Genomic DNA, 141,743 nt, shown 5'->3' with positions numbered 1-141,743 from the left:
TTCCCAGGTCCACAGATGACCCGTAACGGAGCACACGATGGGCAGGGATGGTGTGGCGTTCTGCTCAGACTGTCGGGAATCCCCCAGGATTAAAACAGACCCCGAAACAAGGGGCATGCGTTGCTCCCTCTCCGCGGGCCTGCGGGCCATACGCTGGGAGCTGGGCAAGGCCTGAGCATCCGAGGGCCACTCAGTGGGGGGTTGCTGTTCGTCACAGCTCCAGAGGTCCATCGCCCGCCCCGTGTGTGCTCCGGGCAAAGGGAATGTGATGGGGCTGAGAGTCCACTGCCAACATCGGGGCCTGCCCCGCAGACGGAGGCCCTGCCTCGGCACCAAGCCATCCTGTCCTGCCGTCGTCCTGTCCTTAGAGCCAGCCCAGTTCCACTGGAGACTCCCAGTGGAGACCCGGGTCCCGCCAGGGGCTTCTTACTACGTAGGGATGTCTCACCCGGATAAGAATGTATTTTTGAGGACGAGGACACAAGACGAGGTTCGGAAAATGAAACTGGCGCCTGTCTGGTTTTTATCACTCTGGATTTAAGGGAAAGAATGTGCTAAGCAGGGGACAGGGTCTTGTGGACCGGGGCGGGCTGGCGGGAGGACGGCCTTCGTGTTCTTGCTTTTGTTTTCAACCAGGGCCGGGCCCGGCGTGGCCCCTGGCCTGCACTGGGGCCTTGCCGTGCCCCGCCTCTGGCCACTTGAGGCCCCCGATTCTGGCCTGGGCGTCTCCAGGGTGTGGGTGAAGCTGGCTGCCCAGGTCTCACACGCCGCCTGAACAGGTGCAGACAACATCTTGCTTGGCTCCACGGAAACAGCAGGGAGCTTTGCGGCGGGGCTGCTTTCGGGTCCCTGTGGCCACCGTGGATGACGCCATGCACGGGTCTCACTTGCTCCCATTCTCACCCCGGCGTGGACGAGGCCTGACCGGAAGGCAGAAGGTGGGGCCCAGGGAGGGGCCAGAGGGCTTTGCCCACCCTGACGGTCACCCTGCCTGGGTGGGTGCTCCTTGGTGTCCGGGGAAACCGACATGTGCCTCAAGCGAGGGATGGTGCTCGGGAAGGGAAGGAGGCCCCAGAAGCCGGGCAGGAAAACATCTTAAAAGCATCACACCTGGCTGTTGTCGGGCTGGGAGGGTGTATCTGCATGTCTGGGGAGAACAGAGAATGCCCTTGCGGAAATCCCGTGAAGGGGGGGCTGTCCTAGCTCACGTCCAGGCAGCTCCCATCCGGCCCCCACCCCAGGCTCACCATGAGACCCTGGACAAGTGGCATCACCTCCCGGGACTGCACCCCAAGCTCTAGAGCAAAAATAAGAATCCCAACCTCAGAGGGTGATTCGGAAGGTTCAGACAACATTATTTCCACAGACCACGGTTCCTGGCACGCGGCAGGGACGCCGTAAATGGCTGTTGTAATTGTTTTCATTGTAAATAGTGATCGCCACTTTTATTGCTGGTTATTATTATATTTTTGAGTTTCTAAGAAGCAGGGAACCTAGTTTTGGTTTCATTAGAAAGGACACCTGAGGGTTTACCATCCCCACCCCCCCCCACCCCCCAGGTGGTAGCGAAAGTGAACCTTGATCTTTTCAACATAGAGTGTCAGGAACTTGCAAAGCCAGGGCTTCCCTTACCCCAGGGACTTGGCTTAGGGACGTGCTTACGGAGGAGGTGCCCCTTCCTCGGCACCTAGGAAGTCGAGACCTCCCCAGTGATGGCACCTGAGGAGCCCACCTGGGCGCTGGCCCCAGGGGGCCGACCAGGGCGAGACAAGGGCAAGACACCGTGACTCAGGGGTCCAGAGTGGCCCACCCCAGCCGCCAGCCTCCTTGCGGGCAATGCAGGTAGCAGTTGGATGGGAGGGTTTCACCACTCTGACGAGCTAATTGTTCTTTGGCCCCATACAAGCGAACGTTTACCAAAACGCTTGCTTTGGGAGAATTTTCTCTCTCAGCTGATCATCCAGGAAGACCCAGCAAGATTGCCCTTTCTCAAAACATCTTGTTGGAACAAGAAAGAACCCCAGATGGTACCAGCCATGCTTTCTGATGTTACGGAGCCGAGGAGGGAGAAAAAGCAACAATTGTCTCTGGGCAAAGACAATGGACCTTTTATATGAAATATTTATTTTCAGGGCTGACCAGTGTCCCGTTGGCTGGGCCAGTGGAGCGCCAGTGTCTGAGCATCACAGGTCCTGAGAACTGAGTCAGGGATGAGATTTACAGAAAAGGAAAAAAAGAAAGTCCCCTGACCTGTGGTTCTTGGGAAATTTCAGTGGGAATGTCTGGCTTTTTTTTTTTTTTTTTTAATCGAGTGGAGTTTAAACTTTCACAAGTTTATTTTTTCTTCCTCTGTGATTTCTTCTGCAAGGCCACAGGGGCATGTTGGCAAGCATTGGAAAGGTAGCCAGGTCGGCCTTTGTCTGCTGGGAGATGGCAGAATGGAAGTGAGACAAACTCACTTTGTCGGAGTTTAAGAAGAGGAAGGGTCTGTCCCCAGGGGGTGGGGGGAAGCCACCAAGAGCAATTGGGGACAATATTTGTGATTCTCTGGTGTCCTTCACTCCTCCCCTAATCCTGTTCTCCGATGAACTTGGGATCTGGCCTGACTTGGCGAAGCCACACATGGTCTCTCGAACACCCTTCCAGCTGGACAAGCCTGGCGGCCCAGAGTTGAGCCGGATGGACATTTTCTGAAGAAACAGAAGGAACGGGATTTTACTCTGAGGCCCTCTTAGGAGCCACCTCCATCTTCCCCGCTGTGTGGCTGCCGGTGGCGCTAGAGCTGCCGACCCTGGCTTCTGCCGACCCAAGGTCCAGCTTCAGTGCAGCCAGGAAGGCGCCCTGGGAAGCAAGGCCTGGATCCCAGGCTCACGTTAGGGACTCCGGGAGGAACTGATCAGGCTGGGGCTCGTGATGGAAACATCGGAGAATCAGTCTTCCTGGCGTTGGGAAGGCCGTGGCGGACAATCGGCCGAGACCCCCCCCAGCAGCTTAGGGGGTCCTCAGACTGGTAGGCGGAGGACAGAAGAGGGAGTGGCCCCGATCAGGGTGGACGAAGACGGGCCCCTCCCTGTCAGGCTTCCCCTTTACCCCAAAGACTTGGTTGGCAAATTATAATATCTGGCTTCAAAAATGAGGTTTTGTTTTTTAAATCGCTGTCGCATCTTTAAAAAAACAAAAATCCTGGAACCTCTTAGCTGTGGTCTGTTTCACCTTCTGCATTAACCTCCCCCCCAAAAAATGCTATGAAGAGAGTTCTCTTTGGGGGGTAACCGTAACAGTCTCTGAGGCCACGAGTAGAGTTGGTAAGATTGAAATGGAAAAGACTGAAATCTCCTGACATGAGGCAGAACAACCGTAAAACACAAGCTTTTATTTACTGGGTTTTTTTGTTTGTTTGTTTGTTTTAACGGAGAGGGGTTTGAAAGTAAAATGCTGCAAAGTCTCACTGTGAAATTTTGGACGGGAAACTTGTTTCGGTCCGTATGCAGGAGTCTTGCCTTTAGGGATGGCTCAGAATCCCTGTGGATGGATAAATCGGGCACCTCTGCAAACGGCCGGCCAGGCCCACTGTTGAATCAGCGGCTAAGAGGTTTTCTGAGTAGATATATGACCCCAGAGGTGATGGTTATTACTGCTGAATGAGCCTGGTAGTTGTGGTGAGAAAATGTGGGCATGGGACGTACAAAGTAAAGGCCAAATTTTCTTTTTCTGTTTTTGGAGTAATAGAATTTCCCCTTAAGATGGAAAACAAGAATGTTGTCCCTGTTGCCCCGGTTTCTAAAGGCAGGGCTGGGTTTTTCTGCGAATCGCCCTTCCTTTAATTCTAGGATGTCAGATGGTTAGGAAGAGCATTTAGCTGAAATATTTACCTGCTGATTTGGGGCTCTTAAATCTAGATTCGTCTTTCATGTGTTTAAGAGCGATATTTACATTCAAATCAGCCTTTTATAATTACATTTTAAATTATAATGAAATGATGGAGCCGGGGCTTCAGTCTTCCATATGTTTTGACAGTAAGAGACGCACTGGTGGGTTGCATATCACATCACCAGCCCTGGGCTCCGAGCAGGCGTGAACAGGCACCAGACACGCAGGTGCCGGCCTGCAGGGCCACATGTGTGTCCTGAGGATGTCAGGGTCCATGCGTGTCACCTGTGGAGCCCTCCCCGCCCTGCCAGGAGGAGAAGGACTTGTGGATGGGGATTCTGGCCCCGGCACTGTGGCTTGGCTGCCAAACCTCACAGCATGCAGTGCATCCGAGAAGGGCCTGGTCTGGGCCTGGCTGCCCCTCCGCCCTGGCTGATGTCTTGTGTCCCGGACCCCACGCTGGCCCGCAGGCCTTGGGGCGGAGGCCTTTATCTCCTGGGCAGCCAGCTGGGCACAGCAGCGGCCACTTCTGGTCGTGGTGATAGTGTGTGTGGTGTGTGAGAGTGTGTGTGTGTGTGTGTGTGTGTGTGTGTGTGTGTGTGTGTGTCGGGGAGGCCGGGTGAGGGAGGGTGCCCACCTCCTCCTTTCAGGGCGGCCCCCAAACGGCCCCGCAGTTTTCAGTGGCTTTCCCCATGGATCATGGGGGACGCTCTCCTCCCGGGGCCAGGCTGTTGGCAGCCGTGCCAAGCCGTTCCTGGAATGGAATTCCCAGCGTTCCTGGTCGGGCGCGTGGCATCGGAATCCTACCTGCTTTGTCTCTGGCATCAGCTGGTGAGCTAGTCACGTGGCCGCGTGCGTGAGACCAGAGCCCGAAGATCAGAGGGCGCCTCCTGGCCTCTTCCTTCTCGCTCCCCCCCCCACCCCCCGGCCTTGTGCTTCGGGCATGGCCATCTCTGCACAGGCATAAAGCAGTATTAAAATAAAACGTCCTCCAGGCAGCCGGGGCGCGGGGGGAGCTCCCAGCCACAGAAAGGCCCGTAAGCCGGGGAGCAACCCAGGGCCCACGAGCGAACTCTGGCCTCGGCGGCCCAGCCTCGGTCACTCCACGCGGTCCCTTCCACCCCCAGAGCTGGCCCTGCCTGCCCGGGGACCCTGCCCACACTGTCAGCCTTGTGGCTCACCCTGCACAGGGACAGCCAGGCGGTCATCGCCTCAGCTCCTGTCCACAGAAAGGGCCGATGGAGAGACCTGGGCAGGCTGGCCAAGCGGCCACGGCCCGTGCCTGCAGGAGAGGGCCGCCGGGTCCGGTAAATCTCCAAGTGAGAGTGCCTGGGTTAGAACCTCAAGCCCAGTGACCCAGGCCAGGCACGGGTCACCTTTCCTCGCTGTGGTGGAAGATTTGCCTCGGTGAAACTGGTGGATTTGTGACGGTCTGAATGGGGTGTGGTGATGGGCCTGGAGCCCGACCCTGGGCCCCTCGCCGCGGCCTGGCTGTGTGCATTTTTCATTGTGTCGTCACAGCAGCCCTGAGTGGCTGGAGCTGGGACCCCCGTCCCGTGTACTCATGGGGAAACTGAGGCCGGGAGAGGTGGCGTGGCTTGCCCGGGGTTAGGTGGCCACTTGGACCCAAGGCTGGGTTCAAGCCAGTGGTCCGGCTCTCGAGCCTGACGGCATAACCTCCCAGGGCATCGGCTAGAGTGGGCTCGCTCCAGGGGATCCCGGGGAGCACAGCCGGGGTGCTGGCTGCCGCCTGCCCCTCGGCCGGGCCCAGCGTGGGAACAATGTGGCCTCTATCCCCGGAGCAGCCCAGCCAGGCAGGCGGCTCGCAACATGGCGCCCAGGGCCGCGCCGCCTGTCCACGGGGAGGGCTGGCGCCCGGGCACGGCCCGGCTCCCGGCGTCCTCCTCAGGCCGGCCGCTGAGTGGCCAGACGCTCCTGCTGCCCCCTCCTTCTCCCGCTTGGCCAGCCGCCCCCCCCCCCCCGGTGGTGGGTTTCGGGGTCCGGCCCACCCGCCTCTGCCACGTCTGCCATCCTCCCGGCACCCATGAGCATCTTTCAAAAATTCCCGGTGGGCGGGGCTGAGCCGTAGCGGCCGCCTCTGGCCCCCCCTCCCCGGGCAGCCAGTGCCAGATGAGAGCAGGAGACAAAAGTAGCATTTTCCTCGTCCTCCTGGGCTGGCAGCGGGGCCTCCCCAGCACCACTTGGCTCGGGCAGCCCTGCCTCTGGGTGCCGGGGTGGCCGAGGCCCAGGCCGCGCCGGCCAGGACCGAGGAACCGATGGACGATGGTGGCCAGAGACCAGGCGCCTGAGGGCCTGTTGGACGGGGGCTGGCACCTGGGCACGGCCTGCTGGCCAGCGGCCCCTGCCCTCCTCTGCTTGCCACGGTGACCAGCCGGCCGGGTGAGGGACACCGTTTTCACTTCCCTGCTTTTGAGAACCTCCTCATCCTGCACCTCGGGTAAGTCTCCTTCTTCCCTTCTCTCGCGCTGGAGATAAGCCGAGGGCTCTGCCATCTTGTGCTCGGTGCCTGTTACGTTTCCTTCCCTCTAATTGGTTATCCGAAATTCAAAATTCTATTTCAGACCGCCCCCAGCCCCCCACATCTTCAGTGAAGTGAGCCCTTCCAAAAACTGCAGGGAAGATGCAGCAGCCGGACCCATTTATTTTTAAGACCCAAAGCTGTAGGCTTCAGAAATCACAATAAAAATGAATGTTTGTTATTTCACAGTAGCTGCATGTTCAATTACAATTTGAACAAATGTTTCAGGAGGCATTAACGGGCACGGTCTACTCTCTCGTGCTCAGTTATGTCGGTTTTTTGGGGGGAGGTCTTATCATCGTCCTCATTATTATGATTTTAATTTTTGGCGACGCCAGGAGTGGCAGAGGGAAAAACACCAGAAACATCCATGCTCCTCCCAGCAAACTCCTCGGCAGGCAGGGCCAGGCTGGCACACGGGAGGGTGGATTCTGCTTTGAGAAACAGAGGCCCTTTCATTTTGTCCGGCATCTTTAATGCTGCCATGTCCACAGTTGAGCGATCCAGTTTCTTTCTCCCTTTTATTTTATTTTATTTTTTGGGAGGGAGGGGGGATAAAAGGAAGCTCTTTTCGGCGCTCAGCTTAGTGTGGGGAAAATCTTTTAGGTTGTTTTGGGCTTTGTATTTTAAGCACTTATTTAAGCCCGGGGGTTCCAGCTAACATTGCTGTGACGGTTCCTAACCACCCTGCCCACAGACGGCTTCTGGGGTGCATGTGGGCACGTCCACCAGACCAACCCTTGGGGGCCCTGAGTGGTCCCAGGGCCTGCCTGTGCCCTGATCTCATCCTGGTTTCGCATTTGCAGAGCTGTGGCCCAAGGCATCCTGACCATCCAGGGCCTGAACCGTGGCCAGCGGGGCAGGGAGTAGAGTCCCTTGAAGACCTTTGGGTCCCTGGGCCACGCCACCACTGCCGTCTGGGAGCTGGGTTCCGTGACTGCCTGAGTTTCTCTGTTGGTCCCAGAACCTTTGCATTTAAAAGGTGGGCTTTGCAGGGTTCGGCTCGAGTTCACCTCCACCCTCTGGCAGGCTGACAAAAGCACCGCAGACACGGCCCGGTTTCCCCACGTTTGAGGGTAGCAGCCAGGGTCTTGATTTATGGAAAATGGAAAATCAGGCCCCGAAAGTTCTGAATTGCAACGAAGAGGAAAATTCCCGCGTGAATACGTTTTTGTTTTCCTGATTCGGAGGCATTGGGGTCCTGTTTGTGCAGGCCTGAGCAGCTGGCTGGAGCAGACACCACCAAATATTGAGACTGAGCTCGGCGCGCACGAGGAATATCTGCGCCTGCTTTTGTTCTTAGATTCGACAGCAGTCGATCCTGGAGGATTTGGGGCTGCAGATACAGGCGTATAGAGCAGAGATAATTAAAACATTTTCATGATTATGACAGCCACATTCTGCTGCTGCGAGCTGGAAGATCACTCCACCCAGATATTTAGCAAGCACCAAATAAAACACTGGTGACAAAATAAAAGTAATAGAAAAAAAACCTGTGATAAATTCTAAAGGCAAAAGAGGCAACGGGATAGAGAGAGGTTGGTGGGGGGGGGGAGGGAAGGTTCATCATTTTTAAAGAATTTATACTTTTAATAGCTGCCCACTCCTCGTTTTTAAAATTTGTATTATAATAAAATTATAGTTTTATTATAATGAATGTAGGTGAATAGGCCTTTAATCCTAAATCCTGAAATGACAGGCAGATTTCCTGAGCATTAACTCGTCTTATTTTTGGACAAGGTAGAGGCAAGCGGCGTAAAGTCAATTAATTTCCATAAATGAGCATTTTCATCCTAAATCAGTATTTCCCACCGAGATTATGTTCAATCTAATGGTTTTAATATATATGGATAACGCATTCTCCAGCATACACCTTATATAGTTGAGATAGTTACATGGGATCGATTATCACCTTCGTTTTTTAACTCTGGTAATAATACTTTACCTCCCCCAAATCAGTAAAATTCCACAGAATCTTTTTTTTTTTTTTTTTAAATCAGGCAAAAGTATCAGCATTCTCCATGGCACCCAGTACTTCTCAGCAGTATTTTTTTTTTTTTTTAAGAAAGTACCACACATAGCAGTTTTCACATCATCGCTTCTATATAAATTCCACTATAGACTGAAATTATACATTCTCACAGCACAGATGGGCTGGTCTGTCATTATGACTGCCGGGTCCTTGTTGGAACACACAGCATATTTCAATTGTGGAGTCGACAATTTCGAAGAACTGAGGTCAAAATAAACAAGTTGCATTTGTGTTTAAAAGCAGTCTTATTAAATGATCTTCTGATCCCCTGAAAAATTTGGTAGCAGAACCACCATCACCTTTATTAAAGTTTAATTGAAAATTTGGTCTTCATCTGCATCTTTTTAAGACTCCAAATGCCCTATGGCAAAGGACCTTAAATGTTCAAATTAATTACCAATTTTTATCTTTTTTTGCATCCTGAACAGCCTAACACTAGATTTATATTAAAAATTACGGGGTTTGGGACTTCTGATTTTAATATCTTCATAATCTCTGTAGGAAAGACATTAAACCTTTTGTTGTTCTATGTACTTTCCTGCAATTATTTTGAGAAGCTTCTGAAAAATCAGATGATAAGTATCTTGCATGGTCTCAAGGTCCATTTAAGTCCAAACTGAAAAAAAAAATTCAACAGGTAAACTACAAACACTAGCTATAAACTTAAAAAAATTATCTCGCAAGATAACAATGCAGAATTTATTGGTCCATATCAACACACGTGAGGGCAGAGCAGTTTTACAGCCACTATAATTTGCAAATGATGATAACTTTATTTTGTGAATTTGCTCACGTTGGGAGGTAATCGGTTCTGAGGGTTCTTTTTCTGCCCCCGCCCTGTCTTGAAATGGTCACTTCTGCGTGTCTTAATTCTGGATTCAGGCTCCGCAGCTCTCAGCCTCCGAGGCCCTTCCTGGCCAGGAGCAGCTTCCCCAAGTGTCTGCCGTGCTGAATGAGAGAAGGGTGCTTCCCTCTGCCGTGTCCTGAATGCGCCCAACACCCTTCCAGTTGTGGAACTTCCAAAGTAGAAGTGCTTTGTTGCGGCTTGTTTATTTTAAGGAATGTACCTGTTGGCGGAGATGTTGGGGAGTAATAGGAAAAGTGAAATGTTGATGAAATTTGCCAGAGCCGTTTGGGAGCTGCTCTCTGTAGCGGCTGTGCTCTCGGATTTTTTTAACCACTTCATCCTTTCTGATGTTGGTCTTTGACTCTTGTCTCTGCATCAGAAATGTGTTCATTATCAGCCCCGTGAATGTGGCACTGGTCTGGGGCTCTCAGAGACGAGGCACAGGGAAGCATCCCAGCCTTCCCGGGTCAGAGCTTCAGAGCGATGGCGTCATAGTAACGACAGTGGCGGTGGCAGTGGTAGTCATGACAATACTCTACCGTGTGCTGCGCACCATGCCAGGCTTCTTCGTGTTTGGAAAAGAAGGGTGGGTGGAGGAGAGCATGAGCTCCAGAACTCATGGCTGGGGTTCAAGCTGAGTCATTTTTAGCTGCTGGCTGTGCTGATCAAGGGTGAGCCATTTCACCCCTCTGTGCCTCAGTTTCCTCACCTGTAAAACGGGGACAGCAGGTGCCCCCACCTCACAGTAACACACATAAAGCGCTGGACGCGACACTTAGTTCATAGCAGCCCATGAATCCTGTTCATCCTCGATTTATTTCTGAGTTTCAGAAATGCCCGCAAGGTGGGGGTCGTCATCGTCATCGCCGTTCCTCCAGGGGAGGCCCTGAGCCTTAGAGGGTCAACCGTCTCATGACGGTTGGGATGGATTCGAGCCCGGGCCTGCCGCCCTCCAAAGCCTGTGTGCCTTGTGCATTAAGTGATAGTGTGGACACGCGTGTCTACGCAGCAGCCCGATGTGGATGGCGTGCCTTTGCCAGTGTGTGTGCACACTGACGGTACTGTAACACGTGTGCTACGCACGGCTGTCCTGCGCTCCCTGGTCCCTGGGCCACCCCGAAGATGCCTGGCCGGGCGTTCCACTGCCCACTGGATGGGCGGGTCTCCCAGCGCTGGGTGGAAAGGCACCCAGGTGCGTGAAGCTGGGCCGGCTGCACTCTGGGCCTCGGCCAGTCACCCTCGTTCTCCTCAGAGAGGCAGGCCATTCCGGACGCCGGCCATTTGCAGACCCGGAGGACTGGCATCGGGCCTCCAGCCCAGGAGAGGAAATGGCGGCGGGGCAGGCCCAGGACGGGATCGGGGAAGGCGGCCGAGGGCGGGAGCGGCCGGAAGGCCTGGGGTGGGCGCGTCATCATGCCGGCACCCTCCTCCGGCGGCAGAGCCAGCCTTCCGTGCAGGTCTGCACGTGTGTGCACACGTGTGTGCGTGCGCCTGCGTGCCAGGCTCGGGCCCCTGAGCTGCACACCCAGGAGCCTGAGCAGGCCGTTCCCCCCACCCCAGGAACACGGCGGGGGCTGGGCGGGGGGTTTGATGAGACGGCGTGAACCCCCAGCCCACCTTTGGGCAAACAAGGCCTCGATAAGGATGGTTCTTACTGCCAGGCCTTGATGTCATCTTTCAAGTGGGGCGACAGCGTCGGCCTCAGGGCGCGGTCAGACGCGGCAAGTGGGAGCCTGTCTGGAGGCCGGGCGGCTGGCCTGTTTCGTCCTTCGCTGTGGCCTCGAGGGAAGAGCCCGGAGGCCTGGGCGCCCAGGTGAGCTGCCTGCCCCTCTCGGCCTCGGTTTCCCCGCCCGTGAGGCAGAGGGTAAGTCCTACCCACAGGTTTCTCATGGAGGAAAACGACGTCACCTGCCATTGACGGGAGCAGGTTTGGGGGGCCCGCAAAGAGGGTCCTGCCTTGGGTCCCTGTGACTCTCAGGGGACTCGGGACGCAGGAGCCGGGGGTGGCTCCGGGGGTCCTGGCCGCTGCAGCGTGTGCGCCAGAACCTCTGGCCCAGTTTCCTGGGCGCCGGCCCCGCCCCGGGATTCCTGCGGTGGGTGTGCCCGCGCTTCCGGCCGCCGTGGGCGGAGGGATCCTGGGGGCAGGCGGCCAGTTCCCGCCGTCCCGCCCGCCAGAGCCTCCCTGTTGTGCTGCTTCCTTCAACTCGATGGGACGAGGGGTCCCACCTGAGCCCGCCGCGCCGGGTGCAGGCCAGTGGCCCCCCACCGTGGCGGCCGAGGCCTCCAGCGGCTGCGTGGGGGGCTTGGGGTGTGGAGAGGGTGTCCTGCGGCCGGCGCCTTTGTCACTGCGAACGCGCAGTAGTAAGTCGCCAGCACTTCCGAGGCTCTCGGCTCCGGGTGGGTGGGTGGGTGTGCCTCGAGGGTCTCAGCTTCGGGCCGGGTGCCCCTGCCCGGCCCGTGATCAATGCCAGCGGCCCGTGACCAATGCCAGCGGGAGGCCCAGGGAAACAACTTCCAGGTGGTGACTCCTGGGCCCGGCAGCGTGGCCGGCCACCACGGCCCCCAGCCTCGGCGGTGCCACGAGGGACAGGCGTGTCCTGCAGTCAGTGTCCAGTTGCCAGGGGAGGGGTGAGAGAGACCGGCTGGGGCAGGACCAGCGGGGGGACCCGAGTGGCAGAAATCCCCTGCCTTGGCCCGCTGGAGAGAGGCGGGGGCCGCACTCGTCTCCCCCATGGGAAGCCAGCCGATGTCCGATATTGCAAACAGAACTCGGCTCCCTGGGGTTGGGGGGAGCTGACCTTCCTTGACCTACTAAGTGCTAGGCCCAGGGCTGAGTACTTCTTTTTGTTTTAATTTTTTCTTTAGTTTTTGGCCACACCACGTGGCATGCAGTATCTTAGTTCCCCGACCAGGGATCGAATCTGCGCCCCCTGCAGTGGAAGCGCGGAGTCCCAACCACTGGACCGCCAGGGAAGTCCTCAGGGCCGAGTACTGTAATCACCTCTTTTTAAACATACATTTTTAAATTTAATCTGCCCAATTCCGTTTTGTTTCAACATCCAATCAGAGCCAGCACGTGCCAGCGCTGTTCTGGTGGCGGAATAGGGCACAGACAAGGCATCCGTGTGGAAGGCGGGTGTGAACGGTTCTCTCTCTGAGAAAACCAAGGCTCAGAGAGGCCAAGGAATGTCGCCAGAGTCACACAGCTAGCAGGCGACAGAGCCTGCACCCAAACCCGGGTCCGTGACTGCAAGACCCACACTCTCCCCCCCCCCCACCCTCGGCCGGGGAGCAGCGCGCACGGGATCCCGCTCGCAAATGCTGACCTCGGCGCGTTCTCCCCACAAAGCCGTCGCCAGGCGGACCTGCCCTTCGGCGTGGAGTTCTGCCCCAAGGGAGAGCCAGGATTTGCCTCCGCCCCTCCCCTCCTGAGGAGCCATAGACTGTGGTGGTTCTGGGGGCCCCCGGGACCCGTCTCTGCCTGGGTTGCTGTTTCTCTAGGATCTCGGGCCTGCCGGTTGGGCTGACGAAGCCCCTGGCGCCCTCCAGGCCTCTGTGCTCAGAGTGCTGGCCGGGCGTGGACAGCACGCAGCGTGGCAGCAGGCGATGGGAAGGAGGGAGCCGCGGGTCGTCCTTCCTCCCAGTGTTCCTGCGGCCCAGGGTGGGGAAGCGTACGAGGTTGTAGGCCCAGGTGACGTCGGAAGCTCTGCAGAGGGTTTAACACTCAGACACCAGGAGTCAAACCTTCGGGAGATGCTGTAGAAACCCGAAACAGGCAAGACCGTTTTGCAGGCTTGAGCGTTCTCAAAACGGTCCTTTCTGCTCTGTGCCAGACCCTTCCGTTGTACGGGGAGCCTGCTGTGTAGACCAGGAGCCCAGGGGTTTTCTCAGGTTTTTCTCCTGGGGCCTTGTTGCAGGCACGATTCAGCGTCTGAAGGACCCTGACCTCTCTTCCGTGGAGACGCACTCAACTTATCTTGGGGTCCATGGACTGGCCGGGAGTTGGGTGTCATCGGCACCTGCTGAGGTCTGCTCCATGGCCACGTCCCAGGGTGAGGGGGCTCCCACAGGTAAGGGCAGAACAGGGGTGTCGGGGTGCCGTGTGCAGGGCAGGTTAAGCTCTTGCGAAAGCAGCTCTCTGCCGGCGAACAGGTGCCCCATCATGTGTTAGAGACCCCGCCGTCGGTCCCCGTCTGCCCGGCCCCCTGTGTGGTACTCTGTCCCTGATCCTGTAGCTTCCTTGCATCACCGGGTGGGTGGCCCAGCGCCCACGTGATTCTCCAGGGCACCTCTCAGAGAGGTTAGGGAGCCAGCTCTGGGCGGCCCCGGCTTGGGGTGCAGGAGAGGACTGGCGGCACTGTCCAGGGACCAGAGGGGGCAGACGTCGTGGGGCGCCGGGTCCCCAGCTGGAGGGCTAGAGCCGTGAGGGCTAGAGTCTGTCCCCAGCTCCCAGGCAGGGAGGCCGTCACTCAGCAAACATGGGCGCCCTCCAGGAGGCCCGGGCCCAGGCTGAGATGGTGCGGGTGGGGAACAGAAAGCTAGTCTGGAGCAGCCAGTGCGAGTGCCCGAGGAATCCGGGAGGCCCCCTGGAGGTGGCAGACCTACGGCCCCAGGCTTGTTAGCGAATCCAGCCGCGGGCCTGCCACGTCCCAGGGCCGTGCTGCCAGGCGCCGCCCCTCCCACCGCCCCACGCCAGCCCTGCACAGGCCACATCTGCTGCCGCAGCCCTGCCAGGGCTCCGCCTCCATCCCCATGGAAACCACGGGGACTGGGGGTCCTGCTGCATTTGGCCCGCTGACTGGTTTCCATTAGAGGCAGCCTGCTTTCCTTGAGACTTGCCCCTGAAGTTCAGGGCTCCTCCCAGGGGTTTCTTCCTGTGTTCACTGAGCGCCGGCCTCTCCTGTGCCAGGGCACCCAGTGGTCTAGGCCTGCCCGTCCTGGTTGGCATCCCTCCGTGGGGTGAGTGCCCAGAGTCCCACCCAGGGCCGAGGCTGCGCTTCATCTTAACGGGCTGCAGGCTCAGACCTCATCTCTTCTCACCCGGGACCACCAGCTGCTGAGGCGCGGACGCTGGACCTGAGTCAGGGGCCCCGGGCTCCCGTCCCAGCTGTGCCATAGAGTCACTAGGGGACCTTGAATGGCCCCTCCCCCTCTCCAGGCCTCAGTTTACCCCTCTGTAAAATGAGAGGGTTGAAGTGTTTCTCCAGTTCCTTGCAACGCCACAAAAGGAGAAAGAAAGTGAAGCTGCAGCAACGCCAGCTCTCCTAGAGTCTCAGTTCTGGGATTTTTGTTTTCAAAGAGGGATTTTTTTTTTTTTTCTTAAAGGAAGGAGCCATGGAATTTGACCGGAGATCAAATTTGAGAGGCCGACAGCCAGCCAGATCCCGCGGACCCACGGTGGGGAAGGCCGGGCTCGGCTGTGGGCAGCCGTGCCCGCCAGGCTCCGCTTGACGTGTCGGGTGCCCAGTGACCTGGCTGTGAACGCAGTGAGCAGAGGCATGCGCCGTGCCCCCGACGGAATCCAGAGGGCTCTGGAAAACTACCCGAGAGGTTTCCGGAGGTCAGAAATGTGGGCAGAAAATGAGATCCAGCTTTAAAAAAAAAAAAAAAAACCCAGCTGGCTCATCCTCCAGGGAGATCGGGGGCCTGTGAGAGACCTGGGGGAGCGCCGATGCTCGGTTATCTTTGAAGAGCTCGCCCAGGGCTGATCCGTGGCAGCTGCTGCAGACCCAGCCTGACGGGCGCCCTGGTGGAGGTGCCGTCTTCCCGCACTCCTCCTCTCACGGGAGATGCCGGGTGACGCTAGGGGACATTTTTGCCCAACCTGCCCAGTGGGTGCTTCGGCTCCTCCCATGAGAACCCTCAGCTCCCACTTACTTATCGTGAAATGTCACAGATATCGTGGGGGCTGGCTTCTGCTCGGTCCCTGCAACTGCTGTACTGGGGACACTTTGCAGCTTATGACAAGGAGCAGAAGCTCAGGGGCGACAGGCCTTCATAGGAGCAGGGAGTGGTTTGCTGGGTGGTTTGGGCAGATTGCTTTCCTCCCTGGGCCTCCGTTTCCTCAGCTGTAAAACGGGGGTCGTGACACTGACCTGCCGGGTTAGTGTGGAAATTAGGTGAGCCTTGGGGTCGAGGCTGGAGACGTGGTAGGTGATGGCGTCAGACTGCGCCCACCCCACATCCCCATCGTGAGTGAAGCAGGCAGCGCGTCCCAGGGTGCCGCAGACCCACGGCGGGGCTGACCCTCACCCGGCCCGTCTCCAGGGAAGTTGGGGACAGACTGCATTTCTCAAGGTCACCTGGAACCCACTGCTGGAAGGCCCTGGGTAGCCAGCACGATGGATGGTGCTTCCTCTTCCTCACCTGAGCCCAGGGAGCACAAACCTCCCTGCCGGAGGCCGCCTGGGTTTGCTGACAGGTTGTGGTGGCAGGAGAAGCGGCCGACGGGCCCTGGGGACATCGTCATTGCAGCTCAAAGGGTAGGCTGGTAGCATCTTCCGTTTTCTGTCCTGGGCAGGAGTGGAACTTCGGTCTGAATGACGGCGCCCCTGGAGCCACTGCCTCTGTGCACCCCAGCCCGGCCTCCCCAGTGAAGTAGACCGAGGGTGTGAGCTCAGAGCAGCGGCCTGCTGCGCTGGCTGACGTTGATTTAGACACGGGGAGACTGGGATAATGTAGGAAATGATGGAAATTTCCCCAGGGAAAGAAGGAAGAGGAGCTTAAGTGCCCAGATAATCATACAGCCTGGCGTGGTGATTTATGGCGGGCAGGGGGGCTCCCCTGGCCGGCAGCACTGCCCCCTCCCGTCTCAGCCCCTTGTGCCCGGAGACCGGCGGGCGCCGCCCAGCACCCAAGTTAGGCCGTGTGTCACAGGGATGGAGCCCCTCGGTGTGCTGGGCCCCGACGTCGGTTATCGGGGCGACGTCGTGGAACTCTGACGTGCCCCCCGCCTGGAAAGCTGAGGTCTGGGAGGCTGAGCCCCTCGCGCAGCTCTAAATGGTGGCGCCCAAGCCAGGCTAGCCAGTGTCCTAAAGCCCAGAACCGTCCCTTTGCCCACAGCTGCATTTGGGGCCTCGGGCGGGCAGGGCCTGGGAGGCGGCCCATGAGCAAGGTGACAGGTCAAAGCAGGTGGCAGCTATCACTGCTGGAGTGTCCCCCAGCAGTGAGTGGCCCCACAGGAGGGGGCAGCCAAGACCGCAGAGCTGGGCAGAAGTAAGAAGGTGCGTTTTCTGCCTTGGATCTGGGGCTGCCCTGTAACTAGACGAGAGACTCCAGGCAGGCTGCCTGGACAGTGCGCCATTTGGGGCCTGACCTCGGGTGGCTTCCGCTGGGGACTTTCCTCTGCTGTGACCACACCCATCCCCCCTCCCTCCTAAAATTCCCGGGGGATGTCCCCAACAGCTTCTCACCTGCCCAGTCATCCTCGACTCCCCTCCCTGCCACACCCAGACCATCCCGAGTCCTTCCAATTCTGCTGTCTTTCAGCATCTCGCCGACGCCCTCCTCCACCCGCCGGACGGTGCCCATTGTCTTGCCCACCCAGGAATGTGCCCCGTCTCCCATCCTGCAGGCTCCCCTCCAGCTCCTGGCTGCAGTCCAGCCTCCCCTTCATGGGACTCGAGAGGCCCCCAGCAACCTGCCCTCCCCCTTCCACGGCACCATCCCCCACCTCTCCAGACTGTGACGCAGCATCACCTCCTCCTGGAAGCCCTCCCTGCTCTCCACATGCCCACTGCCCTACAGACCCGTTGCCCTGGGAGACTGGGCGCCTTGAGAAGGACAGGCCAAAAGCACCAGCCCGGCACAGGGCAGGCTCTTGGGGAACATTTCATGAATGAACAAAACAGAATCCAGAGATTGAAACAGAAGAAGAGAAGGCTGTGCACCAACTCCCTGAGTTCCGGGCCGCACGTAAGCCATCAAGTGCGCCACTGCGGCCAGGGGGTCAAGGCGCTTGGAGAAACAAGCAGACAGAGTTTACTTTTCCGCCTTCACCAGATACATTCCCTTTCAGGTCAAGTCCGGGGCTTGTGAAACCTTGTCACAAATGGGTGTGATGGCGCCGGACGGGCAGGCCCAAGCTCTGCACCCTTGTGGCCGGGAGGGTGGACTGCGGGGATAACGCGGGGCCAAGGGGACCCACGCTTCTTCCTGGGGGTTCCAGCTGGGAAGACCAGCTGGTAGCGGTGCCCATGGGGCTCGTGGGCCTCTTCCCCGAAGATCACTGGGTGTGAAAGGCAGGGGTCCGTCGGCCCATCAGATGTCATCGGTGCGTCTCGGCGCATTCTGTTCAGTTAGAGTAGATATTTCCAACTCACAGATATCCTGCCTGGTCCTGCCCCTACGTTGTCACAGCTCACAGGGGTCCCCTTCCTCCAGGGGGTGATGACACTCTCACCTCCCCGCCCCCGGCAGTGGCCGGTTTCTTCCAGGTCAGCCCTGGGCCTGCAGCCCCTGGGTGGGACCCGCCGCAGCCCTCGTCTTCCCGTCGGTCACCTCCACGGGTTGGTGGTAAACAAGCGTGTTGGTGCCCAGCACCCTCCCAAGGGCCTGGCACCTTTGTCCCGCTATGGAGGGTAGGGAGCAACTTCCAGTCAGCCCTTTTAAAAGTGTACTTGGGGAGATCACTGCTGACCAGCGTGCAGGGCCATCGGTAGCACCCGCAGCTCTGTCGTCGGCCTGCTGCAAGATCTTGGGCCAGTCTCTCCCCCGCTGTGAGCCGGTTTCCCCACCTGCCGCACCATCTCTTTGACCTCCACCTGTAACGTCGGGTGGGTCTCCGGTGGGTCTCTGGAAGGTTCGGAGGGGCCAGGTATGGGGTAGCTGCTTTGGGCGTGTGAGAGTGTTCCTGGGCTTTGAGCTGGGATCCTCTGCCTTGTGAGGAGGTCACACGGTGGCAGGTTCTGTGGCCGTTCGGGACACCCCAGGGTGGAAGTGCTTCCAGAAGGGCAGAGGCCCCTCCTGGAGGGAGCTTTACTCTGTGTTGGGTTCCCAGAGAATGCAAACAAAGGTTTGCTGCCTCTTTCTCCTTTTTTCAGTCTTCCAGAATCATGTTAATGAGCGTCTATTTCTTTTGCAACAGAAAAACAAAATTTAAATTACAAAACTAGCCACCTGGCCAGAGTGAAACTGACCCGCCCAGATTCTCACGGCATGTTTTCCCCAAAGGAGAGATGTCAACATGAGGCACAGGCGGTCACAGTGAGGGCAGCACCGTCGTCCTGGTGCATTTTGGCCATTTAAAAGGAGTAGAGGCCACTTAGGGGGAGGTGGTGCTCTGATGCGGGGTGCCCCCCCCCCACCACCAAGAGGCGGGAGGCAGAGCCTGTCCTTACGTCTGGACATACGTTAGGGATGTTCCGAGTCTGATGCCTGGAAATGAATCTGTAGGGAAAGCGGGCCTCTGTTTTGTCGTCACGCTAGAGCCAGGCCGTTATTTCGCCGTTCCAGACACCGCCCTCGTCCATGACAGACCCCATGTAGTGGATATGCGTCTGGCAATGGCTGGCTTTTCCGGAACCGACTTGGCGATCACCCCGGTGGTGACGGTTGCCTTTTGTGAGGACCTACTGTGTGTGCCGGCCAAGCTCTTGGGAATTCCGTGTTCGTTCATTTGCTCTGATGTCAGCTTCAGGCGGTAGGTGTAAACGGCCCCTTTTTAAGATACAAAACTGAGGCTCAGAGAGGCCAGTTTCCTGAAGACCACACAGCCCGGAAGGTTCTCTGTGGCCTGTTCGTGGGCTCCTCCCCAGGGCTAGCAGGTCTGCCACTAGAGGCTGTGTCGACTTGAGCTCACCTGCACCCTGGCCGCACTGCCTGCCCTGGTAGCCGTCGGCTCCCCAAGTCCCTGCTGGAGCTATTGTGGCCCAAGTGAAGTGGCAGAGCTGGGGACCTACCCCTGGTGTGTGCGTCTGGCAACTCAGGGAGGCTGGAGGACGTGGACCGGAGGCTCGCTGGCCGACCTCTGGCTCCTCCTGACCCATCTCGGGCCCCTCCGAGGGCTTGGGGGCCCGGCACAGCATCGCCCAGGGCCAGGTCCCAGCGCTTCCCACGGCATCTCTGCGCGTATGTTGAGGGGTGGTTTCTGCACAATTCGTTAGCAGCTGGCGTTTGCAGGGAGGGTGTTTCTCCTACGTGTGACCTCTGAGAGAGGCCAAGTTGAATGCTGAAGACCAGTGTTGACAAGGCAGGGCTGAGCCCTCTGGGGGTGCGGCTGGGCCGTGGGCCTGGGCCCTGAAGCTCGGCTGATATCAGAGTTCCTGCTGGCGGCTCAGAGCCTCCTGCCCGAGGCCCGCGCTCAGCTGTGTCCACGCAGGCCCCAGCCCTGGCAAGTTGGCCAGCTGTCAGACGAGGCTGGGAGAAATGTCTCCAGGCGCCAGAGTGCAATGACTTGTCTTACGTCCTGGAAGTGCCCTGGGGGTGGTCGGCAGTGGATGCGACCATCTGCTGAGCCCCACTGCGCGTGGGCACAGCACGTGCGTTGTCTAATCACGCGTGTGAATCTGAGGAGGTGGCATCACTGTTCCTTTATTACAGATGAGGAGACTGAGGCTCAGAGACGTGAAGGGGCTTGTCCAAGGTCACAGGACAGAGCTGAGATGGGAACCCAGCGGCCTCCAGCCACGCTGTAGATGGACGCAGGAATGTTCCGCAGGGCAGGGGCGAGGAGGGGCCGGGGTGAGGTGGGGGTCAGCCTCCGGGGCATCCTGCTGGGCCTGGTGCCGGTGCCAGCAGACTCTGCCAGCCTCCCTGGGCCAGAAGCTTCCAGAGGACAGAACCGCCTCTGGTCAAAGAGCCGCCAGATGGCCTGGGCCAGCGCTGCCATCCAGGTGGCCACGTCGTGGGGCACGGGCTGCGAGCAGTGCCGGCGCCCGGGTGGTTCTGGGGCAGGGAGGAGGGAGCATTGTTACGAGCCAGCCTTGGGTTTGGGACTTGTACTCTTGTCACCTGTAATGTCACAGCCCTACGAGGTGGACAGGCTGTCCCACATCACAGGGTAGGAAACTGGACCAGAGAGGGCAGTCTTGTGCCTGGAGCCACACAGCAAACAGGGGCAGCAGGTGTGGCTGACTCCCCCTCACTCCCACTCCCCCACAACCTGCCTCATAGATCCTGGAATATGGGGGGCTGCCGTTCGGGGTTCACTAGTGACCCCGAGACAGGCTGAGGCCCCTGGCCACCCTTCCAGCACACGATGTGGGCCGGCCCATCGAGAGAGGGCAGGCGTGGAGGCTCAACCCGCCCCTCGGGGGCGCGATGCACTCCCAGGAGAGCTTCAGAGGCTCCGAGGGCAGGGGACGCGCCGTGTCCGACCGGAGCACGCAGGCATGGGGAGCAGGCCGAGGGCGCTGGTGTTGCCAGGCGCCTCTTTGTGCCAGGTGCCGGACCAGGGAGCCCAGAGGCCGCTCAGCCTGGTGGTTCCGTGGTTGCTGTTGGGCACGTGGGTGAAAGGATCCGGGGGCACTGAGTGTCCCGGAGAGAGGGCATCCTGTAAACGCTGCCGTGGGGTCAGACGTGGGGGCTGCTCCCTGGCCCCAGCACGGTCCCGTGGCCGGCTGTCCCAGTGAGTTTTCTAGCCATGGCCACGTGTGGCTCCTGTGACTTTCAGGTATCCAGCCAGGGCCCCAGAGCCGCCCCTGCCCCTGCAGCCGGAGCTCCACTCACCCGTCAGGACAGAAACCCTGTCCCTGCCGGGTGCGCGCAGCGGGCGTGGGGTAGCCTGCGGAGCGGCCGGCATCCACCTCCCCTTGCTCTCCTCTGCTGAGCGTGGCCTTCTGCTGTTTCCCCTCCCGCAGCTCCTGTGCCCTGGAAGCCTGATTTCTGACGCCAGCGTCAGCTAGGGGAATATCGACCTAGGCTATCTGCAAAAGGGGGGCCTCAGCGGCTGGGCCTGTGGGGTTCAGCGTGCCGCCCACGGTAGTGCCCCTCTTGAGCGCCAGCCGGGCTGTGCTCGCCGTCCAGAGGGAAGAGAGTGGGTGGGAGTGCCGTCGGCTCCCCCGTGCTGTTGGAGGGTCCCTGGTCTGTGGTCTCTCCTGGGTGGGCCCCAGAGCTGTTGCCCCATCGCCCAGGTGAGGTCACTGGAGCTACCCCAGCCCAGGTGCCGCCCGGGAGGGGCCGTCAGAGGGATCCTCACCGGGCAGTGGGGATTTGTTCAGCCCATCGCACTGTCAGGAGAGACAGGGAGGGAGTCCAGCCGTCCAGGCAGGGCTGTGCGGCCTCAAGGCCATCCTTTCTTAATGGGGTGGCGGTGGGGGGGGGGTAGGTGCTCCGCCTGACATAACAGGATGGTGACGTGCTCACCAGAAGCCCGTGCAGGCTCCGTGCGGTGGTGGCAGCCAGGCCTGGGCTGACCTCCTGGCCCCCAGCTTCTCTCGGAATCTGCACAACGCTCTGGGCCGCAGACCTGGTGGTCCCCGTACTACAGTCGGGGAACCTGAGGCCGCGAGAGGCGCTGGGCAGCGTGTGTGGGGGGAGGCACCCAGAGCTGCGTGACGCGGGGTCCTGAGGCCACGCCGCGTGTAGACAGGGTGCAGAGGGTTTCCAGGTTCCCGTCTCCGTTTCCAGAAGGTGGGGTCTTGCTGCAAGCTCGACCCAGCGTCCGGGGCGGGGGGCTTGAGCACATCCTTGGGAAGCCGCCAGCAGGTCCCCTCTAGCCTCTGAGCACCTTACGAGTCCCACGCGTGTCCCAGAGGCCCTGCTGCCGAGGAGGGCGCTGAGCTGCCTGGCGGTACCTGGAGAGACTCAGCCCGACGGCTCCCTGCCCGGCGCCCGCACAGCTCTCACCCGTCCGCAGGGAGCTCGGCCCTGGTCCGCCGGTGGCAGGGACGCGCTCCTGAGAGGACCGGCGTCTGTGGGAGGCACACACCTGCGCCTGGGCGCAGGCAGGAGAGCGTGGGGTCACCAGCACGCTCCCGGGGCCTTGGCGCCCGGACCCACCTTCTTCCCGGCCACCCCGTCACACGGGGCCTGGGGCAGAGGCCAGAGAAAGGAGCGGGGCCTGGGGCAGAGGCCAGAGAAAGGAGCGGGGCCTGGGTAGCTGCCCCGACCTGTGAGTCCAGCCGAGGCCCAGCAGAATTCCCAGTCATGGAGGCTCAGACCTCCGTCTGGATTTGCTGTTTTGTTGTCACCGAGGACGAGCCATCCCTGCTTTGGGACTATACGCCTTCGGCAGCCGGAGCCCGGGGCAGGGCCTCTGGGCCTGTGCTTAGCCTTCGGGGCCTTGGTGTGCACGGTTGCTCGGTCCTAGGGTATGCCCTCACTGGCTCATGCGGGAAAGACCCAGAGTCACGTCTGCACTTTCTGTTCCTAGGTATTGGGCATCATTCGACGAGCGAATGGGGACGTTTCCATGCCTCCTGGGTGCCGGGCACCGTGCTAGCCCTGAGGGTCACACCGCTGCCTAAGAGGTGGTCCCTGCCGCAGAGCTACCTGCCTGTGGGGAGACAGGGAGTGCGAGCGTCCGTGAGCTGATTTCAAGGGACCCCCAGCCTACCGCTAGAGCTGACCTATGGCTCCCAGTCCAGGAGGCCCCCCTGGGGGAGGTGACCTAAAGGATGGGTAGGAATTAGGCCTTTGATGGCAGGCCAACATTCTGGCCCCAGGGAACGGTGGGTGCCAAGGCAGGGCCGGAGTGAAGGGGGCAGGGGTGCCATGAAGAGGCGACCTCGCTCTGCCAGGAGCAGGCGCCTCGAGTCTCGCCAGCCCCCTTCCTCTGCAGACGCTGGAGGATGTGCGTGGCTGGGCTGCAGGGGAGCCAGCGGTCGGGGTTTGAGTGTAAGTCCAGCACCAGGGGTGGCAGTGGGGCAGCCAGACGGTCAGACGAGGTTTTCTTTGCGGTCCTTCGCCTCTAAGGCCCTTAACCTCTGGGCGCCGAGGCAGCTTGTCGGCAGCACACAGCAGGCTAGGCCCATCTGCAGGTGCGGCATGAGGGGGTGAATGAGCGGTGTGGGGAGAGGCCGCACTGAGCCCCCGCTCGTGCTCGGGCCGTGAGCCGCCAGACCTGCGGAGCTGACTCCTCGGCCACTTCATTTCTTGCAGAACATGGCTGGTCCCAGAGCACCCCCGAGAAAGTGCACACCTGTCGTGGCCTTCAAAAGACGCTCCAGGACCACACGGCCAGGTGGACGGTGTTTGCCCTGCGTCTGGGTGGTGAGGCAGCCCAGGAGGTGAGCAGCCTGGCTGGGAGGGGAACATGGACCCGGTCTTGGGAGACCCCAGCACCAGCCCCTTCCTCGCAGGCCCCGACCTGCAGCCAGCCGGGCCCACCCTGCCCAGAGTTCCCGAGGGCCGGGCTCGGCCTGGCCCCCGGCAGGTGGAAGAGATCCCGCTCCGCCACCAGGAGCGAGGGAGTGGAGCAAAGGATCCCCTGTGCACTCTGGTCCCGCCAAGCCCCGCACCTGCCCTGTGGCCCGATCACGGCGCTGGCCGGCTGGCCTCCTGGAAGCAGATGGAAGCAGGGGGGCCCCACCCAGTTCGTTGGCACAGAGACTCCCCTGAACCAGCTCTGTGCTGTCAGCGCCCACGGCCCCCAGCCCACCTCTGATGAGCTGTCCAGCTGGGTGGGCTTCTTTGGTGCCCTGAGCTTCGGTTTACCCGTCTGTAAGACTTAGGCAGGAATACCTCCTAGCAGAGTTTGGGGTGCACAGCCTAGAACACCCGTGGCTTTGGTGAGGGCCTGGGGGTGGGACACAGCCTTTGCCCCCGAGAAGCAGCAGGGGTTTTTAACCCACCGAAAGACAAAAAACTCCCCAACGTGGCGCTCTCCTGGCCTCCTCTCCCTTCGCCGGAGCTCAGCAGCGCCCGGCCTCATCTATTCGTTACTTTGGGTTTATCGTGCTGGGGGCTGGGTGAGAGGAAGGGGTGGGTCGAGGCGAAGCCAGCTCCTGCCCCGTGCAGCGTGGGGACTTGTGGCAGCCTCTGCTCCAAGTGGCCAGGGGACTTTGTTAGCAGCATCTCTGAGGCAGCCAGGAGGGTTTCAGTGGCCCAGGAACCCAGGCCTGCTGTGGCCACGTGGCTTCGGGTCAATTTCACAGGCTTGGGGAGGGCATGGAGGTGGCCCTGTTAGCAAGGACGCTGCCAGAGGTGGCTGAGTAGGGAGAGGCGACCGCTCTGGGGCCTCAGGATCTTAGCAGCTCTACGGGTGGTCGTGGGTCTGTTTGCCCATCACCGGGACAGGGTGCCCACCTGCCGGGCGGTATTCCAGACCCCCGAGGTTCTCTGTCAGTGTTACAAAGCGTCTCCTGGGACAGCATCTGAGGGCTCATGGGAATGACCACACTGTAGCAGAAGACTGAGCCACAGCCTAGGGTCAGACTGCCGGGCCCCAGCCTCACCCCACCTTCCCTGCCGTGTGATCATAGGGAAGCCATGGCCCCTGCCTGGGGTTCTGTTTTCTCATTTGCAAAAAGGGCGTCCCTACTTCTCCCTGCCTCCTTACCAGACACCAAAGAGCAGAAGGGGATGCCAAACCTGGCTGAGAAGCGGGGGTCTGGCTCAGGACCAATCACAGCCCACCACTTGCAGAGATGAAGCCTGCTACGCACACGGCCCTCACCAGTCGTATAGGCAGGAAGGGAACTAAGGTGTTATTTGTTTTCTTTTTTGTTTATGTCGTGCCACATTAGAAATATATGTGTGAAGCGGCTTAGAGCAATATTGACAATGCAGAAGAGTAAAAATAAACAGCTGAGGAAATTGGGGCAAAGGGAAAATCGCAGGTAGGCCTAGAGAGTCCATGTCATGTAGGCATTTCCCAGTTCTGTCAGTTCAGCTCTGAGCTTCCTAGCAGCCAAAGCAAAGAGGGAAAGGCTATCCCTTGCAGGAAGTGCTGTTTAGGGAGTCCTGTCTCAGCACAGTGATGCTGAGAGAGAGCTGCCTGGTGCAAACACTCAGGGTTACCCCAGAGGCCCCAGTGAGGCCGGGCAGAAAGAGAGGGAGGGAACTCCCTCATGCTCAGCACAGCTGCACCCCTCCATCATCCTGAGCATCTCACACCTTGTTTCATTTAGTTCTCCCAAACCCTAGAAACCTAGGTTGAGAGAGCGGCAGTGAGGACCCCCAGCCCTCTCTGAGCCTGACTTTGACCTTGTGTCTCTCCGTCCCCCAGATCTACATTCTTGCAGCCACACCTGCTGCCCCTTGGAGAAGGTGACCCCAGAAAACCAGGGTGTTTCAGCCCCAGTGTTTTGGGCACAAAGTCACATTGATGCAATGGTCTCCTGGCCGGTAACGTCCCCCTGCGAGGCTCTGAGTGACCCCTGAGCTGTGCTGGGCCTCGCAGAGTCTTAGGGCAGGGTGGGCCAGAGCCAGCAGGGTACAGATGCAGGGCGTGCACCCCGCACACACCCGGGGCTCCTTCCCAAGACTTACCCAGCACCTCTCTCTGCTCCCAGGTCTCGCCCCTTCTTCCCGGCACCCTGGTCCCTGGCTGACGCCTGGAGCTTGGACGACCGTGCCACCCTCAGGTCAGCGCAGCGTTTCGAGCTCCCCACCCCCTCCCTCCAGACGCCGCCCTGGGCTGGGCATGCCTGAAAGGACACGCGCACATGTGTTGCACACGCATGTGCACACGCCCACACGGCCTCTGGAGGATCGCTGGGCGGGTACTTCTCGCACATTTGCTCGGGCTCAGCTGCGGGCGCTCCCCCCGCGGCTCTGCCCTCCCACCAGCCTCTTTCTGCGGCCGAGGGACCAGGGTCAGTAAGGAGTCGGGCTCGCCCAGGTCTCACCCCAGGAAGCTGGACCCGTGACGTCTTCCCGGCCCCCCCTGCACATAAGCTGAATGAGCCCCCTTTGCAAGGCGGCAGCCACGGCAGGGCTCCGGGGTGGGGGGGCTGGGGCCAAGCGCTGGGGACCAGTGACCGCCGGGCAGAGCTCAGGGGCTCGGCAGGTGGGGAGGTCCCAGCCTGCCCCTCCGCCTCGTGTCCTGATGGGGCTGCGGTGCTCAGAGTCTACTGGGCCCCCCGCCCCGCCCCGCCCCGCCCCCAAGCGCCAGCCCGCCGTGCAGACTGTCAGGCCCACTTGGCTGCTTGCAGCCTCCTGGGGAGCCTGTGGGGCCGTGAGGGTCGGGGCCAGACTGGCGGCGTCTCCCTCCCCTCTGTTGCCATGGCCAGGGGCAGGCCTGCCTCCCAGGCCTGTGTGGAGAGGACCCGGGACCCCTCTGCCATCTGGGTCTCATGTGTTTACAGGTCCAGCTTGCCCGCCAGACTCCGCAGACACCGCCCCGGGGCTTTTGTGTCTGCACGCAGGGCATGCGCCAGCCGGTGCCCGAGGGTGGGGTGGGACGCGGGTAGGGAGGGGGGAGGTCCCCCCTGGGGACATCAGGGACAGAGGGGAAAGGGGGACATGAGGGGGTATAGCATGGGAAAGGAAGAACAGAGCAGAGGCAGAGAGCAGGGCTGGGCACAGGGAGAAAGGAGACCCAGCAGAGACTGACCGCGCGGCTGTGTCTGGGAAGACGGTGCCTTCCGGGCTTTGCTCAAGGCCGTCTAGCGCAGGTGCTTTTCTCGGCGCCCGCCGGGAGATCCCCTCAACGTCCCACGGGCAGCAGTGGCAGCCTCTTGGGTCCAGATGAAACGTAGGCACTGAGAGGTGCATCCCTCACACAGGCTCGGGCACCCGAGTGTGAACCGGGGACTGAGCCCCAGGCCCTGACGGACACTCGCAGGAGGCCACGAGGGCACGTGCCCAGGAGTGGGGAGGGGCTCCCGGGCCAGGGCGCTGGTGGCTGTGTGAAGCGGCCGAGGTCCAGGACATACTGTGCGACGGATGGGAGATGGGGCCAGTGCGCACAGTTGGGGCTCACTCAGTGCTCGTCCAGCACCTGAGGAACCACCAGGACGACCACACAGCCCGGTCACCGCGAGGACGAGCGCGTGCCCGGGACTGGCGGGGAGGGCCGCCCCCTCCGTGTGTGCACACCCTCCTCGTTCCGCCCGGGACCATCCTGTGCACCCAGAAATGGGAGCTTGGGGGCTGGGAGCAGCCCAGCTCCGGCCTCGTCTGGGGTTCTGGAGGTTCTTTGGGGGCCAGGCGAGCCCTTTGGGCTGCTGGCTTGGGCTGGGAGAGCAGTGAAGGGTTAGGGGGACAGTGACTCACTTGGTGGGGTTTGTTTTTGCACCGACTCGTAATTGTTCTCCTGTGAGTCTGCCCAGACTCGGCCCAGGACGGGAGAGGTCTGGGCCTGGGCGGCGCCCCGGCCTCTTTCCCTGCCCCCGTGCCCTGGTGCCTCACCCACGTTGGGCAGCAGACAGGAGCCACGTGGGCCCAGGCAGCACCCCGTGCTGGCCAGTTTTCTGAAGGGAATTGTCCCTGTCCTCCCTGGCACCCTGGGTTCCTGGGATAGAGGCTACCCCGTTCGTTCTTCAGGAGTTGGCGTGCATGTGTGTTCACGGGAAATCAAGGCCTGGGCGGCGGGCCCCCATCGCCCCATGGCAGAGCCTGGAGAAGGGGCCCCACGGCGATGCCAAGACGTGACCCCCATCTGCTCTGCAGATGCACATGTGATACCTAATCTTTTCACCCGTGGACAAAGGGGGCCTCCAAGCCTAAGGGGCAGGAGTTTGTTCTAACATCAAACATCCAAGTGTCCTTTATTTAACCAGACAGAAAAATTAAGGCCCTAAATACCTGGCATTTTGTCTTTTTTGGTCCCAGTGAAGACACAGACAAAACGCAAAAGGCCGGCTTCCGCTCAGGGCTTAGCTGTTGGCGCTGAGCAGTGCTCTCTGGCTGGGTGCAGTGGACCCCGGACGGGAGGAGGACGGGGGCAGGGATGCCCACCCTGCAAGCCACGCCTGGACCAGGTGACTTGGATTGGTTGGCTCTCGCGAAGCACTTTCTGTCCTGTGGGCCGGGCCCCGAGCCCACGCTCTTCCCACGCGGGTCAGTCTTCACGGCAGCCCTGCCAACGGGCATCTTTCGGTGCCACTTTCCTATGGGGGCCGAGGCTCAGGGAGGTCAAGGGCCAGCCCCGGGCCACTGAGCCAGGAGCGAGCCGCCCAGCAGGGGAGGTGGAAACACCTCTGGGCTCTGGGAATGCGTCGGGGCGGGGGCTGGGGGAGGGCTGGGCTGGCCCCCGGCGTGGACTAGAGGGTTTATAAGGGGTCCCCCTGCTGGAGTGAAGCCAAGAGGCCCTCAGACCCAGTGACGCCGGGGCTGCTGCCCGTGCAGCCCGGGTTTCCTGCCCCGGCCTGAGCTCAGCTGGGTACTTGCCTTCAGACGTTTCCCTGGTCGGAGGCCTTGTTCCCCAGAAGCTCAGCTGTGTCCAGCCCTGACTGGGGAAAGAGCAGGCTCCCGCTCTGTCCCCCGGGCCCGGCTCTGAGCTGCCCTTCTCCAAGAACACGGTGCCCGCTCAGCCTGGCTGGCCTGGGAGAACTGGGGAGCCAGAAGGCCCGTGGCCGCTCACCCTGAGGAAGGGAAACTGAGTGTCTCAGGTGGGGGCTCCCTGGGGTTACCCAGGACAGGGGGCTCTGCTCTCTCCTAGTAGCCGCGAGACCTCAGGCAGGTAGGTGGAGACGTCTCTGGGTCTTCGTTCCCTCATTCCTGTAACGCCAGGGAGGCCGATGACGCCTGTGCTGGCGGTGTGACTGTGGGGAAATAACTTAGCCTCTCTGTGTTCATTCCCTCACCCCCAGATCGGGTTGTGATGAGGACTGACGGAGCTCCCCAGTGCGATGGGCTTGGGTCAGCGCGTGGAGCGTTCCAGGGGACAGGGTGTTTGCCCTTCCCCAGTTTCCGACGGGGAGTGCGTGCCCCAGGAAGTGCTACTACGTGTATTTGCAGCAATATCGGGCCAACAGGGATTCGAACCCCGAGCCCTGTGGCCGGGATGCTCGCTCTTCCCCACTGAGCTCCCCACCCCCGTGGGGCAGCCCGCAAGGAGCAGCCACTCCTGGGAGAGGCCTTCGGGGAGGACGGTTGTTTGGTTCGTGCCTGGGGAGTTGTCAGTACAGCTGTGGTCACACAAGCGAGGGGGACAGTGGCTCCAGCGCTCCGTGCCATGCTGAGTCACCCTTTAGAAAAGGCACTGGCTCCCCCTAATTCCACTGTCTTGTTCCTTGACCCAGGCCCCTCACCGGCTCCTGACCTGCCCGTCTCCGTCAGAGCGCAAGGCCAGCCGTGCCCCCCGGTGCGTGAGTAGCACCTCCGCTGACGGTTGCTTTTCGAGGGCCCCACTGCTGCCCGCGGCCTGGGTCAGTGCACGGCGACCCCCTGGGCCTGTCTACCCGTCTTTCAAGTGGGATTGGTCTCGATCCTGGGTTTTCGCCCTGCACAGGCTGGGAGGGATGGCCGTGGCTGGACCCAGAGCGTTGCCTCTGGTCTCCGCCTTACATCTGGGGTTCTGAGTGAGATGCTGTCTGCTGGGGCCGTGCGGAGGGGGCTCCCCAGAGGGGGTGTGAGGCGTGCAAGCAGGACAGGAGTCTTGAGGCTTGGGAAGTGGCCGGTGCTGCAGGGGGTCGGGAGGGCCCTGGCCCTGCATCCCTGGGGTGGGTCTTCCCCATGTCCCTCGGCAGCCACCCCTGTGCCCCCTGCACTGGACAGGAAGGAGGTGCCAGCCTGGACCATGGGGTGGGCTGTGCTGGGACGGCCCCAGAACACAGGACGGCGCCTTGGGCCACCTGGTCGAGGCTGCCCCGCCCTCAGGCCAGTGAGGACACATACCCCGTCAGTCAGGAGGGCATCAGGGCCGGTGTCTCGGACATAAGCCTTCCCAGGGACCGCCCGGAGCCCCCCGAAGGGCTGACAGGGCTTCTGGCAGCGGGGTGATTGGCAGCTCAGGCACGAGGACGGTTCCGAAGAGGGTGCTGCCCGCGCCTCTCCCTGGCCCGGCCCTCCAGGCGGGACTGCTTCCCAGGTGGACTTCCTCATCCTGCCAGGCCGCCCTGCCCGCCTCGCCGCCTTTGTCTTCCCGGCGCCGTCCGCCCTCTTGTGTGCGAGGCTGAGGCCCGGCGCAGGGAGGGGACCGCTGCCCTCTGGCCCCGCGCGGCCTTGGCCGTGGCCACCCCGGGCTTGGCACCCGCCGACGTCTCGGTGAGGCGTCTGGGAGCCCCGACCCTGCCGCCCCAGCCCTCCCCGCTGCAGACCACCCCCAGGAGAGCCGTTGTGAAGGCCGCACCCCCGGAGGGAGTCCCTGGCGGCCGGTGTGGACAGTTCTAGAAATGACGGGGTGGGGGGAGTGGACCCCCGGACACGCCGCGCACGGAGGCAGCCCCGGGCCTCTGCCGGCCTTCTCACCCCCTTTCCTGCCTGAGGGCTCCGGGGCTCCCGGTGTTCAGTCGGGCTTCCAGTGCCCCCTGTCTTTAGGAAGCAGGGGCGGGGGCTTCCTGGGGGAGGCGAGCTCCCTGCGGAGCGAGGTGAGGCAGTGGCGCTCTGCAGCTGCGCTTCCCCTGGGGCCTGGGCTGCAGAGCGGGGTGAGCCTCAACGCCCCCGCAGACCAGACCCTGCGACCTCAGGCCCCCAGAGCGCTGGCCAGGCCGGGAGCAGCGGCGCCTCCGTCAGCGCGGAGCTCTCTGCCTCCTGCCGTGCCCGCTGCTCTCGAGCACCCGGCGATCGCAGGGGAAGCGGCCGCGGAGCAGCCCTGGGCGTCCAAGGAGTCCTGGCTGCAGGGCCTGGAGGGCGGTCGAGAGGAGACGCCACTGACCCAGGAGCCAGCCCAGGGCAGGGCCCCGGCGGCCATGGCAGGTGGACGGGGAGCCGCCGGCGCCAGCGCTCGCCGGCAGGGCCCCGCGACGAGGTCCTCCGAGGGCCGCCCGCGTGCTCTTTGGAGGAGGTTCACGGAAACGTCCGCGTAGAGAAGCAGGGGTTTGGAGGAAAGTGCGTGGTTTCACAGGGACTGTGCCGGTTTCTCTGGCAGCATGGGGCTTGCCAGGTGGACTGAGGGCAAGTTCTGCCCTGTGTTCTCTGAGTGACCAAGGTCAGGTCCTCGCTGGACAGCACACGTGTAGAAGAGCGCACAGTAGGGCCTCAGGAGCGGCGGGGCAGCTTCCCCAGACACCTATGGCCCAGCCAAGCCTTCCAGGCTGGGACAGTCACGGGACGAGGCCCAGGTTTTTCCCGGACAGCCTCGCCTCTCGCAGTTCCCGGAGAGAACATTCCGTCACCACGAAGTGGGGTTTGCTCAGCTCCCCCGGCCCGGCCCGGCCCGGGGAAACCCAGCCAAGGACGGGATGGTGTAATGCCCAGACCGGAGCCACGGGTCCACATGCCAGGCCAGGCCCAGAGCCCCCCGGGGGGCCCGGGAGCCCCGCAGCAGAAGGGCCCTCCTGAGGGGCTGCTGCCAGGTGGGGCTGCCCCAGAACACGGTTTCACACTGGGCGTTTTTAATGACGTGGTTGCATTTGGTTCCCCCTCTCTCCCTCCCTCTCCTCACCTTGTGACCCAGAATGCGGCTTGAGCTGAGAGTATTTTCAGATAAATACACACCTTTGAGGTTAAAACTGTTGCCTAATGGTTAGGCACCAGATGGAGACGCCCACAGGCTCAGAAAGGGCTCTGCCTGCCGGCTCTTCCCTCTGGACTCTGAGCAAACCCTGCCGCGGTGAAGAGCAGCTTCCCCTGGTGATCCCCCCTCCCCCAACTGGCGCAGAGGCACCTGGACCTTCCTCCCGACAGAGGAAACGGCGGAGGCCAGAGGTGCCGATTAACTTTGCCCGAGGCCCATCGCTGGCTGGGGCCAAAGCAGGGGTCAGAACTATGGCCTGGCAGCCCCAGAACCACCTATCCCCACCCCCACCCCATGCCCATGGCCCCCATGGGTGCAGGTATGTCTGTAGAGCAGGGCTGGATCCCGTTGCCTGGGCCATCCGGGCCTCCCCGGCCAGCATCAGGCCCCCAGCTTCCTGGATGCTAGGACTTTTGTGGGCTTTCAGACTCGCACATCTGTGGGCAGTGACACTCGGCCCCCGGTACGTGTCTGGCCCCTTCCCTGGGGAGTGGACATTTCCCATGCCTGGCCACCTTCCACCTATGAGCTTGGAGCTCTCTGGGGACAGGAGAGCAGGGAGCCAGGGGCGGGGCACAGACTCCCGGGATGGGAGACCCCGACCCAGAGCACACGGGCGTCTGTCTCAGGGAGGCTGGGCAGGAAGGGAACCAACAAGAGAGCACCTTGGGCTCCTGGGAAGGAAGGCAGGCCTGGGGTGGACCCCAGGGGGCTGGCGCAGGGGCTCCTGTCTGGAGGAACCACTTCCCCACCTGCGTGGCCTGCGCCGCCTAGAGGTGTGCAGGGCCGTGGGAAGAGCCTGGGGTCAGAAATCCGGCTTCCAGTTCTAGTTTTGCTCCTCTGTCCCTGAGGGGCACTCTTGGGGGCAATGAAGCCACTGGGCCCCGTGCTCAGCTGAGCTGTTGGAGCCTGAGGCAGAAGGAGGAGTTGGTAACCATCCGTTGAGCCCTTATTTAAGTTTGATATCCTTATATCATGGGCCTCTTTGCATTTTTAAAAAATTTTGTATTGAAACATTTGTCTTGATTCCTGAGTTTTGGTGCCCCATTCGGTGTGTGCCCGGCCCTGCCCGGCGCATGACGGGCGCACAGCCCCTGCCCGGCCCGAGCTGGCCTCTGCCCGGTGCGCACGTCTCGCTAACTTTATGGGCCGTGTTCGCACGCAGACCCGGCCCCCAGACGCCACCCCCGCGCCTTTTTCCCAGACTCCATTGTTGGCATGGCTTGCCGAGCAGACACACTGGCCGCTTTATGGGGAGAAACCTAATCGGGGCAGCAGTGGGGGGGCGGCCATGGGGGGGTCCCGGCTCCCGGTGGCCCCAAGCCAAGGCCGAGGTGACTGCAGGGTGACACCGTCTGTCTGCCTCGCTCGCTCCAGACATCCGCCTGGCCCTGAAAAGGCCACCTGCCCACTGAGGCCTCCCACACACCTGTCCCCGGCTGGCCTGGCTCCTCCCAGCCCGGGCCTGCCCGGCGCCCTGCCCACAGGCAGACACTGGGGACTGGGGCTGAGCCGGCGGTGGCAGATGGCAGGGCGGCTGCCGACTGCCCGCTCCCCGCAGCCCTGCTCAGGGAGCCTCTTCACGCCGCGTTGCCTGCTCCTGCCACCGCCCCGTCCAGGCTGACTGGGAAGGGTCCCTTTGGAGCTCTCAGACCCCTGCCATTCCGCCGGAAGAAGGGAGGTGTCTGCCGTCCCTCCCTGGGCCAAGACCCGTGGTCGCTTCTAGGACTGTGGGGCAGGAGGGCCAGCAAATCACGTCCCCTGGCACGTGGGATTGGGGCCACTTCCCAGCTCAGAAATGTCTCCACGATCAGGTCACAGACCCAGAAATGTCAGGGCTCCTTCGTCCCCCCAAACCTGGGTTGCTGGCTAAAGGAAGAGCCAGCTTGTGTGGGAGCTGTGCCTTGGTGGATAAAGCCAGGGTTCAGGGGACCCTGCCGGGGGTACGGCATCTGCCGCCTGGTCACCTGGATAGGCTGTGAGTGTGTAGGGGCCCGCCTGGCCCTCATGGAGGGAGAAAGTCCCCACTGTCCGTGGGCACCTTCACGGGCACCGCTCACGTCAGCTACATGGCTGCCGTGGGTCTGGGTGTCCAGGCGTGAGGCCTGGAGCCTAGGAGCGCAAGGCCCAGTCCCAGAACCAGGGCAGAGCTAGGATTCGTCTGGGCACCACTGCCCTCCCGATGGGCAGTAAGAGACGGGCACGTGTGTGGGGAGCACAGGGTCTTCATGGCAAGGAGAGGAACAATGGGACGGTCCCTCCTGGCACAGGACAGGCCAGGGCAAGGGCCGAGAGGTGCGGGGAGCGGGGGGCTGGCAGACGGGTGGGGAGGGTTGGGGAGGGCTGCCCAGGGCATTTTCCTGCTCTGGGAGGCTGGAGGGGGACGTGAGGGGGGCCAGGCTGGGCGGGGCGCAGAGGCGCGGCAGCACAGAGACGTGAGCCCTGGTGATGGACAGTCTGGCCTCTGGAGCGCTGAGGGAGAGGGGCCAGGACAGGACCACCGCAGCCAGATGGGCTAATCTTCCCATCCCTGTTAGTGGCCGGGAACACTGAGGCTCAGTGGTTGGCCCGTGGCGGGGATGGACAGACCCAAGTAGGTCTGGCTCCAAGTCCAGCGTCTCGGGCTCAGCCTCAGAGGCTCTGCAGCTGGCCAGCAGGCCGGCTGTGTGCTCGTGTTACACCTGTGTCCCTTCCCTTGTGCTGGTCCCGGGAGGGCACCTGGCCGGAATGGGCCGGAGCCAGGTGGGGTTGCAATTCACTGAGTGAGCCCTGGCTGAGGCCTCAGAGCCTGGGTCCTGGGCGCCCCTTCCCCGGGGCTTCTGCTCTTGGGACGATCCCAGGCCTCGCCTGCCCCGGGGCAGGAGCGTCAGCCTGTCGGGAGCCTCCGCTGTGAAGTGGGGGGTCTGGCTCCTCCTCCCGGGTCCTACTAAGTGCCAGGCGCACAGGAGGTGGGCACACGTCCCTTCTCCCCTGGGCACCCCACCCTCCAGGCCCCAGAGCGTCGGTGTGAGCCTGCTGGGGCGCTGGCCACCCAGCACGGGAACGCCGGCGGCCCTGGCCATTCAAGGACGAGGCCTGGGTCTTGTTCACCTCTGACCCAGCATCGTCCAGCACAGGCAGCCACAGAGGCCATTCTCTCCGGGCCTCTGCACAGGGCGTGTCCCCAGGCCAGAGGCCGTGGTGAGACGGGCTGGGCTGAAATGCGGGACCTGGAGCAGGCGGCCGGGCGAGTCCAGGAAGGAGGCACGGAGCGGCCGCTGGAGGGGCATAGCTGCGGCTCTTCCAAACCTGACGCCTGTGACTTTCTTCTAAACCCCAAACAGGTCAAGAAGTGGCACTGAGATGGGAGCGTCTATTCGAGGCCAGCCTTACTCAACGGGTGAGCCGAGCGTTAGGGCGGGGCCGTCCCCGCCCGCGGGGACACCTCACGGCTGTCCCACTCTTCCCAGCCCAGCCAGAGCCCACAGGAGGCCTCGCCCTGGGCCCTCGTGCAGGAGACAGGCCCACCCCTGGCCTCGGTGTGGGTGCACGGCCACTCCTGCTGAATGCCCAGAGGACTGTCACAGGACACAGGACAGCACAGGTGACATCTGCACTGCACGCCCTTCCCACCATCCTTTCTCTGGGAAGCACGGGGGAGTTTGTAGTGGGGAGGGATGTGGTCAGAGCTGTGTCCCACGATGCACTTGTGACCTCAGGCTGGACGTGGCCTGACGGAGCCGTGGTCTGCCGCAGGGTGTCTGCATGGAAGAGGAACGCAGGCCCCGCCTCCCTGTGCACCGCGAGGGCCCGTCGCCCCCTTTTCTCCAGCCGTCCGCTGCGATCCTAATACACAGGCCGCTGATGTCGACCTGAGACGCACACGGGTGAGTCTGGCCTGGAACAGAAAGGCTGAATGAGGGGAACCAGTCACATCTGCTTCTCCCAGCTGGGCTGGGGGTCGGGGTGCTTGTGGTGACAGCCAGGGAGGACCGGGTGTGTGTGTGTGTGTGTGTCAGTCTCCCCGCTCTCTTTCCCTGCCTCTCCCTACCCCGTGGAGCCCAGCCCGGGGCTGGGCTGGGGCTCTCATGGGGTCAGCACTGCAGGCTCTGGAGCTGAAGCCCCGGCCCAGGGGAGGGCAGGCGGGTCTGAGTAGTGGCACACGCGTGGGTTCCAGCCCAGTGTTAACTACGGGCGGCCTGGCAGCCACTCGGACCCCCTGGGAGCAGCTGCTGCAGGGACCCCGCCTCTCAGTGAGGAGGTCCAGGCCCACGAGGGCAGAAGAGGCGTCGGAGAAGCACGGCGGGGAGGCCGGCCCGGCTTCGCAGCCAGCTCCACTTGCTGGGCTGTCCTGCCCCGTGCCGCCCTCAGCCTGCTAGGGCCGGCGGTCGGAGCCAGGGGGGCCCTGCAGCCTGAGGCCGTTGGAGGTCTCCGGGGCTAGGTTGGGAGCCAGAGCCCGCGCTCAGGGGCCTCCTCAGGGTCACTCCGAGACATTCGGCAGCACCCTGGGCTGGGCGCCGTGTCCTCGGCCTCCCCAGTGATGAGGCTCACGGCAGCCACTCACCCCACGGGGCGGCTGCACCAGGCTGCCCGTCCACAAACACAGCCAGAAGCTGTTGCCAGGATGGGGGTGCGTCGAAGGAAGGCCCTTGGTCACCCTCTCCTCGCCCCCCGTCCTAGAGGCTTTATGGCTCTGCCTGGAGAGTCCTTAGGGACACCTGTCCAGTGGGTGGAGGTGTGTCCTGGGGCAGCAGGGAGCCAGGGGTGGGCGGTGCCGTCAGAGATGGGGGCCAGGTGGGCATGCGTAGCCCCTTTTGGACATGGGTTGGCCTCTAACAGATGACAGCCTTCCTCCCAGTGTCACCGGTGCAGAAGTCCCTTGGGGACACCATGGTCACTCATCCACTCCTATCCAGATGGGAGTGATCCCATCACCTGTAGCGCTTTTCCGAAAGCCACATCGCACGTTTCCCTCCCTCCCTCTCTTCCCTCTTTCCTTCTCCCTCCCTGGTTGGTGGTTGTCTCCTGTGGGGCTGCTCCCAGGGTATGCGGGCCCTCTCCTGACCCGCCTGCCAGTCCCCGTGCCCTCAGCGCCCCAGCACAACCCTGACCCCCGTCCCCCTGCTGCTCTCCTCCTTCCTCCTCCAGGAGATGCCTCTGGGAGCCATGATGTCCCTCCAGGCGCCGAGACTGACGGCCCTTTGGGGTGAGGTAGTAGGTTGTATAGTTTGGGGCTCTGCCCTGCTATGGGATAACTATACAATCTACTGTCTTTCCTGAAGTGGCTGTAATATCGACAGTGGACAGCATCCAGGACCCTGGCTGCTGGAGGGGGGTGCGGTGGGCAGGGTGGCGGGTGGGGACGCAGCCTCAGCAGGGTGGGCGCAGTGGCTGCCGGGTGGTAAGTCTGACAGGCCTAGGTTCCACTTGCTGTGTGACCTGGGGCGGGTCCCTTGATCTCTCTGGGCTTCAGTTTCCTTATCTGTGAAAGGGGGCTGATGAGGGTTGAGGGCAGTACCGTGTGAAGTGTCCAAGGAGGGCAGGGCTCAGAGTCGACCTTTCCCTCTCCCCACGCTGCGCTGAGAGCTGATGGACCCGACGGGCAGTTTGGGCAGCCCACCCCTCCCCCGTCCACATCCCCGTGCCCCACATCAGGCTCTTGGGCGGCCCCCAGCCTGGACTTTGCCCTCAGATGCGTCCCTGTGGCCGGCACTGGGCACCGGGAGGAGGAGCCTCGGGCCCGAGGAGGACCGGGCCAGCTGAGGCTTGGCTGACGTTGCAGCACAGCACCCCAGGGCAGCCCATGGGATCGGCCTCGATCAGCACGTCCCCCGAGTCCACAGCCTGCCCAGCTCAGTGTCAGGCCTCTGGTCAGCGGAGGGACGGAGGCCAGGGCTCCCCTCTCCCAGGCAGGGAGTGAGAGCAATGTCCTCGAGCCCACGGCAGCCCTCGTGGGCACGAGCCCGTTCCACCCCCAGCAAGCGCAGGTGGACTGGCCAGCGTGGGGACCAAGGCGCCGTCTGCACGTCCCTCCTCCCCTGCGCCTGCCCAGCCCTCCAGCTCGGCTCTGGTGGCTGCAGACCACCAGGAGGGGCCGGGGCTGGGCCGGGGGCAGCGGCAGGACGGCGGACCCTCCCAAACCCGGGCACCGGCGGGGTGAGGTAGTAGGTTGTGTGGTTTCAGGGCAGTGATGTTGCCCCCTCGGAAGATAACTATACAACCTACTGCCTTCCCTGAGGGGCCCAGCGTCGTCCCACGGGAGGGCCGCCCCCGCACTCCGCAGGGGACTCGGCAGATGACTTGGGGGCCTGAGCCCAGGCCAGGCGGGTGGGAGGCCGCCCTGTGCACACTCAGATCTCAATAAAAGCTGCTGTCATGGGAATCTGGAGTCCGCCCTGTTTGTTCTGGGAGCCCAGGGGCGGGGCGTCTGCCGTCTGCCGTGGGCGGTGTGGGCGTGGCCTGACGGGGTGTTGGGAGGAGCTGCCTCTGGGCCACCGGGGGTCACCGGACCCTAGTCCGCCGCCCCCACAGCCTTCGAGTCTTCCTGATGGATTCAGTCCTGGACCCCGGACCCCCGCGCAGCCTGCACCCCACTCACACCCGCTTTGAGCACAGCTGTGGGACGCAGGCCCCAGAGGCATCACTCGGCCTGCACAGGCCCCCTTGCAGGTGGCGCGGACCCCAGTCAGCAGCTCAGAGCACAGTCCAGGACCCGGTCCCCGAGGCCGCCCCAGACCCAGTGCTTGACTGGGGCCCGGAAGTTCCTGTCTGCCACGCCCAGCCCCCTTAGGCCAGTGTCCGGGGTAGCCCTTATTTCGGGTGTCCATCCTGGGCTGACTGCCATCCCAAGTGTTCACTCACGTTTCTGTCGGGGGTCTTAGGCTCTCGTGCTGGTGGCTGCTGAAGCCTGTCCCCACAGTCACAGCCTGGGTGTCAGAAGAGACCCGTCTGTGTCTGACCCAGCGCCCAGAGCACCCTTGGGGGGAGGTGCTGCCACGGCTGCGTCCGAGCCCCGTCCCTGTGCCCACAGGGCGCAATGAGCTGCCATCTGCCCCAGCTGCAGCAGCCCCCTGTCACCCCACAAGCCTCTGCAGAAGAGAACTCCAGGCTGGCTCTTGCCAACGGCCCGGGGTACACAGAACGGGACACCACTGCAGCCTCCAAGTGCCCAGCGCCTGAGGGGACAGACAGGGCTCGGACAGGTCCAGGTCCCAGGCAGTGGTCTGGGACGGGGACCCTGTGACAGAGGCCAGAGGAGGCTCCTGCTCCAGCCAGGGTCCTGGAGGGAGGAGAGGTGGGCTGAGCTGGGCACCTCTCAGCCCTGAGTGCAGCAGCCTGAAGCATTGGAGGGACCGTCCTCCCCTCCCACCATGATGACTGTCCCCAAGCCGCTATCTCTGCCCAAGCCCCCACCCAGCCCAAGCCTCCTGTCTGGCCCACCCAGCCCGGCATGGCCACGCCTGTGCAGTCCAGCACCTCCTCTCCAGCCCGACACCCATCCGTGGCCCACCTGGCCTTGAGGAGCTGCTGCTGCACTATGGGTCAGTGGCCACGGGAACCCAGAGCAGGGGTCCCAAGGGGCAGAGAGAGCTTTCTAGAGCAGGGGCCATCTGAGCTGGGTCTTGATGGCTGTGTAGGAGTTTGCAGCTTGCAGTTTGCTGGCTGTGTAAGTCATAAAGAAGAGGCCTTCACAGTGGAGTGCCCCATCTTCTCCTCCCCCATTGTCCTCTGGGACCAAGGCAGGTGACAAACTCGGGCACTGTCCACTGCCTCTTCTTTGCCATGTGGTCAGTCAGTGGCAGAATCTGGCCACTTGTGTCCCCTGGACATCATTTCTGTGCCTCAGGTCTCTCCATCCCCACTCGCACTGCCAAACCTCAGAGCCTCTTGGAGCAGCCCCTCTGCCATTCTTCTGGGCACAAGGGGGCACTGGGCCCCCTTGTGAGCGGACCTGCCCTCACACCTGTGTACACCCTCACCTGGACCCCTCCCTGCCCCTCCTGCTGATCATGGCTCTGCACGCACAGCTCCTCTCCTCTGAATGCCCACAGCTCAGCGCTGCCTTGGGCCACGGTAGCCCATGTGTATCTGAGCTGACCGTGACCGTTTATACCCCGAGTTCAGCCTTTCCTCTGGCACTCCAGCAGTGCTCGGCCCTGTAATCAGGGCTCGTGTCCTGGTGGGGAGCAGTCCGGACACACAGCAGCCACTGCCATGGTCAGTGCCATGACGGGGGCCACCCAGGGCCTAGAAGAGCCCCGAGGAGTCCTGGACCCAGCTCTGCAGTCAGGGAGTGGCTTCCTGGAGGAGGTGACACCTGGTTCACCCTGTGACCCTCTCCACCTTCCAGCCAACCAACTTCCAGCCTCTCCTCTGCCACCAACTGGCCGACCCCAGAGACCAACAGGACCACAGATGTGGGCCCGAGGGGCATGGGGGCAGGGTGCTACCCATCATCTGGTCACCAGTGACGTGCGGAAGCAGTTTCATCCCAGAACAAACTGGATGAAGTCAGTACGGTCAAAGCAGCTAATTCGTTTGCGGGGCCCTGCGAGGCGGCAGCAAAGGCCTAGCTTTGGGGGCAGAGGCCTGGGGCAGTCGCTCTACTCACCAAGCCTCTACTTCCCCATCCTACATCATAGGGGGCTGTTGGATGTCAGGAGATAGCGGTTGCGAGAACTCAGTTGGGGGGCGGAGGGGTGTGTGGGAGGCACTGAGAGGGAAGGCGAGAATGGCAGGGGAGTCCTGGCCCGAGGCTGGGCGCCTGGTGCCACCTGCTGCCTAGCCAGGGAGTGGCTCCTGGCCCGGCTTGGGCCCTGGGTCTGGTCAGCAGGTGAGCAGGGTGGAGAGCAGGCTGGGGGGCCCTGAGGGCTCGGCAACCCCAGACTGTGTGCTCCCCAGGCAGGCGAGGACCATGGTCAGAGATGTGGATGAGTCAACTTGAGAGCGGCTCAGCTCAAGGCCATGGGGCGAGCGAGGGACCAAGACCCTGGAGGTGGTCCCTGTCCCCAGGCATGCAGAAGCCAGGCCCCCTCGGCCCCCTCCCAGCTGAGACAGGCCACCGAGGTGCCGCGGGTGTTCTGCAGGAGAGAGATCTGCATGTCCCTGCTCCTCCTGGGAGGTGACTCATCAGAGAGTCTCGAGGGACTTCTGGGGTGTTCAAGGCGGGGCTTTTGATAGGCCGTGGGCCCTTAAGGTCCACAAGGGCCACCTCTGATCTTGGACCCCCGGGGAGGGATGGCAGAGCCACTCCAGCATCTAGACCCTACAGACCGGGGCTGAGACAGGGTCTGGCCTTGTGGGCACGGAGTGACCGGCCGCCACCCAGGGCCGGGACTAGGGTGAGGTTGCAAAGGCCCAGCATCTCAGGGGCCCTCAGTCTCAGGGTGACACGGCACCCGCAGCCTGCCCATCAGCACGGTGGGCACCGAGCCAAGACCCACATACTATTAGGGGCCCATGAAGCAGTTTCGCTTCAGTTCCTTTCAAAGTTTGAAGGAAAAATGAAAGCAACAATACTGACGGTATATTATATGTAATACACAACATATGTAGCAAATGTATATCATAATTTGTCCTATATAGCATATAGCGTCCATAATGATGAAACCAGCTTGGATTATATTCGTTTTTGCACCACCTGGTCATAAAACGTGTTTTTAATCTCTTTTATGGAAGAAGCACCCGGGAAGGCAGAGTGCCCCCAACTCCCACCCCACGAGTCAGCCTGGGCCCCGCCTACGAACGTGGCCACTGTCCTGCCGCCCTGAGAGGCTGAGCGCCTCCTTCAGTTTCGTGTCCTGGGAGCCTCACTGGCCCTGGGCCCAGCCCTGCTCTCATCCCCCTTAGTCCCCCCTTTCCTGGCCAGCCAGCGGGAGGCCTGGGCCACGGCCAGCTGGGCGGCCCCTGCCATCGGACTCTGCGTTTCCCGACAGCGACACCGTGTGGCGGCAGCGGGAAGAGGTGGCCGTGAGCTCGGAGCCGCCACCCCTGCCGGCAGCCAGGGCGGTGGAAGGGGATGACCCCTCCCGGGCCGGAAGCCTCGGGTTCAAGGTCAGCCCAGGGGAGAGGGCCCCAGGAGCGCTCCCTGCGCCTCTGGTGTGCGGGGACTGAACTGCAGACTAATAACCGAGCGGCACGTACCCCGCACCCCCTGCCGGCTCCTCCACGCTCCGGCTGTACCCCTGCCATGGCCCCAGGTGGCACAGCGGGCAACCTCCTGCTCACTGTCAGCATCGCTGCCCCCCATCAGCGCCCCCTCCTCGTGGCCACACCCACAGCAAACCTATGAGGACCAGGGCCCCCTGCCAGGGATTCAGACCCACATCTGTCTCCCCAGGCACCGCCTGCTGGCCCGAGGCCAGGCTTTCTGCAGGAAGGGAGATGGTCCCCAAGCTGGAGGATGGGGCACTGGGTGGTCTGGAAACCCCGAGATGGGGGTGGCCCAGGCAGAGGAGCCTGAAGGGGAAGCTGGGGCCGCAGTGAAGGCCTCAGACACCAGGCGAAGAAGGCCAGGTCTTGCTCTTGCTGCGGCCCGTGGCCGCCTGGCAGACTTCACGCCCATCAGTGTCATTTTGCAGAGATGGGTCTCCCTGATGCTGTCCCTCCTGGATCAGGCAGGGCCTGAGGCGCCAGGGTGGGCTGGGGGGCATGGGGACCCGGGGGAGTCCCCGTGTCAGCAGGGTAGAGGTGCTGAGCTCAGCCTATTTCTCTCTAGAAGGGGAGGGGGCGGCACCAGGTTACACGTGTCAGACCTGGACAGCTGGAGGACTGAGATGGGCCAGGAGGGGAGGGCCTTCAGGCCTGGCCTGCTCAAGGGGCTCCAATCCCACCATAGCGCCAGCTGTTCCAGAGCCTGAGGCTGTCTCCTTCCCTCAGGCTTCCTTCTTGGGGGCCCAACTTCGCCGTCCACACTGACAGCAAGTGCTCCTGACCCCAAGGCTCCCGTAGCCTCCTGGGCTGCCTGTTGCAGAGGTGGCCCCAGCTGCGGTGTCTACATGGCCACCAGGACTCTGTGGAAGGGGTGACTTTTGCAAGGAGGGGAGCAGAGGGCTCTAGCCATTGGTGTAAATAGTCTTGAGTCAGCCCTCGCTGGGGCGCCACGTGCCAGGGCGACGTCTCTGGTCCTCAAGGAGGGGCTGCTGTCCTGAGCCCATTCCATAAAGGTGGACATTGAGGCTTGGAGAGACACAGTGGCTCTCCCAAGGCGACACAGCAGGCCAGAGCAGAGCTGGGATGGCGACCAGTTTGTCTACTCCGGGGCCTATAGCTGTCCTGCCACCCCCATGGTGTCTTCCTGCCTGTGGTGGGGGAGGGGGAATGGAGGTGCAGAGAAGAGACGAGTTCTGGAATCCCTTCCCTGTAGCCAAGGAAGCAGGCCAGGCCCAGGTCTGTCCCAGGTGCCTCGGCCGCTGGCCTCGCATGTGAGCGTCCACCCTAACAAGAGCAAAGTGGCTGCCTGTGCACCAGACATCTGGTCCCTCAGAAGGAAGCGACTCTCTGTCCCTGCCCACGTGACCTGGACTCGAAGATGGTGGGGCCAGTTCCTGGCAGGCCTGGACCCCAACCCTCCACCTCCTTCCCAAATCCTGGGTGTCTGGTCCTGCCTCTGGCCAAGCCCCAGGCGGGCAGCGCAGCCCAGCGTGGTGAGCAATGCGTGCTTCCCACCATGCTCTCCAGGGATGCAACAGGAAAGGGCAGCCTGTCCTGAAGAAGCCCTCAGCCCCTCCCTGCACCCCTCCTTCCCCTCCTCCCCTCGTCGCGCCCTCCACATCATGAGGCCCCTTCCTCTACATCTCTCCCGGGTCAGCCGAGAGGTCCCTGTGGCTCCACGTGGGTGTTCTATCCCCGCATGCGCGGCGGGGAGGCCCAAGCAGGTGGCCTGTGCTCTCAGGGCATCATGGTCCAGGCGGCAGCTGGTGGAAAGGAGGTGAAGGCCTGGAGGGGGGAGGAAAGGGGGAGAGAGGACAGGCACCTCGGCAGGGAGGGTTTTGGGGGCAGGGTGGGGGGTGTCCTGGGAGCCCCTGATGGCCAGGCTGAGGAGGGAGGGCAGGAACCACCTGGGGGGAAGGCACGGGGGAGGAAGGGCCCTGGGGCCAGCCTGGGCGGGCAGGGGCCCTCGCGGGAGAAGGAAGCGCCCGCAGGAGGGTGCCCAGCAGCACAGCAGAAGGGGGACTGGGTAGGAGCGAGCAGATTCCCCCTTCTCAGTGGCTGGGATGTGCTCAGAGAGGGCGGGGGCAGGGCAAGTGGGGCGTGACAGTTCCAGGAGCGAGGAAGCCCCTGTCTGCTGGGGTCTCCAGGGACCCCAGCACCCGAGGACCCAGCCAGATGGCCCACTGCACAGAGGGGGTGCAGCCAGCAGGGGCCCCCGTGGGGCTGGGGATGGGGGAAGGTACCCGGCAGGTGGTCTGTGGTCACCCCCAGATGGAAGCACCCCCCAGGGGGGAAGCTGAGGGTGGCACTGGGGAGGCCCCTGCCACCATGGAGGGGGCCCAGGGTGTGGCAGAAGGAACACAGGATCAGGAGACCACCCGGCAGAAGGGTCCCGTCTCAGCCACACCCCAGCTGTGTGAGCAGGGGCAAGCCCTGGCCCTCTCTGAGCCCGTCTCCTCACCCAGGCTGAGAACTAGAGGACTGGCCCTGGCAGGAACTGCTGGGCCCCGGCAAGGCGGGCAGAGCAGGCAGGTTCCGTGGGATGAGGAGATGCTCGATGGGACGGAACCCCCCATGCCTGGCCTCCCCCAGACGTCCGAGGGGCTCCCCAAACCCTCAGGCCAACAGTGCCCACACTTGTTCCCTGTGTTTCTCTGTTCTCTCTCCTCCAACCCACTTTGCTTTTCTCCACTGAGCTGTCATAACCCTCCAGCCACTGGTCTTTGCAACCAGGGAGAGCCAGGGGGTGTCTCCACCATAGATGCGCTGGGCGCTGGGCGGGCCTGACACCACCTTGCTCCAGATCGGATGCTCTCAGAAAGGGGCGTCGTAATAAACTTTACGGGCAGAGGGGAGCCTGGAGCTGGCGGGGGCTGTGATTCACCAGGGAAGCAGTGGTCACTCCTGCAGCCGGGAAGGGGGAGGTCTGAACATTTTTGTGGCCTGGAAGAGGTCCACACTGCCGTCTGTGTTTGCTGATTCCCCGGGGTGGGGGGTGTTGGTGTTTTGCGAAGCTGTTCATGTCCACAGGAGGACGGCCAGGCCCAGCTGATGTCCCAGGCTGCTCCCAGATACCAGGGCCCCTTTCCTTCTAAGCTCTACCCACCCCCACTCCCATGTTCCTTATCTATCCGGGCGTGGTCCATCCCCCGCCCCAGGAGGCTCTGAGCTCCAGGGACCTGCGTATCTTGTTCCTGCAGTATCCCCAGCACCTAGCCCAGTGCCTGGTGCAGCGGGTGTTTAATAAATGCCCACTGAAATAACAAATGAATTAGAGTGAACAGAGTCTGGGGGGGTGGAGCCAGCGCCACGAGGGAAACTGGCAGGAGAGGTAGTACCTGGGCACCCTAAGGACTCAGGCTGAGGAGGGGACTGGCTGTCCCCTGAAAAGGTCTCGAGATGCTCTTGGACTCTGGATGAATACGTCCAGAGCTGCTGCCCACAGTGTCCTCTTTTGGAGTCACACTGTGGTGAGCCCATTAAAGGCTCTGACAAGGCCTGCAGACAGGAGACAGACCTCTTGGATTTGGTTTAACTCACACTTTCCCAGACAGGCCCGACTACAGCATCCCAGCTGGTCAAGTCACACCAGTGGCCGCCCCACAGAACAGGACATAGCCTGGCAGCTCTGCATTTGCCAGAGGTCCCTCTGGCTGCCATGAGGGGAGAGAGCCCTGAGAGGTGCGGGGGCGGGGAGCGCCCAGGAACCCAGGCCCCAGGACAATGTTTAGAGCTGGGCAGTGAGCCGCGATGTTCTGAGAAGCCCTGAGGCAGGACAGGAACTGATGCCCCTGGTGCTTCTGTTCTCAGGGAGGGCAAGGCCGGCAGGTGGCCAAGCCAGTTGGGCCTCAGGACTGGGCAATACCAGTCCCATTCACCTGTGGTCGCAAGCTAAGGGGTGTTTCCGCCTCCATCTCAGCCAACAGTGGGCTCTGAGAAGGGTGTTGGGGACAGCAGGGTGGGGTCCTGGCTTGGCCGGGGCAGACAGACCGGACCCACTGGCAGGGGCTGCAAAGCCCAGCTGTGACTTGAGTCCCTGCGGGCTGGGCCTGGGTCCCCATGTGCCCTAAGCCACTTCAGCCTGGCCACCCTGCCAGGGGCCCTCAGCACAACCAGAGAGAAATTGGGCACTGGACCGGTGTCAGGAGCCCTGCCTCCCCGAGGGGCCCACAGAGCTCCTGGCCCCCCGTGAGCCTCAGTTTCCCCATGGGCCTGAACTCGAAGGACCGGACCGCTTTCAGCTGTGTGCTCAGGATGGGTCGGCTCTGGTCCAGCCTCTGAGGCGAGGCCCGGGGTGACCACCAGGTGGCGCCCTGCACCCGACGAAAAGCGCAGCTGTGGCTGGAGAAGGGCGGCCTGTGGAACCCCAGACCCCCCATCACCCCCCTCGCTGTCACCAGCGGCGGGAGTCCATGAGGCCTGGATGGGGCCCCCGCAGTCCCGAGGCCCAGTAGCCTCTGAGGTCAAGAACAAGGGGGGCGGGCGGCGGATGGGCTCAGCATCAGTCCGCCAACACGGCAGGAGGCCCGGCCTCTTCTCCCCTCGCAACATCTCCCGGGGGGATACAGCCCTCTAGTGGCTATGGGGGTGTGGAGGACAGTCCCCCCCTTTCGGCCACCAGGAGGACTGCTGCCCCTTGCCCCGTCCAGGCACTGGACAGGGGTCCGATTATTGGGCTGGGGTCCGACCCCACGTCTGTCTGCACTCACCCACACTGTGGCACTGGACCACATACTTCTTCCTCTCTGAGCCTCAGTTTCCCCATCTGTAAAACAGAGAAGAACCACCTCTCGCCCTCCCCCCCGCCCCACGTGCCAGCCCCTGCAGATGGGGGTATCCCCAGCAGGACCGCCCTGTGAAGTGGAGGGTGCCGCCTGTCCCAGGCTGCAGAAAGCTGTGTGGCCAAGGCCACGCCCCTCAGGGGCTGGACTGCAGGAGAAGGCCCAGGATGAAAGCCCCGGATGTCCACCACTTGCCGGGCGGCAGGGGGCCCGGGGGCAGGCATGGGGAGCCGTGGTTTCTTCTGATCCCACACAGGAGCTGAGTCCGATTTCCCATCCCTGAGCCCTGGACCCAAAGAGGCCAGCACCATGTCCAGGGTCACACAGTGGTGTCCTTTGGGGACAGGGGCCTCCCTCACTCGCCTCTGTGTCATGTGAGCCCAGCCACGGGTGTAGTGGGCAGTAAACACTGACTGGTGTTACCAGCACGGTCACTGCTGAGTGGCCCTGGGCAGTCAGGGCCTAGACCCTCAGGGAGCCCCACCCCCAAGGGAGTCCTGGGGGTATCACTCAACCGTAAGGAGGCCCCCCAAGGCTCTGGGCTCACAAGGACAGACTAGTGGCTGGGTAGGCAGGGAGCATAGGAAGGGCACGGACAAGTGGGCAGGTACTACCCCTGGGCAGCCGAGCAGGCGCCGTCCCTGGCAGCAGATGGGAGCCGGGCGCACGGGGCACGGGAGCCACGGGCTCTTTAGCTTGGCTGATCCATGACCCAGTGAGGGGGCAGGCGGCCCAGCGGGTGAGATTGCCCCGTTGGTAGAGGGTGGGGACGGCTGCTGGCCTGGCCTCAGGGGAGCCTGGTGGGAGCCAGGCCGGGCCCGGGTTGGTGGCCAGGGCAGCGCTCAGCTAGGCAGTCTTGTCTGGGAGGCCGTGGGCCATGCAGCCTTGCTGGGCCTGAGCGAGGTGGTCCTGAGCAGACCAAGCCTGGGTCGCTGTCCCACCTGGCACAGGGCTGGGCCCTAGACAGGGCCTGCCGCCCAGAGAGAGCAAACTCCTGGGGCCAGACATCCCCCAGTCCTGGCCCCCCGTGAGCCTCCACCACCTGGGTCACAGTCTTGACTTGATCTCCCCCTGCTCTGGGGGGCTCACTCCCAGCAGCAGCCCTCTCCCACCAGCTTCCTTCTGGCCACCGGAGGCCACTGCCACCTGGAGCACGTGGCGCCCAGCCTCTTCTCACACTAGGCCTCTGCCTGGGACGCCCTTCCTGCTGTCCCTTCATCCCTACTGGGCCTTCCGTTACGGCCATCACCCCAGCTTCTGTTAACCGCCAACTACGTGCCTGGCACTGTCTTGTCATCTGATCCTCCTGTGGGTGTTATTTTTTTCCCCTCCATCTCAACGACGAGAAACTGCCCAAGCCCCCAGAGCCTGGGAGGCGCCCATTCAGGAGCGCCCGGGGCCCCAGGCAGACTTGCACAAACCCCAGCACTCCGAGCCTTGCCTCCACCAGCCCCCTCTGGAGGCAGGAGTGCAGCCTCTCTCACCTCTGGGGAACCTTCCTGGCAGCTGTCTTTCCTCTCCGCTCCCACACTTGTACCCAGGCATCCCCAAGTACTGGCACCTCGGGCGCTTGTGGCCAGCTGGCAGTGGAGAGGGAGTGGTTCAGGGTGCAGGGCAGCTTCAACTGCAGACCGGCCAGAATGGAATGCTCGTCACCCTGAGGGATCCACTTGGTGGTGCAGCCCTCAAAACGATCCTTCGTTCAATACATTCCAGCTGGGAGACAGACTGGGAATGGGAGAATTAGGTGAATGACGCCCAAGGCCTTGGAGGCACTGCCCAAGAGGGAGGACCGCACAGCAGAAGTGGTGTGTGGGAGAGTTCACGGAGAGCTTCCTGGGACAGGTAAGTCCTGGGTTGGGTCTTGTAGCATGAATAGGAGTTTGCCAGCTACAGACTACGAAAAGGAATGAGAAGCCCCCACATTCACACTCTGACTGTATGTGTGTGTTGTTGAGTCCTGTGCGAGTTGTGTCACACGGTATACTGATGGGGTGGGAGGGCCAGGGACTCTGTGGGAGCCGGGGACCCACATGCCCAAAAGGGTAGGTCATTTCTAGAGTCAGTTCCAGAATTAATCAGGAAGCTTTAGTTGCAGGTAACAGAAACCCAAGCCAAACTAGCTTAGGCCCAGAGGGGACTTATCGCCTTATGTAAGAAAAAATCCAGGAATCGGACCAGCGTCAGGCATGGCTGGTTCAAAGGGCGTACTCAGGACTCTGCCCCCGCTCCACTTCTGCCGACTGCTTTTCCGTGTTTCCCAGCCCCAGCAGGCTCCCCCTGGAAAGGTAGAGAAGGCCAGGCCTTGATCCCCTTCCCCACACCTGCCTCCCCACCCCCTGGAAAGCTCTCTCCCCTCTCCAGCAGTGAGTCACGAATGCTCAGTCCTGAGCCACTGGCTGTGCTGCTCCCGGCCAGGTGGTGCCCGGGGTGGAGCCAGCTGCTGCCCCATGGAGATCAGTGCCGGGTAGAAATGGGCTTCATGTGGGCTCTTGCAGTGACCTTGACCTGCGGAGGATGGAGGCGGCCCCAGGGCTGAGTCAGCTGGAACTTCCCATCTGTCCCCCTGAGCCTGTCTGAGCCCTCAGCTCTGCACAGCGACCAGGGGCCAGGGAGCGGCGTCCTTGGAGGCCAGGCCAATGTGGCACTGGCAGCGACCTCTGGGAGGGCAGCGAGAGGGCATGGGTGCTGGCTGTGTCCTGCTTCACTCCAGCCACCTGGGGCTCCGTGGGACCTCCAGCAACGTCTCTGGCAGCCACCAGGAAGGCAGGCGTTGCTCGCATCTTCTCCACTCTTCAGGCCGGGAGCCGAGTTCTGTGGCCCAAAGGGGCCTGGAGGCCTGTCCTGCCCACGACTTGAGCTGCCCTGTATGACCTGGGCCCTGGCCCTGCTCTCATTCCTAACCCGACCCCACTGCCCAGCCCCCTCCGGGACGGGGTGAGCCGTTCACTGCTGATGGGAACCTTCCCCAGTGCCCATCCCAGGGACCCAGGGGCAGCATGGTTGAGTGCGCTGTCTGGGGAGGGGGGCTTGGGCGGGCAACAGAATTCAACCTTGATGCTGAAACCAGGCCCGGGCAGAGGCCCGGGGCATCAGCCCGCACACCTCACCACCGAGGCGCCCACTGCTGCCCCGACCTCCCTCCTCCTATGGGGCCAACACTCCCTGCGGGCGCGCTCAGGCTGTGACGTCGCCCACACTCTCTGCTCTGAGCCCGCACCTAGCAGGGACCCGAGTCAAATGTGGGACCCTCACGCAGCCCCGCGGACAAGAGGAAGCCCGTGTCTCACAGGTTCAGAGACAAAGGTCATGGGGTGCCCAGAGCCCGGCGCAGAACATGCCCCCGCCCCGCCCTGTGGATCCCTCACCCTCAACTTCAACTTCGACACCTCAGTGCCACCAAGTCCGGTCACTGCTCCCCTATGACAGGGCCCCTGCCTGTTTCACCAGCCACCTCGCCTCTTGCTGCGCCTCCTGCTGTTTCCCCCTGGATGGGAGCCCAAGCTCCTCTGGGGGCTTCTTCCTCCGGTGCCCAAGGCTGGGCGGGCAGCCCCTGTGCTGCGCAACCGCCCGGGCACTTAGATCTGCGGCACCGCCGTTTCCGGGCAGCTCCCTGAGAGCAGGCCTGGGTCAGGCCCAAAACAGGTGTCGGGAGGCTGGGCACCCCAAGCTGCAGGAGGCCCACCTACGGCCACCATGGCCGCCTGTGACATCCCTGCCCCCCTGACCACGGGCCTGGAAGGCTGTGAGCCGAGGGCAGCTCGCCTCCCAGCCCCCTACGGTTTCCCTGGCCGCAGCACCAGGGTGGGTGGGAGCTGCCCTTCCATCTCGAGGGTGAGGGAGAGACAGGGGCTCCTGGCCAGGCCCCACCCACCATGTGCACTCGGGGAGGTCTGACAGGGAGTGACCGGAGCGTGCGGGACGCCTTGGCCCAGGCTGGAGCCACAGGACACAAGAGGTGCTGAGACTGCATCTTCCTGTCCTGTTCACTGTTCACCCCCAACAGCTTCCCGCTGTGCTGGGACCACCAGGCCCAGCCCTGTGGAGTCCAGACCGTTCCACCTGCCCCCTCACCTCGAATGACCCTCCCCCGAGGCTGTGAGGTCAAGGGCCCACCTCAGCCAGGCTGTGTGTCCTCAGGCAAGTTGCCCACCCTCTCTGGACCTCAGCTGTAGTGACTAGTCGCATGGCCCAGAGCGATGCCGGGGCTCAAGGAAGCAGCGATGTCCCAGCACATGGGGACAAGCCCCAAGTGCCCCCTCCCCTGGGAAGTCACTTGGGTTCCCTGGCCCCAGACCACATATATGGTTCCCTCCTCTTCTCCTCGTGCCCCCAGCACCATGTCACTCCACCCTCCTCCTCCCCGGCAGGGATTGGCCTGTCCTGGAATCAGCTGGACCAGAGGGAGCAACTTAGGACCAAGGCCAGGGCTTGGCATGGTGCTGGGGCCCAGGTGGGCTTTGAGGGCCAGTTAACTCCCTCAGTGGTGAGGGGAAGGGGATGGGAAACCGAGGCACAGGGGGCGAGTACCCAGTCCAGGCCGTCGCTGCCCCCAGGCACAGAGACCCCTGATGGCTACTTCTTCACCCCAAGCTGGCGTCAGCCCCGAGATTCCTGACCAGAGCCTGTCACAGCTGGAAGGCTCTGGGCCAGAGCAGGGGCTGGTGCCCAGCGGCCTGAGGTGACCCGCAGCTGAAGAGGCGCACCCTCGGCCCCTCCATCACTGCAGGCAGAGGAGAAGGAGGTGCCCCCTCCGCTTTACACGACTCAATCCCAGTGCTAAATGCAGAAACACGGCTTGGCCGAGCGCCGAGTTCAGTCCGGGCCGCCTCCCAGGGCAGCAGGGCGGCCCAGCCGTGACCCAGGGCCTGGGAACGCAGGCAGGACCCGGCCGAGCCGTGGGGCCTCCGAGGGGCCGTCCTTTCAGGAGGCTGGTGACCTTCCCAAGGGTGGACAGCCAGGCAAGGACTGTGTCTCCTGACCCCTCGTCCCCTCCCTTCCTGGAAGCCCTCCTTGGGCCAATCTCCTGACCGACCACCCGGCTGGAGCTCCCTGGGTGCACAGGACCCCAGGCCCCCTGAAGGCCTGGCTCTAATCTCAGGCTCTTCTGTGGTCCCCATTTCACAGGCAGGAGACAGAGGCTGGACAAGGTCAACCCAAGGTCACACAGCGGTGACTGACAGAGCTGGGGCTGGACGCGTCTGCTGGCCTCAGCCTACACCCACTCCCACCACACCCCCTGCCCCGTGCTAGGGGGACGGTGCCCTGTTTCACAAATGAGGAAACTGAGGCCCGGGGAGGATCCGCTCCTGAGTTCACACCCTGATAGGGAAGGTCACGCTGTCTGTGGCCTCAAAGCCGGCGCTCCCCACATGCACCCCGTCCCACCCCGGCTGCAGGGGTGAGTCTCCAGTTCCCCCCAAACCCCTGCAGGGAGAGAGTTCCTCTATCTGGGGTGAATCAAGAGCGAGGGTTGTGGGAGGTGTGTCCTCACCAGCTGGGGGGTCGGAAAGGCTTCCTGGAGGAGGTGACGTGACCACTCACCCAAGTCCTCAGGGTCAAGGAGCCGAGACGAGGCAAGGGGTGGGGGTGGGGAGGGCAGCGTGTGGTGTCCACGGGTGAGGGAGCACCTGCCGGGAGCAGCGCCTGAGGCAAGAGGTGGCTGGGTGGGGGGGCCGCAAAGGGCCCGGGGCACCCTTGGGTCCTCGGAGGCCACAGGGGGCCATGGGTGGTTTTAGCCGGTGAGTGACAAGGCCAGGTGAGGGCTGCGAAGGTTCACCTGGCTGCTGTGTGGATTCTGCATTACAGTCCCCACTCCTGCTCCTCTGCCGGGCCCACCCTCCGGGTCACCAGTGCTCGGGGGGAGCGGAGGTGGGCTTGGCCCTGGAGGAGGCCACCCTCCCTGCCCACACCCCCGACCGCCCCGCGCAGGAGCAGCCAGCCGCACCCCGTGTCTCCCTGGGGGGGTACAGGGCAGGGGCTGCGGGGCCACGCAAAGGCCCCGGGGCAGGGCCGCCAGGCGGAGAGAGGCAGGTGGGCCCAAGCAGGGGAGCCACTGGGGGCCTGGGGGTTCCCAGACGGAGCTTTGTGCTCAGTGTGGACCCCGGGGGGAGGGGAGGAGCCCCAGGCAGGGAGCGGGGAGGAAGGAGGCCCGGGTGAGGCTCGAGGCCTCATGAGCGCTTGTGAGGGACAGGATGGAGACCCGTGCAGGCCATGGAGGCCACAGGGGCACATGGGGAAGAGTAACCCGGAGCCACGCCTGTCATGGGTTGGGGGGCTTCCCCCGAGCCCACCCTGGGTCCCCAGGCCTATTTTAGGGACTGCGGTGTGGAGCACCACAGGAAGTCTCCCAGCTCATGGAAGAGCACGTGAGGGGAAGTGGGGGGACGGAGGCTTCTAGAAGGAGGAGTGTGGCTTTGGGGGCAAGGTCCCAGCTCGAGGAGGCATGGCCCGTGGCAGGTGTTGAAGGTGTGAAGTGGCCCTTGGTGGCCAGGGTGGCCCAGGATGGGGGCCCATGTCAGGGGCAGCCACATCTGGCTTCTGGGCTCCCAACAGGCTGGGTTCATGCCGGCGCCCAGCCCCAGATGAGTCGGGGTGCCGAGTCGGAAGGCCCCCGTCAGCACCTGGGCCGTGTGTGTCTGGCACCCGAGGCCTCAGATGCAGCCGTAAGATCCAGACGCCCCGGCAGCCAGGAGGTCCACAACCGCCGCCACTGGACAGGGACATTTGCACGTCCTCAGGGCTGGCGTCCCAGCCCCAGGTCATCTGTGAGTCTGCATGCAAAGCCCCCGGGCTCCCCCCGCCTCAGAGGGGGCTCAGCCCCTTGGTCTGTGGATCTCCCAACAGACCCCACCTGGAATTTCATCTTGTAGTTGACGTCTCCTGCGTCTGGTCTGTGCTGGGTGGGGCTGTGGGCAGTGGCCGTCTGTCGGAGAGCAGCTGGCAGAGGGTCCTGGGGACACTCAGGGTCGGGGGGCATTGGGGTGGGGATGATGTGGGCAGACTGTGGTGGGTACCACCGTCCCCTGGAGCCACCAGGGCAGAGGGCCTCACTCGGTGTCTGTGTGACACGTCCCTGAGTCTGAAGTCCAGGCCATAGTCCCACCATGGTCAGGACCAGCCGGGGCCAGAAGCTGGGTCTCCACTCCTGCGCTGCCCTCTCCCAGCAGCAGGCCACGGTGCCCGGACGGGGCCAGCGTGAGGCCATGGTTTTCTACCGTTCTGGGGAAGCCAGCGCAGGCCCAGGCTGTCAGCCGCTGGACTGGGCACCCAGGTGCGGCCAGAATGTTCCAGGCCCCTCCACCCGCATCCAGCAGAGGGGAGCCAGGGGCTGCGGCTCCCGCGGGGCAGCTGCCGGGCAGGCTGGGGTGTCTGAGCACACGGCCCCCAGGGAGAAGGCCTCCTGCCCCACAGACGGCAGCCCCTCCTCAGCCTGGCATGTGCATCGTAGGTCTCTCTGGGGTCTGAGGGCTGGTGGGTGCCAGCCCATCCCTGGGGCCACACTGCTCCAAGGAGGGCTACAGGCGAGCTCCCAGAGGGAGGCCCCGAGGACCGGCCTAGCCCCTGCCCCCCGCCTCCCACTCAGGGGCCCAAACTCTGCTGGTGTCTTCAGCCCGGACCTGCCCCTCCATCCTCCTTCCAGGGCCAAGGGCCCGCCGTCTACCCCAGGGCTCTCGCCAGAGCCCGGCCCATCCTGGGCTTCTCCCCCCATCCCCTCCTCCTGTCCTGTGTCCCCACGCCCCCTAACCCCTCTCTCAGAGCCACCCATGCCTCAGCCCGGGAGGCTGGTCCCTGGCACCCCTGCCCCCAGCTGCCCCCTCTCCTTCAGGGGCAGGACTGCACAGGGCTTGGGAGCCCAGACTCTGGAGCTGCTTGAAATCCCAGTACCACCAGTCATAGCTCTGTGGCTTCTCTCTGCCTCAGTTTCCTCACCTGCAGAAGGGGGATCACCGGTACCCTCCTGTAGGACCAGGCGGGGGTTAAATGCCCTCCATGGAGCCTACCCGGGCCTTTGCTGGCCACACTCTGCCTAGAAGGTGCCCCCCACCCGCCAGCCCCTGCAGTCCTCACCTCAGCTCCACAGGCCCACACCTGCCCCTGCCGGGCCAGGCCCCGCTCCCTCATGGCTGCCTGCCTTCCCCAGGCCCCTAGACCTCTGCTCCTGCAGCCCCACCATGCCTTCCCCTCCCCCACCCCTTCCCCCCCTTTCGGGACCCCTGGCTTTGGACTGCCCAGCTGACCTTGAGTGCACTCAGCCCCAGACCTGGCGCTCCTGGGGTCAGCGTCACCTCCCTTCTGCTCCCTCCACCACCACCCCCAGACTCGAGCCCCTGAGACCCCCCTGCAGGGTCAGAGGCACATGGGGTCCGAGACTTTCTCCTGCACAGACATGGAAGCTGGGGCACGTTTCAGGCAGCGGAGTGAAAGGATCAGAGGTGCTTTTAGAGGAGGGGGTGCGAGGGGCAGGGGGCTGCAGTTGGGCCTGTGTGGGGAGTGGGGGGAGGGCGAGGAGGGGACGGGGGTGGGGAGCTGTGGCTGGAGCTGGTGATGGGTTTGGCGGGGCGCGGGCGCGGGGTGTGCAGCTCCGTCCCGACGCCTGGCTTGGACGGAATGGCCGGCGGGTGGCGCTGTTGGCCAAGATGGGGACCCTGGAGGGGTGTCATGCTTCGGGGCAACCTGGGGGTTCCTGAGAGGCACCCCGGGGGGCAGCTCAGGAGGGAGGGCCGGGCTGGGGGCAGACCGGGCAGCACTGACTCCTGTGGGGTCCACGGAGCCAGAGCAGCGTCGGGGGCAGCCCAGTGGAGAGGAGAAGAAGGGCTCCGCGGAGCAGAGCCGGGAGGGAGAGGGCGCAGCCTAAGGGGCCGAGGAGGGCAGTGAGGCGGGCGGACGAGGGGCGCTGGAGCGGCCGGGCTTCGGCCGAGGGCGAGGAGAGATCGGCTGCGCCTCGCGACTCGCAGGTGGGCCGTGGGTGGGACTCCAGGAGTGGAACAGGCGCCCCTCGAGGCACTGTGGGGACAGCAGGCACCCTGACCCGCTGGCCACCCACACCGCCTGCCCAGCCTTCTCCCAGAAGCCGCTTCCGAACTCCCAGGCAGCCCATCCGAGCCCAGGGCTCGGATCAGGGAAGGAAAAAATATATCCTTTATGCCGCAAATCGGCTGCCCTTTCCCACAAGTCGTCACAATTCTGCCTTTGTTCCCGCTGAAGCAACCGATAGAGAAACCAACACTGTTCGCACGACGGCGGGGCCTTAAAAAGAAGTCCCCCAGAGCCTGGGGAAGGGGGCCCCCAGAGGTTGGCCTGGAGCGGGTGGGCGTGAGCAGAGGGAACACGGAACTCCCCCAGGAGGGGCAGCAGGTGGACCTCGGATCGGGCTTGGACCCAGAACACACAGCAAGATGCCCTCGAGTGGGAGAAGTTGAAAAATAAGCAACGGAGCCGGCCAAAGTTGCCGGCAGCTTGGTCCTGGGAGCATCCCGCCCGCGACCTTGGCTTTGCTGAGCCCACAGTGCGTGGGTGTCAGGCGGGGCCAGGCCCAGGCCAGCAGCTCTCCCTGGGCCTGTCTTTGCATCCACCTCCGCCGCTACGTCGGATCTCCACAACCCTGTGGATTGCGCGCGAGAGAAAATGAAAAGCTCACATGTGCAAGCACAGAGACACGAACACACACAGACAGGCTCACACATGCGGAAGTGAATGCACACTCACACACAGAAGTGAGCACACACAGAGGTGTGCACATGCATGTACACACGTGCACAGGCACACGTGCACACGGAGACCCGTGCACACAGATGCACACGTATACATGCACGAGCATATACTCACGTGCACGTCTGTTAGTCCACGCGTGTGCACATACACGTGCATTCACGCACATACTCAGGTGGCACGCAAATGCACGCAGTCACACGTATGCACACGCACACACACACAGACAGAAATGCATACCTGCTCACACACACCCATACACAAGCATATCCACACGTGCGCGGTCCTGCTCATGCGTGCGTGCTCAAGATGGCGGGCGGGGCTTCCGTTCCACCAGTGACTCAGCTGTGCAGAGTCCAGGGGCTCTCTGACCCTCGTCTTTCTCCTCGACTGGATGAGGAAGTAGAGCCCTGGTCTTGGAGAGCTCCCCACTCTCCCCTGCAGGCAGCACACACTCTGCTGAAGGTCAGATTCACTCCCTTGGTGCAGCTCCCAACTTCCAAGGGCAGCTCTTGGGAGGGGCACAGGGATGTGCAGCTGTGGTCGTGGCTGCCCCCTCCCCGGCTTGGCGGGCTGGTTGTGCACATCCTGGGTAGAGGGGAGGGAGTCACTCAAGGTCAAACAGGCTGCTAAGGGCAGGATCCTTCTCTTGTTCTGAAATAAGTACCCCTTACATTATATATATATTTTTTAACATCTTTATTGGAGTATAATTGCTTTACAGTGTTGTGTTAGTTGCTGCTGTATAACAAAGTGAATCAGCCATATGCATATATATCCCCATATCCCCTCCGTCTTGCATCTCCCTCCCACCCTCCCTATCCCACCCCTTTAGGTGGTCGCAAAGCACCGAGCTGATCTCCCTGTGCTATGCGGCTGCTTCCCACTAGCTAGCTATTTTACATTTGGTAGTGTATATATGTCCATGCCACTCTCTCACTTTGTCCCAGCTTACCCTTCCCCCTCCCTGTGTCCTCAAGTCCATTCTCTTCATCTGCGTCTTTACTCCTGTCCTGTCCCTAGGTTCATCAGAACCTTTTTTTTTCTTAGATTCCATATATATGTGTTAGCATACGGTATTTGTTTCTCTCTTTCTGACTTACTTCACTCTGTATGACAGACTCTAGGTCCATCCACCTCACTACAAAGAACTCAATTTCATTTCTTTTTAAAGCTGAGTACTATTCCATTGTATATATGTGCCACATCTTCTTTATCCATTCATCTGTCGATGGACACAGGTTGCTTCCATGTCCTGGCTGTTGTAAATAGTGCTGCAGTGAACACTGTGGTACGTGTTTCTTTTGAATTATGGTTTTCTCAGGATATATGCCCTGTAGTGGGCTTGCTGGGTCGTATGGTAGTTCTATTTTTAGTTTTTTAAAGAACCTCCATAGTGTTCTCCATAGTGGCTATATCAATTTACATTCCCACCAGCAGTGCAAGAGGGTTCCCTTTTCTCCACACCTTCTCTAGCATTTATTGTTTGTAGATTTTTTGATGATGGCCATTCTGACGGGTGTGGCTGGCACAAAAACAGAAATACAGATCAATGGAACAGGATAGAAAGCCCAGAGATAAACCCACGCACATATGGTCACCTTCTCTTTGATAAAGGAGGCAAGAATATACAATGGAGAAAAGACAGCCTCTTCAATAAGTGCTGCTGGGAAAACTGGACAGCTACATGTAAAACAATGAAATTAGAACACTTCCTGGGACTTCCCTGGTGGTACAGTGCTTAGGAATCCACCTGCCAGTGCAGGGGACACAGGTTTGGGCCCTGGTCCGGGAAGATCCCACATGCCATGGAGCAACTAAGACCGTGAGCCACAACTACTGATCCTGCGCTCTAGAGCCCACGAGCCACAGCTACTGAGCCTGCGAGCCACAACTACTGAAGCCTGTGTGCCTAGAGCCCGTGCTCCGCAAAAAGAGAAGCCACCGCAATGAGAAGCCCACGTACCGCAATGAATAGCCCCCACTCGCCGCAACTAGAGAAAGCCCACACGCAGCAAAGAAGACCCAACACAGCCAAAAATAAATTAATTAATTAATTAATTAGTTTTTTAAAAAAGGAACACTTCCTAACACCATACGCAAAAATAAACCCAAAATGGATTAAAGACCTAAATGTAAGGCCAGACACTATAAAACTCTTAGAGGAAAACAAAGGCAGAACGCTCTATGACATAAATCACAGAAAGATCCTTTTTGACCCACCTCGTAGAGAAATGGAAATAAAAACAAAAATTAAAAAACGGGACCTAAAGAAACTTAAAAGCTTTTGCACAGCAAAGGAAACCATAAACAAGACGAAAAGACAACCCTCAGAATGGGAGAAAATATTTGCAGATGAAGCAACTGACAAAGGATTAATCTCCAAAATTTAGAAGCAGCTCATGCAGCTCAATATCAAGAAAACAACCCAATCCAAAAACGGGCGGAAGACCTAAACAGACATTTCTCCAAAGAAGACCTACAGATCGGAACAGACACATGAAAGGATGCTCAACACCACAACGCATTAGAGAAATGCAGATACATTATATATTAACAGAGAAAAATGGAGGCTTTGAGCGGGGTGGGGTGGGACGGAGAAATTCGGATTCTGTCTCTTCTCCACCACTCGGCCAATGGATGACCCATGCTCCAAGTGCACACTCAGCGCCCGTGACTTCCCAGTGATACGGGAAGACGTGACACTGAAGGGAACGCAAGTCCTTTCATGTAAACGTGTTAAATCCAAGAAAAAGCTGTGTGTGGCCCTGGCGCCCCCAGCCACTCCCTGCCCTCCTGCACCCTCCCAGGGCACGCCTGAGGGTCTTCGAGTGTGGTGTGACCAGCACTGCCCTTAGGAGGGGACGACGGACAGATGGATGGGTGATCTCAGGGGGCAGTCCCTCCCCAGCTACCTGGGCCGTGGCCAGGGGAGATTCCAGAAACATGGCCACTACCCACATCCCTCGACATTTGCCACAAGGGGCTGTGGAAACAGCAGGGGGCCGGGAGTCAGGAGACCAGCAGCACCTGGGCCACCTTAGCTGGCTCATCCTTCTCTCGTCTCCCCACCTGCACAATAGGGGGTTGGACCGGGACAACTCCCTGTGGCCTGCTGCCTGGGTGCCGCCCCCAGGCTCCTCCCCAGCTCCTCGGGAAGCTCCCCCGGGTGGAGGTGGGAGAAGGCGGCTGGCCCTGGGGGCTCTGGGGCGCAGACGAGCCTCCCCTCCGGGGCTGCACGTTTATCACTCAGAGCTGACCAGAGCAGCCCCGACAGGCCGCTGGAGGGCCACCTGGGCCCTGTCAGCACCAGGTTCCTGGGCTGCAGAGGGCATCTGGCCCCTGCCCCAGGCCCACGGCCAGTAAAGTCCACCCCCCCGTAGCTCTGATGGTCCCACAAGTGCAAACCTCCACGCAGCCCTTGTCGAGCGCCCGGCCTGCCCTGAGGAACATATGGCTATGACCTCACTGACCCTTCCAGCAGCCTGATGGGGTAGGACTGTCATTGTCTTCTCTCTACAGATGGGGAAACTGAGGCGTGGAGAGGTGAAATGACTTGTCCAAGGCCCCACAGGCAGCAAATGGCAGAGCCAGTCTGCTCCAGTGGCCACGCTCTCGACCACTGTGGTGTCACGATAACACCCCCCAAGATGTCCACATCCTGATTCCCATAATCTGTGAATACGCTGCCTTCTATGACAAAAGGGACTTTGCAGATGGGATTAGTTAAGAATCTTGAGATGGGGAGATGTTCCTGGATTTTCTCTGTATGTCCAAGGTCATCACAAGGGTCACGAGAGAAAGTAGGAGGTCAGAGTCAGAGAGAGATTGGAAGATGCTACCCTGCTGGCTTGGAAATAGAAGGAAGGGGTCATGAGCCAAGGAACGTGGGCACCTCTAGAAGTTGAAAAAGGGCAGGAAACGGATTCTCCCCTGGAGCTTCCGGAGGGAACTCAGCCCTGCCCACACCTTGACATTGGCCCCGTGAGACCCACATCAGACTCTGACCTCGGGACCTGCAAGAGAATAAACCTGGGTTCTTTTCAGCCATTATGTTTGTGGTCATTTGTTACAGCAGCCGCAGGCCACTCACACAACGGCTGTGCTCTTGACCTCCATGTGCTTCTCTCATTTTATTTTCTAATACTTAACGACAGTTCACGAATTCTTCCCGCGTTTCTCAGAGGCTTCGTATTGATGTATCCCCCTCCCAGCGGATGCAAAATCAGCCCTACCGTGTCGGGCGCGGGGGATGCTCTCTCTTCCATGGTTATGGTCAACCCTGCTGAAGCTCGTCCTCCCGTGTGGCCTTAGGAGGGGAGAAGGACTCGGTGTCAGCCTGTCCGGGGGCTTGAGGATTCTCCTAACTGGACTCCTGTCTTCCTGGCAACTCCCCTTCCGTGCTGTCTTCCTATCAGGTTTGGGGGCAGGAGTCCTGATTTTCCCCCGGGGCTGAGCACACTCCTTCGAACACCCTCCAGGCCACAGGAAGAGTAGGCAGTGGTGAGGGCTGGGCCTCTGTGAGGTCCTAAGAACCATGGGAATCGTGCCCTTTAAGAGCATGAATTTTACGGCATGGGAATTATACTGCAATAAAGTGTTATATCAAAAAAGAAAAGAAACGCCCACTTGCTGAATTTAGGGGCAGTGTCAAAGAATACCCACAATTACCTGAACTCACTATTAAATTACACCCCTTCTTCCACCTGCTAGATTTTCTTCACAGAGGTCAACAAAAATGACGATTGCAAGAGATTGATTGCAGAAGCAGACGTGAGGATAAATAACAAGGTCCTACTGTAGAGCACAGGGAACTATATTCAGTATTCTGTGAGAAACCATAATGGAAAACAATATGAAAAAGAATATGTATATATATAACTGAATCACTTTGTTGAACATTGTAAATCAACTATACTTCGATAACATAAATTTAAAAAAAATAGGAGTCATCCAAAAAAACAAAAAAAGAGGAAGAAGCAGACGGAAAATCCAGCTACCTTCTATTAAACCAGACATTAGGGGGATTTGAAAAAATGTTTTTTAAAATCTGGCGGGGCTTTGAAAATTATAATCATTTTCATAAAATGTTACATATGTTAAGATATGAAGGGCTTATTAGTGTTATTTTTATACCAATTAATAAATACTTAAAGTTTTTTTCAGTTTTATTTTCTAATACCAGAAATATAGACAAGTATAGCCCACGGAAACAAAACGTCTTGGGGTTCTCGATAGCTTTTTAGAGGATAAAGTAGTCATAAAACCAAAATGTTTAAGAATCACTATCTTATACAACCACCATACAATGATTAAAATTAGGAAGTTGACACCAATGTGACACTATCTAGAGGACAAACCTCATTCTGATTTCACCAGATGTTCCAAAAATCTCTTTTAGAGCAGCTAAAAGTCCTGAATGAGAAATGGGGAGCTACAGTTGAATGGGTCCAGAGTTTTAGTCTGGAAAGATGAAAAAAGTTCTGGATGGTGGTGAAGGTAGCAAACAATATGAATGTACTTAACGCCATTGAACCATATACTTTAAAATGGTAAATTTTATGTGATGTATCTTTAATCACAACTAAAAATTACTATGTGAAAAATAGTTGATTTAACTATAGTGGATACAATATGCATCGTATTAAAAACAAGCAAAATTATAGAATGCATTTGTGATATATTTCACCATAAAATGACACTGCAGTATGTATAAAAGCAATCACTAGGGAAAGTCTTCTGCACAAAGTAGCTGGGCATTGTTAGATCTGAACATGCAGGATGTAAAATTTTTTTAAAAAATGATTTTTTAAAAGTTCATCATTTCTGTTGCTGTTATTGTTGTTAATAATCTCAGATAAGATCCTAATCCCCAAGAAACTTCCAATTTAGTGAGGGAGATGGATTAGTAAACAGACTAGTATAACACACAGAGATCAGCACTGGGGCTGAGAGAGCTCAGAAAAGGATCACGGCCCAGAGAGGGGAGATCTGGGAGGTCTTCCTGGAAGAGGTGGTGCATGAAAGGAAAAACAGAAGTGGGAGGAGGAGATGCCCTGCAGAAGTAAAAGCACATTGGACATGGTAGATTGCAAGCAGAGAGGCTGGAGAGAGAGGTGGGGATGTGACCTTGGCTGACCCCAGGTGTCAGGCCCAGGGGCTCTGCCCCGGCCTGTCAGGCTGCCAGCAATGCAGGGATATGGGGGGGTGGGGGTGGGGCGCTGTGCAGGCGGAACAGAGCCTGGGGCTGGAGGATAAGGGAAGTGAGAAATGAGGGCCCAGCAGAAAGGGCAGGACCAGCAGAGTTGGGGGTGGAGTCAGGGGCCTGCAGCCATGCTGACCTTCATTGCCTCTGACCCTGACAGTGACCCTCCAAGGGCAGCCTTAATTCTCCCCACAAAGAAACTGAGGAGCTGAGAGGTGAGGCAACTGGCCAAGTTCACCCAGCAGAGGCGGGATTAGAGCTCAGACTCTTAGTTCGGCCTTGCTCCCTGACCAAAATGGCTGAGGGTGACAGGGAGCCTCTCTCAGGGATGGGCCCAGTGTCACCCCCGTGGCTGCCTGAGCCTTCCTTTCAGGGCCTGGGCCTGGACCCAGGGGCACAGCAAGGATTCCATGGGGTCCTGCCCTGAAGGAACCCCCCAGTCCAGAAAGTTCCAGTTGGACCTCAGGTCCTGCCAAGAAGCCCTTCCCCAACCGACTTCTCTGGCTGCCTTCCAAAAGGGGCAGGAGCTACTGGGTGAGGGGGCCCCGGGTCCGACTGGGAGGCAGCCTTCTGTTTCCCTAATATCCTGGTGCATGAGAGGGGAATGCATGGGGCAGCCAGCTGGGGTTCCCGTTGTTCTGTTAATTGGCCAAAGCGTGCCCCATCGGGCAACTTCTTCCTCTTACCCACAGGATCTCTCACCTCTACTGTTTCCAGCAAGAAGCCAGAGCATATTTTTAGACCAAAGCTGCAGGCAGACCTGGAGGAGTCCCCAGAAGAGGAAGTGAAGGGTAGGAAGGCCCGGCGAGTGTGTCCTCCCTGGTACGGGGTTGGGGTGAGACATGGCACAGTCTGTCTGCTGTGTGTTTGTAGAAGCAGAGGTGGGTGACTTTCAGCTGACCAGCCTTGGCCTGTGAGGTTCCAGGCTAAAAAGGAAGCTGATTTCCCCCCAGGCCACAAACTTGCAGGCAGACCCCAAGCCTGGAGGCTGGTCCCAAAAGCATTTCCAAAGCACAGAGCATAAGATGAGTCGCTGGTGGTAATTCACACAAGAGCTCAGCCGGAAGAGTCATGTGTCTGCTTTTCCCCAGCAAGGCAGGAAAAAATGCCTCCCTCTGGGGCCTGGCAGCTGGCCTCTGGGGCCTGGCACGGTCACACCCCTGAGCACAGCGCAGAGTCCTGAGCTAGCAGGGGACTTTGAGATCATCCAGCCCTGCCTCTCAGTTTACGGTCGGTCGGGAACAGATGCAGGACGGTCATGGCTATCCAAGGTCACAGCGCCCGGGAGGGGCGTAGTAGGCACAGTGGAAAAAGTGAGGACACGTGAGCCAGGCCAACAGGCACCAGGCCCAGGCCTGCAGCTCCCAGGTATGAGGCTCAGGGCAATGGGTCAGCCTCTCAGCCTCAGTTTTCACAGTTGGGAGCAGGGAGGAGGGCAGCTGCCTTCAGGGCTGCTTGGGGCTGAGCAGTGCTGAGCACAGAGTGCCCTGTATCCAGTGGGCACATCATCAACACGCTCTCCAGGCAGCCGAGCCAGGAGGGGGCTCCGGGCACCTGATCCTGTGCCCAGGAAGAGGGGCAGTTACCCACCTGCTTTCCTCCGGATCAACAGCACCCTTAAGGGACGTGCTCAAAAATCCCCGACTAGTTACTATCTCTTCTGTGCCAGGAGAGCTGGGTACACGCAGAGCACGAGGTGGGGACACGCAGACCCAGTCTTCGAGCCGTTTAACACCTGAATGGGAAGATAAATAAATATCACCAACGATTGAAACAATGGTTTAAGCTTCTAGGTCCAGTAATCGCAGGCCAGATTATTTGGGCCGACTCTCTGTCTCTAGAAACAAGTAAAAATTTTGAATAAAAAAGTCATTTAACAAATTATGTTATGTCATACTGCGTGAATAAGTCAGACAGAGAAGGACAAATATCGTATGGTATCTTTTATGTGTGGAATCTAAAAATTGGTACAAACGAACTTATTTACGAAACAGAAACAGAGTCACAGATGTAGAAAACAATCTTATGGTTACCAGGGGGAAAACGGGGAGAGGCATAAACTGGGAGGTTGAGATTGACATATACACAGTACTACATATAAGACGATAACTAATAAGGACCTGCTGTACAACACAGGGAACTCTACTCAGTACTCTGAAATGACCTATATGGGAAAAGAATCTAAAAAAGAGCGGATATATGTATATGTATAACTGATTCACTTTGCTGTACAGCAGAAAGAAACACAACATTGTAAAGAGACTATACTCCAATAAAAAAAATTTTTAAATACATGCTATTCACCATACAAAAAGAAAAAACCTTGCATACGATTTAAAAAAAAAGATAAAATAAAATTAAACTGGAAATCATGATTTGCAATATATATGGTAAATTAAATGTTTATAATTTAATATGTAAACAAGTCTAACAAATCAATATTGTAACGATCTTATACAAGATAAAAAATGATCAAAAGGACATTTCCTAATTGTATTTATCTTGATAAAAAAATCAAAATTAAAAATTATGCTAAAAGCCTCTAAGAGTGGCCAAGATAGTGGAGAACCTCCAGGCCAAGTCTGGTGGGGCGCAGGAATGGTGCGACGATTTTGCCCCGAGGGCTTTTGCCAGTCTGGAAAGGCTGGGCCTTGACCTTGACAGGAAACGGACATGTAAGGACAGAAGTCAAGGTAGGAGGCAACTAATCAGGGACTCTCCCTCATATTAAGCTGGAGGCCAGGGAGTCAGGGACAAAGTGGGTACAGCCCACCTTGCTCTCCTGGCAGAAATCAGGGCTGGGGGCGCTGGATGGTGAAACGGGTGTCACGCTTGGAAAGCACCAGCTCAGTCCTTGGTATCTACTTAGCAATCACTAGATCCCTTTGAGGGGAGGGGTTGTTTTCAAATTAAACTCAGCAGTAATGTTTGCCCAGAAAGTTGATTTCATCTAATATTTCAACTTAGAGAAATGAACTGATAGGTCTACAGTCCCCAGTCTCTCTTTTCCACCAGCCATTAAGGACCCTGCCTACCAGGGTGCTGGTCCTGTGTCCTCTGCCCCATGCCACTGGCACCTTCTAGAGTGTTCCCGCATGTAGATTTCAGCTTCCCTCCGGCCTCCAATGAAAGCTCTCCCCTGCACACCTCAGGCTCCCAGGCAGAGGAAACGCTCATCCCCAGGCCTGGCCCCCGCCCCGAAGGTACCCGATGGCATGTGAGCTGGGGCTCTGGGTGGATTTGACACCTGGAGTCTCCCGAGGCAGCTGCCCACACCCTGCTCCCTCACTTGTCAAAGATCAAAATCAGGCCCTCCCGTAGGATTTTATATTCCCAGCTGCAAGTCTCAACACAAGCCAAGGTGTTGATGTGAAAATAAATATTGTAAGTAAATCTGGAAGAGAGAGCTGGGCAAGAAGACTGGAAAAACGTCAGGAGGCCTTTGCAACTTGCTTTGTGTTTATCGGTAAACAGAGCTCACCTGGGCGGGTTCAGCCCGGACTTTGGGCTCACAAACCAACATTTTACACAGCTTTGGGGACAGACATGGGGCTGTCAAGTCCAGAGACACTTTTAGTATGAAAAGGCATTTTCAACAACAGCTAAAAGTGTCAAGGACACACCCAGGGAGAAAGAGCCTATTTCTTTAAGGCGACTAGCTTTACAGAAAGCTCTCCACAAAGTCCCTGGCTCTTCTGCCCCTTTTGCCACAGACAGGGAACATTTCGTCAAATGTGGCCTGTCCCTTCGGGGGACTGAGGACCATGGCCCACTTCCTCATTTTAGTGAAAACTGAGGCCTGGATATGCTGACAGACATGCTGGCCGCTCCCTCACACATTATGGGGCCTGGCGGGCGTGGGTTCCAGGCCCTGTGCTGCACCCAGGGCTGAAGGTCCGGGGGAGGGAGCTGGCAGCCAGGAAGAAACAGGCACCTCACCTGATGCCGGAGAGGTTCAAGGACTCAATCGTGTCGGCCATTCTGAGTGGCAAGGCAGGCAGGGAGATAGGCACTGTGAAGACAGTGCTGAACCAGACAAAAGCCATGTGGGAGGTGGTGGCAACACAGGGAAGAGGGCAGCTTTGCAGCTGGGATGGATGCCAAGCAGGCTTCCTGGAGGAAGTGACAGAGCCTTGGCAGTGCCCTCAAGCAGGTGATCACCAAGTCTCAGGACCTATCAGGTCCTGTCCCTGAGCTTCCTGCACGCTCCTTCCTAATTCTCACACCAGGGCCTGGGGGGCTCAGCATCACTGCCCCATTTTATTGAGGAGGAAGTTCAGACAGGAGATCAAGTCGTTTGCCTAAGGTTACAGTGCAAGTAAAAGGCAGAGCAAGGATTTGAATCCAGGTCTGTTTGACTTCAAATCCCAGGTTCTGTCTACTAATTTCCTGAAGGAATTGGGGGGTGCCCCAGGCAGAGGCAGTGATGCCCACAGATACCTGCATTTATTATGCATTTGTGGGATACACACCTGTCTTATCTCTGCCCATGGTTGGTCCCTGCTGAGGTCCAGCCGTGGGCCACAGAGCGGCTCTGGACTTGCCAACAGTGAACTCTCCCTTTCTTAGTCTGTGTCCCCTGTCCCCGCTGACTTCCACCACCTGACCAGAGGGCACGCTTCCAGGAGATCAGAGGCCACTGCCCCAGCCAATGACACCCCAGAAGCACAAACTCCGTCTCATCGGGAGGCTTTGCACATCAGCAAAGGGCAAACAAGTGACCCACAGAGTTTTTGGACAGTTCCTGGAAAAGGGCTTACCTAAACTGCAGGGCAAACAGGCAGACTTCTGTCTGGTGTGTGGACCCAAGACCTGTAGGAGACACTTCGCCCCTGCAGGGGTCAAGGCCAGCTTCTGAACACAGATGGCTGACGTCACCTGCTTGCACATTCAGGGTCTAACCTGCTGCCTGGTATCTAGTGGCAGGGGCCTCCTCCTGCTATGCCCTTCTCCTCTTCTGAATGTCCCACTTCCTGATATCCCCCCTGGAGGCCAAGGGAGAGCCTCGGCTGCTCTAGTGGAATTGGGTACATCCGGGAGTGGCTCAGCAGGGCAGGTGTGGGCGGCACAGACCCGCTTCCATTCCTGGGCTCTGCAACTGGCCAGTGTGACCTGGTGCAGGGGGCGGGGGGCCTCTGTGCCTCAGTCTCCCAATTGTAATGTGGGCACAAGAATAATTATTTCTCCAAACATCTTCAAGATTAGAAAATGTGAAACAGGACCCGAAACAGCATCAGCACCAAATAAATGGAAGCTATGAACTAAGACGCACGGGCCCCCAAGTGCCCCTAGTGCTTACCAAGGAACCTGAGGACCTCAGGTGATGCTCAGATGCATATTCAAGAGCACTGATTTGTCCCTGAAGTTACAAGTTTCTGCTCAGTCCCTGCACAGGAGGCTGTCTAGGTTGTTGTACCGCCTACACTTCATCAGTGCTGAAAGCAGTGGTAGGTGGTGGGGACTTCCAGGAGCTGGGGGCAGGGAGGGGGATGTCCTTTGTGACAGTTCCTCCTGGGTGTGACATGTTTTTCACAGCTAACAGAAGTCTGCTCGAGGTAAAAAGGGGCAGCATGTATGGAGCCCTTTCATGAATATTCCCAAGAGATGTTCTGAGCATCCTTCTTCTTTCTTCCTGGGGAAGGGGAGGCAAGGGACTGGCTGAGAACATTTGTTCAAAGGTGACAGATTTCGTCACATGCGTGAAAAACAAGTTTTCTCTCCCTAAAATCTTGGGAGCCCCAAGAACCCAAGAACATTATTTCTTTATGTCTGCTGGGTGTACACCGTACTCTGTTGACCCCTATGCAGCTTCCTTTGCCCTTGTTCAAAACAATTTTTACCAGGTCTTTCCAAGTGCCGGATTTAACTGGGTTTATGGCAGACCATCGTGGTGCATCTGGGAAAAGAAGTCGACACCCCTTGTTTGCACTCTTGGTTCTTGACAGCATGGGATCTGGGGTATGTCAGGTGACATCTCTGAGACCGGATGCCCTCATGAGGACATGAGCTCGGTAGGGGCCCCTAGCTGCATAAATAAATAATACTGTTGCCTGCCCAGCCTATGAGATATCCAGGATATAATGGACACGGATCACTTCGTAAACTCTGAAACAGAATACAAAAATTGTCCATTGCTATATAGCGTGTGCAGTAAGAGTTGGGCTTGTCAGTGTGTTAGTGGGAAGGTTATGTGAGTGTCTGCTGGGTGGGGCAAAGTTCATCACAGGTATGGGGCCAATCAGCAAGGGTGAGCTTAAGACCTATGTGAAAGGGTCCGGTACGGCCGGGTCTCCAGCGTCTCCGTGAACTGCGGGAATTTGTTTGGAGCTGTTTTGGGCCCGGAGTAGGTCCTCCAGGGCGCTCGCCGCTACAACGAGAACAGTGGCCGGAGCAGCGGGAGGGCAGGGAGCAGGGCTGCATAGCACACATTTCGTTCCCGCAGGAGCGGCGTCCTGATGCGCAGGCACCGGGGGCTTTGTGCATTCCGCGCGAGGAGCTCGGGCGTCGCCGCGCAAACAAAGCCGCTTTGCAGCTCTCGCTCTTGCTCTCCGCCATTGGCTGCCGGGCCGCGACCTCCCCCCTGCGCTGGCAGAAGCCCAGCGCCTCGGCTGGGCACAAAGTCAGCCCCTCACCCTTGCCGCATGGGGGGAGGGGCAGGCTCTCTGACAGCCCGGGGTGGGGTGGGCTGGTGGGGAGGGCGGTTGGTCGGAGTAGACAGCTCCTCCCGGCGCCCGGCCCCTTTGCCCTTCACTCTTCTGGGTCCCCCGCCCGCCGCACTCGCCGCGGCAACTCCGCCACCTGTTGACGCGTCCTCCCAGCTTGCGTTCCCTTTCTTCTCTTGCATTCTGGGCTCCCCCGGACAAGGTCCTTCCCCGCCCGCCCCCAGCCCCGCGCTCTCCCCAGACTCGAGGGCATCCGCGCTTAGGTGCCCGGTCTAGACCAGCTCATCGCACAGACTGGCAGAGCCGGGCTCCCCGAGGGAGGAGGGGCCTCGCCAGCGTGGCCTGGGCCCCGGACGGGAACCTCCACCCTTCCCGCAGCCTCGCGCCCGCCCCTCCTAGATTTCAGCCCTTCCCAATGCGCGGGGTCGGGCGCTCGCCTATCCCCAGCCGCACGCGGTGTGCCATCGCGGCGCTGGGTCCACCCGCCCGGTGACCTTGGCGGTCCCTCCGCCTCCCCGGCCTCAGTTTCCCCCAGGTGCTGCAGCAGTGGGGCCGGCGGTGGGAGCCCCCGAGAGCGGCCCCACCCCCGTCCCCGCGGGCATCCAATCGGGCGCCGCCGTCCGGGGGCTGTGTCCAGCGCGGGGCGGGGCTTCCCGGCGGGCCACCAGCGCGAGCCGCCCCAGCGGCCCGGCTGGGGCGGGGGACTGAGGGGCGGCGCGTGCCGCGGGGGCGCGGCTGGCACGGTTGCGGGGAGGCGGCGCCGGGCATGGGCCGGGGACGCGACGGCCCCACGGCAGGGGCAGCGAGCGGCGGGGGCGGAGGCGGCCGCTAGCGCCCTGCCCGGCGCCGCCTCCCTCGGAGCGCTCGCCCCGCGGACCGGCAGGCGGCGGACCGGCAGGCGGAGGACCGGCAGGCGGAGGACCGCGGCCCCAGGTGCCAGGAGGCGGGAGGGAGCGCGCGGGGGCTCGGGGGCCGGGCTCCCCCCACCTCAAGACCCAGAGCGGCGGCGGACTGGGAGGGGCTGGGCGGCGCATGCGCGGGGCCCGGGGCGCGGGGCGAGGGCGCTTGCCTCGGGCTCGTGCGGGGGATCCCGGGGCCCTGGGGGCCGCCCCTTGCTCGGCCTCCCTCCACGCGCCCGTGGCCTGCCGGGAGCCTCGGCGTTCACAGCTGTCGGTGGGGCTGGGACCTGGGCAGAGGTCGAGGCCCGGGACCTCAGAGACACTGGGTCCTCAGGTTGTCCCCCCGGAGAGAAGGCCCACCAGGCGGGGGCATCAGGCGCGCCCTTCTTTCTGCGTGGTCGAGCTTGGGCGTCACCGACTGGGGGCGTTTCCCGAGAGCGCCGGGGATCCCCTAGGCCAGGTAGCCGGCGGTCCCGGCAGACTGACCCTCGTGCGGCTGGCGGCCGAGGTCCAACGGGAGAGACACACGCGGCTTAGTCCACCTTTGAGGAACTGCCCCACTTTGCGCCTGGCGCAGTCGGGCGATGCAGACGGGCCGGGCCGGGCGAGCCCAGGGCAGTCTCTGCCGCGGGACGTCCTCCCGATCCCGGGGCCCGCGGGTCTGGCGCGGGGCTTCCGAGCCCGGGTCTCCCCTAGTCCCCGGCCACGCATGGCTGTGTTGGCGGAAGTCCGGAGGGTCGGTTCTGCCCTCACGGCCTCCCCAGACTAACAGAGAACAACTGCGCGCCCGTGCTTTCCTCGCCTTTTTAAGTTTAAGGGCTGGAGCCGTGCCCCGAATGTCAAGGTTCTTTCTAAGAAAAGTCCACGGTTGTATAATGCCTTGGATTTCGCGGGGCGCTCTGGGACGTTCGGGGCTGCATGCTACCCCCATCCCAGCCACCCCTCCCCAAACCAGGGAGCCCCTCCTCCCCCAGGGCTGCTTGGGAAGGGGTGCGTGGGGCCGGGAGGGGGGGCAGGGTTTTCCTGGGGACGACCCTGCCACACCGTAGCCATTGAAGACGCAGGGTCACGGTGACTTTCCTCTTTCAAGGTGGTGGAGAGTTGGGGAGAATCCAGAGGACATATCGTTGTAATCATTTTCGTCCTTTACCTTCTTACTGCCAAGGCTGCTGTGAAAGGCCCTGCCTCTGCTGTGAAGTAACAGTTTGTGGCCAGACAAGTCCAGAACCAAGACGTTGTCATCACAGGTAAATAGAAGGTTTGATTTACTTATTTTTCCAGACTGAAATAGTTAAGTCTTTACTTCCATTGCCCTACAGACTAGCAATTTGGGGGTTAATTATTACCTTGTGATGCAACGGGTTAGATCTATTTTCATTTCTTTGAAAGTAAGATGAATGTGGATAGATTCCCTTTTAAGTTCTGAAAACTTTATTCTGTCAGTTTTACTGGGAACTTCCTTTCTTTATGGCAGGCAGGTTCCACGTAATTTAAAACTAGATAATAAAACTGTGAGAAATGTTTTCACTTAACAGACACTTAAGTTACAGATGCTGACAAGTAAAGAGCACCATGCCTTCTCTTAGCTGTTTTAATTCCAGTCTGAAAATCAAGCAGATGGCTTGCTGAGCTAGTTGGCCAGGTCTAGAACTGCCACCAGCCAGGACAGTGATACCCTGGAGCAGTGGGCCTATGGTACAGATTGAGTGGTCACTGTGTGTGAGGGACCAGACAGTGAGCTTGACAAACTTCTATACAACTCTGAAGCAACAGAAAATCAATTGACCATAGAAAAAATGTTTTCCCTCTTCTCACATCTTGAACGTGTAAAAGTTATTCCATAAAATCATAAAATAATTCTTGTTACGAACTCAGGTTAGTCCACAGATTTTTTTGGGAGGGGCTGCATTGGGTCTTCGTTGCGGCGAGCGGGGGCTGCTCTTCGTTGCGGCGCGAGGGCTTCTCATTGCGGTGGCGTCTCTTGTTGCGGAGCACGGGCCCTAGGCGCGCGGGCTTCAGTAGTTGTGGCACGCGGGCTCAGTAGTTGTGGCTCGCGGGCTCTAGGTGAGCAGGCTTCAGTAGTTGTGGCGCACGGGCTTAGTCGCTCCGCGGCATGTGGGATCTTCCGGGACCAGGTCTCAAACCCGTGTCCCCTGCATTGGCAGGCGGACTCTTAACCACTGCGCCACCAGGGAAGCCCCTGTACACAGATTTTTAAGCGTAGTATGTGTATGCAGGAGAGAGAATGAGAGAGAGAGGAGAGAGAAAAAGGTGTTTCTTCTATGTAAACTAGTTTGTAATCTGTTTTATTAACCATTAGGTTATGAAAAATCTTTTCATGTGAATAAATGTGTTTGCACTTTATTGCATTTTTATCATTTTAAATGTCTATATCATATTTCATTGTGTTTAGACACAATAATTATTAGGCCAATCCTTTAACATATGTATATTTTAAAATTCTTTTAGTCTGTGAATGTTTACTGAATTTTCAGCTGCTCAGTATTGAGAAAGGCAACTGGGGATCTGCTCATGAAGCTGACTCTTACACCAGAATATAGGAAGGGAGCTGAAAGTGGATGAAGCTGGGGCGCAGAAAGGGAGACGGTTTTTGCCGCAGCACCTCGTGGTTTAGGGATTGGTAACCAGGGGTCTTTTCCTTGTGTGTTGTTCTGTGGGCACCTGTGTTTTTATAATAAGGATTCTTTAAGTAAGCTTCTTTAAAGAACTTTTATTAAAATGTTTCTTTGCTTACTGTAAACAGATTTTAAACATGCCACGTTTCTCTCTTTCCTCTCTCAGTCTGTGTGTGAATGGATAGATTCTTTTTTTAATAGTTTTTATTTATTTTTTAAATTTATTTCATTTATTAATTATTTATGGCTGAGTTGCGTCTTTATTGCCGCGCACGCGGGCTTTTCTCTAGTTGCGGTGAGCGGGGGCTACTCTTCGTTGCTGTGCACTGGCTTCTCATTGCAGTGGCTTCTCTTGTTGGGAGCACGGGCTCTAGGCGCGCGGGCTTCAGTAGTTGTGGCACGCAGGCTCAGTAGTTGTGGCTCGCGGGCTCTAGAGTGCAGGCTCAGTAGTTGTGATGCACGGGCTTAGTTGCTCCGCGGCATGTGGGATCTTCCCAGACCAGGGCTGGAACCCGTGTCCCCTGCATCGGCAGGCGGACTCTCAACTACTGCGCCACCAGGGAAGCCCCCCCGGATGTATTCTTAATGGCAAATAGGATGCGTGTCTTAACTTCCAAGTGGCCGGTGTTTGGGGTGAACGTTTGTACTAATTTTGTTGCATCGCAGTTAGAGGATGTGGCTTTTTGGGAATTTAAGGGCCTCTGTTTTTATTTCTGGTTTTGGTGGCTTGGTATAGGCTTCATAGACACTTCAAATAAAGCCATAGCTTCTTTTTGTAGGATAGACATTTGCTGTGTCTGTTACTTCTGCCTTCGTAATTACATAGAACCAGCTAGCTCACGTCTAAGCCCATGTGGTTAGGGAAAATTAGGCAAAGGATTTTAATTTCCAACTTGGTGTGAAGACAGGTTTAAGGTAAGAACCAAACAGGAAAAGCCCTAGATGTCCCAGTGGACCTGATTTAAAAGAACTTGTTTCTTCTTCCAAGTATTTCTGTCACTTGCATGCAGTGATGTGTATGTACTGTGGGTAACAGACATCACCTAGTCTGGTTTGCTTGTTGTTTGGAGGTGTGTTCATTCTTTGCTTCTAGAGTATTTAATTAGTATCTCGTTGTAGCAATATTGTGGAAGGGTTTATGCACTTCAAAAGGTGAAGCGATTACTCCTTACTAAGTCAGACCTATTATTAGTTATTTTGGTGGTTGAGCTGCATTTGTTTTGAGGTCGGCATATAGGACCAGAAAAAGTACTTGAGGATTTTGGTTTGCATCAGGGATGCAGCTTGACATAATGGAAGAGGTGTTAGGTCATCCCCAGGTTTGATTCTCATCCCTTCGAGGCAGGCTGCCGGGCCTGGGGATCTCTGTTCACCTCTCTAAATGCTGTTTTCTCATCACAAAACGGAGTTCCTCTCCTTTCCACCTCTTTGAAGGGTTGGGAGTCTCCAAAGTGGTGGCTTGGGCTTCCCTGGTGGCACAGTGGTTGAGAGTCTGCCTGCCAATGCAGGGGACACGGGTTCGTGCCCCGGTCCGGGAAGATCCCACATGCCGCAGAGCAACTAGGCCCGTGAGCCACAACTACTGAGCCTGCGCGTCTGGAGCCTGTGCTCCGCAACAAGAGAGGCCGCGATACTGAGAGGCCCGCGCACCGTGATGAAGAGTGGCCCCCGCTTGCCACAACTAGAGAAAGCCCTCGCACAGAAACGAAGACCCAACACAGCCAAAAATAAATAAATTTAAAAAAACCAAAGTGTTGGCTTATGTGAAGACTCTTTGTAGCAAGTAAAAAGGCATACTTAGCCCAGGCAGCGTCTTAAAGAAGCACACCTTGTACTGCCTGCCTCTCCCTGAGCCGGATCTGGTAACTGTCACTTTTGCTCTGACCGTTTGGTGATTTTTCAAAGGCTTTTGGAACGAAGCACATCCCCCACCCCAAATATACACTTCTTTTCATTTTTGAGTAGGTAATCGAGAGTCCTACACCAGTAAGAACAAAACTGTCCTGAGTGGGTTTTGTTTTCTCTGCACATGGATATGCCCTCAGGTTTATTTATTTATTTATTTACTCATTTATTTACTTATTTATTTATTTACGGCTGAGCTGGGTCTTCGTTGCTGCGCACGGGCTTTCTCTAGTTGTGGCGAGCGGGGGCTATTCTTCATTGCGGTGTGCGGGCTTCTCATTGCGGTGGCTTCTCTTGTTGTGGAGCACGGGCTCTAGGCACTCGGGCTTAGTTGCTCTGCTCTTAGTAGCTGGGGCACGCGGGCTCTAGAGCGCAGGCTCAGTAGTTGTGGCGCACGGGCTTAGTTGCTCTGCGGCATGTGGGATCTTCCCGGACAAGGGCTCGAACCCATGTCCCCTGCATTGGCAGGCAGGTTCTTAACCACTGCGCCACCTGGGAAGTCCCTGCCCTCAGGTTTTGATGGTGATATATTTTGCATTTGTCCTGACTCCCGTATCCCTAGACCATGAAAACAACTGTTCCTCATCCTTGGAGGGTCTGCGGAGATGCAGGCTGGGTGAAATCTTCCCCCACCAGGGCTGCTCCTGGGTGCTGCCCTACCTCACTTTCCCCGCTGAGTCCACCTTGATGAGAACGGAGTATGTGTTAGTCAGTTCTGCCCAGCTGGTCCTGTATACTGAGTAGGCCCTCCACATCTGCAGGTTCTGTATCCACCAGTTCAACCAACCATGGATTGAAAATATGCGGGAAAAAAAATTCCAGAAAGTTCCAGAAAACGAAACTTGAATTTGCCACGTGCCATAAGTATTTACACAGCATTTGCATTGTATTTGCAACTATTTACATTGCATGTATGTTGTATTAGTTATCGTAAGTAATCTAGAGATGATTTAAAGTATACAAAGGTTGTGCGTAGGTTATGTGCAAACACTCACCTTTTTATATAAAGGACTTGAGCCTCTACAGATTTTGGTATCCCCAGGGGGCCCTGGAACCAGTCCCCTGAGGATGCTGAGGGAGGACTCTGAACGTTCATTGAGCGAATAAGAGATGAACAGATGAACAGAATTTAATTCAACAAGAATTTATCGATTTTTTTTCTTTTTACAGTACTCAGGTATGGGTGGGAGCTGGCTGGGGGGGACTTAGAAGTATAGCAGGGGGCCTGCCCACCGCAAGAGGGTTTCCCCTTGGCATTTTGCAGTTTCCCTCGAACCTCGGATGGCGAGAGCCCATCCTTCCATCAGCACTAGACCGGTGTGTTCCTGCGCGCCGTGCTGGACTCCCACACGTCGCTCCCGTGGCATAGGTGTTATAAAGGTGGCAGCTGCAGTTCAAATTATCACTAGATTTGGGGTATGTTAAACATTAAATAGACTTTTTATGAGATGGCCTGAGCATCTAATTAAATCAAACGCTCTTTCTTTCTGCAAGATCATGGATTCTAATTCCAAACAACTGACTCAGAAGGAAAGAGGTGTGTTTAAACATTTGGGAGTTGGGAAGTGTTTCTATTTAACGGGGCAAGGGTCCTGCTGGCCCTCCAGTTGTGGAGATAAGATAGGCACAGGAGAAGTTACTGAAAGCATTGGAGAGGTTTAGGTCTTCTGTGTTCCAGACTCAGCACTCATCCGACTGCTTTTAATTTTTTTTAATTTTTAAAAAATGTTATTGAAGTATAGTTGATTTACAATGTCGTGCTAATTTCTGCTGTACAGAAAAGTGACTCAGTTATACGCATATATATTCTTTTTCATGTTCTTTTCCATCATGGTTTATCACAGGATATTGCATATAGCTCCCATCTGACTGCCTTTATTTTGCTCTATTTAAAGAGGTTTGCAGAGAAAGAGGAGTGGCTGTTTCTGTTCCGATCCCCTTGCTTCTACACGTTTAACTCAGAGGTCACAGGTACACCTTTGAAAAAGGATCACCTGAATAGTAAGAGTTAGGAAAGCAAAGGCAGAATGAATTGTCTCAGCTTCTGAAGCGTCACATGAAAGACTGGAAATGGTAATCCAGTTAAGTAAACAGTCTACTGTAGTTCTTTCCCCCACCCGCCCCGACCACTTTTAAGAGTGAGTGAGGCACCAAGCTCCCTGCAGCCATGTGTAACTGAACAAGTCTGTGGTTATGTGATAACCACACTGAGGTGACAAATTGCCACGTTCTAGTAAAAGAGATTCAGTTATTTAGAAGTTGGCATGTGGCTGCCTCCCTCCCTTTCAGAAACAGTCTAAGAAATGGTTAGCCTGACATGTGTATTTAAGTACATATTTACAATGAAGCAATAAGACTTGTAAAATACAGGATTGCAGAATCAAGTGACAATCAAATCTTGATCTGAAATCAAGTTTTCTTCTATTACCTAGCTGTTAAATGGGATTTTTTTTTTTTTTTTTTTTTTTTGCGCTACGTGGGCCTCTCACCGCTGCGGCCTGTCCCGTTGCGGGGCACAGATTCTGGATGCGCAGGCTCAGCGGCCATGGCTCACGGGCCCAGCCGCTCCGCGGCATGTGGGATCCTCCCGGACCGGGGCACGAACCCGCGTCCCCTGCATCGGCAGGCGGACTCTCAACCACTGTGCCACCAGGGAAGCCCGGGATTTTTTTTTACCAGAAGAATTTTTAGAAGCATTTTCAGGCAGTGTTCCTTCTTGCACAAGTTGACATCTATTAGGCTGCCAGCATGAAGAGTCTTTTCCCCTCTGTCTAGGCTTATGAATGAATTTGATCCATTCTAGGCAGTAGTCCCATTTTGTGGGACAGCTTGATAAGTGGGTTAGTATCTTATTTATTCACTGTCCACTCACTTTATTTCTGGTTTTCTAACTGTGTGTTGGGGATGGGATTAACAGGACTGATGTGTAAAAGGAAAATTGTTCCGAGAAATTTGAAATTTCCTTTCAATAGAAGCATGTCTTGGTGTGTGGAAGTTATTTATAACACAAACAAAAGGGTAGTGTTTGATGTGTTTACGGCATCCTTGGATTTTAGGGTTCGTGGAGGGAGTATTTTGCTTGGTGATTACAATCACCTTTTTTGCCCACTTTGAAACCCGTTGCAGAATCTGTCACCAGCTCTAGGCAAGGGGACTCCTGCCCCATCTCTGCAGAGCCCTCCCGTTGGTTCACAGCAAGCAGTCCCAAGCACATGGAGGTTCAGAAAATGACCTTCCTTCTTGCCTTTCTTAGAAAAGCTCACTTGTCGAGAGCCCTTTCCAGAAAGGAAGTCATTCTATTGCTGTAGTTCTCAAATCATAAAAATAAACCTCACCATTACGTTCAGTGCGGGGTCCTGAGAGAGATGAGTAGTTAAGAAAAAAAAAAACCCCACAAAATTCAATTGTGCAAAAATACTCACGGCGGGAGCTTGACGGGGAGCGATCTCCTAAAAAGAAGACTTCGAGAAAGAGAAGAGTCGTGAAGAGAAAGGCTTGAGAATATTGACACGCAGTGAGGGCTGATGCTTGAGAGAAAAGACCAGCACAAACAGGATTAAAAGGATGTGTGGAACAAGATGACGGAAGATTGTGAGGGTGGAAATGTTGGTGTCTGAGCCAGAGACAGGAGGTCCTGGACCTGGGGAGGGAGGAAAGGTCAGGGTGCTTGCCCGCACTCGGGCGGGGGAGAGGGAGGATGCACGTAGATTGAGGGATCTCTAGTGGTGGTGGGAGCGCGACCCACCCTCCACCCGAGCAGCCTGGAAACCAGAGATTGTAACCGCCTGCCAGCACCAGGGCAGGAAGCCCCGACCCAGCGTTGGTGCGTTGAACCGAAAGCGGAGGGTTCCCATCCTGGCCGAGGGTGACAGCGGCTGGCGACAGGAGGAAGGGTTAAGTGGGAAGCGTTCAGTGAAGAGAGGAGTAATTCTTTCCAAGTCCCAGCTTTGTGTGTGAATATCGGTACCTAGCAGGACACAACGTTGTCAATCAATACTGCAATAAAATAAATTTTAGAAGAAGAGTATATAGCGGGTTATCAATATAAGGAGAGAAAATAGGGTCTTTCACTCTGGAAACCAAAACTTATCGACTGTTTTCCTGCTGTTTTCTCTTCACTTAGATGAGTCTAACAGAGTTAGCTTTTCGTGTCTAGTTCAGAAGCCTAAGTGAAAGTGAGTATCTAACCACATTCAAGGACGGCCAATAATCTTTAACACTAATAGGAGCACAAGCCTCAAGAGAAAGAAGATTCTAGAAGGGAAAACCATCGCCAAGAAAGCAGATAAATCCATGGCTGATTCACAGACTGATGGAAGGACACAAAACCTTGGACGGGCTCAGTAACTCTGGAACGAATGAATTCAAACGCAGGCTTTCTTCGTCAGATAAATCATTTTCTGGAAGGTGTTTCAGAAAGATTCATGCCCAATTCTGATATCAGATCTGGTACGGTCTCTTTGAGAATGAGACCCCTGAAAGACAAGAGGTAATAAATAAAATTTAGAAAAGGAATGACTTTCAAGAGATGAAAAGATGAAATTCCAACCAAAGGTATCAACACCTCCACCCAGCTGCCGTCTTCGTATTTGTAGATGTGAAGTTACAATGAACCAGGGCAATGGAAGTTCACCGAAGTTGTACTTTGTCATTGCTGTCATGACCTCGGGCCCCACGTCCACCAGCCTTCCTGACATCACCCAACCCTCCCGGAGACTCAAACTCAGACTGTCCGGTTCTGAGCCCCACTGAGTTTTCCTCCCCATCCGGTAAGTGGCCTCCAGGAGGGCAGGACAGGTGCAGGGTCCTGACCCACTTAGCAGCTCTCGGCCACAGACGGACCACGCATCCGCGCGCACCTCAGTTTCCTTGTCTACAAATGGGGCAAGTACTGACGCTTTGTGTGGGAGACAGTTGCCTGGTGCAGAGTGAGGCGGCTTTTTACTTTTTCATTTTTTATTTCTTTTGGCCATGCTGCACAGCCTGTAGGATCTTAGCTCCCCACCCAGGGATCCACCCCGGGCCCTTGGCAGTGAAAGTGCGGAGTCCTAACCACTGGACCGCCAGGGAATTCCCAAGGCCGCTTTAAAAAAATTTGTTTTAGTTTATTCAAGTACAGTTGATTTACAATGTTGTGTCAATTTCTGCTGTACGGCAAAGTGATTGTTTTGTGTATATATTCTTTTTCCTATTCTTCTCCATTATGGTTTATCCCAGGATACTGAACGTAGCTCCCTGTGCTATGCAGTAGGACCTTGCTGTTAACGGTGTCATTGTTTCCTTGCTTGTTGTTTACTGTCCAGCCATACATGGACTCATCCTTCCTCATTTATCAGCTCCCATGGTGACTGGGAGGGCAGGGCCCTGACTCTCGGGGCCAGTGTTCTTCCTCCATGGCCAGATCCTCGTTTGTGCCTGGGACATTCCCTCACCCTACCCCTCATCCCCACCTCACCCCCTTACCTCTACCCACTACCCTGGAGATCTCAGCTGAAAACTTTCTTAGGGAAACCTTCCAGAACTGCCTGCCCGGTCAGGTCTCTCAGATGCAACGCCTGGCGCTTTTCCTGTAAGCTTGCCCATTACATGTTCATCTGCATGGCCTCTTGGTGAAAGTCGTTCTCCCCAATGAGTCACAGACCCCAGGGGGCAGGAAACCACAGCTGCCCCGCTCTCCACCGCCCAGGATGTACTGCCAGCAGGTGCTGCAGGACCGGCTGGGTGAACATGCAGCTCCGGTCAGGCTACCCTACGTTTGAGATTCCTTCCAGGCTTAACCAAATGCCACCTCCTTCATGAAGCCTTCCTTGATTCCCCCCTGAATGAGAGGCAGGAATTTTGTCACTCAGACACCCTATAGCAATTTTTAAATAAGTTTATTTTTGGCTGCATTGTGTCTTCGTTGCTGCGCGGGCTTTCTCTAGTTGCGGTGAACGGGAGCTACACTTCATTGCGGTGCACGGGCTTCTCACTGCGGTGGCTTCTCTTGTTGCGGAGCATGGGCTCTAGGCGGGCAGGCTTCAGTAGTTGTGGCACGCAGGCTCAGTAGTTGTGGCTCGCGGGCTCTAGAGCGCAGGCTCAGTAGTTGTGGCGCATGGACTTAGATGCTCCGCGGCATGTGGGATCTTCCCAGACCAGGGCTCGAACCCGTGTCCCCTGCACTGGCAGGTAGATTCTTAACCACTGCGCCACCAGGGAAGTCCACCCTGTAGCATTTTGAATCTCTCTGACTGGACATATTCTACCTTCACCTCAGCAACTGTTTATTGAGCACTTCAGTCATTCATTCCAGAGCTCATTCATTTCTTCAACACACCTTTCCTGAGCTCCTGCTATGTGCCAGGCAGTGTTCCAAGAGCTGGGGACAGCAGTGGAAAACGGCAGGCACCATCCCCTGCCATCAGGAAGCACTGCATTACATGACAAGCAGGACTCCTAGGTTCAGAGGAGAGACAGGTACCCAAGCAACACGGTGCCGCGTGGTGAGAACCACTAGAAGGCCTGATGGGTGAGGCTGCCCTTCCCTGAGCCTCTCGGCGGCCAGGGGAGCAGTGGTGTTCTAACCGTGATCTGCACGTGCGGCTCAAGAAATATTTGTCCTTAAAATTTCCTTTCAACTAAAGGAACTAAGTTGGGAGAAAGGAGAAGAGCGAATAGAAGTGCTCCAAGCAGCTGTAGAGCCCATCTCAGTTCCCCCGTCGATTATCTTCTCATTTCACGTATCATTACGTGCTCGAGTGAAACCCTTTTGAACCACGTAGGTCAGCAGGATTTAAATCTTAGATGCATATTAACTCTCATCTAATGACCTATTTTCAGAAAACACCACACATTTAGTTGCGGCGTCTGCCTTCTCTTTGTCGCTGATGTTTCCGGCATGAAAAGCAGATAAGCCCCGTAAGCAGCGATTCTGTCTTCATCACAGAAGCGTGATAATCGCTTCCTGAAAGGAGCAGGGACACGAGGGATCGAGGGATCGTGCGTGCCGTTAGCTTGACATCGCTTGGTTTCGTAGTCATGAATGAGGCGAATTAGCCCTCAGACACACGCAAGCCCCTTTCCTAGGATAATAGATGGGTGAAGCCTGTGCCTCCAGGGCTTCTGGCTTCTTGCTCTGTGGCTGGGAAGGTGGGGAGAGAGGCAGCCCTGTCCTGCTCGGGAGGTTAGGAGCCCAGGTACGTCAGGCGGGAGCAGGGCTGGCTTTGGGAGGTGCCAGAGAAATCCCTCTGGCTGCCCTGCTCCACGGATGTGACGATGCGCTGGGTCGCCTTTTTAACAGCAGACTCGCCTCTTCGTATCAGGCTCCCTAAAATCCAGGCAGTGGAGATGGGTTTGGGGTCTTCTAAAAGTCAAGTTTACTGAGGGGTAATGTACATGCAGTAAAATCCATCCTTTCTGGATGGACAATTCTGTGTGTTTTGAAAAACATCTATGGCCCACTTTCTTGCTGGTCGTCAGCAAGAGGCGCCCACGTTTCTTGGCGTGTGGCCCCTCGGTCGTCAAAGCCTGCAACGTGGCTCAAGTCCTTCTCATGCGCTGAATCTCTAGGACCTCCCCTTCGGCCTCCTTTCAGCCGGAGAAAATGCTCTGCTTTTAAGGGGCCAGGCGATTGGACTGGGCCCACCTGGATAATCCAGGCCACTCTCCCCTCTCAGGCCTGCGCCTGTGTCAGTCCCCTGTGGCTGCCGTCACGGAGCACGATCTGGGTGGCTCCAAAGGACAGAAATGTATTGTTGTGCGGTCCTCAGGGCCGGAAGTCTGAGCTCAAGGTGCCGGCAGGGCCGCCCTCTCTGAGACTCTGCGTAGACCCCTCCCTCGCCTCCTCTCTAGCTCTCGTGGTGCCCATCAACCCTTGGCATCCCTTGGCTTCTGGAAGCATCACTCCAGTCCCCAGCTGTCATCACATGGCATTCTCGCTGTGTGTGTGTGTGTCCAGATTTCCACTTTTTATAAGGACACCAGTCATACTGGATTAAGGACCCACTCCACTCCGGTATAACCTCATCATAACTATATCCGCAAAGAGCCCTATTTCCACTAAGGTCACATTCTGAAGTACTGGAGGTTAGGATGTGGACATACCTTTTTGGGGGACACAAGTGAACCCGTGATGGTACCCTCGGTCACGTCTGCAGAGCCCCTTCTGCCATGCATGGTGACATGGCCATAGGCTCCAGGATTGGAGCATGGACATCTTTGGGGCCATGAACTGCCACCATTCCATGGTCACGCCCTCATGGAACTCACAGTCTACAGGCAGCTAACACCCGCTCAAGGAGTTTCGGAGACTTGAGACCCCACTAAACATGTTCTGTTCATATTCGAAGGCGGGTGGCCTGTTCAGAGCCTAGCTCTGTCAATTAGGGACGAATCTATAGCATCAAAGATAAGGAGTCATGATCAGAGGTGCCTGGTGCGTTAGGCAGCTTAGGTAGGGCTGGTCCTGGGGACCTCACACAGGGCGGTGGAGCTTAGGGGACAGACATGTGTGAGCCACAGCACCGTGAGTGCAGAGCCTGGTAGCCCCTTTCTTTCCCTCCATCAGGCTGGTGCCGAGGGGAAAACACAAGTGGCTGGAGGGGCTAGAGAGCCAGGGGGTAGTGGGGCCCCATGGGACTCTCCCAGCTCCGTGTCCCTGCTACAGGAGAGAAAGGTACCGTAACTGTGCTCTTTCCCCATGTAGGGAGGCCTTCCCCTTAGTTATAATGGCAGACAAGAACAGACAAATTCCCCCGACCCTCTCTCCATCTCACGTAGTATAAGCTTTACCGGTCTGTTTCTCATCTGTTTCGCCTAGAATAGCAGCCCCACGAGGGCGGGGGAATTTGTCTGTTCTTGTCTGTGTTCTTTACTGCTGTACCCAAACCGGCTATCACAGGAGGCACCTAAGAATATCTGTTGAATGAACAAAGCTTTCCCTCTGCTTAGTGATCTATGCCCTCCTGCTTGTTGAAAGGATCACAGTTTTTCTGTTCTACAATTGTATTAGCATATTATTAGAAAGTTATTATTATTTGAGTAATACTGCCTGAATATGAGGAAAACCTTAAGGAACTATAATCATTTTTCTATATTGCAGTCTATGGATTTTATTGAAGAGTGCAGAATACTTCTTTGTAACTCTGGAAGTGAAACATAAAGAGGAAAATAGCCATTTCAAACTGTGGAGCTGATAAGTATTCAGTGGCTTTAAAACGTTAAGCTGGAGGCCCCATTGCTAATGATGGCTTAGCGGTTTGGAAGTCAGCTCAGAAAAGGTGGACAGAATCTTTAAACATACGCCAAGGCATTGTTTATGCCAAGCTCATGAGGTGGTGAGCGGTTGCCAGGCTGAGATCTGGAGAAGGTGGAAACTTGATATTTGGGGTCATTTTGTCCCTGGGTTGTTGGCTTATTTATGGAAGAAGCACTTAAGAACCTACATACTTCCATGGGGCTGGGAGTCAGAAGTTGAGCTGTGAAGGCTCCAATAAGGGAAGACCCTGGCAAACATCCCAAACTCTGGGCTGGGGCCCCAAAAAGCTGCCCCCTAGGAACACAGGTGACCTGGAAGTCAGTCCGTTGCTCCAGGAGTAAAGGCCTGTTCTAAGTAATCTCAGTCCTGAGGTTGGATTAAGGTGCTTCCAGACTACTAGGACCTCTGATGCCTGGCAGAAGCAAACGACTGTCCTCTCTGGAGCACAAAGCATCATCCTCAGCTGCTATTTCTATCAACGGTTTTTCAAATACAGGCAGTCCTCACTTTGCACATTTCCATTATGCACAAATCCCATTACCACAGTTAATTAAATAACACCAGTCTCCCTACACCAGGGCTCCTATTTCAGTTATCAGGGATTAAGCACTGAGGAGCTGTGAAAACACAGTCTCAGCTGCCAGCTCCCCAGTCCACAAATCACTACACAGATAACAGATGTGCATAGGATCAGTGACCAATCCCGTCACTCCCGTCACTCCTTTCAGAGTCCTTCTGTGATTGGTCCCTGTGCATCTGTCAGTCAGTTCACCCACAGACAGCAAAGTGTGCCCTGGTGTTGCCTCCTTGTCTCCCAGTGAAAAACCCACATGACACTTTATAAAAAAAAGGATAAGTGAGAGGAATTGGCCAACAAAGATGAAAGTGCAGCAAATAAGTGGAAAATGATAATGCTGGAAGTAAAACTAGAGTCTAACATCAGTGGAGTTCTAGAAGAAATAGTGACCATGGGAACGTGGGCACTGCTGCCAGTTCAAGAGGCTCCAGAAGGGCAGCCAGAGGAATGTAGTAAAAGTGACTTATCGACATACTTGAGGGATTGCCCTGGTGGCCCAGTGGGTAAGACTCCACACTCCCAATGCAGGGGGCCTGGGTTCCATACCTGGTCGGGGAACTGGATCCCACAAGCATGCCGCAACTAAGAGTTTGCATGCCGTGACTAAGGAGCCAGCGAGCTGCAACTAAGGAGCCCATGTGCCGCAACTAAAGAGCCCACGTGCCTCAACTAAGGAGCCGCCGGCTGCAACTAAGACCTGGTGCAAACAAACAAATAAATAAAGAGACTAGAATAAAATAAAAGATACTAAAAAAAAATACTTGAGGAATATGGTTGCAGATGTCACACAGGAAGTGAGCCCAGCCCCAACAAAAATCACATTAAAGAGCTCTGTCAGACATTTCATGACATTGAAAGTGCAAAGCATAAAATGTTGGAGGCCCACCCAAACTTAGAAAGGAGTTTGACAATTTGGTAAGGCATAGAAGAGAAGTTTGCTCCGAATTGCAAGTTATACAGTAAGAAGGCAGCAGGCACGGTCCAAACTACTCTTGGTAAGTTTTTTACAACAAAATAAAACATCTTAATTCTCAGTGATTTTAATTCTTAGTAATGCTAACGTCTTCCATTACAATCTACTAAATAAATATTAGTTTTACTGTATCTTATATTTCCCTCTGCATTTACAACTGATAATAAGAGATATTTTAATGTTTTTTTTTTTTTTGCGATACGCGGGCCTCTCACTGTTCTGGCCTCTCCCGTTGCGGAGCACAGGCTCTGGACGCGCAGGCTCAGCGGCCATGGTTCACGGGCCCAGCCGCTCCGCGGCATGTGGGATCTTCCCAGACCAGGACACGAACCCATGTCCCCTGCATCGGCAGGCGGACTCCCAACCACTGTGCCACCAGGGAAGCCCTGCACTTGTTATTTTTACCGTTGATTAGTAAAATCACTTTGCATAATTTTTGCTTGCGTGATGCTTTTCATGGTCTTGCATTACCATGCAAACCAAGCCTGTTTTTTACAGTAATGGCACAAACAAAACCAAGCGTATGAGACAACTCATGAACCAGCAAAAATAATAAATGATAGAAATAGACCTACATGACTCTAAATATTAGACTTAAAAGACGTAAACTTTAAAATAAACTTGCTTATTATATTGAGGAAGATGGAAGGTAAGATTGGGAATTTTGGTAGAATGCTAGAAATTGTATTTTTAGAAAGGACATTGATTTGAAAAAAAGTAGGAATCATAAAAGTGAAAAAAAAAGAAACCCCTGAAATTATGTACTCTGTAAAAAGATATAATAGCAGAGTAGATACAACATCACAACTGATGTGAGAATTGGTGAGTAATAAAACACATCAGAAATAATATCTAAAGTGAAGCGCAAAGAGACAAAAGGATGGACTACAAAGATAGAGAATATAGTGATGAATTCTACATACATATAATTGAAATCCTAGGAGGACAAGAAAGAGAAATGGGACAGACACAATATTTGAAGAGATAGTGGCTGAAGTTTTTCCAACACTGATGAAAGACATTAAGTTACAGTTTTAAGACTCCTATAGAACTACAAGCAGAGTTAAAAAACAAAAAAATCCGTACCTACACACCCTATAGTAAAACGGCAGAAAAAACAAAGGCAAAGCGATAATCTTAAAAGAAGCTAGAGGTTAAAAACAAAAAGCAAAACCAAACATTACTTTCAAAGGAGCAGCAAGTTAGAGAGAAATTCTCAACCAAAACGATGGAAGCCAGAAGACAGTGGAAAGACATTTTCAATGTGCTGCAAGTCGAGTTTATTCCAGGAATAAAAGGTTAGTTTAACATTTAAAAGGTAATCAAGCATCCACAAATATGAAATGCTTCTGGGTAAAATGCACGAGACCTGGCCAGTGAAATCTGCCAAACGTGGCTGAGAGAAATTTTGAAAGACCTAAAGAAACGACGAGTTACAGCATGCTCAGTATTGTCAAGATGGTGGTTCTTCCCAAAGTGATCTACAGATTCGAGTGATCAAAATTGTATCTTAGCATATGCCTATTTGTAGAATTTGACGAACTGATTCTAAAATTATGTGGAAATGCAATGGACCTAGAGCGGCTAAAACAACTTTGAAAAAGGAGAGCACAGACGGAGAACTTGAACGACCGGATTTCAGGAATTATTCTAGAGCCACAGTAATTGAAGATGTAATATTGATATGAAAACAGATAAATAGATACATGGCACAGAGTGGCAAGTTGAGAAATAGACCCAACTCTCAGGTCAGCTGATTTTGAACAGAGTGAGAAGTCGTTTCAGTGGGAGAAGATAATTTTTCAACAAATAGTGCTGGAACAATTGGATAGCCACATGCAAAAGAACAAACCTCAGCCCTCATCTCACATCGTGTTAAAAAATAAGAAGAAGAACTTGAAATGGGTCCTAGACCTAATTGTAAGAGTTAAAACTATAAAACTTCTAGAAGAAACATAGAATAAATCTTAGTGATTTGGCAAAGATGTCCTATATGAGTCAAAAAACATGAACTACAGGGGCTTCCCTGGTGGTGCAGTGGTTGAGAGTCTGCCTGCCAATGCAGGGGACACGGGTTCGTGCCCCGGTCCGGGAGGATCCCACATGCTGCGGAGAGGCTGGGCCTGTGAGCCATGGCCGCTGGGCCTGCATGTCCGGAGCCTGTGGTCTGCAACGGGAGAGGCTACAACAGTGAGAGGCCCGCATACCACAAAAAAAAAACATGAACTACAAAAGAAAAATTTAATAAATTAGACTTCATTGAAATTATAAACCTTTGCTCATCAAAAAGCATTTAAGAAAACAAAAGGCAAGCCACAGACTTGGAGAAAACATTTGTAAAGCGTATATCTGACAAAGGACTATTGTCAGGAATATATAAAGAGCTCTCACAATTCAATAAGAAGACAACAACCCAATTAAGAATGAAAGCAAAAGTGGGCAAATGATTTGAACAAGTACTTCAACAAAAGGTGTTGGATGGCAAGTAAGCACATGAAAAGCTGTTTAGCATCATTAGTCATTAGGAAAATGCAAATTATTAGTAGCAGACATTGCTATTAGTAGTAGAGAGATATTAAACACCAGCCGGAATGGCTAAATTAAGGAGACTGACCAAGTGTCAAGGCCGAGGATGTGGTGTAGCAGGAACTCACCAACACTGATAATGGGAATGTAAAGTGGTACCGCCTCTTTGAAAAGCATTTTGGCAAGTGATATCACTGATGTTATTGCCAAAAGTATCATATACCTGAAGGACGCAAACCGAAAAGGCTGCAGACTGTATGATTTCAACTCTGTGACATTCTGGAAAAGACAAAACTACGGAGACAGTAAAAAGATCAGTGGTTGCCGGAGGTTGCGGGGGAGGAAAGGATGATTAAACAGAGCACAGAGGACTTTTAGGGCAGTGAAGTCATTCTGTATGATACTGTAATAGAGGTACATATCCTTATACATTTGTCCAAATCTGTAGAAAGTACAGCACCAAGAGTGAACCCTGATGTCAACTATGGATTTTAGTTAATAATATATTGATATTGACTCATCAGTGGTAACGATTGTACCAAGATGTTACTAATAGGAAAACTGTGAAGGTACATGGGAACTCTTTGCACTTTCTGCTCAGTTTTTTGTGTAAACCTGGAACTACTCTAAATAGTACAGACTGGTGGTTGCCAAGGGGGAGGGGGTGGAGGGAAGGATGGAGTGGGAGGTTGGGGTCAGCAGATGTAAGCTTTTATATATACGATGGATAAACAACAAGGTCCTCCTGTACAGCACAGAACTATATTCAATATCTTATGATAAACCAATGGAAAAGAATATTTTGAAAAAGACTATATAAATGTATAACTGAATCACTTTGCTGTGCAGCAGAAAGTAACACATTATAAATCAACTATACTTCAATTTAAAAATTGGAAAAAATAAAACTACTCTAAATAACAAAATCTATTCATTAAGAATTAAATTAAATGAAAATGTATGTGTCTTATACCTAAGACTAAACCTAAAAAAGGTATGTAAGACCCCTACTGAGAAAACTGATCACACTATTGACGTTAAATGTAGCCCAAATAAACAGATGGCTGTACCGTGTTCCCGGAAGGGACAACTCAGTCTTGGGAAGGGGTCAGTTCTCTCTGGAAAGGCCTAAAGTGCCAAACAAGGGACACTGACCTCTGCCACCAAGTTCACGTGGGCATCTCGACTGTGCTCAGCTGAACGGTGTGGACTCTCGGAACTGGCGACAGACAGGTTATACAGCCCTGAAGCCCCTACATGCCCGCCTCCCAGAATGCCTTAGGATAAGCTTCAGGAACTTTGCCATTTTTTTTTCCCCTTAAACAGATCATTTCTGTTCCCTCAGCATTCTTGTCACTTGAAGTTGCATGAATCCCTAATTCTAAAGAAGAGCATCTGTGCCGCGCCCAGCCTTTGCCTTTGAACCCCGGTGGTGTCTTCTGCGTAGACTCCTTTCTTCGGTTCGTTGCTTAAAACGATATGAAGGTTTTTTGTAGGAACAGGACCAATGTCCAGAGTGTAGCACCGATGTTAGATTGGATCAGTCTATATTTATTGAACACCTGCCTTGTATGGCAAGGACGGTAGCAGGTGTGAATTCTGCCTTAAGGAGTTAACAGATCAGGTGGATAGTTAGATATCAATCAATACCTGTGATGTGAGGGATGGGGTCCTTCCACCTGGGTGAATCCGGGAAAGCTTTTGGGAGGAACTGTACTTGAGCTTCCCCTAACATGTGTGGGAATGGGAAACATTCCAGACGAAGGAATCAGATAAAGCACAGAGGCTGGAAAGCAGGAGGTGAGTCTGGCAGGTGCTGAGTAGTTTATTTTGGCCAGAACACAGGGTTTGCAAAGGGGAATGAAGAGAAGTTTGATCCATTCAGGATAAAACGTCATCAAATGTTTATTAAGCTCCTTCTCTGTGCCAGGCATCATTCTAAGCATTGGGGGGTACATAAGCGAGCAAAAACCCCACAAAATCCCTTTTCTTGTAGAGCTGGCTCTCTGGCGGGGAGAGACAGACGATCAGCCCAGTGGCAGAGTCCGTGCTCGGCTTGGTGTGTTCGAAGATGCTACAGGCAGAGGCGGGGGGTGGGGGGGTGGGGGGCATGCGTCCAGGGAGGGCCAGGGCGCTGCAAGGATGGCCAAGAGGCCTCACTGAGAAAGTGACGTCTGAGAAAGGACTGGAAGGTGAGAGTCTCAGCAGACTCCAGGAGGGGCGCGTCCTGGTGCAGCAGGCAGCCGGGGCCGGGCTCGCGGGGGGAGCACAAGCAAGTATGACTGCAGGAATGTCCCGGGACGAGGAGGACGTGCAGTCCCAGCGGGAAGGTGGCAGCAGGTCACCGTGGAGGGCCTTGGGGACATTGTAAGCGCCCTGGCTGTGCACTCTGTGAAAGCAGCCCCTGGGGAGGAGGCTTCTGAGTGGGGGCACCGTGCACTGCAATTCAGCTGCTCCGGGCTCCTTCCGGCTGTCGTCAGAGGCCAGGGACAGAAGCCGCAGGCCGGTTGTGAGGCTGGTGGGCCTCTCCGAGGGCTGGCAGTGTGCAGCTTGGGCAGCAAGGTGGTATGGCGGGAGGACACTGCACGGCGCACGGGGCAGGAGAACTGACAGTTGAGTAGCCATGTGACCCTGGACGGTGATCCTTGGTCTGTTTCCTTCCCTGCAAATCCAGGTGTGGAACTGGTGCTCCTCAGAGGGACGCCTAAGGCAGGGGTGGGGTGATCAGGGCTGGACTTCAGGATGCGACTGGCAGCAACGCGTGAGACCCTTGGAGAGAGGAGTTGGCTGGCTAGGGGGCCAGTTAGGAGGGTGTTGCAGAAGTCCAGGTGGGGCCGGGGTGGGGGGAGTGACGCTGTGGGCTGGGCAGAGACAGGATGGATGCAAGTAATTAGGAAGAAAACAGTCTTTCAAAACAAACAAGAAACAAACAAACCAGCCTGTCCAAAAGGCCCTAAGCTGTAACTTGCTGCAGCCGTAAAAGACCAAGGTCACAGCAGGGCATGTTGGGTAAAGGCATGTCGACAGCTGGTCCCGGCCTCAGACGTGCCCCCTTTTTTTTTTTTCCCACGTCTTTATTGAAGTATAAATGCTTTACAACGTTGTGTTAGTTTCTGTTGTACAACAAAGTGAATCAGCTCTACGTATACATATACCCCATATCCTCTCCCTCTCGAGCCTCCCTCCCACCCTCCCTATCCCACCCCTCTAGGTCGTCACAAAGCATTGAGTTGACCTCCTTGTGCTATCAGACATGCCCTCTTGCTGGCAGGGTGGCCGCACAGAGCCTTCTGCGCGTCAAGCACTGGTGCTTTGACAGGCACCTCAACCCCTCCCGAATTTGCCCCAGTGGATATACTTAATCAGTTACCGCAGAAACATGACCGTCTCCTCGTTAAAATCCCCGGCGCTGGGTCTTATGAATAAACCCTTAGTAGGTTTCCTGGTTCTCTTATTTTTATGCACAGCTTGACTTTATAGCAGGAAATTCATCTTTTTTCCTTAAACAGATTGCTTCTGTTCCCTTAGTGTCCTTGTCACTTTAAGTTGCATTCATCCTTGTTTCTTTAGAAAAGCCATTGTTCTACCATCGGCTATTGTTACCAACATTGGCGTTGGAATCATTGAGCTGCTGAAAATCAGCGTTAAGTCCATTATTTCGTTGCTGTTCTTTTCGCTCTCTTCTTATTTGGAAATTTACAGAATAATTATGTTTTTAGTTTTCTTTTATCGTCGTGGCGAATAGGAATTGAAGCTATGTAGCTCTGGGAACCTCTAGTTCCAAATAGGAAAGCCTTGCAAACATTTCCAGCTGGCAAACGGACAAAACTGAGGGCGTGAAAGTTGCTAGAGAGGCTAGGAGCCTACTGAAGCACCCAGCTCCAGAGGAGGACCTAGGATACCTCAAGTTAGAGGCTCTTAGGAAGTGCTGACTCTTCTCTGCAGATACCTACCTAGAGATAAGCCACTACTAGTAGGAATTAAAGCAGTGTCTACATTCCATTTAAAAACAGGAGGAGTGAAAATGGTATGCCTTTAAAAAGTTGCTGTCATGAAAAGACAAAGAAAAGCTATGGAAGTGTTTCAGATCAAAAGACAACTGACAGCAAAATGCCGTATCTGACCCTACGCTAGATCCTGTCCTGGAGGGAATAATATCAAGGACATTATTGGGTCAACCGACAACATTTGACTTTGAATCATAAAGTATTATATCTCTGTTAAATATACTGAAATTGATAAGTGTACTGTAGTATGTAAGAGAATATCCTTATTCGTAGAAAACACATACTTCAGTATTGAGGGAGATAGGGTCATGCTTCAAATACACACACACACACACACACACACACACACACACACACACACACACACACACGCTGTATGGCTACCTAAGTATAAAGACAGAGCAAGTGGATAGAATGTTAATCATCAGTGAATATGATAAAGGGTACAGGGTTCACAGTGTTCTTTGTACTGTTTTGCGCACACGTGCAATTATTCTGTAAGTGAAATTACTTCCAAGTGGAGAAAAAAAGCGAACGAACAAACCAGAAAGACAGTTTGTAATTTCTGTATCTTAGCTGCATGCGTTACCATGTTCGGCTTCGGAAAGCTGCAGATCAGAAGATGTTGAGCTACAGCTCACCTGTTCTGAAGACATCACTCCTAATTTAGCTCCCTTTTAGTACTTTTTTAAAATTAAAAAATCTTTAAATTTGATGTAATTGTAGATTCACAGGCAGTTGTAAGAAATAATACAGAGAGATCCCCAGTACTCTTCACACCGCTTCCCCAGCGGTAACATCTTGCAAAACAATAGTGCAATGTCACAGCCAAGATATCAACGTGATACTGTCAAGGTGAGCATTTTCATCACCTCTGCTTGCCCTTGAGAGCCACGCTGATCCCTCAAACCCTGACCCCTTCCTTACCCTGCAGTCTGTTCTCCATTTCTATCATTTTGTCATTTCAAGAGTGTTACATCGTGAATCCTGTGTCATGTAACTTTTTGGGATTGACTTTTTCCTTTAGCATAATTCCCATCAGATTCATACAGGTTGTTGGGGGTGTGTATATATATATATATATATATATATTTTTTTTTTTTTTTTTTTTTTGCGGTACGCGGGCCTCTCACCGTTGTGGCCTCTCCCGTTGCGGAGCACAGGCTCCGGACGCGCAGGCTCAGCGGCCATGGCTCACGGGCCCAGCCGCTCCGCGGCATGTGGGATCTTCCCAGACCGGGACACGAACCCGTGTCCCCTGCATCGGCAGGCAGACTCTCAACCACTGCGCCACCAGGGAAGCCCTGTTGGGTATATTAATAGTTCATTCCTTTTTTTTGCTGAGCAGTATTCTGTAGAATGAATGTACCAAATTTGTGAAACCATTCACCATCAGAGGACATATAGGTTCTTTCCAGTTATGAGTTATGAGTAAAGCTGCTGTACAGGTTTTAAATAGCTCCATTGAGACGTAGTTTACATACAATACACTGATGTGTAACTAGTGTATTTAAACAATGGTTTAAAGTATACAATTCCATGGTTTCCATTATACTTACAGTGTTGTGCAATCATTGGCACGATCTAATTTTAGAACATTTTCATCACCCCCAGAAGAAACCACATACCCACTAACAATCATTCCTCATTCCCTGCACACCCCACCCCAGCCCTAAGCAACCAGTAATCTACTTTCTGTCTCTACAGTTTGCCTGTCCTGGACGTTGCGTATAAATGCATTTATACAATACATGGTCTTTTGTGACTGGCTTCTTTCACTTAGCATAATGTTTTCAAGGGTTCTCCATGTTGTATCACAAATCAATACTTCATTTCTTTTTGTCACCAAGAATATTGTGTAGATATAGTACATTTTCGTTATCCATTAATCAATTGGTGGACATGTAATTTCCACTTTTTGGCTGTGATGAATAATGCTGCCACGAACATGTTTTTGTGTAGATGTATGTTTTCATTTCTCTAGAAGTAGAATTACTGTGTCATATAATAACTCTATGTTTAACTTTTTTGAGAAACTGACAAACTGTTTTCCAAATGGCTACGTCATTTTACAATCTCAATAGCAATACGTGAGGGTTCCAGTTTCTCCACATCTTCACCAACACTTGTTATTGTCTGTCTTTTTGATTGTAGCCATTCTGGTGGATGTGAAGTGGTATCTCATTGTGATTTTGACTTGAATTTCCCTGACTAATGACACTGAACATCTTTTCATACACCTGTTGGCCATTTGTATATCTTCTTTGGAGAAATGTCTGTTTAAATCCTTCGCGCATTTTTTACTTGGGTATTTGTCATTCTGTTGTTGAGTTGTAAGAGCGCTTTATATCTTCTGGATACAAGTCTTGTATCAGATATATGATTTTCAAATATTTTCTCCCATTTTGTGAGTTGTCTTTTCACTTTCTTGATGATAGTGTTTGTAGCACAAATTTTTTAATTTCAATGTCCAATTTGTTTTTTTCCTTTGTCACTTGTGCTCTTGGTATGTGTTCAGGTTTTTTGTGGGGTTTTCTTTGCGGTACATAGGCCTCTCACTGTTGTGGCCTCTCCCGTTGCGGAGCACAGGCTACGGACGCGCAGGCCCAGCGGCCATGGCTCACGGGCCCAGCCGCTCCGCGGTATGTGGGATCTTCCCGGACCGGGGCACAAACCCGTGTCCCCTGCATCGGCAGGTGGACTCTCAACCACTGCGCCACCAGGGAAGCCCCTGTGTGTTCAGGTTTTTGTGTGAACGTAAGTTTTCATTTCACTGGCATAAATGCCCAAGAGCGCCATTGCTGGGTCATATGGTAGTTGTATGTTTAGTTTTATAAGAAACTGACCAACTGTTTTCCAGAGTAGCTGTACTGTTTTACATTCCCACCAGCAATGTCTGAGTGATGCTATCTGTCCACATCCTCACCAGCACTTGGTGTTGTTGCTCTTTTTTATTTTAGCCATTCTGATAGGTGTGCAGTGATATCTCATTATGGTTTTCATCTGCAAATCCCTAGTGGATAAGGATGTGGAAGATCTTTTCATGTGCCTGTTTTACTGTCTGCATATTCTCTTCACTTAAATGTCTCTTCATGTCTTTTGCTCATTTTCTAATTGAAATTTTGGCTTTTTATTGTTCCGTTTTGAAATTTCTTTATGTATTCAAGACACTTGCCCTTTGTCAGATATGTGATTTACAGTGATTTTCACCCAAAGTATACTTGTCTTTTCAGCCTCATCATAAGGTTCTTTATAAACCAATCATTTTTAATTTTGATGAGGTCCAGTTTATCAATTTTTCCTTTTAGGGACTGTGCTTCTGGTGTCAAGCCTAAGAACTTTTTACTTAGCTGTAGATCCTGACGCTTTTCTCCTAGTTTTTCTATAAGTTTTTCGGTTTTATATTCTACATGTAAGTCCATGATCCATTAGGAGGTAATTCTTGTGTAAGATGTGAGACTCAGATGGCGGTACATGTTTTTTTAATTATGGATATCCAATCGTACCAGCACCATTTGTTGAAAAGGCTGTCTTTCCTCCCTTGAATTGCTTTTTTTTTTTTTTGCGGTACGCGGGCCTCTCACCGTTGTGGCCTCTCCCGTTGCGGAGCACAGGCTCCGGACACGCAGGCTCAGTGGCCATGGCTCTCGGGCCCAGCTGCTCCGCGGCATGTGGGATCCTCCCGGACCGGGGCACGAACCCGTGTCCCCTGCATCGGCAGGTGGACTCTCAACCACTGCGTCACCAGGGAAGCCCCTGAATTGCTTTTTAATTGTCAAAAATCGGTTGGGCATATTTGTATGGGCCTATTTCAGGGTTTTGTGGTCTAATCATTGGTCTATGTGTTGGTTCCTTTGCCAATACCATACTGTCATGATTACTGAGTAGATCTTAGTACTGTTACCAAGTCCAAGCTCATACTACTCACCGAGTGGCAGGCCAATAATTGAGAGACGAGTTATTGGGGCAAGGAATAGTGACTTTATTTGGAAAGCCAGCAGACTGAGAAGAAGGTGGACTAGTGACCCAAAGAGCCATCTTCCCTGAGTTAGAATTCAGGCTTCTTTTATACTAAAACGGGAGGGGGTGTGGCAGGTTGTTGCAGCCTTTTTGGTGCCAGAATCCATTGTTCCTGCAGCTGTCTGTAGATCTAGTCACAATGTTCCTATAAGCCTCCAACAAGACAATTGTTATTTTCTGTTCTGCAACTTTTTATCTCTGTATGAATAGGAAAGTGTTATACCTTTAAAGGTAGGTATTGCAGAGTCTCAGGTATAGACCCCAAGAGGTAATTAGATTTTGGGATATATTCCCAAGAATTTGTAGCAGGATCTCAGGTTTATAACCAAAAAGATGTATCAGCATCTCATATACCCAAGGAGGCTTAGCAGACTCTCAGAGGAGGGGGTGAATTTTTAAAGTGTAGTCTTTAAAAATCATTTACTTTAAAATTTTAAACAATATTAAAGGAGAATCTGAGGTATTTCTATTTATCAGGATGGGACATAGACCTAAAGAGATTGAGAGATAGTGGTTGTGACCTTGTAACCAACTTACCCTATGTGTGTAAAAATGATTGGTTCCGTAGCCCAAGATGGAATGGAACTGATTTACTCTCCTCCCAGAGACAAGGAGAAATCCAGGCAAATGTATGAAACAATGTTTTTCAAGACATTGGACATCAGGCCATGAATGACACTGATGGTTGTGAGGTGAAAACAAACAAGGTGAGAGGTGTGACTGAAGTGAGTTTCCAGGCCGTGGTGCAGGGAGGGAGAACCTGGGCAGAGCCTGGAAGGTTCTCTAAGTTGAGGAGATGGAGCTGAGACTCTGGAGAGACCAAAGAGTCTAGTGTTCCCAGGGCAGAGTACTGGAGGAGAGAACTCTGGAGATCTGCTAAGTACTGCTTGGTGCAGGCATGTGAGTAAAACTACCTGAGGCCAGGAAAGAACCATCTGAGAGGATTAGAAGGAACAGTGGCCAGCACTCAAACTGGGCCAGGAGCAGTGCCTGGCACTCACATGGGACCAGGAACAGTGCCTGTTTCCCACCTGCCAGTCTGGAAAACCTCATACTTCAAGAGGGATTGGGTAGATTATTCAGAAAGATCTTGCCTCAGTAGGGGGGAATAATTGCACTAGATTACATACTGCTATGGTCCTGCCTGACAGATCTCAAAAATAAGATACAAAAGGATCTTTTCCAAGTAATTGTCCAAGTAATTTAACTACATCCCAGAAGAAAGCTCAAGAATATTTATAGGAATACAAAACTACTCAGCACTGAACAAGGTAAAAAATTACAATGTCTAACATCTAATCAAGGATTACTAGACGTGCAAAGAAGCAGGAAAAGAGGATCCATAATGAGGGGGAAAATATCAATGAATTGAGACCTACCCAGAACTGATTATATACATATAATGACACACACAGAATAAACAATTTTTTAAAAATAAAAAGAGCATCAGTGAACTGTTGAACAACAGCAGCCTAATATATGTATAATTGGAGACCCTGGGGAAAAAAGTGGGGGACAGAAAAAATATTTGAAGAAATAATGGGGTCAATTCGTTGGGAAGATTTAGCAATTCTAAAAGTTTATGCATCTAATAACAGAGCTTTAAAATACATGGTGTGGGACCTCCCTGGTGCCGCAGTGGCTAAGAATCCGCCTGCCAATGCAGGGGACATGGGCTCTAGCCCTGGTCCAGGAAGATCCCACATGCCACGGAGCATCTAAGTCCATGCGCCACAACTACTGAGCCTGCACTCTAGGGCCCGCGTGCTACACTGCTGAGCCCAGGCACCACAACTACTGAAGCCCATGTGCCTAGAGCCCGTGCTCCGCAACAAGAGAAGCCACCGCAATGAGAAGCCCGCGCACCGCAATGAAGAGTAGCCCCCGCTGTCTACAACTAGAGAAAGCCTACAAGCAGCAACTTAGACCCAATGCAGCCAAATAAATAAATAAATAATAAATTTAAAAAAATAATAAAATACATGAAGCAAAAACTGATAGAACTGCAAGGAGAAACAGACAAATACAAAATTGTAGTCAGGTAATTTATTAAACAAATATGGAGAATATCAACAACGATATGGAAGATTTGAACATTATCAACCAATTTGATCTAATTGACATGTAGAACAATATATAGAACAATCTACCCAACAACAGCAGAATATACATTATTTTCAAGTGCATACAGATGTTTACCAAGGTACATTGTATTCTGGGCCATAAAACAAATCTCAGTAAACTTTAAAAGATTCAAGTCACATAAAGTAGATTCTCTGACATAATGGAATTAAATTAGAAATCGCTAATATAAACAGGAGTGAAAAATCACCAAATATTTGGAAACTAAATTACATGCTTCTAAATAAGCCATGTGTCAAAAACTAAATCAAAGAAGAAATTAGAAAGTATTTTGAACTGAATGAAAATAAAAACAACGTATTGAAATTTGTGGAATCTGCTATAGCAGTACTTAGATGAAAATTTATAACACTAAACACCTATGTTAGAAAAGAAAAAAGGACTCAAATCAATGACCTTAAGGAAAAGAAGAGCAAATTAAAGCCACTGTAAGCAGAAAAAAGGAAATAATGAAGATCAGGGTGAAATCGATGAATAGAAAACCAAGCACAACAGAGAAGATCAATGAAACACAAAGCTGGTTCTTTGAGAAGATAAATAATGTTGATAAACCTCTAGCCTGGCTTATTTAGAAAAAGAAGAAAAGATACAAATTACTAGTATCTGCATCGAGAGAGGTGACATCACTACAGATTCTACAGCTATTATAAGGATAACAGGAAAATATTATGAACTGTATGTCAATAAGTTTGACAACTCAGATAAAAAAGACAAATTACTTGAAATACACATATTTCCAAAACTGAACTCAAGAAGAAATAGATCATCTATCTAGCCCTACGTCTATTAAATAAATAGAATTTTAAAATCCTTTCCACAAAGAAACCTCAGGCTTAGATGGCTTCACTGGTAGGTTCTACCAAATATCTAAAGAATAAACAATTCCATTGTAGGCAAAATCTTCCAAAAAATGGAAGGGGTGGGAGTATTTTGCAGTTCATTCCAGGAGGCTAGCATTAATCTGATACCAATACTAGGCAAAGACATTACAAGTAAAGAAAACTAAAGGCCGATATCCCTTTCGGACATAGATGCAAAAATTCTAATTTACAGTTTAGGACATTGAGTCAATGATGTATAAAAAGAATGTCATATCATAGCCTAATGGGTTCAGCCCAAGAATATAAGGATAGTTTAAAAGTCAAAAATTAGCATAATTCAACAAATTAACAGAATGAAAAAGAAATACTATATAATCATTTCAATAGATATAGAAGAAGCATTTGATAAAATTTCATACTTGCTACTAACAGAAATCACTGTTTTTTACAAAGGTACAGAGGCAGTTCAGTAGAGCAAGAACGATCTTTTCAACAAATGGTGCCGGCACAATTGCTTATCCACATGCCCCAAATGAACTTTGATCCATTCCTCATACCATAGACAAAAATTAACTCAAAGGGCTTCCCTGGTGGCGCAGTGGTTTGGAGTCCGCCTGCCGATGCAGGGGACGCAGGTTCGTGCCCTTGTCCGGGAAGATCCCACATGCTATGGAGCGGCTGGGCCCGTGAGCCATGGCCGCTGAGCCTGCGCGTCCGGAGCCTGTGCTCCACAACGGGAGAGGCCACAGCAGTGAGAGGCCCGCGTACCGCAAAAGAAACAAAAACAAAAACAAAAACCTCAAACTAGATCATAGATCTAAATGTAAAGTCTAAAACTGTAAAACTTCCAAAAGAAAACACAGGGAAAAAAATCTTTACGACCTTGGGTTAGGCAAAGACTTCGTAGATATGACACCAATAAGACAATCCACAAAAGAAATAAATTGATGAATTGGACTTCATCAAAATGAACACTTTGGCTCTTCAAAAGGCAGTTTTGGGAAAATGAAAACACGAATTACAAACTGCAAAGAAATCTTTGTAAAGCATAAACCTGTTAAAGGGCTTGTAACCAGAATACAGAAAAAAAAAACTTTGGAAATTCACCAATAAGAAAATAGCCTAGTTTTTAAATGGGCAAGAGATTTGAACTGACACTTCAGCAAAGAAGATATGTGGGTAGCCAATAAGCATGAGGAAAATGTTCGACATCAGTAGTCATCAGGGCAATGCAAATTAAACCTACAATCCGCATACCAGTGTTCTGCAGCTTTCACAGAGGTGATAGGGTACTACTACAGACCCATGAGAAACAAATACCGTATGCTAACACATATATATGGAATCTAAAAAAAAAATGGTTCTGATGAACATAGGGGCAGGACAGGAATAAAGACGCAGACCTAGAGAATGGACTTGAGGACACAGAGGGGGAAGGGCAGGCTGGGACGAAGTGAGAGAGGAGCATTGACATATATACACTACCAAATGTAAAGTAGATAGCTAGTGGGAAGCAGCCGCATAGCACGGGGAGATCAGCGCAGTGCTCTGTGACCGCCCGGAGGGGTGGGATAACGAGGGTAGGAGGGACATGTAAGAGGGAGGGGATATGGGGATATATGTATGCATATGGCTGATTCATTTTGTTATACAGCAGAAACTAACACAACACTGTAAAGCAATTATGCTACAATAAAGATGTTAAAAAAAAATGGGGGAGCTTCCCTGGTGGCGCAGTGGTTGAGAGTCCGCCTGCCGATGCAGGGGACACGGGTTCGTGCCCCGGTCCGGGAAGATCCCACATGCCGCGGGGCGGCTGGGCCCGTGAGCCATGGCCGCTGAGCCTGCGCGTCCGGAGCCTGTGTTCCGCAACGGGAGAGGCCACAACAGTGAGAGGCCCGCGTACTGCAAAAAAAAAAAAAAAAAAAAAAACAGGGGGTACATCTAACTTTACCAGTGAATGTGTGTATAACCCTCATGTAAGACATTTCCAGAAGTGTATTGTTATATTAAATCCAAATCAGTACCTTTTAGTCAATAAAAAGCTTCTCTTAAATTAAAAAAAAAAAAAAGAATCTGCCTGCCAACGCAGGGGACACAGGTTCAGTCCCTAGTCTGGGAAGATCCCACATGCCGCGAGGCACCTAAGCCCATGAGCCACAACTACTGAGCCTGCGCTCTAGAGCCCGTGTGCCACAGCTACTGAAGCCCACGGGCCTAGAGTCCATGCTCCTCAACAAGAGAAGCCACCGCAATGAGAAGCCCCCGCTCACTGCAGCTAGAGAAAGCCCGCGTGCAGCAACAAAGACCCAATGCAGCCAAAAATAAATAAATAAATTTATTAAAAAAAAAAAAAGTTCGTCCATCATTACCCCCAAGACAAGTACCAAGTATTACGGGAGGGAGAGAATCCAGAGTCTCAGAGTGAGACACAGTTACCACACTGAAAGAATGAACAGGAGCTTTTCTACCTTCCCCTCTGATGGGTGGTCTACCAGGATATTGAGTTACGAGCGGGAGTCACTTTCCTTCCCCGCTGTAAAGGCGTTGAAGCTTTGTAAAGGTGAGAAATCCAAAAACATTCTGATATTTGATGTTTTGCATGGGGCATGTGTCCCCCCTGTGAGAGCTGGTAGGGTCTGGTGGGCTGTCCTCTTTATCCCAGTGTGTTCTGGAATTTCCCAGTGGCCTGCCTTGATGTGGGTCTGCATTCACGCATTCTGTTGGGAACCTGGAAATTCACAGCCTTCATTTCTGAGAACTGTCCTTGAATTCATTTGTGGATAATTGCCTCTGCCGGGTCTCCTCACCTCCGTCCCTCCGGGACATTGTCATTTGGATGAGTCACCTCCTGGACTGGTGCTCTCACTTTCTCGTCTGTCTTCCCCCATTTCCATCTCTGTCTTTTCTCTTTCCTTTTTGGGAGATTATGGCCTTTATCCTCCAACCCTTCTATTAAGTTTGGGATCATGTTTTTTAATTCCCAAGAGGGTTTTTGTTCTCTGAATGCTCTTTTTTATGCGATGCTCTGCTTTTCATGAGTGCAATATCTCATCTTTCTGAGGATATTCATGTTTCCCCTGGTTATGTAGGTTTCTTCCTCCTGTATATTGTTTCCTCTGAGCTGTTTTTTCCTGTGTTGGTTGGTTGGTTAGCTCTCTTTATTTCACGGGAGGGACCTTCCTCAGAGGTCTGGTATTTGTGGGGGAGGGTTGTCTGATTTTCTTTAAAAGGGAGGAACTAAAAAGCTGATTGAGGCTGTGGGCAGAAGGTGGGGATGTTCACTTTAGACATCCTTGTGGAGATCAGGCTGGGACGGGGAGGAAAGGGCTCTTGGGCTGACTGCTGGTGTCTTTAAGTCTCCCTTCCTAAATGGAAGATATTCCCATAGAAGATATTTCAATCCCCTATTTGGGGTTGAGGGGGAGGGAGGGAAGTAGACCTAGAGTCCCTGGGGTTCCAGAAGGAAGAGGAGAAGCAGGCTGGGGTGTCAGCAATCCCCTGTGCTTGCTAACGCCCTGGTTCACATCCCTGCAGGCATGGCAAGTTGCCATGGAGACAGATGGGGGAGAGGATCTAGGGCCACTGCTCAGAGCTTCTGCCCATCCTCCTACTTTCGCCCCAGTTGTACCCATGCCTGGTACCTCCAGTTATTGAGTGCCCGGGGTTCTGCAGGGGGAACCTGGGGTTCCTGCTTTTCCAGGTGCTGGTTTCGCGGTCTCTCCTCCATCCTCCACATCCAGCTCCTTTCCAGCCTCCAGCTGCTCCTGCTGCTGTCTCCTCCTGCTCTTCTCTTCTTCCTGGATTGATCCCTTTTGGTTTTGTTTTCAGTCTTTTCCCTGTGGTTTCAGAGGGGATGCAGAAAAGAATGAAATGACGTGCATATGACTCACCACTTCATCTCAAGTTCAGCATCTCTCTTGATAGATGGGAAATGGAGGCTTAGGGACTTTGTAGATTAGCTCAAATGTTACACAACTTACATTCAGCGGTGGCAGTTTTGATGCCTCCAGAACCCATGCTTCCTAATCATTGGGCTAAGATTAAAGTTTTAATTAAAAAAAGAAGTTCTGGGAATTCCCTGGAGGTCCAGTGGTTAGGACTCCACGCTTCCACTGCTGGGGGCCCGGGTTCAATCCCCAGTTGGGGAACTAAGATCCCGCGTGCCACGTAGCACGTCCAAAACAAACAAACAAACACACACGCACAAAATAAAAATTAAAAAAAGAAGTTCTGCAAAGCTGAGCTCCTGTTTAGTTTTTAAGTGCGGTGATTGGGTTTCTCTCTGAAATCTCTCCCTCTACAATACCCGGTGCCACCTCGTATTCTGTCTTCTGGGGTCATTATCGGTGAACATGTTTTATCTTCTGCCATCTCCTGATTACTTTGGAAATCCTTAAGGGTAAGAGCTATGTCCTAGTCAGGTGTCTCCTCAAAATGCCTATCACAGGCCATTCACAGACCAATAACGCTGAAGATAAACCACTGCTCAGTGGCCATAGAAATAAAATTATAATATATGTCCATTGCCTGAGTAGAACTGCTGAAGAGAAGTGTGTTTCTTTTCCCCAATCTCCTTATCCTTATGGAAGAGGATGAAACCAGTGAAAACATTCTATTAATATCCCAGATTTGGGCTTTTTTCTTCCTTTTGTCTCATTTGCTGGAGAGCAAAACACAGACTGAGAATGCGCCAGCATCCGTTGTTCAGTCAAGTAGGAGAAGCAGAAGACAGAAAACTCTGAAGGACCGACACACCGATTCATTTTGAACCTTAGTGTTATTTATGAAAATGTCCAAAAAATGGTTTTCACCTTGCAGAAAGTTGAACCATGTTGGTAAAGTTTATGTTATCCTGAGTGCGTTTATGAAAAGGCTGGTGCTAAATTCCCAATGGTGCTGTGGGCCGAGTGAGCACTGGATTTTCGGAGTGTTGCTGGAGGCACTTTTCTCTCTTAGAAACTTCTGGTATTTACCATTTCTCATTACATTATGCGTAGAGTGAGAAAGGTTTTACTTTGAGTTCCCCTGTTTCAGAATTCTGTGGTCGACCCTGTTCTGCTCTTCCACCGCTGCTTCTCGTAAGACTTGAAGAAGTGGAAGGACATTCAGAACTTATCTGCTCTGGCAAAATACAATACCATTGACCATATCCAAAACGGAAGGGGAAAGTTAAAGGTGAAAGACCCAAAAATGGACACCTCACTGCCATTTGCAGCAACGTGGATGGACCTGGAGATTATCATATTAAGTGAAGTAAGTCAGACAGAGAAAGACAAATACCATATGATATCGCTTATATGCAGGATCTAAAACAATGATACAAAACAGAAACAGACTCACAGACATAAAAAACAAACTTATGGTTACCAAAGGAGATGGCCAGGGGGAGGGATAAATTAGGAGTTTGAGATTAAACAGATACATACTACTGTATATAAAATAGATAAACAAGGACCTACCGTGTAGCACAGGGACCTGTATTCAGTATCTTGTAAAAACCTATACTGGAAAAGAATATGAAAAAGAGTATATATGTATGTGTGTGTGTTGTACTAACAACAATACAGCATTGTAAGTTAACTATACTTCAGTGTTTAAAGAATGGTTAAAAAAAAAGAAAGAAAAATGGACACATCTCTTTTATCAACTTCCTGAAATCATAAAACCAAAACTAACCTCCAGCATATATTAGAACTACACCAAAATAATTATCTTTCTACTTGGTTACTCTTGGTTTAGAGCAAATTTAGATTTCCATCAAGTTGGCCCCGAGAAGTTAAAGATAAAGGGAAAGGGACTTCTGTCTTTCCCTTAAAACTAGTACTGCACCTTTGGGCCTCTAGGCACTACAGGACTGGCAGTAGAAATACATTCATGGGACAACTAACTGCTGAACAATCATCAACAGGAAGACACTGGAACTCACCAAAAAAGATACACCCCATCCAAAGGCAAAGGAGAAGCCACAGTGAGATGGTAGGAGGGGCGCAATCACAATAAAATCAAATCCCATAACCGCTGGGTGTGACTCACAAACTGGAGAACACTTATACCACAGAAGTCCACCCACTGGAGTGAAGGTTCTGAGCCCCACGTCAGGCTTCCCAACCTGGGGGTCTGGCAATGGGAGGAGGAATTCCCAGAGAATCAGACTTTGAAGGCTAGCGGGATTTGACTGCAGGACTTCGACAGGACTGGGGGAAACAGAGACTCCACTCTTGGAGGGCACACACAAAGTACTGTGCACACCGGGACCCAGGGAAGGAGCAGTGACCCCGGAGGAGACTGAACCAGACCTACCTGCTAGCGTTGGAGGGTCTCCTGAAGAGGTGGGGGGTGGCTGTGGCTCACCACAGGGACAAGGACACTGGCAGCAGAAGTTCTGGGAAGTACTCCTTGGCGTGAGCCCTCCCAGAGTCCACCATTAGCCCCACCAAAGAGCCAGTAGCCTCCAGTGCTGGGTCACCTCAGGCCAAACAAACCAAGATGGAGGGAACTCAGCCCCACCCATCAGGAGACAAGTGGATTAAAGTTTTACTGAGCTGCCCACCAAATCAACACCCAACTCTACCCACCACCAGTCCCTCCCATCAGGAAGCACGCACAAGCCTTTCACCCGCCAGAGGGCAGACAGCAGAAGCAAGAAGAACTACAATCCTGCAGCCTGTGGAAGGAAAAGCACATTCACAAAATGACAAGGCGGACAAAATGAAAAGGCAGAGGACTATGTACCAGATGAAGGAACAAGATAAAACCCCAGAAAAAAACCCTAAATGAAGTGGAGATAGGCATCCTTCCAGAAAAAGAATTCAGAATAATGATAGTGAAGATGATCCAGTACCTTGGAAAAAGAATGGAGGCAAAGATCAAGAAGATGCAAGAAATGTTCAACAAAGACCTAGAAGAATTAAAGAACAAACAAACAGATGAATAATACAATAACTGAAATGAAAACTACACTAGAAGGAATCAATAGCAGAATAACTGAGGCAGAAGAAGGGATAAGTGACCTGGAAGACAGAATGGTGGAATTCCCTGCTGCAGAACAGAATAAAGAAAAAAGAATGACAAGAAATGAAGACCAGCCTAAGAGACCTCTGGGGAAACATTAAACACACCAACATTCACATTATAGGGGTCCCAGAAGGAGAAGAGAGAGAGAAAGGACCTGAGAAAATATTTGAAGAGATTATAGCCGAAAACTTCCCTAACGTGGGAAAGGAAACAACCACCCAAGTCCAGGAAGCACAGAGAGTCCCAGGCAGGATAAACCCAAGGAGAAACATGCTGAGATACATAGTAATCAAACTGACAAAAATTAAGGACAAAGAAAAATTATTAAAAGCAACAAGCGAAAAATGACAAATAACATACAAGGGAACTCCCATGAGGTTAACGGCTGATTTCTCAACAGACACTCTACCAGCCAGAAGGGAGTGGCACGATATATTTAAAGTGATGAAAGAGAAGAACCTACAGCCAAGATTACTCTACCCAGCAAGGATCTCATTCAGATTTGACAGAGAAATCAAAAGCTTTACAGACAAGTAAAAGCTAAGAGAATTCAGCACCACCAAACCAGCTCTACAACAAATGCTAAAGGAACAACTACTGAAGCCCACGCGCCTAGAGCCTGTGCTCCGCAACAAGAGAAGCCACCGCATTGAGAAACCCACACACCGCAACGAAGAGTAGCCCCCGCTCACCACAAATAGAGAAAGCCTGCACGCAGCAGTGAAGATCCAACGCAGCCAAAATAAATAAATTTTTAAAAAAAATCTTCCAACAAAAGTCCAGGACCAGATGGCTTCACAAGTGAATTTTAGCAAACACTTAGGGAAGAGCTAACACCCATCCTTCTCAAACTCTTCTCAAACTCTGCAGAAGAAGGAACACTCCCAAACTCATTCTACAAGGCCACCATCACCCTGATACCAAATCCAGACAAAGATACTACAAAAAAAGAAAATTACAGACCAATATCACTGATGAGTATAGATGCAAAAATCCTCAACAAAATACCAGCAGACAGAATCCAACAACACATTAAAAGGATCATAGGGCTTCCCTGGTGGCGCAGTGGTTGGGAGTCCACCTGCCGATGCAGAGGACGCGGGTTCGTGCCCCGGTCCGGGAAGATCCCACGTGCCGTGGAGCAGCTGGGCCCGTGAGCCATGGCCGCTGGGCCTGTGCGTCCGGAACCTGTGCTCCGCAGCGGGAGAGGCCACAACAGTGAGAGGCCCGCGTACCACGAAAAAAAAAAAAACCATATGATCATCTCAATAATTGCAGAAAAAGCTTTTGACAAAATTCAACACCCATTTATGATAAAAACTCTCCAGGAAGTGTGCATAGAGGGAGCCTACCTCAACATAATAAAGGCCATATACAACAAACCCACAGCAAACGTCATTCTCAATGGTGAAAAACTGAAAGCATTTCCTCTAAGATCAGGAACAAGACAAGGATGTCCACTCTCACCACTATTATTCAACATGGTTTTGGAAGTCCTAGCAATGGCAATCAGAGAAGAAAAAGAAATAAAAGGAATACAAATTGGAAAAGAAGAAGTAAAACTGTCACTGTTTGCAGATGACATGATACTATACATAGAGAATCCTAAAGATGCTACCAGAAAAGTACTAGAGCTAATCAGTGAATTTGGTAAAGTTGCAGGAAACAAAATTAATACACAGAAATCTCTTGCATTCCTATACACTAATGATGAAAAATCAGAAAGAGAAATTAAGGAAACAGTCCCATTCACCATTGCAACAAAAAGAATAAAATACCTAGGAATAAACGTACCTAAGGAGGTGAAAGACCTGTACTCAGAAAACTATAAGACACTGATGAAAGAAATCAAAGATGATGCAAACAGATGGAGAGATATATCATGTTCTTGGATTGGAAGAATCAATATTGTGAAAATGACTCTACTACCCAAAGCAATCTACAGATTCAGTGCAATCCCTATCAAATTACCAGTGGCATTTTTTATGGAACTAGAACAAAAAATTTTAAAATTTGTATGGAGACACAAAAGACCCTAAATAGCCAAAGCAATCTTGAGGGAAAAAACCAGAGCTGGAGGAATCAGACTCCCTGACTTCAGACTATACTACAAAGCTACAGTAATCAAGACAGTACAGTACTGGCACAAAAACAGAAATACAGATCAATAGAACAGGATAGAAAGCCCAGAGATAAACCCATGCACCTGTGGTCAACTAATCTATGACAAAGGAGGCAAGGATATACAATGGAGAAAAGACAGTCTCTTGAATAAGTGGTGCTGGGAAAACTGGACAGCTACATGCAAAAGAATGAAATTAGAACACTCCCTAACACCATACACAAAAATAAACTCAAAATGGATTAAAAACCTAAATGTAAGACCGGACACTATAAAACTCTTAGAGGAAAACATAGGAAGAACACTCTTTGACATAAATCACAGCAAGATCTTTTTTTTGACTCACCTCCTAGAGTAGTGGAAATAAAAACAAAAATAAGCAAATGGGACCTAATGAAACTTCAAAGCTTTTGCACAGCAAAGGAAACTATAAACAAGATGAAAAGACAACTCTAAGAATGGGAGAAAATATTTGCAAATGAATCAACAGACAAAGGACTAATCTCCAAAATTGTATATATAAACAGCTCATGCAGCTCAAAATTTAAAAAACGAACAACCCAATCAAAAAATGGGCAGGGGCTTCCCTGGTGGCGCAGGGGTTGAGAGTCCGCCTGCCAGTGCGGGGGACACGGGTTCGTGCCCCGGCCCGGGAAGATCCCACATGCCGCGGAGCGGCTGGGCCCATGAGCCATGGCCGCTGAGCCTGAGCGTCCGGAGCCTGTGCTCTGCAAGGGGTGAGGCCACAGCAGTGAGAGGCCCGCGTACCGCAAAAAAAAAAAAAAAAAAAAAAAAATGGGCAGAAGACCTAAATAGACATTTGTCCAAAGATGGCCAAGAAGCACATGAAAACCTGCTCAACATCACTAATTATTAGAGAAATTCAAATCAGAACTACAATGAGGTATCACCTCACACCAGTTAGAATGGGCATCATCAGAAAATCTACAAACAACAAATGCTGGAGAGGGTGTAGAGAAAAGGGAACCCTCTTGCACTGTTGGTGGGAATGTAAATTGATACAGCCACTATGGAGAACAGTATGGAGGTTCCTTAAAAAACTAAAAATAGAATTACCATATGATCCAGCAATCCCACTACTGGGCATATACCCAGAGAAAACCATAATTCAGAAAGACACATGCACCCCAATGTTCATTGCAGCACTATTTACAATAGCCAGGACATGGAAGCAACGTGTGTCCATCGACAGATGAATGGATAAAGAAGATGTGGCACATATATACAATGGAATATTACTCAGCCATAAAAGGAACGAAATAGGGTCATTTGTGGAGACGTGGCTGGATCTAGAGACTGTCATACAGAGTGAAGTAAGTCAGAAAGAGAAAAACAAATATCATATGTTAACGCGTGTACGTGGAACCTAGAAAAATGGTACAGATGAACTGGTTTGCAGGGCAGAAATAGAGACACATATGTAGAGAACAAACGTATGGACACCAAGGGGGAAAGCAGCAGGGGTGGTGGTGGTGCTGTGATGAATTGGGGGATTGGGATTGATGTATATACACTAATATGTATAAAATAGATAACTAATAAGAACCTGCTGTATAAAAAAACAAAAAATTCAAAAAAAACCATCTAAGTGCATATGACTAAGTGAAAGGAGCCAACCTGAAAAGGGTACATACTGTGTGATTGCAAATATATGACATTCTAGAAAAGACCAAACTATGGAGGCAGTAGAAAGACCAGGGCTTGCCAGGGATTAAGTGGGAAGGAGACATAAATAGGCAGATTTTTAGAGCAGAAACTACTCTGTATGATACTGTAATGGTGGATACGTGTCATTATACATTTGTCAAAACCCATAGAATTCACAATACCAGGAGTGAACCCTAATGTCAACTGTGGATTTTGGGTGATAATGATGTGTCAGTACAGGTTCATTGATTGTAACAAATGTCCCACTCTGGTGTGGGATGTTGACAGTCGGGGAGGCTCTGCTTATGTGCGGAGAAGGGGGTACATGGGAACTCTCTTGTACCTTCCACTCGGATTTGCTGGGAACCTAAAACTGTTCTTTTTTTTTCCCAACATTTATTTATTTATTTATTTTTGGCTGCACGGGGTCTTAGTTGCGGCACACGAGCTTCTCAGTGGCAGCAGGCATGCGGGATCTACTGCCCCAGGTAGGGGTTGAACCCGGGTTTCTGCATTGGGAGCGCGGAGCCTTAACCACGGGACCGCCAGAGAAGTCCCTTAAAGCTGTTCCTAAAAATAAAGTCCAGTTTAAAAAAAATCTGGATTTGATGACCTGCTTAACAGAGCGAAAAATTGATCAGAGCTGCAAAACACCAGTGCACTTGGTTGTATCTTGTCTTCTCCAGTTTGCAACTCTACCCCCGTGGTTAACTGTACTCTTTGACTTACCTCTCCCGAAGCTGTTGACCCTGGCTTGGGAAGAATGATGAGAAACAGAGTCAAAGAGTCTTCAGTGTAATACTCTCTGAAATTTGAAGGCTAACCAATGCAATATATGGAAGAGTGGTGCCCTAGAAAACAAACGTTTCCTTTGTGGTTCAGCTCAGCACATCTAAGGGGTATTTTGTGCAGGACACTTGCATAAGGCTTGCTCTTGCCTTTGGGGATATTATAGTTTGGGGAAGACCAGCCAGGCAGGAGGAAGGGCGTGATTAAAGGATAAAGGCATGGGTGAGGCCGGGGGAACAGAGTTCCCCAGTAAGGAAGGAGGAAGGAGAGCCGCCACGAGCCCGGAGCTCCACAGACACAAGGAACACATGCAACGATCACGTGGATGTTATTAACCTGATTCACGGTTGAAGTGTCCAAGGTCGCCAGGAGCACTGCCCTCGCCCCGAGGTTGGGGCTTCATCCACCCGGCCCGCCTAGATGCTGCTGTTGATAAGAACCCTATGAGGAGAACATTGCTAACATTATCAGAACTTCCCAGAAGAGGAGATGACGTTTGCAGAGGCCGAGCCTGTGCGTCCCACAGACACCGTAACCTGCAGTTCGCAACTGAATTCGTCACCTTTCTCCCTTCCATGGCTCTCTCCACCCTGGGAACGCACTCTTCTCTTTACGTTCTGGATTTCGTGGATGTCACCCCATCTGCCCAGTTACCTGAGCCAGAGAGGAGGTTTATCCGAGGCTCTGCCCCAGTTCCCTGCTCCATGCCCTGCCAGCTGTCCGTGTTAGCACTTCGTCCTCTTCCGTCCTCCCTGCCTCCCCACATCAGCTCCCGGGGCACCGTCACCTCTTAGGGGACGGTTACCACAGCCTCCTAAGGAGTCTTGCTGCTTCTCGCCTTATCTGCTATAATCTGGACTCCACCCTGCTGCCAGAACAATCCTGAGGCAGCTCTTACCATCCCTCCGTGACCCCTTTACTGCTTGCGGGGCAGAGTCCACACTCCTGCGCCCGAGAGCGCCGATGCGCCCTGATTGCACTGCCGGCCTCTCCCGCCTCTGCAGGCTCTCTCCCTGCCCCCACCCTGTGCTGCATCAAAAATGGTCCCAGTTTCTCTGAGGCTCCCCCACCTCAGAGGTGGGGTTCATCTCCCCACCCCTTGGATCTGGGCTCGCCTCGTAACTCGCTCTGACCCGCAGCATGTGGCAGAAGTGATGCAGCGTTTACGAGTGAGGTCTCGAAGTTTCCGCATTCACTGTTGGAACACGAAGGCACCTGCAGAAGCCTGTGCTGGCCTCCGTAGGACGTGGTGAGAAGGGCCCGGCCACAGTCACCCACCTCCACCGACCCTCCAGCCACGGCTGCCACCTGACCACAGAAGACCTGGCCCCCCGGCCCAGCCCAAGTTGCTGAGCCACTGAACTGTGAGCAAATGAAGTGGCATAGTTCAAGCCACTGAGCTTTGGGGCTGTTTGCCGTGCAGCGACGCGTAGCTGACCCAGCCCCCTCAAAGCGGGTTGTCCAGACCTCGGCTGCTTACTCTGATGTTTTAGGTCATCTCTGCATGTGGGCTTTTCTTAGAAATGCCCCTTACCGTTTTTTATTTTTTGCTGCTGCATTCCTTTCTGATCACCTCTTAGGATGCAGCTCGGGTGTCCCCTCCTTTGTGGAGCCTTCCCAACCCTCAGGGTGTCCCGTGACGGCACTCGTCATACTGCCTCTGCGACGATCACTTGTTTATTTCTTTCTCTTTCTTCGCCTACTGGCAGCACAAGTGACTTTCCTCCCCGAGTCTCTGTGTTTTCTCCTCTGTCAATGGGACCAGTGCTACCTACCCTGCCCTGGTGCTGGACCCATTAAAAAAAGCAATGCAGTGACTGTTACCGAGGGCCTGGCTCTGGGGTGCTCTGCGCACCTTCCTTGTCTTCCTCCCTGCCCTGTTCCCGGCCCCCACACCCGCTGCCCTGGGCTGGGTGTCCCCCCAAGGTGTCTCCAGGGAGAAGCACAGTCACCAGCTCAGGGGGACTTACATGGTCCACAAAGTCATAAAACACGGCCTCCCATCCCAACGGTGACCACCAGCGTGACTCTGAAAGTGAAGGCTCAGCCTTACGTCTGCCTGCCGTCTCTGTGATGTACTTCTGCCAAGACCCGTCAGGACCTCCTTGTCTGGACCTGTCGAGGGCCTCGGGCCTCCGTTGCTTCTCTGTTGTCTGGCTGCTAAAAGCCCAGCATCATCCCCGTGGCTACTGGTTCTGTCTACACTGGGTCAAAACTTTTGGGTGGTAAATGCGAATTTCATTTCCATGGACTTTTGCTGACAATTAAAAAAAAATTTTTAATTGAAGTATAGTTGATCTACAATGTTGTGTTAATTGCTGCTGGACAGCAAAGTGATTCAGTTATATACATCTATATTCTTTTTCATATTCTTCTCCATTATGGTTTATTACAGGATACTGTATATAGTCCCTTGTGCTATACACTAGGACCTTGTTGTTGATCCATTCTATATATAGTAGTTTGCATCTGCTAATCCCAACCTCCCGCTCCATCCCTTCCCCAGCCCCCTCCCCCTTGGCAACCACAAGTCTGTTCTCTGTGTCTGAGTCTGTTTCTATTTTGTAGATAAGTTCATTTGTGTCATATTTTAGATTCCAAACATAAGTGATATCATATAGTATTTGTCTTTCTCGGTCTGACTTACTTCACTTAGTATGATAATGTCTAGGTCCATCCATGTTGCTGCAAGTGGCATTATTCTTTTTTTATGGCTGAGTAGTATTCCATTGTGTGTATGTACCACATCTTTATCCATTCATCTGTCGATGGACATTTTGGTCGCTTCCATGTCTTGGCTGTTGTGAATAGTGCTGCTATGAACATAGGGGTACATGTATCTTTTTGAATTACAGTTTTTTCTGGTTATATGCCCAGGAGTGGGATTGCTGGACCATATGGCAACTCTATTTTTAGTTTTTTTGAGGAACCTCCATACTGTTTTCCATAGTGGCTGCATCCATTGACTTTTTTTTTTTTCTAAATCTGTTTTTTTTTTTTTAATTTTATTTATTTATTTATTTTATTTTTGGCTGCATTGGGTCTTCGCGGCTGCATGCAGGCTTTCTCTAGTTGTGGTGAGCAGGGGCCACTCTTGGTTGCGGTGCGCGGTGTTCTCACTGAGGTGGCCTCTCTTGTTATGGAGCACGGGCTGTAGGCTTCAGTAGTTGTGGCACATGGGCTTCAGCAGCTGTGGCATGTGGGCTCAGTCGTTGTGGCGCACAGGCCTAGTTGCTCCGCGGCACGTGGGATCCTCCCGGACCAGGGCTCGAACCTGTGTCCCCTGCATTGGCAGGCGGATTCCTAACCACTGCGCCACCAGGGAAGTCCCCATGCATTGGCTTTTAATTCTTGTAGTAAGCTTCTCTGCTCACTCAAATTCCATTGCAGCTGACATTAAAGTGTGTCCAAATTGTAGCTTTCCTGTAATTATTTTGATATCACCATCCACAAAAGTAAGATTATATTTAAGAATGATAACACCCTTTTCAGGACAATGGGAAAGAGTTGGGTTTGAAGTGGCTGGAGCCGCTTCCGTACTATCATAGAGTGTGATCTTTGTGTAAAACTGGAGGGCGTCTTCTTGGAAACAGTCGGGAACATTCTTTTTGCACCTTTAAAGATACAGGTGTAGAGGCTCCCAGCTACCCTTCATCCCCCATTTTTGCTTTTGCCAAATTCTTTTGATTATGAAATGTCTTGCCTTAGGCATTGTTGGGAAAGATCTAGAAAGCTCTACTTAAATCTCTCTGATGTGCAGACTGTTCATAATACGTTTGATTTAATTCATTAAAATACATAGTCCTTCGTTTCCTGACCATTATTATACTCCGGTCCTTTTTTCTTCTGTTTTCCATGTGTTTCCTAGGCATTTTCTATACTTACTTAGTCGTTAATCATTATGCGTGGGCTAATGATTAAACTATTTCAGTGAACTTCTGGCGCGAGGTAAAGGTCCAGAGGGTTTTTTAGCATTCTTGTGTTTATTTTGAAATGTTGTTTTCAATCCTAGCCCAGCAAATGAAGCCAAAAGGCACCTAAATAGTATCTCTAATATCTAAAAAGTATATAGGAAAGTATGAAGAACCTGACAAGGGAGTGAAATAGAAATGGTGAAAAACAGAAAAATTTGTTGCCTGAGAGCTGCTTGTCTGCTACATAAATGGTACTCCTTTGACAGAAATTCCATCTTTTACCTTTAAACCATTCAATGAAGTCTAATTGGATTTGATTTAGCAAAGGCAAGTGTCAGTAGATTCCTCTGAGCTGGCATTAACGAGGCATAGTAAGTGATCATTTGGGAGGGCTTGACAACACGGGAAGTTCCAGTGAGTACAGAAAGCTAAAAGCAGCAAAGTGAAAGACGGGTGTTTGTAACTGTTTCTACTCGGACTCTTTGGAGTCAGATACAAGTTCTGAGTGTGAGAATTCCAGCCCAGTTCCACTTGTTCTTTTTCTTTGAGTGTCTATTTTCATAGCATGTAAACATGTTTCAATAGCTAACTTTTATCTAACACTTAATTTCAGAGAACGTTTACAAAAGGCGTTCTAGGTGCAAGAAGGTCGGTTAATACTGTACGGGGCAAAAATGGGCGACATACATTAACACGGTTGGGAGCCAACAACCAAGTGGTTTCCGCTTAGTCTTTTATTCCAGTCAGGTGATGACGCTTCTCTACTCTTTCTTCAAAGCACTGAACTTATTTTATCACCGAACATTTCCCAGGTTCTCTGCCTGTTGCTTCTAAGGTAGAGTCAGGCTGGTGATCTGTTCGTGCCTTTCCTGAGCAGTCTGTAATGTGTGCCAGTCGGTTGCCCAGGCTGTGGGCACGGTACCCGTTCTCAGGATAAAGGGGTCGATAAGCAACCCCTCTGCCCCCTACATCTCTGTTTGAAGCTTGCCCTTTCCTGCCAACTTGGACTTTGTTGTTCACTATGATGCTTAGATTTTTTTGTTTGTTTGTTTGTTTCCTCTCTCACACTTAGTTTTTAAGTCCCGACAATGGTTATGATTCACTCTGTAAATTTCTGATCACTTTTCCGAGGTAGTGCCACTCTGACTTCTGTTTCAGACATCCGTACGTTTTGTTGTCTTTCGAATACTGACTGCACGTGCCGTTTTGCCGTCTGGGTGACACAGGCTGTGGAGGCAGCTGCAAAGCCGGGGTGGGGCCTCACAGACGTTCACCTGCTGAGTGTGGACTAAGTCCGAGTTCTGTGCCAACCTCGCTCAGCAGTGGGAGTGGAAACGGAACGCCTCCTGCATCGTAGGGATGGTGCTGGAAGTACGGACGCAGAGATTAGCAAAGTCCATCCCTACCCGCAAGCGACGTCCCGTCTAGTGGGAGACATGAAAACATTCCCAACACTGTCCCTATAATTAGGGCTACATCAGAATTGGGCCCAAGGTGCTGGGGGGACCCTGAGCACAGTGTGCTGGGCTCTCCTTGTCTTAGACTCAGAGCTCATGACGCCACCAGCCACCATTTTAGCCGATCTTCCCAACAGTCGAGTCATCTGAGAGTTGGTGATAAGGAAGATCCCCTGATGTCAAGGTTAGCAATTAGTGTTAAAATCCTTCTGGTGTTTTCACCTGCCCTGTGTTTGGGTGACATAAAGCAACGGCAGGATTCTGTGCCCCCTCCCTCCTTCTCTCCCTCTCTCTCTTCCTCCCTCCCTCCCTCCCTTCCTTCCTTCTTCCTTTCTTTCTTTCCTGTATCTTTTTTCCCCGTGTTCCATAGTTTTCCTATACCCTGCTTCGTAATTCTCAAAGCAACATTTTGACTGAAAAGTGTTCTACTAAAAGTAGAATTTCAGCAGTTTGCATCTGAGTTTCTGTTCTATAGGATGCAGCTCTACCATTTAAATTGGATGGGAAAGAAAACAAAATGCCTTTGGAAACCAACACGTCTCAGGATTGATTATCCAGGAAGGGGTGATGGGATTATGCATTATTATTACCTCTTCTCAGCACCCCCTGCTCTCTCCCTCATTTCTCCCTGCAAGGGATCCGAGGCCTGTTTGAGTTCCGCTTGCATCCACTCCTGGTTTCTTACCTCCTCAGCCACACTGGGAGCTGCTAAGAGGTCATTTGCTGTGCCTCTTTCTCCCTCCAAAGCCCCAGAGGACCTAGGACATCGGGCACAGGGCACAGTAACTGGTTGCCCGTCTCGATGGACCAGGCGGTGGCCGTGTTCTGTGGATTTGAAAGGCAGGTACTTGCCGTGACCTTCCTGCCCCCCGAGCCGAGGTGACCCCGGCGTGGGGAGAGCAGGTGCGGAGCCTGCCAGGAAGCCGCAGGCCGGCGGAGCGGGCTGCGTGCCATGCAGCCTCAGCTCTACCCGGGGACACGTCCAAAGGGCACTCTCCCTTATCTGCTCTGGCTGGAAGCAGGCAGGGCCAGGATGTCCAGTGATCTGTGCAAAGGCCAGTCCTCCGGCCGGAGGTCGCGGTGTTGCCTCACTCCCCAGGGATCTCGTTTAGCTCTTCTTAACAGGAACACCGGGTGTTTCTCTACATAAATCTCAGGTATCCTTTAAAAGCAGCTGATAAGTAAAATGATAAGATCTCAAAACATTCTAACTCCCTGGATGTAATGACAGGGAGACTAACATTTAGTCAAAGATCAGTTCCTCCCGTTCTGGACACTCCTGGTTGGAAGGTAGAATATCGGCAGGACTAAGAGGCTGCTGTCCGTGTGTGTTTTCCTTGCAGCGCTGAGACTAAGACAGGCAGAGGAGGTGGTGGTCACGGCCCCGTTGATAACACAGCCTCTGCCCGGCTATCAGATATCTGTTAGGCTGAACTCTATGGTGATGGTGGTAAGTTAATGACCGCACTTTGGAACCTTTTGTTCATGGTGGGAAATACCTTAAGCAACGCTTACACCTTTCTCTTACTTGCCATTTGAAGAAATTCAATTGTGGCGCAGAATAAAATATGATAGAAAAAGTGCACAGATTCACAGCCTGATTCACACTAAGAGATGAGAAAGCCCTCGAAATCTTATGGGAGTTTAATGATTCTCTTTTCTTTTTCATTGTGTGCTATTGTCCATGTATTACCAGAATTCCAGGCATGAGAGGCGAATTTCCCAAAAATGTGTGAACTGGACCCATTTCTCATGTCTAAAGCCAGCCGAACCACCCCTTCATCTTTGCCCTTAAAGCCGCTGTTTACCTTCAGCTGGGCTGAAGTGTGCAGTGTTCTTACGCAAGCCCGGTCCACGCGTTTGCTTTGGCAGCGTGTTCTCACTCGGTCCAAAGAGCCCAGCCTTCTGTGGTCGCGCTGAGGGGGCAGCCGCCTCGCGCTGAGCCCTGCCGGTGGTTGGGGGCGCGCACCTCCTCTGGTCCTGTCCGCGATGTGAGCCTTGGGCTTCCCTGCGACCATTTCAGAAGCTAAATGTCACCTTGTCGGCCCCGTTGGCGAGAAGGGACCCTACGAGGCTCAAGGGTGGACCTGGAGCGGGGCCTGGGGAAGGCAGGGATGGGAGGGGGGTTCAGGCAGGGGGGCTGGGGCCTGGCACAGAGGCGGACAGCACAGGGAGGTCTGGATGAGGCGATGGCCCAGTGCCACTGGTCACCCTGGGGGTGGGGGATGGCGACCAGGGCGAGATCCGGGGAGACAGCGTCACCAGGGCCCATGTCGAGCTAGGAGAACAGGCACAAGGCTGAGGGTCACAGGAAGTGGTTGCAGAGGCTTGAGCAAGAGCCTGAAGCCAGCCGTCACGGGAAGGACCGCTGTTTTGACTTTGTACCTGTGCGCATGTGCTCGGCTGCCCTAACAATGGGCCACTGACTGGGGCCCCTGAACAGCAGGCATTTACTTCTCACAGTCCTGGAGGCTTGAAGTCCAAGATCAAAGTGTCGGCGGCTTTGGGTTCTCCCGAGGCCCCTCTGCTTGGCTTGCAGGCGGCGGCCTTCCCGCCGGGTCTTCACGTGGTCGCCCCTCTGTGTGTGCTCCCCGCTGTCTCTCTTTGTGTGTCCAAATCTCCTCTTCTTATAAGGACACCAGCCAGATTGGATTAGGGCCCCCTCTAAACACCTCATTTTAGTGGAATCACCTCTTTATTATCTCCAAAGGCAACCACATTCTGAGGTCCTAAGGGTTAGGACTCCCGCAGCGGAATCTGGGGGGACACGGTGCGGCCCGTAACAGTGCCCACGTGGAGAGCGTTCTTCTGTGTGTGAGTTGAAGCAGCCTAGCGCGGTCGGGGACTGACATGTTCAGATTTTTTTAACTCCACGATGTATTTGTCACGGCGCACTCGTTCTTTAGGCATACCTACGTGACTCCCCCCACGGGTGCAAGGAAACGTATAATATTGCCTCCAGCGTGTGTGCCGACTGCCTGCCCGTCCCACTCCCCCCGGGCTCCCCCCTGAGCCAGACTGGCCTGCGCATGCCTGGAAGTACCCGCATGCTTCCATCCTGGGGGCTTTTCACTTGCCGCTCCTTTTGCTGGAACATTCTACCCAAAATGTCCGTACAGCTCACTGCCTCATTCCTGCAGGTGTCTGCGCCCCTTTTCTGAGAGGTCCTCCCTGGCCGGTCATGTAGGGCAGTGTCCTTCCCCATCCTCCCCCTGCAGACTGTCCAGACCTGTCCCCACCAGAAGGTGCATTCTGGGACAGCGGGGACTTTATGTGTGTCCTCTGCTGTTTTCGTCCACCTCGGATACGCAGTGTGTGCTTGACGGCGCATGAATGATTCCTGGCCTGCTCACCTCTGGCTCCTGAGACGTGTTCTTGTTTAGAGATCTTCATTTTCTTGGGAGTTCCCTGGTGGTCTAGTGCCTTTCACTGCAGGGGTCTGGGTTTAATCCTTGCTCGGGAAGCTGAGATCCCGCAAGCTGCTCAGCCAAAATAAAAAAGAATAATAAAGATTTCCATTTTCTTAATGAGCTTGTCTGGAGTCAAGCGGAGGTAAGGTGGCCAACAACGTTACTTTTTAGATTGTGAGTTCAGGAGTGTCTCTGCTGATAAATGAGGTTTTTGTTCAAGGAAAACCAGTGTTCTGCTATGTCCGCTTCACCCATGACTCCTCTCTCCTCCCAGGAACGTGGAGCCCGGCAGTGGGACCAGCTCCATCCGGTCGAGATGGTGGACACAGAGAGCCCAATCGGTCCCCTCTCCCCCCTCGAGGCTGATGATCTGGAAAGCCCACTCTCTGAAGAATTCCTACAAGAAATGGGAACCATTCAAGATATTTCTCAGTCCATTGGTGAGGACAGTTCTGGAAGCTTTAGTTTTACAGAATACCAGTATTTAGGAAGTGGTCCAGGATCAGATGGCTCCGTTATTACAGGTAAGTGTGCTACTTCCTAGAAAGCTTTATCTGGAAACGTTTTTTTCCACAGAGAAAGTTGTTCTCTTTACCTGGAGAAGACACATCTCTCTGCATTAAAATCTTCAGATGCGTAAAGGCACGACACGCAGTGCCACTGGGCCTTGAAACTTCCCAGGCGTGTCTCGCATATCATAGTATGCCTTCTTTTTTCGTTTTTTTTTTGGATAAACTTTTTATTGAAGTATAATATACACATAAGAGTGCACACACCATAAGTGTGTAGCTCATTTGATTTTTCACCTGAAAATATCACTTTTACACTACGGAGTAATCTCTTGCATGTAACTTACCTGAGCAGCCTGTGTGTAATTTTTCACCGTGATGAGCAGCTCTGTGACACACCTCCCTGTGGGCAACTCTTTGAGTGCATCCTGGGTGACTGATTTTCTTTTTTAATTTTAATTTTTTGTCCCAGTTGGTTATTTATGTTAAATACGGTTACCTGGCAGGGACGGATAGTTAGGGAGGTTGGGATTGACATGTACACATTTCTATATTAAAAATAAATAACCGGCTTCCCTGGTGGCGCAGTGGTTGAGAGTCCGCCTGCCGATGCAGGGGACACGGGTTCGTGCCCCGGTCTGGGAAGATCCCACGTGCCGCGGAGCGGCTGGGCCCGTGAGCCGTGGCTGCTGAGCCTGCGCGTCCGGAGCCTGTGCTCCGCAACGGGAGAGGCCACAACAGTGAGAGGCCCGCGTACTGCAAAAAAATAATAAAATAAATAACCAACAAGTATGCCTTCTTTTTAAAAGCTGTACATAAACCACATAATGCTTGAAATTCAGCAGTCAGCGGCATTTTTTAAATGCTGTGAGTTTATATTTCTTTAAAGCAGAGACTCCTACTGTAATAAAAATCACTCTCTTTTATCTGGAAATGTATCTGAACCATCTCTCTACTCCCTGGTAAGCTGTTATATATAGAATGGATGCACCGCAAGGTCCTACTGTATAGCACAGAGAACTATATTCAATATCCTATGATAAATCATAATGGAAAAGAATATTTAAAAAAGGAATGTATGTGTATGTATAACTGAATCACTTTGCTGTACAGCAGAAACTAACACAACATCGTAAATCAACTATACTTCAATAAAAAAATAGTAAAACCGAAAAAATAAATTTCAAGATGGTGACAGTAGGAAAAAAAAACTACATCAGGCATCAGCCAGTGCAGGTACAAAGAAATAAAACACGGGGTCTGCTCAGGTCACCTTGCTGTGAAAGAGGAAATCATTGCACAGTTCATCTTTCTGAGCAACGTTTAAGCCACCCCGGTATAATGTGGTGTAAATTGTACCTTGATTGAAAGGAAGCCCTGTCTGGGGTGGACTTGACTCCACTGTACTTCTTGGCAGAAGTGGGTTTTGGATCAGACAAACTAGACTTTATTTTTAAATTTTTTAAAAATTTATTTATTTTTGGCTGTGTTGGGTCTTCGTTGCTGTTTGCCGGCTTTCTCTAGTTGCGGCAAGCGGGGGCTACTCTTCCTTGCGGTGCGCGGGCTTCTCATTTCGGTGGCTTCTCTTGTTGTGGAGCATGGGCTCTAGGTGCACGGGCTTCAGTAGCTGTGGCGCGCGGCCTCAGTAGTTGTGGCTCGCGGGCTCTAGAGTGCAGGCTTACTAGTTGTGGTGCACGGGCTTAGTTGCTCTGCGGCATGTGGGATCTTCCCGGACCAGGGCTCGAACCCGTGTCCCCTGCAATGGCAGGCAGACTCCCAACCACTGTGCCACCAGAGAAGCCCCAAAATAGACTTTAAAATAAAGACTTTTACAGGAGACAAGGAAGGACGCTACATAATGATCAAGGGAACAATCCAAGAAGAAGAAGATTTAACAATTATAAATATATATGCACCCAGCGTAGGAGCACCTACGCAGCTATATGAGGTAGATGCGAACAGCCATAAAAGGGGAAATCGACAGTAACACAGTAATAGTGGAGGACTTTAACACCCCACTTACACCAATGGACAGACCTTCCAGACAGAAAATTAATAAGGAAACACAGGCCTTAAAAGAAGTGGGTCTTAAATGTAAGGCCAGAAACTATCAAACTCTTAGAGGAAAACATAGGCAGAACACTCTATGACATAAATCACAGCAAGATCCTTTCTGACCCACCTCCTAGAGTAATGGAAATAAAAACAAAAATAAACAAATGGGACCTAATGAAACGTCAAAGCTTTTGCACAGCAAAGGAACCCATAAACAAGACCAAAAGACAACCCTCAGAATGGGAGAAAATATTTGCAAATGAAGCAACTGACAAAGGATTAATCTCCAGAATTTACAAGCAGCTCATGCAGCTCAATAACAAAAAAACAAACAACCCTATCCAAAAATGGGCAGAAGACCTAAATAGACATTTCTCCAAAGAAGATATACAGATTGCCAACAAACACATGAAAGAATGCTCAACATCATTAATCATTAGAGAAATGCAAGTCAAAACTACAATGAGATATCATCTCACACCAGTCAGAATGGCCATCATCAAAAAATCTAGAAACAATAAATGCTGGAGAGGGTGTGGAGAAAAGGGAACCCTCTTGCACTGTTAGTGGGAATGTAAATTGATATAGCCACTATGGAGAACAGTATGGAGGTTCCTTAAAAAACTAAAAATAAAACTACCATACAACCCAGCAATATCACTACTGGGCATATACCCTGAGAAAACCAAAATTCAAAAAGAGTCATGTACCAAAACGTTCATTGCAGCTCTATTTACAATAGCCCGGAGATGGAAACAACCTAAGTGCCCATCATCAGATGAATGGATAAAGAAGATGTGACACATATATACAATGGAATATTACTCAGCCATAAAAAGAAACGAAATTGAGCTATTTGTAATGAGATGGACAGACCTAGAGTCTGTCATACAGAGTGAAGTAAGTCAGAAAGAAAAAGACAAATACCGTATGCTAACACATGTATATGGAATTTAAGAAAAAAAATGTCATGAAGAACCTAGGGGTAAGACAGGAATAAAGACACAGACCTACTGGAGAACGGACTTGAGGTTATGGGGAGGGGGAAGGGTGAGCTGTGACAGGGCGAGAGAGAGTCATGGACATATACACACTAACAAACGTAGTAAGGTAGATAGCTAGTGGGAAGCAGCCGCATGGCACAGGGATATTGGCTCGGTGCTTTGTGACCGCCTGGAGGGGTGGGATAGGGAGGGTGGGAGGGAGGGAGACGCAAGAGGGAAGACATATGGGAACATGTGTATATGTATAACTGATTCACTTTGTTATAAAGCAGAAACTAACACACCATTGTAAAGCAATTATACCCCAATAAAGATGTTAAAAAAAAAGAACTGGGTCTTGGCTGGGACTGGAGGAGTTGGGTTTGGACTGGCCAGGAGGTGTGTGTGTGTGGTTTTGAGCTCCGAGCTCGGACTGTGCAGGCTTTCTTGGGGAATCGAGAAGGTTCTCCCTGCAGCGTCTGATATAAGGTCTCTGTGTTCTTCCCCCGCCGTGGGCCCCCTTGTGTCACGATCTCGGTCTGGAGCATGTTTCCCCGACTGTCTGTTCACGTCTTCCCACTCCAGGAGGATGATTTTCACGACTGTGCACTGACCTTGGTGACGGTGGGAAAGGGAGCATTTGTACTCCGCTGGCAGCCAAGTTCACTGATAAACCCGTGTGCGTGGAGAGAGTGGCCGAACGTGCACGAGCTCTAAATCCAGCAAGCCCACTGGGGACGGGCGCTGTTTAAAAGGGGACATGTACGTGGGTCTGCACTGTGCCGTTGTTTGTGATGGGGTCTGCACTATGGCAAAAAGAAAAAAAAAGGGAACTTACAAAAAGTGACCGCACTGAAGTGTACTAGACACACATCCTTGACTTTTGGCCCCTGGCCGTTAAGGTGGGGGGTGTGTGGTCATCCAGTTTTATTTCGCTTCGGTTCTCCTTACTGTGTTTATTAATCCTTTTGGCCGTTTGGAGTCATCTCAAAATTCTTAAAATCTTGCTTTGTCTCCTTTCCAGGCTTTTCATTGTTATTGTTTCCAACTGATTTGAGAGATAAAATGATTGCTTATTTGTAAACTAGATTTTTCATCTTTGTATGTAATGGCTCCCTTGGGTGATATTTTTAAGTTATGTAAATTGCAAATATGGGAGGACCGGCTATAAAACGCATTCAGTTTAAACTTGACTCCTTGGGAGACCAGATGGGTGAGGCTGCTTACTCAGCCCATCTATCTTTCTCACCCCACCCCCCAATTTTTCTTAGCAGCTTTGCTGACGTAAAAACTTCACATATTTAAAGTGTGCAATTGGATGTACACACACGCACGCACGCACACGCACAGACTTGTGAAACCAACAGCACAATCAAATTCCACACCCCTCACCCCAAAGTTTACGTGTGCCCTTTTGTAATCCCTCTTCCCCACCCTCATGCCTCTCTCCCTCCCCAGGTACCACTGATCTGCTGCTCTCTATCATGATCCATCCGTTTGTATTTCCTAGAATTGTATATAAATGGAATCATATAGTATGAACTCTTTTTAGTCTGACTCCTTTCACTCAGCAAAATTATCTTGAGATTCATCTGCCTTGGTAGCATCTACCGACAGTTCATTTTCTAAAATCCACTGTATGGATTTGCCACAGGTTATTCACGCTATTGACGAACATGCGATTGTTTCCGGGTCTGGCTGTTACAGATAAAGCTGCCGGGAAAGCTCGTGTACACACTCTGTGTGGACAGTGCTTTCACTTCTCGCGGGTGGACAGGAGTGGAACGGGTCACGCTTTTCTGCCTCTTTGCATGTTTTACAATTTGTTATCAGATACCATCCATTGTGAACTTTGTTGATGATGGAGAATTTTGTATTTGCACGAATATTCTTGAGTTTTATTCTGAAATGCAGTTAAGTTACGTGGAAAATGTTGAGCCTTTCAGGTCCTGTGGTTAAGCTTTGTTAGACGGAACCAGAGCAGTGTTGATGCTAGAAGTAATTTTGCCCCAATTCAGAGGCAAAACCCTTTTGAGTATTTTAGCCAGTGCCCCAAGGATTCTGAGATTTTTCCGCCGTGAGTGGTGGTCACGGGACTGCCTCTTAGCCCTCAGTACACTGTTCCCTCTAAGCATTTCAGGTTGCTATTGGAATATCTTTTTTCTTTTTTTCTTTTTGGTCACACCAAGCGGCGTGCGGGATCTTATTCCCCGACCAGGGATTGAACCCGTGCCCTCGGCGGTGAAAGTGCGGAGTCCTAACCGCTGGACCGCAGGGGAATTCCCTGGAGTATCTTTTCTTTTAGGCTCTCTCAGCTGATAGAGCAGAGACATACATGTGTACATACTAACGCATGTATGTACACGTCTGTATTTCTGTATGTAGCTGTCTGTCTCAAGGTCAGGGTAAACGTGAGTTCAGACAGACGTCTGCACCTCTAATCCACCGCCACATGGACCACTTTAGCCTCCTCCTGTCGCTGTATCAATGAGCTCACACTCCAACAGTGAGAGACCTGGCCCAGCCATCCATTCAGTCACCATCATTAAATGAACAATTAGTTGTTCATTTCCAGTGCGGTGGCATCAGGACTGCTCACGCAAAGCCCTGTGGGAAACAACTTTATCGGCTGGGGACAGTGTCCAGGGGCAGTTCTTTTGCCTTTGGTCTCACAGACTCCATTCGTTTCAAGGTCACTTACACGAATATCTTCAGCGAGGTTTCCTACGAATGTTTCTTACATTTGTGATATAGATTGTATCATCACATTCTGTATGCCATCCTGGAATCTCTGGACCTCCTCAGTTTTTTTTTTTTTTTGGTTCATTTGCACACGTTTGAAGTTCACTCTGTACTGTAAACGTCTGTGGATTCTGACAAGTGCATTGTGTCCCGTATTCACCATGACATTTTCATGTGAATAATTTCACCACGTCCAAGAAGCCACTGGGCTTCACCTACTCAACCCTGCCTCCCCGACCCCTACTCCAACCGCTGATTTTTTTTTTTTACCACTGCTCTATTTCTGCCTTTCCACAAATGTCGGATATTAAGAATCGTATAGTTTGTAGCCTTTGGGGATTGGCCTCACCTATTGAAGCATCTTGGTTGCTTCTGATTTTTGGCAATTAAGAATAATGCTGCTGGGGAATTCCCCCAGCGGCCCAGTGGTTAGGACTCTGTGCTTTCATTGCCGAGGACCTGGGTTCAATCCCTGGTCGGGGAACTAAGGATCTCACAGGCCACATGCCACAGCCAAAAAAAAGAGTAGAGCTGCTAAAGCACTATTTACAATAGCCAAGACATGGAAGCAACCGAAATTTCCATTGACGAGGAACGGATAAAGAAGACGTGGTATATATATATATATATACAATGGAATATTACTTGGTCATTAAAAAGAATGAAATAATGCCATTTGCAGCAACATAGATGGACCTAGAGATTATCACACTAAGTGATATAAGTCAGAGAAAGACAAGTATCGTATGATATCACTTATATGTAGAATCTAAAATACGACACAGGGCTTCCCTGGTGGCGCAGTGGTCGAGAGTCCGCCTGCCGATGCAGGGGACACGGGTTCGTGCCCCGGTCCGGGAAGATCCCACGTGCCGCGGAGCGGCTGGGCCCGTGAGCCATGGCCACTGAGCCTGCGCGTCCGGAGCCTGTGCTCCGCAGCGGGAGAGGCCACAACAGTGAGAGGCCCGCGTACCGCAAAAAATAAAGAAAGTCCAGCTTCTTTTTTTTTCTTTCATGGATTGTGCTTTTGTGTTGCCCACACGGATTTTTATTCTATATTCTGATGCCATTTACTGAGTTAACGATTACAAAAGGGCTGGAAGCAAGGACGCAAAGAAAGCAATGAATTGGGTGTAGGACACGTCGATTTTGGGCAACTAAGGATAATAAAGCCGCCGCAAGGACCTCTGCTAAGTCCTGAATGGCGGGTTTTTCCTCCAGTTCCGGGGCTTGTCACTATACTTGCAGTGTATAGTTATACCACCCCCTAGATTGTCTAATTGTTGACTATATTGTGCAGTGTTAAATACATTGCACCCTTAAAGCTGTCTGTCCATTTTATCTTTGTGTCAAAAATCTGAGCATGTCGCAGGAGCAACTAAGCCCGTGTGCCACAACTACTGAGCCCACGTACTGCAACTACCAAAGCCCACGTGCCTAGAGCCCGTGCTCTGCAGCAAGAGAAGCCACCGCCATGAGAAGCCCGCGCACCGCAACTAGAGAAAGCCTGCGCGCAGCAACAAGACCCAACACGGCCAAAAATAAATAAATAAATTTATTTAAAAAAAAAATATCTGAGCATGTGGCTAGCATATACTTGAGCTCATTGTTGGTGACATTTAAATGTTAATAAAATAGTATCCCCCGCCCCCGCCCAAAAAAGAAAGGAATAAAGCTGCTATAACCGTTTGTGTGAACAAGGCTACTTGCAAAGTGGCCTTTTCGGCAGGGCCATGGTTTAGTCCATTTTGTTTTGTTTTTTATGGATTAAAAAGTAAAGTTGTTTCTCAGTTGGGGAGCCCCTTGGGTGGGAGCTGCGGGGATGCCGGCGACGTGGTCACTGTGGGAGCACAGAGGGTGTGCAAGGGCCAGGCCAGGGTGGATGCAGCATGGGAGCCCTGCCCACCAGCTGATGCCTCCCCACTAAATGCCTCACCCGTGAACTCAGGTCCTCAGAAAGCTGGTTTCGACGTCGGATGGCGAGGCTGTGAATATTCGTAAATCTTCCCCTTGTGTTCCTAGACACCCTCTCACCAGCCTCGAGTCCCTCGTCCATCTCTTACCCTGTGGTTCCTGGCAGCGCCGAGGAATCGTCCAGTGTAGCACTGAACATCGAGTGTAGAATCTGTGGGGACAAAGCCTCGGGCTACCATTACGGAGTTCACGCATGTGAAGGCTGCAAGGTACGGTGGACCCTGGATGGGGAGAAAGGTGGCTTTTCGGGGACTACGTGTGGTTCCTTTTATTTTATACACAAATGTTTGTCACTACTAAGAAAGGTCTGCTCAAGTTGTAGATCAGAAACTGACCCACGTAACACATTCCTTTCTCTCTTTGGAAAGTCTATGGCATATTGCTGGGCTGTTCTTTGTAAGTGACGTAGAGGGTGTGTTCTTTAACAGAAAATAAACCACATTAAAGATGCTCCCTTCATTTGGATGCGAGGTCAGAGAGTTTTGTCCACTTTCTCTCTCCACCCTCATCAGAAGGTCACGGAGGGCAAGGGTTCTCACGACCATCAGAGATGTCAGGATCCTGCAGCACGTGCTGGGCGACGACCAGCCCCGCGGCTGTGTCCTCCCCAGCTGCTCAGGATCCCCCGGCAGCCCCTTCCTGCACGCCGGGGGCCTGTCCACCCGAACCACGAGCACCCTCGTGTATATCCTTATTCTTGTGCCAGCTCAGCTGGACCTCTAACCAGAGGTGACCCAGAGCCCGCAGTGCAGGGGGTCAGGCCGTGTCCTCCAGCAGAACTACGGAAGGATGACCGGAAAGCAAAGAGGAAAGAGCCAGTGTAAATATAAACCTTCACAATTTGCCAGCCGCATACCTTGAAAAAAACTACTTGCAAAGTGGCCTTTTCTGCAGGGCCATGGTTAGTCACCTTGGTTTACTTTTGTTTTTTTATGAACTAAATAGTAAAGTTGGTTCTTTACTAAAGTAAAGTTTAAGATATTTTTATTTGTTTGTTTTTTGTTTTTGTTTTGTTTTGGTTGTGCCTTAGCACGCGGCACACGTGATCTTAGTTCCCCCACCAGGGACGGAACCCATGCCCCCTGCAGGGGAAGCGCTAAGTCCTAACCACTGGACTGCCAGAAAGTCCCTAAGACACTTCTATAAAGAGAAAATTATTTACAACCAGCTGGCTTCCTTTTATTATATAATCTTTGTCCTTTAGAGAGTTAATATTCTCTTACAAAAATTCTTAGAACTTTTTAGTCACAAATATGGATCTGTCCTCAGAAGAGAAAGTCACATTTGTATAAATCTTAGCAAGGCAGAGTCACTCTTCAGGAGACTGTGATTGTGTCTTCCCAGGCCAGGTGAGGACGTGTTGAAATTACTTTGACTTTTGCCTCATTTTATTGTTTTTCATTTTACATGTAATGAAATTTCCAATTTGCCCCAATTACATCAGACTTTCTAGATAAACTGTTTCTCTACATTTCGTTCAATTTTAAAAAAGACAATAGGGGCTTCCCTGGTGGCGCAGTGGTTGAGAGTCCGCCTGCCGATGCAGGGGACACGGGTTCGTGCCCCGGTCCGGGAGGATCCCACATGCCGCGGAGCGGCTGGGCCCGTGAGCCATGGCCGCTGAGCCTGCGTGTCCGGAACCTGTGCTCCGCAACGGGAGAGGCCGCAGCAGAGAGAGGCCCGCGTACCGCAAAAAAAAAAAAAAAAAAAGACAACAAATGAGCAACAGGAAACGTGAATAAAGGAATGACACTGATTCCTCAGTGGCCCATATTCTTTAATAAACTGTATCTCAATCCGCAGGGTTTCTTTCGGAGAACTATTCGGCTAAAGCTGGCATATGACACATGTGACCGTAGCTGCAAGATTCAGAAAAAGAACCGGAATAAGTGCCAGTATTGTCGTTTTCACAAGTGCCTTTCAGTTGGGATGTCCCATAATGGTAGGTAAGGTTGTCTATCGCATTTTCCCCACCCATGCCTCAGTTTACCCCCCTTATCGGGTCGGAACAGGCTGTATTTTGAATGAATGTGCTGCAGCATTTAATGCTCGGGTCATTTTGTAACATGATAGCCTAAGAAACATGAGCCTCGAATAACAGAGATCCAGTAGAACCCTTGGAAATACTGTTAGAAACTTCAGATGGTACCACTTTGATACAAGATTTTGAAACCCATTGGAGACCACTGGGATGTCTTGATGTTCATGTCATATGTATGAAGCATGTGCCATTGCAAACATGTGACCATGTTATGAATTTAATTATATTCAATCCTACTCTTATTATTTTTTTTTTGTTTTGGCCGTGCTGCTCGGCTCTCGGGATCTTAGTTCCCCGACCAGGGATTGAACCTGGGTCCCCCGCAGCGGAAGCTCGGAGTCCTAACCACTGGACCACCAGGGCAGTCCCCATACTCTTATTTTAGAATCTGCCAATTACTACAGGAAAGTGAATTTCAAATAATGTGTTCGTAAGAGTTGCATGTCTACCTTCTGGTAAAAGGAAAAGGTACTATGTTAACTCCTTCTAAGGCTCACTTCCATCTCCTTAACCGAAAGGCTCAATTATGTACCTAACGACATGAAGTGACCTTAAGCCCATCCTACTGATAAAGTGAGTCATGGTGCCACCTTTAATTTCAAGCTTTTTAAGAAGTCCAGGATATATGGGGTTTGAGGTTTATTTTCATCTCTCCAAGGGAGAAAGCTGAATAGTGCTGAGAAGTGGATGGTAACTTACCCATGCATGTTTGCTCACAGTCTAACCCGTGGTGTGAACCTTTCGTCCAGCCATTAGTCCTCGTGCCGTGTTTTGTTGTTCATTTCTCTGTGTTTTCCGTTCTTCCGTTTCTCCCCTCCGACCCCCAGCGATTCGTTTTGGACGAATGCCAAGATCGGAAAAAGCAAAATTGAAAGCAGAAATCCTTACATGTGAACATGACCTAGAAAAAAATTCTGAAACCGCAGATCTCAAATCTCTCGCTAAGAGGATTTACGAGGCCTACTTGAAGAACTTCAACATGAACAAGGTTAAGGCCCGGGTCATCCTCGCGGGAAAGGCCAGCAACAATCCGGTAGGTGGCTTTGCCGCTGGTTATTAGAGTCTGAAGTGCTTCTTTGGCAACACGTCAGCCAGAGTCGAGGAGGAGGATTGAGGAAGTATGTCCTAAATGCTGAGAAAATCATATTTATCCCCAACGCAAATGGGAGACAATGCAATGGAAACATTTCCTTCAGAGACTATAAAACGTAGCCCAGCAGCAACTCCCGTCCCATTTGATCCACCTCAGAGCTCCTAGCAACCAAGTTCTTCTAATGACTCTGTAATTAATGCACTCAAAGTCTGGTTAATAGTTTACCAGATTCTAGGGTTGCTTCTTAAGTGATTTTGTTTTAATCCCTATTTTAATGCCAGAAAATGAAACTATTCACTTCCCACTCAAAGTGTGCTCTCACATCCTTCCCCCTAAAACTACCTTCTCCTCTCCGACCTCCCCCTTCCTACCCCCTGCCCACCTTCTTTTTCTCCAATGAGAAGGAAATGACATCTCGGGGCTTAGAAAGGGTCCTTTGTTTACAGAAGCGTTATTGTCTTTTGGGACAGTTCTGGACCTTCTCGGTGGCAACTAAGATCGCCCCTTGTGGACGCCTACACTTCGCCTCTCCTGCCTGATTCCACCCTGTACCCACCCCACAGTTAGCTAAGCCTCTGTCTCCATTACAGGCCTAATCTCAGAGCTACCTTCAAAGAGGGGGATGGCCCAAGGCTGGCGAATGAAGACGTTTTGCCTTTCTCCTGTGAGAGTGGTGAAACAGGTTTCATTTGTCCTAATGAGTAGCTTGAAGCCATCTTTATTGGGAATTACAAGCTGGAATTTTCAGTCACAGGAAAATAAAGCATCTCACAAGCTACTTACCTTCATGAACAAACCAAACCTCTTTTTTACTGAGTCTTTTCATTCTGCGGTGAATTTTCCAATTCAATAGGCTGAGGTAATTTAGGAGGGTTCAAGCAAACTCTTGTTAAGTCATAAAGCCACACCCATGCTGGGCGGCCCCAGAGGCTCCAAGAAACTCCACCCTAACCCTTTCCAGATCACAAGGGTAAAAGCAAAGTAATCTCTTACCTTTGAATTTCTATCCTGGAAATGATTCGTATAGCCCCAAATTAAAGCAACCCCAATTTTTGCTCTCTTGGAATCCTTTTAGATCTTGCTGAGTTCTTCTCCATCTCCCTTGGGTTTTCAGAATGCAAAGCAAAGCAAACTTAAAAGTCATCTTGACTCGGAACCAAACACTCGTTTAATATTAAGTCGATTTCCCTGGAGTATCCTTCTCACACCCCACTGAGATCCACGCACTCTAAGCAGGAGCCCATCACCCGCGGCCAGAGTTGAAATCTGGACCGTTGAGGGCCATCACACAGTTACTCTGGGAGAGGAATCTGGCTTTTGGTCTTAAGAAAATAAATGATAGACCCATAGTCCAGCACTGGGCGTCACTGGAGAGGAAAAACAGAATTCGGGGTGTTGCTGAGAGTCAATTGCTTGCTTCTGCCCACCTCCGAAGCAGAGCATCGCGGGTACCAGTTTGAAAGGGAGCGTCCAGGGCCAGCCACTGCCTTTGACGGCACTGTTTGCTCCAAGCTGGGTTCACTTCCCACCCCATTTCCTCTGTATGTTGAAGCATGGCCCTCCTCCTACCTCCCCGCCCAGCCTGATGCACCCCAGAGCTTGGAGCGCGCAGCTTGGGGCCACAGTCTCTGCTCCATCTGTGCTGGGTCAGAGACAGAGCTGCCGGGAGGGGCGGCATCCTGGAATGGCAGCCCCCTCACACCACACTGTGGGGTTTGGCCTGCTGTGTTATATTGAAATATTATACCTATAACTTGTCAGTAGCTTGAAAAACATACTATTTTGTACTATATCTAGAAGTGTGTAGTAAAACCTACCCAAGAGCTTATTAGATCACTTCATCCAAAGCAATTCTACCAATAAGTCACAATTAAATTTCTCCGAAAAGATGCTGCTGCCGAACTTTTCACAGGAAATGCTGTTTTGATGTGTTTTGGAGATGAATTCTTATAACATCATTAACGCACATAGAACAGTGTCAGGCGTGAGCGAGGGAAATACCTATCAGTTAGGGGAGACTTCTGGTCCTGGCGTGGAGTGGTTTTGGGGGCAAGTGGGCATCTCTCTGCCTTGTGCCGTTTAAAAGCTTTACAGTGTGCTTCACCGATTTGAAATGACCACCCGTAACATCAGATATATTCATAGTCAAGCTTGAGGATAAAGAAAATATTCCAAAGTTAAATATAAGCTTCTGGATTTTTAAAATAGTCTAATCAAGAATGTTTCTCAATAAAGTCTGGCAAACTTTCAAGGGTGTCACTCTATAATATCTCTTTGGCTGTAATAAACATGATTTTTCAAATGTTAGCACTTGTTTTGAATTCAGATCGTTTCTAATTTTGCCTGTTCATGAGGCCTGCCTTTTAAAATCCAGGCGATAATTTTATACACATGAAATGAAATATTTCTTACCATTGAAGTCTCCGTTTATGAGAGAATGTTCCACATAAAAATAGTCCAGGGCCAGCGTCCTGGGCGTGTGTCCAGCTTCACAACGCCCCTGCTTAGAGGGCCTTGTGCTGACGTTTAGTGCTCTGTCACTGTCTTGAAATTCGTAAGCACTTTCGAATAAGGGACCCCACATTGTCATTTTGCACTGGGCCCTGCAAATTGTGTAGCCAGTCTGTGCTAGTCCAAGAGATGTCCTACCAAATAACAACAACAGTATAATAATAATAGTAAGCGTTCTGCTGTCTAACACTGGGAGCCACTATTTATGCCAATCCCATTCTTAAAGGTCCACGGTGTACACTCACGTGGAGGACTCTGGTAGACTCTAACTTTATCTAACTCAGTGTTTCTCAAGGGCTTTTTTTGGCAACAGGATTCTTTTTTTTTTTTTTAACACCTTTATTTCTGCTGAATGTACTTTTGAAAAGCCAGTGATTTGAATAAAGTCAAGGTGGCCTTATAATATTTTCTGAAATTGAGGGAGTACTGCCACCTGTCCTTTAAAAACATTTTTCTGGTCCATCCTGTAAACGTTAATACTTTAAATCCGAGCTCCAACTTCCTGTGAAGCAGAACTGCCCCCAGACTTTCTCAAAACAGTGGTAAATCTGGCCTGCTTTCAATTTATTTATTTATTTTTGGCTGTGTTGGGTCTTCGTTGCTGCGCACAGGCTTTCTCTAGTTGCGGCGAGCGGGGGCTACTCTTCGTTGCGGTGCACGGGCTTCTCATTGTGGTGGCTTCTCTTGTTGCAGAGCACGGGCTCTAGGCGCGTGGGCTTCAGTAGTTGTGGCATGTAGGCTCAGTAGTTGTGGCTTGTGGGCTCTAGAGCGCAGGCTCAGCAGTTGTGGCGCACGGGCTTAGTTGTTCTGCAGCATGTGGGATCTTCTTAGACCAGGGCTTGAACCCATGTCCCCTGCATTGGCAGGTGGATTCTTAACCACTGGGCCACCGGGAAGTTCTGGCCTGCTTTTAAAGTCTTTAGAGAGAGACAGTTTTACTCTTCCTTCATCAAACTTGAGATCGTTAGAAATTGGGCTTTGAGTTCTGTATTCAGAATGTTTTCAGTCATTCACAGATAATTTTAAAAATATTCCCTTTCCTCAGATGTGAAATCAGATCTTTTTTTTTTTTGTCCCACACTATCTTGCAAATTCTAATTCTGTTTAAACATTTCGTAGGCAATGCATCACATTATCCCAACACACCCACCTCTGTACCAGGTATACCCAGCAGGTTCCCAGAAGATGGCTTTGTGCTGATTCCTCCTGATGCTCTTGTGAGCCCAGAAATAGGGCACACGTCGTGCCGTGGGCACAGAGGCACTGTCAGTGATGTGTTTTGCCCACTGGCAGAGTGATTCTTAAAATCACTGGGCTTCTTATACACTCAGTGTTTATCCAGTGGGGATCGAAAATAATGCCTCAGCCCCCTTCATTATTGGTCTGTAGAACACATTAAGGCTGAGAGAGATCCCTCAGAGCCTGCCATTTATTCCGCTCTGCACACAGAGCTGGCACAAAGTTTGGCCAGCAGCGGTATCTGTGCCCATTCTTCTAAGCCCCACCAGATACATCATCGCTTCTGAGCACGTTGGCTTCAAATAACATGGCCAACCATCTCTTCCTTCCTCTGTTAGATCTTTATAAAATGGCAGGAACGGTGGGTTTAGATGCAAATGGGAAGGCCACATTTAGGGAGCTGCCATGGGGATTCGGTATTTGTCTCAGAACATGGAGCAGTGGTGGGAAGATTTCAGTCTCCTGTACCGGGAAACGAGGGTCCTTCAAGGCTTTCCAGTTTACCCCCCAAGAGCAAGGGTTTAACGATGCTCGTTTGTTTACTTCCACACAAATGCCAACGTTCTGACTTGTACTTACTTACATGCCAAATTTATTCATTCAACAGTCAGCGTCGGATAATGATGATTATCTGCGAAGTTCATAAAATGGCAAAATTAAGAATTATTGTAATTACTGGCTATTGCAGTAGTATTTGGGAATTTAGAGGACATTATAAAATATTTAAAGTGCTTTGCTAATATTCTCTTTCTTGTTAGCTTTATTGCCAAAATCAGTACTTCACTTTTTTTTTTTTTTTTTGGCCATGCTACACGGCATACGGGATCTTAGTTCCCCGACCAGGGATCAAACCTGTGCCCCCTACAGTGGAAGCATGGAGTCCTAACCACTGGACAGCCAGGGAATTCCCAGAACTTCACTTTCTTAGCAATGAAATCCCCACCCAGTTTTAGGCACCGATGATTATTCTCTTACTGATTTATATTGTCCTCTATTAAATGTCTTCTTGTCCCCAACTAATTTTGAGGTTGTTTAAGGATGAGGACTGTGTTTTGTACATAATTTGATTCTCGACAGGTGGCTGGAATACTGCAGCTACTCATCATTTTCTTGATAATTAAGCAGACAGCTTGTCGCCAATCACCCGACTTATTCCGGTGTTTTTCTTTTCAGCCTTTTGTCATACACGACATGGAGACGTTATGTATGGCCGAGAAGACTCTCGTGGCCAAGTTGGTGGCCAACGGCATCCAGAACAAGGAGGCAGAGGTCCGCATCTTCCACTGCTGCCAGTGCACGTCTGTGGAGACGGTCACGGAGCTCACGGAATTCGCCAAGTCCATCCCGGGGTTCGCAAACTTGGACTTGAACGACCAAGTCACTTTGCTGAAATACGGAGTTTACGAGGCCATATTTGCAATGCTGTCTTCTGTGATGAATAAAGACGGGATGCTGGTAGCATATGGAAATGGTTTTATAACTCGTGAATTTCTAAAAAGCCTAAGAAAACCATTTTGTGATATCATGGAGCCCAAGTTCGATTTTGCAATGAAGTTTAATGCACTGGAGCTGGACGACAGTGACATTTCCCTTTTTGTGGCTGCTATAATTTGTTGTGGAGGTAAGTTATTGACTTCACCTGCTGGTGCTGTGGCAATCACAGCCTCCCACCTAGGGAATCTGGCCGGTGGTAAATCCGACGTGAGTAGGGTGGAGCCAGCACTGTAGGGGAGGAGGGTGTCCGAGCCCCACATTGCCACTAACCAGAATTCAGTGAGAATGATATCAATATCATACCATACTAGAGCATATGTTATTGTTTTCTGTTTCAGAGCTTTTATTTTTTAAAATTTTTATTTTATATTGGAGTATAGTTGATTTACAACGTTGTGTTAGTTTCAGGTGTATAGTAAAGTGATTCAGCTATACATATACATATATCTATTCTTTTTCAGATTCTTTTCCCATTTAGGTTTTTACAGAATACTGAGTAGAGTTCCTTGTGCTATACAGCAGGTCCGTGTTGATTATCTACTTTATATATAGCAGTGTGTATATGTTAATCCCAAACTTCATGTTATGATATATAAACACATTTGTAAAGTATAAGTGTTCTATCTGTAATTACATGAATATATATTTATTTAGAATATAATGGAAGATTAGGTATCATTAATAATTGTAATTATATCTAGTATATCTAATATCTATTATATATCAGATATAATTGTAATAATATTATAATGTATGGTGTACAATATCATCATATACAGTTGGCCCTCCACATCTGTGGGTTCTGCATTTGCAGATTCAACCAACTGCGGATTGAAAACATTCAGAAAAAAACACTTCCAGAAAATTCCAAAAACGAAACTTGAATTTACCACACACCGGCAACCATTTACGTGGCATTTACAGTGTGTTAGGTATTACAAGTAATCTAGAGATCACTAAAGCGCGCGGGAGAATGTGCGTAGGTTATATGCCATTTTATATACGGGACTTGAGCGTCCGTGGATTTTGGCGTCTTGGGGGGGTCCTGCAACCAATCCCCCACAGATCCCAAGGGAGACAGTGTTATAATTGTGTTATCATCATATTATATCCATATTACAGACAGTATTCTATAAAGTCATACAGATGTTAGTACAGTTGCTGTCTCCATTGGTACATTTATGCTATTTCATAATGAAAACTATCTGTAGCTCACGGTCAGTGACTGCAAAGTGTGCTTTGCCAAAGGAAGTGGATCCCAGTGCAGGAGAATCTAGGCCTCTGTACGGGGCAGCTGGCCCTGCGGTCCCCAGGCTTTTGGCTCGGTGTCACGTTCCTTTAAATAGCCCTGTCCTGGGTCTAAGGTCAACCCTCTACTGTAAACTCGGCTGACCCCACCCAGCCTTAGGGGAGACCGAAGGGGCCACCGCCTCCTCAAGCTGCCTGAAGCTGTACTGTCCGCCGCGAGTCCCTCACTCGCGGAACTGAGGCTGTGGCCGCAGTCGCCCGGACTCTGGACGTGGAGCTGGGGGAGGGTGGCCCAGCTCCACGAGGTCCGTCCTTCTGACCGTCCAGCTGGGCACAGGTGGAGGAAGTCCTGTGCTCTGGCAAAAAGCACAGAATGTGATCCACCACCGTCCTTTGCGCGCTCAAGATGCCGTGTTGTGGGGAGAGCGACGCACAGCTATTTATAAGTAGTATGACAGTTTATAAAAGAAATTTTAATCACAGATCAGAAAAATGTCTGGTGAGGTATACATGAAATCTGTATGACGGGGTTAAAATTATGAGGGGGGGTTCACTTACTATTTTTTAAAATCTCTCTCTTTAAAAACTTAGTCATTATTTTATAACCAAAAAAAAAAAAAAAGAAAAATCCACATGCTGAGCAACACTTTTGAAAATCCTAGTGATGCATATGGGACTCTAGAGAGAGCCCTGCCTATTGAATACGGAGGGTGGGGGCTGATCTTCTGAACAAGGGCAGGATGCATGGATCTGAGCTGTCCCGGGAAGTCTGGTGTCTGTGTCTGAGCCACCCCGGGAGGACACCTGTGTCCACATCACCCTTCCTGCCCCAAGCCTCTGGCCTCCCCTCTCTGGGTGACCTCAGCATCCTCCCGTATCCATCCTCCCATTCCCTGCCCCAAGCCTCAGGCCTCCCCTCGCTGGTTTACCTCAGCATCCTCCCGTATCCATCCTCCGATTCATTTCTGGCTCCACCTTCTTTTCAGCTGACTTATGTTGGAAGGTACCTGTAACGGTGCTTTATACCACAAAACCGAAGTCAAACATAATCACACTCCTTAAATATTGTTGAAACCGAGCACCTAAGAAGACACAGGAAGAAGAGTTTCATTTTCCATATTATGCAAAAGCAGTTTGTGTGTATAGTTACTCCTCTACATACAGGTTTTCCCCTGACAGGTGGTAATCAGATAAATCCTAAAGGAAGCGGCCACCCCGTAAGGTAGCTAGTCATTTTAAGGTCGTAGAAATATTTAGGAATGAGTATTTGTCCTGTCTGCCCCTATCAGGCCCAGCGACTTGGAAAAAGTCTAGTTCCATCTTCTAGGTAAGTTAACAGCATCTAAAGGCAGCTGAGCTTTTGGTAAAAAGAAAAGGCCATGTCCAATCAGAATGTTTGGTTTCTCGGGAATTCCCTGGCAGTCTAGTGATTAGGACTCTGCACTTCCACTGCAGGGGACGTAGGTTTGATCCCTGGTCGGGGAACTAAGATCCCGCATGCTGAGTGGCGTCGCCAACAAAAGAAAAAAAAAAAGGGCTTCCCTGGTGGCGCAGTGGTTGAGAGTCCGCCTGCCGATGCAGGGGACACGGGTTCGTGCCCCGGTCCGGGAAGATCCCACATGCCGCGGAGCGGCTGGGCCCGTGAGCCATGGCCGCTGAGCCTGCGCGTCCGGAGCCTGTGCTCCGCAACGGGAGAGGCCACAGCAGTGAGAGGCCCGCGTAACGCAAAAAAAAAAAAAAAAAAAAAAAAGGTTTCTCAAACTGAAAAACAGTTATTAGGTATTAGCATGCTGGTAATTGCACTCAAACATCTCTGCTTTCTTTTGAGGATAGATCGGCCCGGCCTTCTAAACGTGGGACACATTGAAAAAATGCAGGAGGGTATCGTGCACGTGCTCAAACTTCACTTACAGAGCAACCATCCCGACGACGTCTTTCTCTTCCCAAAACTCCTGCAGAAGATGGCAGATCTGCGGCAGCTGGTCACGGAGCATGCGCAACTGGTGCAGGTGATCAAGAAGACAGAGTCCGACGCCGCCCTGCACCCGCTGCTGCAGGAAATTTACAGGGATATGTACTGATTTCTTGGAAATGCACACAAAAAAAGAAACTTTTCAAGCGTTTTTAAAGGCGACAGCACTACAAGTGAGAGATGGGAGCAACGCAACTTTGCACAAATGTCACCATTTGAACCTGGGACAAAGGAAAGTATAAGCTCTAGGTAACCGGAATCCTGTTCCATGTTTCTTTCTTTTTTTAACCACTGCTTCAAGAAATGCTGGTGATAAGCAGCTGTTAGTCAGGACTTGGAAAATTACGCAGAATGGTGTTCAGTGGTCTGATTTAATGCACCCGATGTGAATCAATGCAGATTTCTTTGTCACCTTAGGAATTTACTGGTGAATTAACCTCAAAATACGTGGTCTGTCTTCCCTTTGCACCACGTTTTGACTGTTGTGCTCCTTTATAATTTTGAAAACTAATCAGCACTTTTTAATTTTTATAATCCTGTAAACCTAGATGTCTCCAAAGGTTAGGTATTTAAAAAGTTTCCTGAATTTGAAGAAAGACAACATGCCGGTTTTGAACTGTAGGATTTAGAATGTCAAAGAATGATTCGATAAGCTATCAAAATGCAGCAATTGTTTTGTTTCAGTTCGCTGTTTTCATGGTGTAACTAATATGTGAAAAAGCCTGTTCCCAGGTTTGTGTAGAAGATCCCGGAAAGCCACGTCTCACGGGCCCTCTGGACTCGATCCTCTGCCTGTTTAAAGCTAGTGTCTGTGGTCAGCAGGAACAAGACAGACTCTGAAGCACGTCAGCTTCCCATTCCTCTCACCTCCATTTCCTATCAAATCTGAACCAACTGACTCAGGCTGTTTGGGGGCCATGGTCACGTCTCCAGGGGCAAAGTGACAAGTTATTTGTAAATCTTGCGCTGGGCCCCCTCTGTCAAGGCAGCTCCTTGGTCTTTTTCTGTGTTGCTTTTTTAAACATGCGGCTTAATTTTTATAACTCTAGCTGCTCCCTGGAGTGGAGAAGACGAGGCATGGGTGACTTTATCGTGGGGCCTGGGGGCAGGGGTCTCATCTGGAGAATGAACGGGCCAGGCCGGGGCGGGGGGCGGGTGTGGGGTGGATACGAAATGGTGGTTGTACTCATCTCAGGATGCACAACAGGCTGGTGGTTTTTACAAAGATTTTGAGAGTTGTTCCCTGCTCCAACTACATATGTAAGGTACTTTTGCCATTATCTGCAGTATCTGTTTCAGCCTTAAAGATCAACTTTTCAACCTTGGTCCAGTTAGGAAGGCGGTATAGATTATGGTTTTCGTCTAGAGCACACGGACCTGGAAATCCTCTTTTTCTGTCCACCATGGTAGATGAATGGTCCCATCAGAGAACTTTCAGCAGTGCCTCCCCCGAGCCAGACTGGGCTGATCCTGCCAGTTCAGCCCCCGATGCCTCTTGGGCGACCGCATTTACGACCTGGTGGTACCCTGGGTGCCCCTCCCCCTCTATCTTTAGGAAATTTGGTTCTATGAGGTCATTATTATTTGCCGTTAAAGAATGGCTAGGATTGAATTTGATAAAGTTCCCAAGATCAGCATTATTGTAAATAAAACTGTGAGACTTCAACTAGAGAAAAGCAAAACTTACAATTAGGACATCCTTTTACACATTACACGTTTAGTGGTGTGTTTTATCTTTATTTTTTTTTAAAGATCCAATCAGAGGATCTGCTGGAAGCAAATCAAAGCATTTCCACTTCAGAATGACACCAGTCAGGGGTTGCCCTAAGTCAGAAAGGAGTTAAGCTCTGAGTCACAGGGTGCATCCGTGTCCCCATTCTTTCCTCAAATGCGAACTCCCTGGGCTGATGAGCCTGGAGGCCTGTGGCTTGTCCAAGGTCTCGGGGCAGGATCCCGGTGCCAGGCATATGTGGCCTCTTGCTCTGGTGTCTTGGGACAGATCTATTCAAAGGGACACAGCGTCGGAAAGTGAGCCTTGAGACTCAGGCTTTTGGAAGGGTTGTCTGTTCTGTTTAGCTTCTCACACAGCCTGTCTGAAAGAGCTCCCAGCTCACGCGCGCCACGGGAACAAGCTGATGGCGGGCCCACGTTCCGCATCAGCGGCGTTAGCAAGCGCCTGGTCCCCTTGGGGCCCAGCTAGACCACCAGCAATGCCCCTGGCGAAGCCACAGAGGACCTCAGCTTGAAAGCCACTTGACACTGTTCACTTGTTAATAGGAAGAAATTCATTTGAAATAACAGAGTCACTAATTGCTACTCAGAGTATTTGTGGTCCCCTGATCAAAGATTTCTCCAAGCACTGATAGTCAAATATAGACGAGTTATTCACCAGTTCAATATATGGTCGTTTTTCGAATAGTAGCTATTTAAAGAGCACACTCTGGCTTGCTAGGTTTCAGTAGACGTCAGCATGAGGTCCAGTGGAAGCAGGTTCCGGAAGCTTCAGACCACAAGCGTGGAGCTGGCAGCCCGGGATGCTGGA

The 141,743-nt window shown here is 53.2% G+C and overlaps 1 protein-coding gene and 1 long non-coding RNA gene across 4 annotated transcripts; one reads left to right on the top strand and one right to left on the bottom strand.

The window, feature by feature from the left end:
- The first annotated feature begins 69,885 nt into the window (after nt 1-69,885).
- On the top strand, nt 69,886-140,292 carry PPARA (peroxisome proliferator activated receptor alpha). 3 transcript variants are annotated; one of them, XM_079937532.1, is made up of 8 exons: nt 69,886-70,155; nt 71,287-71,368; nt 119,615-119,864; nt 127,652-127,812; nt 129,407-129,545; nt 130,472-130,677; nt 135,661-136,108; nt 139,063-140,292. In XM_079937532.1, exons 3-8 carry the CDS (start codon nt 119,657-119,659, stop codon nt 139,308-139,310), a joined length of 1,410 nt encoding a protein of 469 aa, XP_079793658.1. In that variant the 5' UTR covers nt 69,886-70,155; nt 71,287-71,368; nt 119,615-119,656; the 3' UTR covers nt 139,311-140,292. The 3 variants fall into 3 exon arrangements, with proteins under 3 accessions (XP_079793658.1, XP_079793660.1, XP_079793659.1); XM_079937534.1 differs by lacking the exon at nt 69,886-70,155 and adding an exon at nt 70,234-70,581; XM_079937533.1 differs by lacking the exon at nt 69,886-70,155 and adding an exon at nt 70,234-70,581 and having other exon boundaries at nt 71,212-71,368.
- Nucleotides 133,214-139,236, bottom strand: LOC307194443. The gene is made up of 3 exons (XR_013830558.1): nt 139,141-139,236; nt 138,159-138,311; nt 133,214-133,382 (listed from the first exon to the last, which is right to left on the bottom strand). It is a non-coding gene; the product is annotated as an uncharacterized lncRNA (long non-coding RNA).
- Nucleotides 140,293-141,743: the final 1,451 nt, after the last annotated feature.

The sequence above is a fragment of the Stenella coeruleoalba genome (assembly GCF_951394435.1).
Source record: "Stenella coeruleoalba genome assembly, chromosome: 11".
In the NCBI taxonomy this organism is placed as follows: Eukaryota; Metazoa; Chordata; class Mammalia; order Artiodactyla; family Delphinidae; genus Stenella; species Stenella coeruleoalba.
The sequence above is the reverse complement of the archived record's forward strand: the minus strand, read 5'-3'. Positions and strand labels throughout refer to the sequence as shown.

What these genes read in the sequence shown, in the direction of transcription:
- PPARA (XM_079937532.1), top strand. Translation starts at nt 119,657, where the DNA reads ATGGTGGACACAGAGAGCCCAATCGGTCCCCTCTCCCCCCTCGAGGCT. An exon ending in ACGCATGTGAAGGCTGCAAG is followed by an intron (nt 127,813 to 129,406) that starts GTACGGTGGACC and finishes CTCAATCCGCAG; the next exon opens with GGTTTCTTTCGGAGAACTAT. An exon ending in GAAAGGCCAGCAACAATCCG is followed by an intron (nt 130,678 to 135,660) that starts GTAGGTGGCTTT and finishes TTTTCTTTTCAG; the next exon opens with CCTTTTGTCATACACGACAT.